Source organism: Xenopus laevis, chromosome 7S, assembly GCF_017654675.1.
Source record: "Xenopus laevis strain J_2021 chromosome 7S, Xenopus_laevis_v10.1, whole genome shotgun sequence".
NCBI lineage: Eukaryota > Metazoa > Chordata > Amphibia > Anura > Pipidae > Xenopus > Xenopus laevis.
In genome coordinates, this window is record NC_054384.1 from 90837760 (window position 1) to 90981938 (window position 144179).

Genomic DNA, 144179 nt, shown 5'->3' on the forward strand with positions numbered 1-144179 from the left:
TCCTGGTTTATGCGCCGGCGTGATGGCGTCATCACGCATGGCACGAAATTCAAATAGTATAAAAGGGGAATTTAGATATTAGCACACTGCCAGTTGTTAGGTTCTATTTAGTAAAGTTCCTGGGTGTTTATTCTTAGTGGATTCTATCTGATCTACTGTGTTTGACCTTGCCTGCCTTCTTGACTATTCTGATTCTCTCCAATCCTGACCCTTGCCTGCCTGTTAACTCCGAACTCTCCAATCTTGACTATTTGCCTGTCCTCTGACTATTCTACGCTCTCCAACTCTGAATCTGGCCTGTCTGACGATTCTCTGCTTGTGCTGGCTGTTCCTGGTGGTTTTCCTCCTTCCAGTATCCTGGAGTGACGATCATGCCCCTTTGCTCGTCCAGAACCGTTAGCTTAGCTCCTCTCTCAAATAAGACCTGGCAGAATCCGATTAGCTGAGGGCTCCTCCCAAGGTGAAAGGCGGCGGTTAGAGGCAGAAGTGAGAGGGTGCCGAACTTGACACATACTTTTTTTGTCTGCCCTTTTTTGTGGTACAGGACCTATTATCCAGAATACTTGGGACCTGGGGTTTTCTGAATAACAGATCTTTCCATAATTTACCTCAACCAAAAAATCATTTAAACATTAATTAAACCCAACAGGCGTGAATTATTTAGATAAAATAGAGTCTATGGGAGATTGCCTTCCTCTAATTTAGAGCTTTCTGGATAATCGGTTTCCGGATGAAGGATCCAATACCTGTACCTTAGAGTGCCCAACACCCATTTTTCTTTTTTGGTATATGGTTTGTCCACTCCCTGGAGCTGAGGACTGGGGCTGGTTCACCTGGACCACTGTGTTAAATTGGTGAGGTTTGTACTTTGGATTGTGCATCTGGTGTCCATTAATTATCTATTTTGTCTTAAAAACATAACCTTAAAGAAAAACTTTACCCCCAAAATGAATACTTTCAGTTTATATCACATTAAGTGGCATATTAAAGAATCTTAACACAGAAAAATAGGGAGCCCATAAGTAAATAAGTAAGTGGCATTAAAGGACACCGCAGGTTTGTAAAGACATAAACTTAAATAACAAAAACCATGGAGCTTGGGGGACACTAATGTGTAAAAGTATCCATCCTACACTCCAAAAGCAAACCAGTTCAGTGTCAAATCTCAACAATGTATCCAATATTTAAAAAGTAACATTTAATCAACTGATTAAAAAGTTGCAAAGCGCTCCAGACCACACACCCACTGCTGTTGAAAAGTTACAGCAGTGCTGGACAATTGTCCATAAAAACACTTAATTAAAAACTGCAAATGGTGGATCAATGAGGTAAGTATTGTCTTAAATGCAAAAGCCACAATAAGGCCAAATGTGCATAAATCACAGGGTAGCAACACCCGCTCCCACCCTTCCGTTTTCTGCCCCACAGTGCTGACACTACCTAGCTACGTAGGGACAGGGTGAAAGCTAGACTTCTCACCGTCCACCAATGCCGCCCAACGCGTTTCGCCGATTAGCTCGGCTTCTTCAGGGGCATTAGTGGTGAGCGCTCCTCGTCCGAAAGTTTAAATAGAGAGCCATTCATCATTTACTCGCGTATCGCGAGATTTCGCATATAGCCTATTTCCGGGTCTGTGACGTTGCGCAAAGGATAGATTTGACTGGCCGCATACTTCCGGACACCTACGAAGATGCGGCTCAAGAGGGCAGGACTAGCGATGCGTCTGCAAAATCTTGCCTCACTTTTCCTTATTGCGCATGCGATGTCTGTAAGTGCCATAATAAGCGCAATTCTCCTACAGGGAGATTATAAATAAAGTAGATAGCGTATAACACAAAATAGCTTGAGACAAAAGTAATAGGTTATCCACATAAGGGAAAATAAAGGGTTTACATAAATCCCATCCAATTTATAAAAACGGCTTAAAAGTGAACCCCTCATTTAGACCATTGGGGCCCTGCTGTTAAGCCAGTAAATCCATTTCGCCTCGCATTGCAGAAGTTTCTTATCAATATCACCAATTCTCGTAGTATGTTGAAAATGTTCAACCGCAAAAAATTTCATGGTGTTAGCCTTACCCCCATGTTTCTCGTTGATATGAACCGCTACCGAGGTGTTTCGTTTGTTTCTAACATCACCAATATGTTCAAGAATTCTTCTCCTAAATTCCCGGCAAGTTTTACCCACATATAGTTTTGGACAAGGACACCTCATGATATAAACTACACTTGTTGTTTTGCAGTTCATAAAGTGTGATAACTTGTATTCCTCTATGTCCATACGACCCTTGACACTCAAAGTTTTTTCAATATAAGGGCACGCTAGACAATTGCCACACTTATAACATCCTATCGTACGTTGTGCCAACCACGAGGATTTGGTGGTGGTAGTGAGATGGCTATGTACTAAATGATCCCTCAAATTCCTACTCCTCCTAAAAGTGATAGTAGGGCGTTCTCCTACATATTGTTTTAGGACATCGTCCTGTTCTAAAATATGCCAATGTTTGGTTATTATACGTGTGATGGCATCATGTTCAGTACTGTAATCCCCAATTATTCTCACTTGATTATTGTTTTTTTCTTCATTATTAATAATGCTAGTCAATTTCTTTGGAACCAGCAGAGCATTCCTATCGCTGGCTAATGCTTTCTTATAAGCCCTCTTTAGAGAATTGTGACTGTAGCCCCTAGCTTTAAATCTATCATAAAGTTTTTTAGCTTCAACTTTGAAGTCCGTAATAGTATTGCATAGTCTCCTTACCCGTAGATATTGCCCTGTAGGGATCCCCCTAATCGTACTTTGTGGGTGTAAACTATTAGCATGTAGGAGGCTATTTGTAGCTGTTTCTTTACGATATACAGTGGTGTGGATGTTATGATTGATGCCTCTGTAGACACGTATATCTAGAAAGTTAATACTCTCCCTTTGGATTTCAGCAGTGACTTTGAGGTTGATATCGTTATTATTGAGTATATTTATAAAGTCAAAAAAATCTTTTTGTGTGCCCAACCAGATCAACAGTACATCATCGATGTAGCGCAACCATAACATTATAAATTGCGTATACTGATGTAATTCGTCATTGAAAACTCGATTATGCTCCCACCATCCTAAGTACAGGTTGGCATATGAGGGGGCGCATGTACTACCCATCGCGGTTATATTAAAGAATCTTACCAAAATTGTATATATATTTAAGTAAATATTGCCCTTTTGCATCTCTTGCCTTGAACCACCATTTTGTGATGGTCTCTGTGCTGCCTCAGAGATCACCTGACCAGAAATACAGCAGCTCTATCTGTAACATGAAAAAGTGTGGAAGCAAAAGACAGAACTCTGTCTGTTAATTGGCGCATGTGACCTAACAAGTATGGTTTGTTTGTGTGCACGGTGAATCACACAATCCCAGGGGGTGGCCCTTATTTTCTAAAAAGGAAATTTTCTATTTATGATTACCCAATGGCACATACTACTAAAAAAGTATATTATTATGAAAATGGTTTATTTACATGAAGCAGGGTTTTACGCATGAGCTGTTTCATGCAATATCTTTATATAGAGACCTACATTGTTCGAGGGGTATAGTTTTCCTTTAAAGAGGATGTCAACCAAAAAATAAACATTGGCAATTAGACAGAGTAAAAAACAACTTTCTAAAATTGTCCGGTTTTGACACGGACAGCCCGGTATTGTGAAGGGCTGCCCGGGTCAAAACAAAATAAGGAAAACCGGGCAGGATTCCCCATGATTGACAAGGTGATTGGGCAATTGCCAAGTCATAGCCCTGCCCCTCAATAGCACCCCCCTGTGCCACAACCCGCCCACTCTGCATCACGCCCCCTGCCCAGTTTCCACCTGGGGAAAAGGTGGCAACCCTAGCTTCCCCCCTTCTCCATGCAGGGCTGCTTCTCTAAGCCAGGCTCAGTTTGACTGTCTTACTCTATCCATATATTAAGTATAATTTTTAAGGCCCTCCCACTCCACACCATGACTTCATATCCCATAATCTATTGCACCAACCATGTAACTAATCCTAGCGACATCCTCTAGCAGCCATATGGGATATCCCTGCATCCCAGAAATGAGTAGGGCTGCTTATGTCATATTAGGAATATACCGAATAATTTTATAGATCAGGATTATTGTATGTAGTGTTTTACTGAGCAAATAATTTCATGGCAGGCCATTCATATAATTTAGGCCCTAAGTCTCTCACCCCCTGCCGAAGAGCAACACTTAGAGATGGCACCATCGGCAGAAAGATGATGTCTAGAGTCAGGGTGGTGATGTCAGGCATGGTGTCATAATGGCCTGTGATTCAACAAATTGCATATCTATCAGGGCAGACTCCTGTCCAATTTCAGACTTATGAAATCCAGACAGGTAGTTTTGAACCAAACAGCCTGTTCAAAATGGGACAGGTGGTGCCCCTGGCACCAAACAACAATCCCTAATAATGCCTCATTTGTCCCTGTAACAAACCTTTAGCTGTGTATTCTCCTGTACCATTCGTAATTTTTTTTTTTTTTACTGTATATAAATATATTTTTTCATTTTATTTTAATATACAAATAGATATGGATTTCTGGATATGGGATCTTTCTGTAATTTGGAACAAAAATCATGTAAACACTAAACTTGACTTTTTATCAAAAACTAAACTCCCAAACCCGTATACCCTTAATTCACCAATAAATATCCTCGTAAAAATTGGTGTGGGAAAAAGTCGAAACAAAATTGCGTGTCTATATGAATTGTGTGTCTTTTTCAAATTGTGGACCAAAAACACAGCTATATTGAATTGTTGCCTCAACATCGGATAATTGAACATAAACCAGCATCAAACAGCAAGAAACTATTGAGAATTCTGAAGATAAATAACATGTTCCAATTGGAACCATCTGCAATTGACTTTTACATATTTCTACTGGTTTTAGCGGGAGCACAGGGCTGCCATCAGAAATCACGGGGCCCCGCACAGCAACATTTTCTGGGCCCCCCTCCCTTACCCATCAGTATGAAGGCCACACAAGACACAAGCGTTAAACCATTAAGTGCACCCCTACAAGTTAAAAAAAAGAACTTTGGTGCCCAGGGCCCCCCTACAAGTTTAGATGGTCAGGGCCTCCTACAAATTAAAGAAAAAAATTAGTGGCCAAGGACCACCTACAAATTTAAGAAAAAACATTGATGGCCAGGTCCCCTACAAGTTATTAAAAAAACATTTGGCCAGGGCCCCTACAAGTTATTTAAAGAAAAACACATTTGTCCAGGGCCCCTACAAGTTATTAAAAAAACATTTGTCCAGGGCCCCTACAAGTTATTAAAAAAAACACAATTGTCCAGAGCCCCTACAAGTTATTAAAAAAACACATTTGGCCAGGGCCCCTATAAGTTATTAAAAAAACACATTTGACCATGGCCCCTACAAGTTATTAAAAAAAACACATTTGTCCAGGGCCCCTACAAGTTATAAAAAAAAACACATTTGGCCAGGGCCCCTACAAGTTATTAAAAAAAAACACATTTGTCCAGGGCCCCTACAAGTTATTAAAAAACCACACTTGGCTAGGGCCCCTACAAGTTATTAAAAAAACACAATTGTCCAGGGCCCCTACAAGTTATTAAAAAAACACATTTGGCCAGGGCCCCTACAAGTTATTAAAAAAAAAAAAAACATTTGGGCAGGGCCCCTACAAGTTATTAAAAAAATAAGTGTCATTAAGTGTAGCACGGCCTGGCCCCCCTTAACTCCGCAAATCATCCGGGCCTGGGACAGTAGTCCCCCCCTGATGACGGCCCTTTCTGGAGTATTTTCAGATTTGGAGCATAATAAATCTCGAAAAAAATGAGTTTTCTTTCTCTAGGAATTCGAGTTTTTCCACTTTAATAACTTGACCAGAAAAATGTGTGGTTTAATAAATAGGCCACAAAATAAACCCAATAGAATTGTTTTGGCTCCATTATATCTTTTTGTATCAAGTACAAAATACTGCTTTATTATTTTAGAGAAAAAGTAAATATTTTTTAAAAATGTGAAATGTGCGATTTTGAGTTTGTCACCATGTTCCCCCCCCCATCTTTTCCTGTATTTCCACTCGTGAGGTATCGATGCATTTATGCTTTAACACAAATCAGATGCAGTTACAATGAACATTTTCTATGTTCAGCCTTATAAATGGAGGCTGTCAGAGCTGAAAGCCAGAAGTAGGGTTGTGGCAGGGATAGAGGAAGAGGAGCTCAACCCTGAACCCACTTTCACCCACAACATTTGTGTGGAAGTTGGCCCGAACCCTCCTGACCTATGGGTCCCAGACCAGCCCACACATCACTTATAAGTAACATCTAAATTTTTTGATATGTAAATGCTAGAAGTCGGTGAGGATTTAGGTAAGGAGGAGGAAAATAGAGAATTATTTCATAAAGGAGGAAAATTTGGTGGGCCATGTATGGAGGCCTATAAATGCAAGGTTTAAGGGAAACCTCCTTGTTACTTTTTAATTGTAAGACACCCCCCCACCCACATCACCTGCACTGCCAAAAATTGTGAAGTGCAAAGCAATACAGCAGGGTTAGTGGACCTTGTGTCACTTGTAGTGGCAGGCTTCATGCAAAAAAATGCCGTACTTTGTACCTTATACCGGTATGGGATCCATTTTCCGGAAACCTATTATCCAGAAAGCTCTGACTTACAGGATGGCCATCTCCCATAGACTCCGTTGTATTCAGATCATTCGAATTTTTTAAAAAACAATTTATTTTTTCTCTATAATAATAAAACAGTACCTTGTACTAGATATAATTAATCCTAACATAAGAAAAAAGAATCTTATTGGGCTTAATATTTAAATTATTTCTTAGTAGAATTAAATTACAAAAAGGTCCCTTATCCAGAAAACACCAGGCCCAAACATTTTGGATAACAGGTCCCAAAGTTGTACACAGATATTAATACAGCCAGGACCCCCTGCTGTCAGTGAGCGACTAGAGTAGGGATGGGGGAGCTTGACATCTTCTTTTCCCTAACAGATTTCTCTGCTGCCAATTTGTCACAGTAAAATCACAAAGGGATTGGATGGGTTGACAGTTGGGCTTCCCCTTAAGCCTATCCAATCTTCATGTAGCTTTACAGGGACTTAAACTTCAGATACAGAGCATACAGAATGCTGTTAGGGAAAAGATGCCAAGGTTCAGACTCCTTAACTGAATCTGCAACTTATTGAAAGCAGGGGGTCTGGCCATTCCATGTAAGTGAAGCATGACAACCCCCCCTTTAGACCCCAAACCCTCGGGGCCCGGGACAGATGTCCCATCTGTCCTCCCCTTGTGGCAGCCCTGAGTATAGCTGCCAGCACTCTATTCAGCCCATTCCTCCAGGGTGTAGATTCTACAAGAGCCACTTTCAACCCAGACACGTTATAGGGTTTAGACAGCACTTTAATTGAAAATGAATACAAAGAAATCTTTATCAAGCACCCAAATGTTTATGTCATACTGGCATCTAGTGGTCAAAATATAATATCATATTAGCCACTAACTTCACTTTCCACTGTTAACTTCAATCATTCATTCACAAACGTTAAAAAAAAACAAAATACAAGAAAAAGTAAAAAAATAAATACAAGTAAATAAGTAATCTAACTAAAAACTGCAAGCCGCAGGGCCTCGATGTTTCAAGGTATCGCCTCGTTTAAAGTATTTTATTAATAATTGATTAATTGTATCTCAGTCTCTTATTTTGTACAGTATCAGCAATGTGAAACCCATTTACTCCTTGGCTACAATCCACAAAATGAACCAAAACAGCCTGATCCTTTGTTTTCAAATTAACAATGGGCTTATATCTTTGATACGTTACTGGACACCTCTAGACGTTTGACCCACACACATCATTAAAAAGTGTCTCATAGAGCTTGAGAAGTGGATCTTTATAGGCATAGCTTTCCTTTGAAATTAAAAAAAATATCACCTTTCTGTACATCTACTAGAATATGTAGTGCTGTACAATTTTTCTATACAGAGGTACACACAGGGAAGACAGTATTATAATAAAGAGTTCACACTCTCATCTTCCCTGTAGACTATTAATAGAAAAACACACTGTTTTTGCATGGATGTAAATCAAGACAAATAAAATATTTTCCTTTATGTGCAAAGAGCTGTTGTACTATTTCCTATGTGTAGCAGGCCTATACTGCTAATATTATAAACCTCATGTGAGGATGCCAGACCAGTTGCAGATTGATGGGGAATGATAAAAGACCAGATGTAATACAGAACACCAATTCAGCAATTTCCCCACAACTGTAAATGTTCATAGGAATTTTTCAGTATAAAAATAAAAACTGGCTGTGCAAAATAAAAAATATTCTAATATAGTTAGTTAGGCAAAAATGTAATGTATAAAGGCTGGAGTGACTGGATGGCTAACATAAAAAACTGAACATTACTTCCTTTTTTGTAGCTCTTTTGGTTTCCACTGATTGGTTACCAGACAGTAACCAATCAGTGACTTAAGGGGAGCCACATGGGTCAAAACTGTTGCTTTTGAATCTAAGCTGCATGCTAGGGATCAATTGCAAACTGACTGAACAGTTATGTTCCATGTGACCCCATTGTTTGGGGGGTATAGTTTTCCTTTAAGTCGCTGACTAACTCAGAGTTAGAGAGCAGCAAAGCAGGAAGTAGTGTAGTGTTCTGTTAGACATCCGCTCACTCTAGCCTTTATGAATTACATTTTTGGCTAACTAACTATATTAGAAACATTTTTTTTATTTTGCACAACTTATCTATTTACCCAGTTTTTATTTTGAAACTGAACTGTTCCTTTAACGACAAACGAAATCTGCCTGTCAGATTCATGTTTTCAATACAATATTCCATGAAAGGACATTTGTATATCAGAGAAACTTAAACCATAAATAAAAAGGAGCAGATAGTGTACACTGGTACATTTTAAAGTTACTGATGTTCTTTTTGTTGTTACATTAGGCTTAAACAGCAAAGACATCCAACAAGAGTTTGCATCTTTAAAAACAATGATACAAGAGCTACTGGTTAATGGGTCAAAAACAAATAAAAGATATATTAAGTATGAGATTGTGTTAAATATTTTTTATTAACAAAGTTTTACAATATGCTTATCCTTGATAATGCTATATAGTCTTTAGTTTATAACATGCATGTTTAATTAACTCTCTGCTTTTATTAAGATGGGGTTTTGTAGTGATGGTCCTCATCTCACCGATTGTGATTTTGACCCTAGTAATCGCTTTTGTATGGTGAGTAATATCATAAGGTAAAAACACAATAAACATGTCATCAATTTTGTATTATCCTTTTTTCTCATGATGGGAAGATGCAGTAGAAAAGGATTCATTGTTTTTTCCTACAGCACATCATTGTTATTCTAAAGGGCTTGTAACATGCTGTAGTAATAGCATTTGTTTTACGAAAGGGACTTAATTACATACAAATATTTATTATTTTAAAAGTTATAATTGAATCACATTTGAGGTTACTTATTTCTATATTCTATGTATATTTAACTTTTGAGCTTGTGAATTCCTCAGGTTATTAATTGTATGTGCATAAAGACATTGAGAGAAAGCTAACAAACAAACTACAACTGATATAGATGCAACAAAAGAGGTCAAAATCTCTATTCCAGAAACAGACAATGAAGAAGAAGAACAAGTAGTGGAAGAGCAAGTAGAGGAAGAAGGAGAGGAAGTAGAGGAAGAAGGAGAGGAAGTGAGCAGTGAAGCCTCACATGCAGAGGATAAGAAGGGAAAAATTAGAAAATGTACAATAGTAAGAGGAGTAACATGTAAAAGCTGATCTGGCAAAAAAAAAAAATCCTCTTTCTGCAAGGCTTGCAGGTATCTTTTACTTGTTATTTTAACTTAATAATAAGCATATTAAATATTAGCTTGCATTATATATTTTAGAAAAAGTATTCAGTGTTTTGGACAATTCTTGTATAATAAAAACAGGGATTGATTGTCATTTGTTCCCCTCTAATTCACATTGTTTGGATTAATCTGAATAAAACCATCCTGTATTTATATTTTTGCCAATTAACATTTACATTAATGTTCTTCATACTTAGGAACGAAAGAACACTAAATGCAAAAAACTTCTCTGACACTACACAATGTACTTCCCTCATCAGCTTATTTCTCTCTGACAGTCAAGAGGCAATGTTGGTCTGTAAAGAATCCTTAAAGGAGAAGGAAAGGCTAAAATTAAGTAAGTTTTATCAGAAAGGTCTATATAAATACACCAGTAAGCCCTCAAAGTAATGCTGCTCTGAGTCCTCTGTCAAAAGAAACACAGCATTTCTTTCATTCTATTGTGTACACATGGGCTTCTGTATCAGACTTCCTGTTTTCAGCATAAACCTCCAGGGCAGGGCTTGAGCATGCTCAGTTTGCTCCTCTCCCCCTCCCATCCCTGCTGTAATCTGAGCTCAGACCTGTAAGAGTGCAGGGAGAGACTCAGGCAGGAAGTGATGTCACACCAAGTTTATATGGCAACTTCTATCCTAAACAAAAAAAAGAGTGTCTACAGCTGTTTACTCAGTTTTGGTAAAGCATTCTGCAGAATAAATATAGCATTCTAGCTTGCACTGTTGTGGCTACTCTGTTGCCAATAAACTGTCTTGGAGCTTTCCTTCTCCTTTAAAGGGGAACAATTGTGAAAATGAAAATTTAAAATAAGCTTCATCATACTGAAATCAGAAACTTTCTAAATACAATCAACTAAATATTCGGTACTGTTTCTGAAATAAAAAAGAGAAGATGCCGGCTCCAATCTCCTTTGGACTAATTATAATATATCAATAGAGCAATAGAGCAAATCACTTATAAACTTTGCGGGTCAAATCCCTTATTTTTGTGTATATATATATATATGCATGTAATGCTCAAGTTGCTCAAATTTCTACGTTGATGTAGACCGCTAGGCAATCCTTACCAAGCAGAAAAATCTGGCCTGGGTGTCCAGACCCCAGGCCCTTCACTCCAATCGTTAAATGATAGAAAACAGCCAAAGAGCTTTACACTCACCAAGTTAGCCGAATGGTCCGGGTGCCGTGCCCCGAACCCGTAGCTTAGGCAAACTCTGTCTTCAAAATAAATCTGCACGCACTCCTGCAACCATGGCCGTGGAGGTTAAAAATGTAACTTTATTCCATGTAGTTAAAAGATACGCATTATATAGCATTCTAGCTTGCACTGTTGTGGCTACTCTGTTGCCAATAAACTGTCTTGGAGCTTTCCTTCTCCTTTAAAGGGGAACAATTGTGAAAATGAAAATTTAAAATAAGCTTCATCATACTGAAATCAGAAACTTTCTAAATACAATCAACTAAATATTCGGTACTGTTTCTGAAATAATCAAGTTTATCTAAACTATTCCTCTCTCAGCATCTGCTTCTCTTTCTGTCTTTGTGCAGGAGTTGAATGTCAGATAATCATTGACAGTTAGATCCAATATATCTTATAGGGGGGCTCATTTTGCCTAAAAGATGTATTGGAGCTCACACCAGAAATCCTGTCTCTCTACATGCAGAATTTAGTGTTAGATTTTTGTTTGTACTGGAATCAGTTATTTGAATGAGCTCTAATTCTTCTGCTAGGTAAGGACCTCCCCCCCTCCATAAGATATATTCGATCATTTATGAGCTCTAATTCTTCTGCTAGGAAAGGACCTCCCCCCCTCTATATGATATATTCGATAATTTATCGGACACCCAACTGCTCCAAGTAGACAGATTGAAGAGAAAGAGATGCTGAGAGAGGGATAGTGAAGATAAACATCAGAAACAATGCAGAATATTTAATTGCTTGTATTTAGAAAGTTTCTTTTTTCAGTATGATGAAGCTCATATTACATTTTCAATTTCGCGATCGTTCCCCTTTAAAGGAAAACTATACCCCCAAAATGAACACTTAATCAATATAGTTCACATCATATTAAGTGGCATATTAAAGAATCTTACCAAACTGGAATATATATTTAAGAAAATCTTGCTCTTTTACATCTCTTGTCTTGAACCACCATTTTGTGATGGTCTATGTGCTGCCTCAGAGATCATCAGCTTCAAGCTGTTTGATAAAAGACCAATGTGGGTCTGAAACGTTGTGTTTTTCTGGGTCGGTGCCCGTGTCTAAATAAAGGCGTTTTAAAGAAAACTTTCCTGTGAATGATGCTGTCCATGACAAAAAGTAAAGTTTAAGGTGGAATCTGTGGGACCTGCATCAGATTGAAACGATTTGGAAGATATGAGTGCTGACTAAACTCTTGCCGGTAAAACAGGTCAAACCTCCATACATTTTGGCGGCCAGCGGATTTTTGGCCGAAAATTGAGGAAAGTCACCAGAAAATGCGAGAATGCTTAACAGTGACAGGAGACTCGGGTACAGAGCCCAAAATCTGATAACCCCAGACTTCTTCACAAGTCCCATTGCATGCTGGGTATTGTAGTCACATTAAACTTGGCAAATAGTTAAACAAAAACTACATTACCCAACATGCATTGGGGGATGCAGGCTTGGCACATTAGGGAAAGAAAAAACTTTGGCTGGTTCAGAAGTACAAACTAGCCAAAGACCCAAAAAGTAGCCCAAATCTGTACCTTGGCTAGTTTGTAGTTTTAAACTAGTAGCACAATTCTGCAACCTGAGTAGCAGACAAGCTCAACATTACAAGAAGTTTGAACGCGGACTACGACGCCACTTATTGCCGCGCAATTTCCGAGCTACAGGTTTGAATCTAACGTCCCTATTCGCCTAGAGCTACGCGCTCACTGATCTGCGCCATCTAGCGCCCACAAGGCAACAGAGACGCCTTTCTGTTTCGTCACTGAAAGCCGCGCGTCCTATTGGTCAGCCACCTTGCTGGAGGCAGCAGACTTTTTTTTTTATTCTACGCGTCTGTTCTTTTACGGAAGCCTAGAGGCCGAGGAGGGCCTGCGGTGCAGCGATTAACTCGTCATTTACCGGAAGGCTGTCGATAGGGGTCCGAGTGGGGCGCGCACACCGCTGTTCATTATACACGGGAGGTGAGACGATACCGGGCGACGGGATAATCATCACGCATGCGCGCTACGTGACCTCATGCGACTTTAACCGTTTGGGCTCTGGCGGAGGCGGGCGCCGCACAATGGAGTCGGACGGGTGGGTTAGTAGGAATTGCGGAAGGAATGTTCCGTGTGTAAAGTCGCTGAGGTAGCTGCTGCTGCTTGTAACTTTAATAACAATGTTAACTGTATAGCTGCCGCCTGGGCCTCGTGTCATACTCACAGGCAGCGTCACATAACTCCCATAGGCCTCGGGGAGCAGCGAACTTAGAGCAGCCGAGCATGTGCTTTGGCCTCGCTAATCCTGTGGGATCTAATGGCTGGGGCTGGTCAGCTGCTCAGGGCAGGGCACGGGGATCATTTACCCGGGACACCCGACATCACATGGCTCCGGGGGTGGGTGGAACAGATGTCAGTACACAGAATGTATTCGACTTGTATTGTTGTTTCACATATTCACTGTTTACATCAGGGGTGTCCAACCTGCAGCCCTCCCGGGCCATTCAGCAGTTGCACTTGGGAGGGGGGCTGCTGACTGAACATCCTTCAAACCGGAAGCCCCTCTTTACTACAACTTCACTGCCCCCAGTCTTCCGGCATTGCAAGGGTCTCCCTCACCTCTATCCCCAGTCACACAGAATGGCAACTCCCAGCAGCTGCTTGGTGAGCAGGGAGTTGCCAGAGTTTCCCTTCATTCTGTCTGTGACACAGCTGGAGAGCAACAGGTAGACATACAAGATGTACAGGCTGCCTGGCCCTAATTCACTTGTTACAATTGCTTTATATGACAGCAGCCTACTCTGCAGCCATCTACAAAAGAATAAAAACAAATAATGACTCATCCAGGAGATCAAAAGGCCCCTGTTAGCTAGAACTTGCACTCTAGCATCAAAATATATACTTCATTTAATTCCAACTAGATTGTTTGCTTTGTATTTGGTTTGGTGGATTTGGTTTAAGGGGTTGATTCACCTTTAGGGCAGATCCAGGGAGACTGTCGCCTGGCGACAAATCGCCTCTTCTTCGGGGCGACAGTCTCCCAGAACTGCCTTCCCCCTGCTAAAATGAAAAATCGATGCACTCGCGGCACTTTCATTTCCGAAGTCGCCCGAAGTTTCCTCATGAGGCAACTTCAAAAATCGAAGCGCCACGAGTGCATTGCCGCAGGTGATTTTTCATTTTAGCAGGGGGAAGGCAGTTCGGGGAGATTAATCGCCTCTTCTTCGGGGCAACAGTCGCTAGGCGACTAAATCTGCCCGTGTGCTAAAGCCCTTAAACCAGAGACAAACGCTGCTATTTTGGGAGATTAGTCGCCCAGCGACAAATCGCTTCTTCTTCGGATGACTAATCTCCCCGAACTGCCTTCCCGTCGGCTAGAATGTAAAACGCCGGCGGGATTGCACTCGGAACTCTTGGTTTTTCCAAAGTTGCCTTACAAGGAAACTTTGGGCAACTTCGGAAAGCCGAATCTATTTACATTCTAGCCGGTGGGAAGGCAGTTTGGGGAGATTAGTCTCCCAAAGAAGAAGCGATTTGTCAATTTTTATCTCCCGAAATAGCAGCATGTGTCTCTGCCCTTATGCTCTCCTACTTATATTCCAGTCTATTATTCAAATCAGTGCATGGTTGCTAGGGTAACTAGGACCCTACCAACCAAATTGGCTGAAATTGCCATCTGGAGAGACACTGAATAAAAACCCAAATAACTCAAAAACCACATATAATAAAAAATGAAAACCAATTACAAATTAACTCAAATATCACTCTCTGTCATACTAAGTAAGCGCAAACTTGAACGACCCCTTTAACTGTAACAATCTGCGCAAGGTTTTATTATATTGCTGCCTCCACAGTTGTCGTTTCTATTTGATTTTTAGTTACAGGCAAAGCTTGACTTGTATTATTCATATTGCTATGTACCTATATCGCCAAAGTCTTCATATGGTGCCAGGCTGAATGGCAGGTACTGCCCATCTAGTGTGCATAGTTATCTCTGCTGTTTCTATGGCTGTGTTTTTGCAGATATTGCTGGCAAATTGCTATAATTGCCCATTAAATTTGCTTCATGCTGGCAGTTGCAGCTGCAGACAGTTGTTCCTTTTAGCTGCTATATTGGTGCTTATTCCAGGCACATTACATTATGAGGTTTCTTTGGTGCTGGCTCTTGCATCTTGCCATAGGCACATGGGTCGGCCCGGGCATCATGAAGTCAGCTTTACTTTTTTCATTGGGCTAATCGCATGGTTTCATTGTGTTATTGCAGTTCCTCATTTCTTTGATTCATTTATTTCATGATTTGTTTATATGTCTCTCTATATTAGTGATCCCCAACCAGTGGCTCGGGAGCAACATGTTACTCACCAACCCAATCAGATGTTGCTCCAGTGGCCTCAAAGCAGTTCCTTATTTTTGAATTCCTGGCCAAATGGCAAGCTTTAATTGCATTAAAACCAGGTATACTGCCAAACAGAGCCACCTGTAGACTGTCAGTCCATATAGTGGCTACCAACAGTTTATCACTGCCCATATTTGGCAACCCCTGAAACTTTTTGCATTTTTCTGTGGCTCATAGATGTATAAGAAATGGTGGGGACTACTGCTATATTATATATCACAGTGAAACCTAAATATCACATCCCCTGATTCAAGGTTTTCCTGCATTTTACACATTTTTGTGTCATCCCACCATCATATAATGCATTTCCTTGATTTTACATTTTAAACCATCTTTTCTGGTCCCCTGAAAAAGTAACATGAGCATGCTACTGTATACTATAGGTATCCGTTTATTTTATTGTACCCACGGTCATAATTATATTTAGTGTACACTGATATGGGGAAAAACTCTACAGTCACTCTATAATACAATCCATTATCTGGAAACCCATTATCCAGAAAGCTCCGAATTAAGAAAATGCCATCTCCCATAGACTCCAATTTATTCAAATATTCCAAATTTCGAAAAGTTATTTCTTTTTTTCTGTAATAGTAAGACAGTACCTTGTATGGGAATGTGGGACCCCAGCTGCAGGGGGATTTAGTTTTCCTTTAAGGTATGAAGATCTAAATTACAGAAATATCCATTAGCCGGAATACCCAGGTCCCTAGCATAACACTTTATAAACAGGATCTGCAGCCAAAACTGATTTTTGTACCATATAAGAAAATTCGATTCTAAGTGTATTGATTTAAACATTTTCAGTGGTTATAAAGTGTAAATGTAATGGCAGTTGAAAGCAATGTTTGGTTATCGTTTTCTTAGTTCTCTGGTTCTGAACTTCTGACTCTTGAAAGGTTAGTGTGATGGCACTGACCTCCAGGTCTTTTTTTTAGCAATTAAATTTACAAATAACTTTAATGTATATGGTAAAGTTTACTCGGTACATTACAATTTCTCACTATTCAAAAAAATGTTTGGGTGCAGATCGCCTTTACGAGCCCTAAATTATATTTTTCAGGGGTGGATTATACTGGAATTTTTCACTATATTCATGGTAATTGTAGGCACTTATGTATAATATATGGTGTTGCCTTCACCTTATTCTAAAAATGATTATCTTTAAAAATGGCTCCTTTATTGGAGCTCCCTATAGATGTTCACCGGTCCCTGCCTGTGTTTCAATTGAGTGGTGGGCGTGTCCTGACAGTCCCTGCCAGAAGCACAGTAGGAGTGGGATAGCCAATCACAGCCCTGCAGTCGCACAAGCAAAGCAATGTTTGTTGGGTGAAGTATGTTCACTGTCACATTGTGTTTGCAGAGCAGTGTATGGGACGCTGGGATATCCCCAGTGAATATTAACCTACTAGAATTCTTTTACAGTCATGCCAGACTAATAAAGTAGCAATAAATGGATCAAAGGTCTCCGAAAAGTAATAACTCACCACATTAAAGGGTTTGTTACCTTCCAACCACTTTTTCAGTTCAATTGTTTTCAGACTGTACACCAGAAATAAACTTTTTTCAACTACTTTCCATTGTTACCGTTTTTTTTTCCTCCAAAATCTAAGTTTAATGTTCCTGTCTCTGGTTTTTGAGTCTGGTGCAGATTCTGAACTGTTACAATTTGCTACAATTAGTTGATACATTTCTCAGCAGTATCTGTGGAATATTAGCAACTATTGTATCAATTCTAACAGCTGCATTTAATGAAACTAAGGGATTCTGCTCAGCAGGGTCAAATATAAGAAATGTATCAACTTAGAACTGTTAAAAGTCAGGGCACACAGGCAATTTCGGTAAGATTAGTCGCCTGGCGACAAATCTCCTCTTCTTCGGGGGGGACTAATCTCCCCAAACTTCGGAAAATGAATCACTCCAAGTGCCATCCCGCACTCGGAGCGATTTACATTTTAGCCGGCGGGTAGGCAGTTCGGGGGGGATTAGGTGCCCCGAAGAAGAGGAGAATTTTCACAGGGCGACTAATCTCATCAAATCTGCCTGTGTGCCCTGACCCTTACAGGGTCGGCGACCCCCCCCCTCCCAGAGCTACTTTAGAAGGTGAAAAATTACACTTTACACTTCAATATTAGAAATGGCGTCACGCAGAAAACAGAACATAATTGGAAAAGGTCGTTATTTCTGGTGAACTATCTGAAAACAACTCTTTAAAGAAGAGGCCCAGGTGCACCGCCCTGAGTCCTCTGCAAAGGGAGCGGATCAACCGAAAAACTTGTGGAGCATGTAGTCAAAATAATCTGCCTTCTTTTACTAGGCAGATAAAATCAAGTAGAAAAAGTTTAAATCTGTCCAAAAATACAGCCTTACACATTTTGTTTTACAAACACTTGGTGCTGTAAAGCAGGGCCTCTCGTGTTATTTGTACAATCCATTGGCAGACATAAGATACTAGTACAGGTATGGGATCTGTTATCCAGAAAGCTCCGAATTATGAAAAAGCGTTCTCCCATAGACTCCATTTTATCCAAATAATTCCATTTTTTTAAAAATATGATTTCCTTTTTCTCTGTAATAATAAAACAGTAGCTTGTACTTGATCCCAACTAAGATAAAATTAATAATTATTGGAAGCAAAACCAGCCTATTGGGTTTATTTAATGTTTACAGGATTTTCTAGTAGACTCAAGGTATGAAGATCCAAATTACAGAAAGCCTCAGATCCTGAGCTTTTTGGATAACAGATCCCATACCTGTACCAAGTTTTTTTTTTTTTTTGTTTGTTTTTTCCAGAAGACAACCTAAATATAAAACAGCATTTTGTGGAACTTTTTTCTATTCTTCCCTAAACATAAAATATAGTGAAAGATGCAGCCACCCAAAACAAGATGTGATATTATATACAGGTATGGGATCCATTTTCCTGAAACCCGTTCCTATAGACTCCGTTCTTTATAAATCAAAATAACAGACTAGCTAAGCACAAAGCACACTGACATTTTTACAAGCATAAACCAGTGCTATAAAAAAATAAAATGTGACCTATAGGTCAGAATATCTGATCCTTTAGTCACATTGTGCAGTGACAGTTTTAACAAAACAACTGCCTATGCAGAACTAAAAACTAAAAAAAGGCTAATTCAGTTAGTTAATGCTGTAAATATTGGGAAAGTTTTGTAATGATAATTGTTTCGACTTTATTGACAGAACTTCTATGTTTATCTTTTTTTTTTTTTTGCCAACAGGTACTAAATAATGATCATGTAGTTTCAAGAATATTTGTTGTGTATTGATTGATCCATTCTCCGCTACCTTCAAGAATCAGGTAATTCATTTTTGTAAGTATGCTTCCAGCTTTATTTGCAGCATAATGGAGTTTTGCTACCCATGCAATTTAATAGCCATTGCAACATGAGAAGTCACAATGTCTGCCTCCCCTTGCCATACACCCTTTAACTCAGGGGTCCCCAACTTTTTCTGTGAGCCACATTCAAAAGTAAAAAGAGTTGGGGAGCAACACAAACATGAAAAGAGTGAATGGGAGTGCCAAATATGTGATTGGATACAGGTATGGGACCTGTTCTTTAGAATGCTTGGGACCTGGGGTTTTCCGGATAATGGATCTTTCTGTAACTATTAACTGATGCGTTTTGAATTTTTTTTTATTCTCATGACAGTATCCCTTTAAATTATATTCACCATTTCAAAGCTGAACCTGAAAATGTTTTACCTCTTTTGCAGTTTTGAAATCGTGTATATTAAACGACTTGTAAAGTTTTGTTCAAGAGATCTTCGCCCCAGTTGTGTATGCTGCCAATCATGGCACTCCAGCCAGAGAAGAGAAAAGTCCGGGCTGTAAGCCTTGCAGGCATTGCCCAAATATCTAATGACATATCCAGAAAGTTCCTCGATCGCAGTGACCTGTCCAGGCTTTCCCGCATTGATATGAATTCTCCAAAAGACTACGCTCAGGTTCTGAATGCACTGGATAATTTTTTCGTTTCGGACCCAAATGGCAAAATCAAACTGGTGTTTGTTGAAGATAAAGTTATAGTAAAGAATATTTTTATAATGTCCTCTGCAATGCAAGAACTGGCCCAAAAATACCCCGAACATCTTTATGTGGATCTCTTAAAGAATGTTAGCCCTGGCTTTAACCTGTACAGTGTTTCCTGTGAAGATGACAACTCTGAATGGAAGATGTGTGCCAGCTGTATATCACAGGCAAATAACCCTGACATATTAAGATTTCTCATTGTTTCAGTTCTGCAAAGCATACCAAAAATGAAGGCTCAAATCAAATACATAACCGTGCATCCAGGTATAACCGATTCTCTCGACATGGGGACTCTGTTACCAAACGCAACTATAAGGCTTTGCTATTTGTTAGTTTTGCAAATATTGGAGAACAAACTTTCTGAACTACAGTGTGCTACCCAGGCCCAGATTAAAACAGTCTTGCATATCCTTCTCCATACCCGCTCGTTAAAGGTTTACAACCGTTGTCTTAATGAGTTCAAGGCAGTATGTCCCTCAGAAGTGTATCAGTACTACTTTGAAACATGGCACCCGAGCAGAAAATTATGGTGCACAAAGGACAACAAAAGGCTTAAAGCCGAGAAAGCCATCTATTCCTATGTTACATCTCTGCATTATACTCTCGCAACAGAAATGGGCAGCTCATTGTCACTGAATAATTGCCTTTGTGTGGTTTTCAATGAAAATCGTGAATTAAAGAGCGCTCCAGAATTTTTACCTCCAGTCAGTCTGCTTCCTGTGCCTGAACCTTCCCCAGCTGTTCCTGAGAAGGTACATTTCTGTTCTTTATTTTGGGTTACAATGAAGTGAGAGACTTTTCTCTTGTTTGTCTTTCATGTGATGACGTTACTAGGGGTACTTGTCACCTCTTGTAATTAAAGGAGAAGTATAGCTACTAAAGCCATTTGTTGCAAATAGATTAGCCACAGTAGTGAAAGCTAGAATGTTATATTTATTCTGTAGAATTCAGAATCTAGAAGCTGTTTGTTTAGGATAGCAGTGGCCATATTAGCTTGATGTGACATCACTTCCTGCCTGAGTTGCTCCCTGCTCACTCAGCTCTGGGCTTGAATTACAGCAGGGAGGGGAGGAGGGTGAAGAAGGGGAAGGAGAGAGGAGCGAACTGAGCATGCTTAGGCCTGTCCTTAAAGCAGGAGCAATCTGTTGGTGAGGTTTTGAAGTTACCTTAAAGTCAATGATTCCATCTTGAGGCAGCAATTTCCAATGTCCAACTGACAAGCAGCATGGGTTGATTTGCTTGCCATAGGATCAATATTAGATTAAGGAAGCGCACTTATAAACCATTGTATCTCAAAGAAGAAAAATATTTCACATATATTATGACCACCATATAACCATGTTAGAGCAGGATGAGCTTGTGTGTTAACTAGTAATTAACTCCATCTCAGAGTTGCCCAAGCTGAGTAAGTCATGGTACACCACCTCAATTAAGCCAGGACATATCTATTAGGGTCTGGCCACATGGGCAGATTCGGGGAGATTAGTTGCCAGGCGACAAATCTCCTCTTCTTCGCGACGACTAATCTGATCTGCCTTCCCCCGGCTAAAATGTAAATCGCCTGGCGCCTAATCTCCCCAAATCTGCCCGTGTGGCCACACAGTTTTTATTCATTAAGGTAAATTACTTTGTTCTTTATGTGCTTTGTGCCTTGCATAGAATGAGTAAATTAATTTCTGACAACAGAAAGGTGTAAAAGTCTTGTCCTCTTCCACAGCAAACTGAAGAAATCAGAAAGACAAATGGACTGGAAGACATGGAGTTCTCCAGCTGGGAAGAATTCCAGTCATTTCTTATCTCCTGGTGTGAAGAACAGAAGATTATTTTTGTAATCCGCAGTTCAGTACCACTTACCGATGAAGATATGAGCCAAGAAATGATCCAGTCTTTAAAGTACAGTACTGTGAACCTTGGATGCAGCAGCTACACAAGGTAAGGGGCTATTTATAGTAGGTTGGCTATAACATAGAAAATGTGTAGATATGAATAGTGGGGAATATAAAACATGCAATTATCCCCAAAGGTAGTAAAAGACACTGTTTGCCCAGTAGCAGTAACCCCTAGCAACCAATAAGATGTTTGCTTTTAAACAGGTTACCAGTAAATCCTACCTGCAGTTTGGTTGCTATGGGTTACTGCTCCTGGGCAAACTTAGTGCTTTTTATTGCATAAACCCCTATGTTTTCAAAATGTGCTCCAAGCCCATCATGAGCAGCAATATGCTTTCTGTATTTTGACTGCAAATCTAACAGATGCTATGGGCCCTATGGAAGGGCACATTTTGCCATTGTTCACATGATAATCACTATAGTCCCTTCCTCAACCTGTTTTAATTTTGTATTTAATATTGCTGTTTGTTGGATAGCAAAATAGGATAATAGTATTTAGGTATTTTCTGATATAATGTGAAGTTTTAGTTTTATTTATTTTTTTCTTTCTAGGAAACGCTGTCCTGCAGCAATTCATCTAAAACTGGGCCCAGACAAAGACAAGCTCATAATTACAAAGGCTGACCTCAATCACAGTCATGACTCTGAGATTGACTTACCGTCTCGTTTTACAAAAAAACCATCTTTATTCGTTGAATTCCCTGTTGAAAAACCAGCTGAAATTTCCGATAAATTCATGGACAGAAATGAGTTGACAAAACTCCTCCGTTTACACTTCCCATTTGGTGGGGAATCCCAACTCCTGGATGAACTGGAATCCCTTTTTAACGCCGACCCTTCTGCAAAAGTGAAATTAATTTACACTGAAGATAAGTTTATAGTTAAGAACATCTTTTTAATGACAAGTGCCATGCAGAGTTTATTGCAGCAATTTCCTGAAACGATCTACGTCGATCACATCCCTGCCTTAAACCAGGAATTTGATTTGTATTCTTTATTTTGTCAAGATGAAAGTTTCAGCTGGCGGGTCTGTGCCCACTGCATTGGATCAAAAGAGACTTCAGAAACGTTACAATTTCTTTTGCAGACTGTCCTGCAAGTGCATCCCAATATAAGCACCCAAGTGAAATCTTTCACACTCAGTCCTGAAATACAGAATCCTTTAAATACACAGTCCCTGCTTCCTAATGCCTTGGTCAGGTATTGCACACCGTTTATCTTTGACAATATGAATAATAGCATTTCTTTTCTAAGCCAGATGGAGCAGTCACAAATTAAGACCCTATTAGTTAGCCTCTCCCAGGCTCCCTCAGCTGAGGTCTACACAGAACACCTGGGAGGTTTAAAGGCGGCGTGTCCAGATGAAGTTTTCCAGTACTATTTTGATACTTGGCATCCACATTGGAAATTATGGTGTGAAAAAGATAGTAGGACAAGTGATGTGGATAACTCCATTTTTGCATACATTAAGTCAAAGCATGATGAACTGAAAGCACTATTAGGATCACTACCTTCTTTATATCAGTGCCTACAGGCAATCCTAACAGAAGATCAGCAGGAACCTGTCGAGTCATCAGAACTGAATCACGTGGAGGAGTTAGACAAAAACACATCTGCTTTGAAATCTCAGACTTCCATGGAAGAACCAAGTGCTCAGATTGAAGCAACTACGTCTCCTTCCCCCGTAGATAAGGTAGCCATATATACCTTTTGTTGTTTTTATGTGGAGATAACATTAATGATATGGGGTTTTGATAACCCAAAAATCAAGTGTAATTGCTTTTTGAAAGCTGTATCCATATGCCCCTTTCTGTTCTCTGCCCAGGTTTCTAACCTGACGGAAGCCAGCTGATTAACAAGCTTGGCAGTCTTTACATCTGCTACTTTGTTTCAAGAGACAGAACTTAGGGTGGTCCGGGGAGATTAGTCGCCCAGCTACAAATCTCTTCTTCGGGTGACTAAGCCTTCCCGCCAGCTAGAATGTTGTTTTGATTTATAGAGTCTGAGAGATGGTTTTTCTGTAATTTGGTACTTTGTGGATAACGGGTTTCCAGATAAAGGATCCCATAACTGTAGTACAAATGGCAGGCAGTTATTTGTTGCCCAAAATAATCATAGATATATCCAAAACTCAAAACCATCAATATACCAAAAGCTCCTCCCTTCTAATGCGTTTCTTGTCGTGTAAATTTGTAGCTTTGATATATAATATAATGTCACTGGTCCTAAAAGCAGGCCAGCCATTTTGTATGTGCACATGTTTCATTTTCCATGCATTTTCTAAATTCCACTGAATAGAGACCTGCTACTGAAGAAGTGGGAGGAGACGCAGATCAACTGAATGGGAAAGAATTCCAGAGCTGGGATGATTTTTGCGGTTACTTAGAAAAATGGAGCAAAGAGAAATTTTTGGTGCGCTTGTCTTCTGCCACTTTTAGCGAAGAGGCGGATGGGGACAAAGGTGTCAGCCCACAGGTAGCAGTGTCCTTAAAGTACAGCTGGGTACAACTTTATTGCGGTTGGTAAGTTTATCATTTTATTTGATTCTACACAAACCTCTAACTTTCATATACATGATGAATGAAGGAATTGCTTTTTAGTGTTGGATAATATTTGTTAATATGAGGGCATAGTTTATATTGTCGCAGAACACAAGGCTTCTTGTTTAGAATGCTTACACGCTACTATTTAAAGCCCATCTATAAATGATTCATCTGCAAGGGCAGCAGCAGATTATTGATGCAGTACATTTGCTATTATCGGAGTGTTGCTGATGTGCTGTATTAATCCAAATTATAACTCTGAACATTATACTAGGCATAACATTCTCCTTAACATGAAAAATGTTTAACGTGATGCTGTCATGGGAAAACATGTTTTTTTTTGTTTTTTTTCAAAGCGCATCAGTTAATAGTTCTGCCCCAGCAGAATTCTGCACTGAAATCCATTTCTCAAAAGAGCAAACTGATTTCTTTATATTTAATTTTGAAGTCTGACATTGGGCTAGACATATTGTCAGTTTCCCAGCTGCCCCAAGTCACATTTGACTTGTGCTCTGATTAACTTCGGTCAATATTTACTGCTGTACTGCAAGTTGGAGAGATATCACCCCCTCCTTTCCCCCCAGCAGCCTAACAGAACTATGGGAAAGTAACCAGATAGCAGCTCCCTAACACAAGATAACAGCTGCCTGGTAGATCTAAGAACAGCACTCAATAGTAAAATCCAGGTCCCACTGAGAAACATTGTTGCATTGAGTAGGAGAAACAATAGCCTGTCAGAAAGCAGTTCCATCCTGAAGTGCTGGCTCTTTCTGAAAGCACATGGCCAGGCAAAATGACCTGAGATGGCACCTACACACCAATATTACAACTAAAAAAAAATACACTTGCTGGTTCAGGAATGACATTTTACAGGGTAGAGTGAATTATTTGCAGTGTAAACCGTGTAATCTAGAAATAAAAACTACACTATAAAAATTGACCGAATCCCTTTAAGGACAGTTCGTGTCTGCATGATCTATATTTTTTGATTTTTTTTTTTTTGCTTAATTTTAGGAAGGAATGTCCAGCTTTTATTGAGCTGACACTGGGACCTGAGAGAGACAAGCTTGTTATCACCCAGAGCAACTCCAGTCATGTCCATGAAGCTGAAGAAACGGCCCAACCTCCTCCTGCTAAGAAATGCAAGCTGTCCTCCGCTGTAGGGCTACCAGCTCAAGTTGCCAACAACATCTCCAGAAAGTTTCTGGAGCCAAGTGATTTGAAAAGGCTTCTGCGTTTTCGCTCTGGTGCATTTGAAGATCGTACGCAAGTGCTAGGTGAACTGGACTCGCTTTTTCTCTCGGATCCTGAAGCCAAAGTGAAGTTGGTGTTTGTGGAAGACAAATTGCTTGTGCAGAAAATATTTCTCGTGACTTCTACGATGAAAGAAATTGCTTCTAAATTCCCTGAAAACATTTTTATTGACCTCTTCTCAGACTTTAGTCAGAGTTTCGACCTGTACACCATTTATTGTGAAGAAAAGGGAGTAGGTTGGAAGGTGTGTGCCTACTGTATTGCAAAGAAAGGAGTACCAGATACATTGGAATTTATTTTTAGTTCAGTTGTTCAGATTAACCCCATACTAGGCAACCAGGCCAAACACTTAACGGCAAACCCAGAAATCCATGAACCTATCAATCTAGAAACCCATTTGCCTCATGCATCATTAAGGTACTGCATGCATTTAGTTCTCGATATTCTGTATCGCAAAATCTCCAACCTGGATAATACTGTAGCAGCCCAGATTAAGAATTACCTTCACATCCTTTCTCAAACGTGTTCCTTAAAAGTCTACGACCGATATTTAACTGATCTGAAGGGCATTTGCCCTGAAGAGATATACCAGTACTTTTATGATACTTGGCACCCACGGCGTAAAATGTGGGTCAAAAAAGACAACAGGATCGAAGAGGGAGAGAAAAATATATTTGAATTTGTATCTCTGAAGCATGAGAAGCTAAAGCAGGTGCTGGGCCCCTACCCCTCTTTGCATCAGTGTCTTTGTGCAGTTCTTCCCGACGGCTACAAGAAATCCGACAATAAATCTCATCTTCAGGAACTCCATTCATATTTTGAAAATGAAGAATCTCCGGTTATATCTCCATCATCAAATGAACAGGTGGGCTCATAAGTGACATTAGTTAACTGATGAATGTGATAGAACAACCTGTAAAAGTGATGACCCTTTAATCTATGTGTACATTGAAAGATCCACTTGTTTAGGCTAAACAATCGGACTGCAGGCCGTCTGGTAAAAGACTGTATCAACAAGCTTTTAAAGGTCCTTGCCCAAATGGGGTGTTTTAATGTCCGCTCTGGAATTCCTTTCACTTAGGCATTTTATGTTTCTGACAGGATGGTGATCAACAGATGATGGAAGAGGAGGCTGAAATGATTGAGGCTAAAGCCGACTCAGAAATGATTGACTCTGAAGCCGATCAAACAAAAGACAAAGAGGTAATTATTTTACAAGCTCTTTCAGAATCGTTATGAGGCTGATATGTAGGGATGCATCAAATCTATGGATTCAGCCAAATACCTTATCCTCCCCCGTCCAAACCTGAATATTGATATTACAGTTTAAAGGAAAAGGAAAGCTGCCAAAGCAGTTTATTGTCAATAGATTAGCTGCAATAGTGCAAGCTAGAACGCTATATTTATTCTGCAGAATGCTTTATCATACCTGACTAAACAGCTCTAGAAGCTCTCTGTTTGTTTAGGATAGCAGCTGCCATATTGGCTTGGTGTGACATCACTTCCTGCCGAGTCTCTCCCTGCTCACTCATGGCTTTGGGTTCAGATTACAGTATGGAGGGGAAGAGGAGCAAACTGAGCATGCCCTAGCCCAAGAGGTTTAAGCTGAAAGAAGGAAGCCTATGTGTACACAATAGAAGGAAAGAAATGCTGTTTCTTTTGACAGAGGACTCAGAGCAGCATTACTTTGAGGTTTTACTGGTTTATTTGTATAGACCTTTCTGATAAAGCTTATTAAATAATAGCCTTTTCTTCTCCTTTAAAAAAAAATAATTTGTTCCACTTGTTCAGGTATCCAGAATTTTAAAGACGTGACTTTAGCGGGTTCATGTTTGTTTGAGTTATCAAAATACATAAAAGCATTTTGATTCATGATCACAACTTCTACTGAGATTTTGACAACTGTGTGGATATTTCACATCCTACAGGTGTTTTGACTATTGCAGCTGAAAGTGAACCCTGCTGGGTTATTAACAACCCTTATGTCACCTGTTAGATCAAGTGATGTGCTTGTTAAAATGTTGCCAGTCTAATATTAAGGAGAAGGGAAATCTAATCTCTGGGAGTGCCAAAATGTTACTGATTCAGCCCCCTTGAGTTAAAAAGAAGAAAACAAAAACACGCCTTCTAATTAAAATGTAATCTTCCACCTGTTCCGACAGAAGCAGATGGATGAAATGTACTAATTGAGTCCTCCGCTCGCATCACGCTCCATCCTCAACTTGTCGTGTCTTCCTGTTGATCAGCAGCGTGTTGAGTATTGCACATGGCTCAGCACCTCATCACATTGAACATCATGTCCATTCTACTGTGATTTTTATTTCCATTCACGGACTTTACCATACATGTCAATATACTGAATCGGCGTGTAAATACAAAACATAAATGACCTTCTTCTTTTGGAGTGTTTTTATTATTGTTTTGCTCTTTTTAATTATTTTGTTTGTTTGTTTTTTTTTAAAAAAAAAAAAAAGTTTTGATGAGGGATTACACATAGTAGGGATTAATTTAGGGCTAATCATGCCAAAATTTTCTATGAGCTGACTTTGAAAAATGTTGTAAAATGCTGTACAAATAGCTTATTTATATGCATACAAGAAATAAATATTCTTTAACAAATATTCTTGTATTATTCACTATTTCATGTCCATAAGTTGCTTTGCTATATAAAGCGAATCTTAGATTTTAACAGCGTTAAATATAATTAGAACCTTCCTATATAATGTATAGCCAATAACGAAGAATCACCTCTGTGGGGATTTTAATTAGGGATGCATCAAATCCTTCACATCATGTGACTTTTCATCACACAAACAAGGAAGTAAAAAAAAAAATTGTAATCGCATGTGTAGTGTGCTGTTCTCTGATTTTTTTCTTACCCTAATATGCATATGCAGATTAGGGTTCGCTATTCGGCAGAATCTTTCATGAAGGATTCTGCAGAATAACAAAATAATGCATTCAGTACATCCTTAATTTTAATCATGAATCTTTCATAAACATAATGCAGTACTGTTGCTGTTCTTTTCTAATGGATGAGCTGGACCAGGGAGTCCAAGCTTTTTTTTATTTTTTTTTGGCAAGATTTGACCCGTATCAAAGAATCATGCTTAAAAGAATCCAGACCCTACAAAATGTGAAAAATGTGTCAGTTTCGGCAGAAAGGCTGGTTGTAGGCTTTCAACTACACATGCTGACACATTCTTCTGACACATTTCTTTTCATTGGATGTATTCCTATCCCTTTAATGTTCTCCAAAAATTTCACAGACCCCATACTATATGTCTCTTCCTGGACACTTTTTTTAAGCTGTATTGGTCCTATATTAGTATAGTTAAGGACTTCAGAGTGCTGACATTCAATCTTTAATTTTTACTTAAAAAAAATAGTATTGCTTCTTTATTTTATGTTATGAAATGATGGTTTTAATATTTGTATGTCCTTTTTTTATTTTATATATACCCACACTGATATGGGACTTATCCTCCAAATGCGATTGAACAATATTTGATAACCAGGACCATGCAATTTAAATTAAAAAGCAATATTTATTAACACCATGCCAAAATTACTAAAACCAATTAAAATAAGCAGCGCTGCTTGGGGGGGGGCTCCCATGTCTCCTAGATGTATATTAATAAACAGTCCAATATAGTGTGAGAGGCTGCGTGCACGCTTTGACACATTAAGTTCATATTATTTTTGCACAACACCCATTAAGTACACAACAGATCATGATTCAGATTATAAAGGCAAAAAATATCCCTCTCTTTGACATAGGTTCATTCAGCTGGGTTGAATATAGAAAAAGATGCATAAACACTCTATATATATATATATATATATATATATATATATATATATATATATATATATATATATATATATATATATATATATATATATATATATATATATATATATATATATATATATATATAATTCATAAAGATACCGGCACTCTCGACAACTGAATTAAATATGCCTGGGTGCAGAATCAAAGAATTCACATAGAGAACAGACGGAGAGCCGCACTCACAGGACTTAAAAATTAAAAAATTGATTTATTTAAAATTATTGTATGACCAACGTTTCGGCCTCCTCCAAGGCCTTACATATATATGTATTATATATATAATCCGTTCTCCAGAAAAGACACCCTGTGGCCTTTGAACCTAAGAGAAGCATACTGGATCCTAGAATTGGATACTAGAACACCAAAAGGTTTAAACACAAGACATGATCTTATGTATCTTTATTAACATAATAGATAGGAGCAAAAAAGGCCCCAAAAAAAACCCTTAAGCTAGAATTACTACATACTATATGCATAATAAGATTGACACCATTTAGTATTATTAATTAATAATATGGCTATAACATGCGTCTAGTATATTGTCCTCACCTATAGTTGTACACAAATACACATATATAATTACCAGAAGAAACTTTACTATAAATAGTAAAAAAATAATCAATAATAATAAAAAATAAAAGCACGTAATTTAATAGAGATCCGATTGTTCTCCATAGGCATACCCCTCGGTTTATAAGAAAATGGCTCCTTTTGGAGTGCACCAATGCTTTTAACCAACACGATTTTGGATTTTAAATAGTATAAATAAAGAGAGTTTTTATATTAATCACTTATTATATGGTTACATTTTATGTATGGTGTAATTTTACAAACAACCTGTATGAGCCGCTGTTGCACGGCCTATATAAGGAAATGACATGACTGTACCTGTAAGCCTATGATTAAGGGAGTTACTCCCGAAACGCGTCAGGTGATGTTGGTCAGTGACCTGTTGTAATAAACCACCTTTTTTTTAACCGGAGTGCCGCCTTCCAATCTTTTGAGCAAATATATATATTATCCCTCATTTGGAAATCCGTTCTCCAGAAAGCTCAAAATTACAGGAACGCCATCTGCCCATTTTAATGAAATAATTGAAATTTTTACAAATCCCTTCCTGTTCTTCTGTGATGGTAAAACCTTGTACATGTTGGCAACTAAGCAGCACGAATTCTATATTGGTGGCAAATAAATCCTGTTATGTTTAAAGGATTTTTAGTAGACTAAAGAGACTATAGAGCTCGAAATTACACGGGAAAAGAATATCCAGGAAACAGCAGGGCCCAAGCATCCTGGATTATAGATTCCATGTGTGCTTGGTGTAACTAAGTAAATATCCATTCAAGGATCCAAACTCCTTCTCATGAGCTGCCCATACATAGACATGACCACTCGTTTGGCAAGGTCACCAAATGAGCAGATTTTGGGCCAAATCAGACCAATACAATAATTGGGCCTACAGAGACCCTTCGGACTATCACTGCATCAACTCGCCAATGCACTCTTCAACCCACTCGATTTCCAAACCTGCTCGACTGATATCTCTCATTTATGGCCTGACAATGGTCTGACGGCCCTATTGGTGGGCCCTGTACATTGGCCAATAAGTTGTCGACCTTGCCTGGAGTTGCATTTTTTTATCTGCACGTGTATGGCCATCTTTTTGCAAATGTTCTCTTCAATCATTGTGTCTCCACCAAGGCCCCCCTTAGTCTGGCAGTCATTATATTATATGTAGCAGACTTTTAGATAAGCTCCAGGTAAGAAAGTCTATACAGAGAAAAAGGCTTCAATCACCCCAAAGCTCCAGGAATTTAATCTTATTGAGTGATGTTTTGGTTTATTGGGAGGGATGTATAAGTGTAAGGCAGTTTATCATGGTTATTAAATTGTTGGGTTCACAATCTTTTCATTTAGGAAATTAATATTGAAGTGCGTTTTAAATTCACATAGACCATAATCTGGTGTGTTTTAGGTCCACGTTATACTAAAATATCAATATTACAGTATATGCCTGTGAAACCCCCGAGCAAAATCAGGGGGTCATAAAAATGTCCAGGGGGTCGTATCTGGCCGGCTGAAAGCCCCACATAAAGCAAACCACATAGCGAACATATAGCACAGTAGTGAGACAAATGTGTTTCTAAAAGTATCTAGAAAGAAGTATTTGATCCTCAGATTTACATATCCATTTGCAGATCCACATTCCCTTCTGTGTGACTGAAAACATGCAATTTTAAAGGGTTCCTGGTCTGAAACCCTGTGATCTTCCATAGTCTACAACTTGGATACTATCCAGCACCATGCTGGATAACCATGAGACTGTATACACACATGCGATACTTATAGTTTAAATTTAAAAAAAGAAGAAAAAAAAACTTTAAGAATTGAGGCATAGTTCTGGTGTACCAATGGCCAAATATATACAGTGTTTATGTCACTGAGACTTTTAGTTTCACTGTGTAAACCCCTCTGGATTTATATAAAACTCTCTCTATGGGGCAGATTCACTAAAGGGCAAAGTGACCAACGCTAACGTCAATTCGACAGAAATCCAATCTGCAGGGACATCGGCAGTTCACTAACAGGTGTAGAGGACAATTCGATAGCGTTCGTTTGCACTCTATTGCCAGGCGACTTTTCACTCTGGCGAATGGTCGTTACTCCGCAAATTCAGTAAAGTGCGAATTTTACTGAACGTTACCTCTTTCGTCAGAGTTTCCTTTGCCGCATCAGACCAGGCGAAGTGCTAAAATGAAGCTAGATCCTCCCCAATCTTATGTCGGTGACATCATATCCTGTCTGCCGGAAATGCATTTAAAGGAGAAGGAAAGGCTTGAAATGGTAATGTCATTAAAATCTTTACCACACATGCACCTCCTGAACTGCTATATTTTTACTCCTCAATTCGCATCCATAAGGAAGTAATGCGCCCAGCAAGTTCCCTGAATCTTACTGAGTTTGCAGGCGCCATTTTATAAGTGCTGACGTCACTTCCCCCGCAGCTCCTACACATTTGCAAATTTTTTTTTTTCTCCTTGACTTTGACGCATCATCAAAGCTGCTGGCAGGTAACACGCAGCACTTAAACACAGCATGGACACCGAGACACATGTAGCTGCTGCTTTGCCTGCCAAGCATGTATTGTATAGGTGCAGGCAGGCATATGCTCCAACTGCCAAGAACGTATCTAATACGTTCTTTGGCAATTGGAGGGGTTTCTCTGCATCTGGGGGCATTAGCACTCACTAGGACCTGCCAGGCAGTGAGCACAGGCAGATCTCCCGATTGCAGCACCCACGCTCCCAAACAGCAGGCACATCAAAAAACAGTTGCCTGCTGTGGGAGTAGCAATCGGAGCCCTCCCAGTGCTGATTCCTTGCCCTAGACCCACAATTACTTACCCCCAATCCCCCAGGCAGCAATCAGAGGTTCGAAAGAAGCCCTGCAGCCGGTGGATGCCTCCCTGATGACATCATCTGCACGTGCCTTCTGTTAGTGCAGACCTCCAGCCCCGCCCCTTTCTACTGAGCTGCACGGGGAAGCTGCTGGAAACATCAAGCTGAATATGCAAATGAAGAAAGAAAAAAAAGCTCTCTGCTGTGCTGTGCGCATGTCTTTGCCCAGGGAAATCTCATCTCAGGGAGAAAAGGAAGCTGGACAGGCTTAGAACAGGTACTGCATTCGGTGACACGACTTTGCCATTTCATAGGCAAATTAAGCAACAGGAGGGTGAGTTAGAAAAATATGTTTCTGACTATATTGAGGCTAAGTTTTTGGGATAATGTTGTTTTCAGACTTTCCTTCTCCTTTAAGTTGTAAAAACGCTGGCCTGCAAAAGTCTTAACTATTAAACTTTTTGTTAACATTTTTCCCCAGACATTTGAGGGCCATGGAACATTAATTTTAGGGTGGGCTCGTGCCTAGGACATTAGAGGATCTCTTTTGTCTTTATTTTGCTTCCTTGGACATTTGTAATAAAAAGAGGCCACTTCAAGCTTTTGCACCAACATCTCTAATAAAGACGTCCATGTGACTTTAATGTACCCTCCCTATTCAAATTGACCTAAGCGTTAGAGGACTAACGAAGTTTCGCTAGGCAGAAGCGATCACTAGCGGAGTTTCGCATAGAAACACTTGCACTGCAGTAACTATAGTGAAAAGTCACCAGCGTTCAGCACCCAGGACACAGCTTTGTATTTTAGTGAATTAGCGTAGTGGTAACTAATTTTCGCCTTGCGAAGTATGGCGAAGCATTTGCTGGCGACAATTTGCCCTTTAGTGAATCTGCCCCTATATCTCTGTAGAATGTTTTATGCTCTATACAGCATGGTTAAATAAATGTGGTTTTGAAATAGGTAAGCATATAATGGTCACATGCACTCAGAGAATGGTTGCCAAAATATGGTATGTGGTAGATAATTGGCCGTGCACAGGGGACATAAAACGCAGGAGTAACCAATAGGGAAGCATGCAGAAAAGACCAATAGTGCAATATTATCAATTAATAAAAATGGAAATCTGAATGGACAAAACCTTAAAGTATCTTAAAATAATTTGTATCTGATCACAATCCAGTGCCCACTCAGTCCCAGGTTTATGAGTGTCTGGACAACAAAGAAGCCAATCCTTATAGTTCACATTTATATAGTGTTATTTAATTATAATCTGCTTGTGTGCAATGTCCATCCATATCCCCAATATCAATATATGCAGAAAAAACTGAACATAGTGGCCAATACCTTTAGTGCAGAATTCTGCACTGAAATCCATTTCTCAAAAGAGCAAACAGATTTTTTTATATTCAATTTTGAAATCTGACATGGGGCTAGACATTTTGTCAATTTCCCAGCTGCCCCAAGTCATGTGACTTGTGCTCTGGTAAACTTCAATCACTCTTTACTGCTGTACTGCAAGTTGGAGTGATATCACCCCTCCCTTTTCCCCCAGCAGCCAAACAAAAGAACAATGGGAAGGTAACCAGATAGCAGCTCCCTAACACAAGATAACAGCTGCCTGGTAGATCTAAGAACAACACTTAATAGTAAAAACCCATGTCCCACTGAGACACATTCAGTTACATTGAGAAGGAAAACCAGCAGCCTGCCAGAAAGCATTCTTAAAGTGCAGGCACAAGTCACATGACCAGGGGCAGCTGGGAAATTGACAAAATGTCTAGCCCCATGTCAGATTTCAAAATTGAATATAAAAAAATATGTTTGCTCTTTTGAGAAATGGATTTCAGTGCAGAATTCTGCTGGAGTAGCACTATTAACTGATGCGTTTTGAAAAAAAAACATGTTTTCCAAAAGACTGTACATTTCATGGATGCCACAGCGTAACCTTATATATAATATATTTCATATAAGGTCACATCAAGCAACAACAAGTCAATTAATATAGCATCAATCTTTCTGCATAAAAGAAACAACTAATATGTTAAGAACAGGCACAGGTATGGGACATGTTATCCAGAATGCTCGGAGAACAGATCTTTCTGTAATTTGGATCTTCATACTTTGAGTCTACTAGAAAATCGGCAAAATATTAAATAAACCAAATAGACTTGCTTCCAATAAGGATTAATTATATCTTATTTTGGATCAACTACAAGGTACTGTACTGTTTTATAATTACTGAGAAAAAGGAAATTGTTATTAAAAATTTGGATTATTTAGAAAAAATGGAGTCTGTGGGAGACGGCCTTTCCATAATTCTGAACTCTCTGGATAAAGGGTTTCCAGATAAAGGATCCCATCCTTGTACAACCCTAGAATATATGGTAAATAAACACGCATTATATAATTATTCCTAAAACCAGAAGGTTCAAGATTTAGCTTGAATTACAAAAAGTTTCATATCTTATGACTTGTAAGAACCCATCCCCTCATCTGTATAAACATTGGACTTGTTCCTTGTCCAGAAAACATAACCCTGCTGGTCCTTTAATGTTCTAAAAGAATAAATAGACGCAATATGATTCTTAGCTATCATTTTATTTTTACTAATGTTCTCCATGACCCTCAGCAGGCCATCACTTAATCAGCAACTCAAAAAGGGACTCAGAAGAACAAGATTGCTATTATCTATCTAAAATGTGCAAATCTTAAGAAAAGCCTCCTGGACATCCTATTATATTGATTTTATGTTATGATTTGCGTTTGTGTTTTGGTGGCCTGGAAGGAGTATTTTAAAATTGACTTGCCAAAACCTTTTATCAACTGTAGGAGTAGTTGTATGATATATGTTTCAATCTGGCCTGGTGTTAAATGGATATAGTAAACATAGTTGCTAAGAATCATAGCATGTCTGTGTATTTTTTAAAAACATCATAGTAGAGATCTTCCAGGGTTGTGTTTTGTGGGCTTAGAATAAGTGCCATGTTCACATAGAAGGGGGACAGGTTGTTAAAAGCCAAGAGGCGTGAAACTTTGTGTATCTTCGAGCTTAAAGGAATTGTTCAGTGTAAAAATATCAGTGACTTGAGGGGTGGTCATATGGGTCATAACTGTTGCTTTTGAATCTGAGCTGAATGTTGAGGATCAATTACAAACTCACTGAACAGTTATGTCCCATATGGCCCCCCTTAAAGTCGCTGACTAACTCAGAGTTAGAGAGCTGTAAAGCAGGAAGTAGAGTTCTGGCTATTATGTTACACATCCAGTCACTCCAGCCTTTATACATTACATTTTTGGCTAACTAACTATATTAGGGCTCTTACACATGAGCGTTTTTGCCTGCGCTCCCCTGTGTTCCGTTTTTCGCAGGAATAGACGCATTTAATTATTTCAAATGGGGCTGTACTCACACAGGCGCATGTAGGCGCCGAACGCAGGTTGAGACGCAACATGCTGCATTTTTCCTGCGTTCGGCGCCTACATGCGCCTGTGTGAGTACAGCCCCATTTGAAATAATTAAATGCGTCTATTCCTGCGCTCCCCTGCGGCTGAACGCCCAAAAACGGAACGCCCAAAAACGGAACGCAGGGGAGCGCAGGGGAGCGCAGGCAAAAACGCTCATGTGTAAGAGCCCTTAGAAACATTTTTTATTTTGCACAGCCTATCTATTTAGCCAGTTTTTATTTTTACACTGAACTGTTCCTTTAATACCACTGAACCTTCGGGTCTAAATAAGGATTAAATCTGGCAACAATTAATTTATTTGTGTATAATTATGTAATGATTAATCAGGTTGTATTATTATGTAAGACTATGTATTTTAGGGATTTAGTTTATCAGTTGTATCTTAATTATTACAAATGTGTTTATTTTATGCAGAATGATTGAAGCATTGCATAGGATAGAACTTGATGTTACTTAGCCTTGTGATAGGAAGTGAAAGAAGTAGCAAGTTAAAGAATTGTCTCGTAATACAGTGGGTACATATGTATGTCATATATTTTATAGCACAATTCTAGGAGCCTTGAAGAGCGACGCAGAAACTGTGGGAGTAGGAGCCATCTTGGATAGGCACACAGGATTTGCCTATAGCAGTGTGGAAGGAGGTATACACGGAGTGGCACGAGTTGAGTGCATCTAAGAGAATTTGGAGGCCTTCCTAAGATGGCCATAGATGTGCAGATTTTACCATTGTATTGGATGAAAGATCAGATATCCCAATCTTCCAACCTGCCACTAACCGTTCAGATTAAATGAAGTAGTAAAAGAACAAATCAGACGATGTTCTGGCTTTGACAGCAATCTTACGAAAGTTATGCCCGACAAATAGTAGTGACAGTCACCCATTGATATCGCATCAATGGGTGACTGTCCATGGTCCAAAAATCTTATGAAACGTCGATTCATACAACTATATTTTTGTGTCTATGGCCAGCTTTAGACTGAACTACCATAGGTGCTGCTAGAACAAGCCCAAAATAAACCCCCTTTGAACAGTCAACCACTTTCAACTGCCCCTATTGTTTATAATATATCTGCTTACTCTAGATCAGTGCTGTCCAACTTCTGTGGTACCGAGAGCCGGGATTTTTCTGGTCTACATGGCGGAGGGCTGATAATGGAAGCTACACACTGAACAATGTGGTGTTCAGTATGTGGGACAAACAAGCAGGAGCCTAAAAGAACGAGCACGGGAACATTATAAATAACATAAAGAACAAATCAGAAACCACAGTGTCTAAACATTTTTCAGTTTGTAATTTAGCCTTTTTTTCAATACAAGGTATCCAAAGGCTAGTACCAGATCAGAGAGGAGGTGATAGGGTTAAGATGTTGCTACATTTAGAAACGAAATGGTTATTCATGTTAGCTACCAGATTTCCTAAAGTTTTGACCCGCTCCTTTTGCTGAAGGCTCAGGGCGATGCACCTGGGCCTCTCCCTTCACTTGGTGAGTTGATACTAAGGACTACCTGTACGTGTATTACCATGGTAATTCTATTACAGTAATCTCACAAGCATTCACAACCTCTGTGAGTTTCAGTTGTCCCCTTTTAGGATAGTTACAATGTGCCATTGTGATTGGATTATTGGAAGAGTTTATATACTGAGGATTTCCCATACCAGTGAGTTGAACTGAAGAAGCTGCTCGGATGAGTAGTGAAACATCTTCAATGATTACTCAGCAAGTCCAGTTGCTCTAGATTTACTCCTACTAGATATTTTCCCTTTTAGTTACTTAAACGGCAGTGCCTTTGTGAAAAGCTTCTTGGAATAGCAGCTAGAAAGTTATATAAGTTATATAAAGTGATTATGTGGGAGTTTGGAGGAAAGCATCACATGATACCTGTCAGAAAGAACCATAGAGTGATCTGGTGAGGTTTTTGATAAGCACTTTGTGGGAAAGATGCCCCAAGAGTATAACAGAGTGATTATGTGAGGATTTTGAGGAGAGCTTTTTGAAATAGCTGCCTGAAAGTTTCATAGAATGATCACAGTGTTCACAGGTTTTGCTAAATTAATTTTTTCAATACAGGAACTCTGTAAAAAACACAGTTTAGGAGACAAACCTCTATTTGCCTGCTGTAGCTTATATATTTAAAATAAAACAAGTTATAACTGGCTGCTATTTATGTTCCAGCATCTTATTATTGTGACCTGTAAGCCATCCAAGATTATAGGCTAGACTCGAGTAGTGATGTGCAGTGGTGATCCACCAGTTGAGCACTGGTTGGGTGGGTTTGGGTGAAAATTTGGCCAACCACTGCGGGTTAGGCTTTGGTGTGAATCAGACTGGGAAGTACACACCTCCACTGTTCCCAAAGATTCCCTGTCTTGGAACCAGAGGCACACACAAAAGTAGCATACAGAGCAAGAAGAAGGGGTGCGGGTCCTACAACATTTTGCAGGTTAGGGTTGGGTGCAGGTTGAGTTTCTCCTGACCTGCACGCCACTCACAGTTTGCAAGTTACAGTTTTCATACATAACTAAGAAATGAAAATTATAAGTCTTCACTTAAGATGACCTTCAGATTCATCTGCAGTTTACTGCAATTCAACATTTCAGTTATGATGCATTTAAGATGCAGGGGCATAATTCTCTGGGCATCCAAGGAACAATTTCACCATTATAAAGTTGGCTATGCATTATAATAGTTTAGTGAATTGTTGAAAGATGTTGTGTTCAATAATAATGTCACCTGGGCAACATATCTGGACTTTGTTTTTGGATAGGAGAACACCGAAAACCATAAGACTGGGCTGGAAAGGAGTGAATTTTACAGCTGGGAAGATTTTTGTTCCTTCCTGGATCGCTGGTGTGAGGAAAAGAAGACCATGTTTGCTGTTCGTCACTCTGTGTTCCTTCAAAAAAGTGAGATTCAAAATTTTCCACATGGACCAGAGGTGGCAAAGTCTTTGAGATACAGCACAGTGATTTTGGGATGTAGAAGCTGCCCAAGGTACGATACAATAACATTTTGTACCACTTATAATGTGTCAAACAGAACTTGATATGTCATAAGCTTGGTAGCATACCTTCATATATAATATAAATATCAGCATCTCTGTTCCTAAAGCTTCAGCTTTTATGGTGAGACACAATGGGGCCTATTTATAAAAATGATGCATATGCTAAGATAGCTCATGGCATCTTGCCTAAACTTTTGTAGGCACATTATATATTTCCTAAGGCCAGATAAGTAAAGTATTCTAGGAATACTCCATAACTAGAGGTGGTTCTACCATTAGGCAAGATGAGAACCTCTCCTCAGGGGAAGCTAATACCCACAGGATAAATTACACGCACTGCTATGGAGAGCATACAACTTCAAAAAGGTTTAGCGCTTACAGTGTAAAGGAGAGTAGTAGTCTGGTCAAAGGAACTTCAGGATCAGGTTGGGGTGCAGAAAGCAAACCATGGATTAGGTGCCCCTGTCTGTAACTACCCACTCATATACAAAGCTCTGTTCTTGTGCCTTTCGTATAAGTGGCAGAGGAGAAGACTTTATATGCAACCCGTATTAAATTGTAGTCCTCCATTGTTTCTTATAAGTCTACTGCTGCCAATGTCGTGGACCCAATGAGTAGCAATGGGTTCAGGGATCCACCCCAAAGTTCAAGTAAATGGTGGTATACTTCAGAAATGGAAATTCTGTATAAGGTGCTCATGGCATTTTTGTAGACAGCCACGTAGATTATAGCCACAGGGTAAATTGTATTATATTATAAATCATATTATGATATTACATATTAGAATATTTTGAGCTGGCATAGTGGAGTATAAATCCCGATGCTTATATATTGAGAAATGAATGCAGTCACCTATTGGTTGCTATAGTTTACTACACTGGTATAAAACACAATAACTATGGTTTGAAATGAAAATGAGTTTGTCATGAATGTCTCCTCTTGCAGGTATTTACAGGATCTCATGCAGTTCCTTTCAATGATTCAAATATTGTTTTATTTCTAGGAATAAATGTACTGCAATGATCGAATTACAGCTTAGTCCCTGCTTGAACAGGCTGATTGTTTCTGAAAGTAACCTTTATCATACCCATGACTTGCCAAACCCCACCACCCACAGCACATCACTGGACCATCTGCAAGCCACCCAAGAGTGCCAGCTAGCTATGATCACAGATGATGTCTCCAAGAAGTTTTTGGAACATAGTGATGTCAAGAGACTTCTCCCCTTTTATCCTGATTCATTGTCAGATCATAATAAAGCTTTTGGTGAATTAAGTGCATTGTTAATTGCGGACCCTGGTGCAAAAATTAAGTTGTTTTTTAGTGAAAAAGGAAACGTGGTGAAGTGTATCTATCTAATGACATCTCACATGCAAGACCTGGTGCAGAGATTTCCTGATCACATTTTTGTGGATCATCTGCCCCTGATTGGTGGGACCTCTGGCTTGTATACTTTGTTTTGTAAAAGAGAGGACAAAAGATGGACACCATGTGCATACTACATTGCTCAAGAAGATTCCCCTGATACATTCCAGTTTATCCTATTATCTCTTGTGCAGAGCGTAACTTCCCTTCAAACGCTATTAAAGCTAATAACAGTGAGTCCAGGAATCCATGGTTGCTTGAACATTCAACCAATATTACCAAATGCATTAGCAAGATATTGTAGGATGATGGTCATGGACATTCTCTTCGAACGGTGCTCTTATGTAGACTTTGTATTGCAAGCGCAGATCAAGCGTTATATCCAGATGTTAGCTCAGACCAGTTCTCCTAATCTCTACAGTCAACACTTATTTGAGTTTGCAGCAGCTAGCCCTCCAGCAGTTTTCCAGTATTACTATAAAAACTGGCACCAACACAGAAAGCTCTGGGCTAGCGATTCAATGGCTGAATCCTACATGTATTCCTGTGTGAAAGGCAAACAGCAAGAGCTAACTTCAAAACTGAGTGATCCTTTGTCTTTGTGCCAATGCCTTAAAGTCGTTCTTGATGATGCTCGATTGAGTCATGTTACCAGAGAAGCTTGCATCGATGACGAATCTAAAGTAAAGTATTTTTCTTTTGTGCCTACTATTATGCAGATTGTTCTTCTTTGTATCTGGTGTATCATTAATTTATATGTTCATCATCGCCAACTAGATCCATCTTTCAATATTTTCTGAACTCGTTAGGGCTATGGCATTAAAACAGATGGTCAAATTATTTTACTGTGATCCTCATCATAGAGGCAGTGTTTGAGAACATTCCCATACATCAACAATTGCATCCCTTTCACCATACTCCTGCCATGATTAGATTGCTTTGACAGCTGTCCATTAAGGGGGTTGTTCACCTTTGAGTTAAATTTTAGTATGATATAGAGAGTGATACTGAGACAATTTGCAATTGGTTTTAATTTTTTATTATTTGTGGTTTTTGCGTTATTTAGGTTTCTTTCAGCAGCTCTCCAGTTTGCCGTTTCAGCAAACTATCCTAGCAACCATGCACTGATTTGAATAAGAGACTGGAATATGAATAAGAGAGAGCCTGACTGGAAGGACAAGTAATAAAAAGTAGCAAGAACAATACATTTGTAGCCGTACGGAGCATTTGTTTTTAAATGGGGTCAGTGACCCCCATTTGAAAGCTGGAAAGAGTCAGAAGAAGAAGGCATGTGCTTATCATAGCCAATACTTAGGCGTCGTTTATTGAGAAATGCACCTGCCAACCAAACTGCGCAACACTTTATTTTTATATCAGGTACAAATATAGGGACACTTTTGACAGTAACAGGTGACGCGTAGAGGGGGGTAATGGACAGGTCCAGATTTGTGGAGAGGCCACAAAAGCCTGGGCCTAGGGCGACAACATTTTAGGAGTGGCAAGCTGCCCAGCCTCATCCTAAGGAGCGCTGGGGAGACTCAAAGTTCCCCGGTGCTTGCCAGCGTGGAGGAGAGGTTGCACACAGTACCTGTTTGGCACTAGGACCATGCGGCCTCGGGACGCCGTGCTATGGAATCTGGCCCTGCTAATGGAGAGAGCCTGGGGTTGGTTGGGAAGGGTTTAATTCTCCTTTAAGCTCAAAAAGTGGAGTCTGTTGCTTTAGTTTGAGAACTACTGCCCTAAACCTATAGCTATAGGATGGCCTGCCGTACCACTCTTATTGCTGGAGGTTTACATTATTAGGTGGCAGAAGTGTCCAAAAAGTATATTATGTAGGCCCATTAATTACAAGAATATTCCAGTTTAAAAAAACGTACTCTCTCCCTACCTTCTGTTTGCGTTCACTGTTCAGCGTTTGGCAAACAAGTATTGTTTTTTAAATGAATAATGCATGTGTAATTATGTTCTGCCTGAAGTAAATGCAGATTTATTTACATGGTTTATCATATGTAAACTGCTATTTCTTCTTAGGGAAAGGAAGTGAATTGTGACCTCGTTGGGAAGAAATTTACTTCTTGGAATGAGTTTTGTGAATATTTTGACCACTTGTGTGAAAAGAAAAAAACATGTTATCGAGTTAGCAGTGCAAGTTACTTTGAAAACACAGATAAGAGGGCTGAAATCTACAAATTTCAAAATATTCGACTTGAATGTTGGCCATTACCAGATGCGATGGATAAAGACACAGACAATCAAAGGTAAGATTTAGCAGTAAAATCCAAAAATTTGACTTTGGTTTGAAGTACCATGCTGGTGAAGTAGTAATGGCGGTATTCAATCTGGTTCAAATTTTAGCATGCTTTATTATCAAATTCAACATTAAAACCCCCATGTTTTCTTGTTGAGTATTGCCTGTTGGTTTTTTGTTTGTTCTTGTTCAGCACATGGATGGTTGACCAAAAAAAGGACTTCTAAACCTTGTTAAAAGGCATTTATAGAGTCAGCTATGGGAATGCCAGAATACCTGTACTCTTGCTTTGAAGAACCCTTTACACATTAAGGAAAGCTAATATAGTACAGGTATGTGACCTGTTATCCAGAATGCTCGGGACCTGGGGTTTTCCGGATAATGGATCTTTCCGTAATTTGGGTCTTCATGCTTTAAGTCTACTAGAAATTAATTTAAACATTAAATAAACCCAATAGGCTAGTTTTGCTTCCAATAAGGATTAATTGTATCTTAGTTGGGATCAAGTACAAGCTACTGTTATTACAGAGAAAAAGGAAATCATTTTGGATAAAATGGAGTCTATGGGACTAATTCGGAGCTTTCTGGATCTCGGGTTTCTGGATAAGGGATCCTATACCTGTATTGCCATAGTACCAAGACAAAAAAGATTTTACCAAATTTTACTAAAAAAAAAAAAATACTACATTTTAAAAGTGAGGGATGAAGTCTGATTGAGCTTTTAATTGGGGTTTCAAGAAATGATGTTCCTTTCTAAATAGATTTCATGTTATATGCATCTTGAACATACCTGATGTAGGTACTTGATTTCTGAAGCAACTGTACAAAAGGTTCTTATGTATTAAAGATCAGTGTTACATTCATGGTTATATGGTGCTGTGATAAAATATTGAAGATTTTTAAAAGCTGTGAGAGTGATTGCTGCTTAAAACCCAGTGGAACAGAATCTCCATGCATTGATTGAAAAAATGGGTGTTATTATCTCATCGTTTGTAAGTGCTGCATCTCTAAATCTCTCGTTTACTAGAAATGAACCTAGTTTGTTGTTGATTTCTTTTTAGATTTCCATCAAAATGTTAAATAATTATCATCTGAAACTTTTCAGTGAATTATTTATACTTCTTTGTTTTTTTCACAGTTATCAAAAATGCGACCATATGCCTTGCCCAGCTTCTCTGGTTTTGCAATTTTGTAATGAAGACAACTGCCTGGTGGCGATGCCTGCACAATTGGATCACAATCACAAAACAGACATCCAAAGATTCGCAGAATTTTTCAAGCTCTGCAGCCTGTCCTCTTACACACGCTTCTTTACCCTAGCCAGAAATGTGGCCCAGAAATTCATTACTCTGCAGGACTTAAAGGATTTGTTCTCCTGGAAGAAAATATTAGAGAGTTCTATTTTAAATCTTCTTCATTCACTAAGGACACTTTTGTATAAGGATCCGTTGGCCAAAGTGATTGTAAGATTTACACCAGAGGTTATGCAAATTCATGATGTGTTTCTCATGACTTCTCAAATGGGTTCCTTATTACAGAAATTTCCTTCTGTCCTCTTTATTGCCAAACCTTTGGCTTTTATTGATAACTATGAACTATATACAGCAATGTGTGAGGATAATGAGAACATTGGTAGAGTTTGTGCTTATCTTTTCACCCAAAAAGTGAATCCAGCCCCATTCCGTAGCATGGTACAGTCTATTCTTCAGAGTATTCCCGAGCTGAAGATAAACTCTTTGCTGTTGCAAGCAGATATTAAAGAAGTGAATTCACTGCGTGATGTTGTACCTTCTTGCTCTGTGCACATTAGTCCAGCATTCATGCTTGAGGTCCTACAACATCATTTGAAAGATGAAGATCCTTCAAACAAGGAGACGGTAAAAGGCTTGCTGTGTAATTTAATCAAATGTAACTCCTCTGAACTTTATTCCACCTACTTTACAGATCTTAAAAAATCATCTTCAGATACTTTTCTTCAATACTTCCTCCAAAACTGGCACTGTTGCAAGGAAGACTGGTGTCATGCCATGAAAGACAATCACTTCCTAGAGTGTGCAACCAGGCTGGAAGATGAGATGAAGCCTATCGTGATCAGTAAAGGTCCACTTGGATCTTTCATCCAAGCTATTGAAAAGGTGGTAGTGAACAGTGACGTCTATGGAGTAGTTGAAGATGATGATTATGAAAATGATGATGAAGGACCTGTGCTAATGGAAATTTCAGATGCTTATACTGAAACGGTAATAGTCCAAAATAAGTATTTCATGCTGAAGGTACATTGTAATATTCAGGGGGTTATTTATTAAAGTCCAAATGTTAAAAACTTGAAGAATTCAGGTTTTTTTGCTATAAAATCAGAATTTTTAGTTGAAAAAAAAAAACTAAAATTTTTTGGGATTTATTAAAGCCTGGTACTGCAAAAAGTCTGAATCTAAAAATCCAGTATCTCAGACCTGCCAAGGTTGTAAATAAGTCAATGGGAGAGGTCCCTATCCTATTTGGAAGTTTCTGTGGTCTGTGTTGGAATTAGCCTGAACATCTGACTATTTCTGACTTTTCTGGCAAAAATCCAAAAAAATCAAGTGATTTGGGAAAAAACTCCGAAAAAATTGTATGATTGCTCGATTTTATCGAGTTTGTACCCGATCCAATTAAATTGTTCTTTTTAAATAATAAATAAGATCCAATCAAGGATTCTAGTTTGGTTGGACTTTTTTATTTAAACACTCACAAAAACTCTGATTTTGATCAATAAGCCCCTCCAAGTTATAGTTTAATTGTTGATCTAGGTAGAATAATTTAAGGATATTTGCAGTGATTTGAAACAGATATTGGAGCATACTGGACTGTTCAAAACCCAAGCTACATTAGTTTGTGAAGAATAAGTTTTATTTTCTCACTTCTTTTCTTGGTCCCATCAGTCTGGTCCATAACCATCACAATTGGTTTTGTCATGTTCATACCTTGTTCAAAATTTGCACTACAGATACCACAGCCTATGCATTTTATACATATAATGGTTATGATATTCACTATCACTTATAATATTCACTATGGGCACTGCTTCTGAATTCTTCTGAATGCTGTTTCCATAGAATAGTAATACCAGCCATCACGTATACTTTTAACTGGAAATATTTAAAGAATACTTATAGCAAAGAATTGTGCATTGAAAGAAAGCAGCAAATCCTGTTTGGTGATTTTGACATTTTATGGGATGAGGGTAATTTCTTTAAAGAATAGTATTAAGAAGTGATATGGCCACATGAGAACCTTACTTAGATTTTACATAGAAAGTGCCATAAACTATACAAATTTGTAATAAAGCAATAAAAACATTGCTAACCTCGTAAAACCACTATCTTAAGGGCTTTGTAAGAAATGTTGCAGTTTATGAGGGTGGAACATGTAAAGCTGGCACACCACTTATATCCTATATATCCTAGGTCCACAGAAACAGTTTTTGGGGTTACTGTGGTCTGTCTTCACTTTCCTTTATAAGGAAACGTCATAGAAAGGAAATATCATCATTTAATCATCCTAACCTTGAATGAAGAGAGATGTTGAAAAAGTCCTTCTTACGTGTATTATCTACATGTTTTTAGCTGTCTGTTCAGTCTTCTGATCTCAGTGGCATGATTTTCCAAAGCTGGAATGATTTCAGTGAATTTTTTGATTCCTGGTGTGAAGAAAAACGAACTCTGTTTAAGATAACAAGCGTTATTCCTTTGGAGAACGTGGCAGAGGATGATGTGAAGCGCCTGAGATACCAGCTAGTTCAGTTCTTGTGCAAGGGAAATGGTGAATGGCCTCAACAGAAAGATACTTTAAGGTAATGCCTGGAATATTATGTTTGTAATACAGCTTTTTTTTTTTTTTTTTTTACAATACCGCCATTTTACCTTTATAGATGTTCTTGAAAATGTCCTGAGTAGGGTATTTTTAAAGCCTCCTGTGTCTGCCACCAGTTCACTAAGCCAACACTAAAGTAGCAGGCTCCTGACAATAGCTAGCTAAATCCAATAGTTGCAAAAACGTAAGCCCCACAGGGATATTAGTAGCTACCGAGGCTTGCTAGAAATAGGTTCATTTGTTTTAATTTGGGCAAGTAGACATTTTTTTGCCATACAAGGAGTAATGGACATTGCCACTCTTTTTCCTTCCTTTGGACATGTCCTTTAAAGGAACAGTGACTCCTGGAAAAAAGGGACAAAGGGCACATGATATGCAACCGATAACAGATAAAACACCATTGTATTGGATAGGGCTTATCTGTTATGTGTTGTGTATCCTGTGCTTTTTCTCCATTTTGGCTGCCTCCAATGGCTACACAGCAGCTTAATTATATCAACTATAGTAGTCTTTCTGAAGCAAACACACAGCTATTATCAGTGCAGGACAGCAGTACATTATATTTTTATTACTTTGATACACTTTCATTTTTGGTGTTACTGTTCCTCTAAATATGCTGAATGCTTGAATTCAGTACTACTGTCCATTAGCTACAGTATGTGAGCATTCAACATAGGTTAATGTTAAAAAGAAATTAATTTACATTACATTTTTACCTTCTTTCATTCTTTCATTTACGTTACATTTTTACCACTATATACTTAGGGGCACATTTACTAATGGTCGAATATCGAGGGTTAATTAACCCTCGATATTCGACCCTCGAAGTTAAATCCATCGAAGTCGAAGGATTTAGCGATATTCGTTCAATCGAAGGAATAATCGAACGATTCGAAGGATTTTAATCCATCGATCGAACAATTTTCCTTCGATCAGAAATTGGCTAGAAAGGAAGGTCCCCATAGGCTAACATTGGTGCTTGGTAGGTTTTAGGTGGCAAAGTAGGAGGTCAAAGTTTTTTTTTAAAGAGACAGTACTTCGACTATCGAATAGTCGAACGATTTTTACTTTGAATCGTTCGATTCGAAGTCGTAGTTGAAGTGGCCAATTCGATGGATTGAAGTAGCCAAAAAAATACTTTGACATTCAAAGTATTTTTTATTCTATTCCTTCACTCGAGCTAAGTAAATGTGTGTTAGTTCTTATTATGGATGCACCAAAGTCAAGATTTGGATCGAGATACAGCCAGGATTTGGCCTTTTCTGCAGGATTCAAATTCATTCAAATCCAAGTGTTTGGCAGAACCAAATCCTTAAAATCTTGTGTTTTCTCACACAAACAAGGAAGTTACAAAAATTTAAGTTTAATATGTTAACCATACCTAAACCTAATTTGCACATTCAAATTAGGGTTTGTTTCAGAATTTGGACAACTCTTTCAGGATTCAGGTCTTGGCTGAATCCCAAAATAGTGGATTTGATGCATCCCTTGTTCTTATCCTATAGCAAATAGTAATGCAAAAAATAAATCTTATTTGGAATAAGCTAATTCTAAAGTGTGTGTTGATAGTATAAAAAAGAAAATAAGAGTAATTTACAAATGCAGCTGCTGCATGCAAAGTGCAATTTTCACCATGTTTTGTTCCCCTTGATTCTACGTTTTCCACCACAATTCCAGAATATTTGTGGCCATTCATGGTTGCGCTCAATGGTTTGTGTCCAATATATTAAAATGTGTGAATGCATGTATTTTTTTGGAAAACACCCCCTCACTTTGTGAGTTTCTATCCATCTAGAATTTTCAGTAAAGTCTTGTCACTATCCAAGGTTGGAAATGGCCAACAAATAATGTTGGTTTGTGAGTGATAAATGAACCACCATGACGTTTGTGAGAACTTCACCAATATTTTGCTTACAGTATTTCTTATTGTATTCCACTAGCACAGCCAATTCATCTTGCCCTGTTTTCCTTATTGTGAAGCATATGGCCGAGAAGAATTGCCTAGTGATTAGCCATTCGCAGCATCTGCATAATCACAGGACAGACCCAGAAGAATTTAGTGCTTGCTTCAAGCACTGTCGACTCTCATCATGGCCCCGGTTTGCGTCACTGACAAGCAGTGTTGAAAACTGTTTTGCCACTCAACAGCATCTTAAGAATATCCTAAACTGGAGTATGTTCCTAGAGAATGATATTCAGGATCTTCTCAAAGAACTGGACTCTCTCTTCTTAGAAGATCCTAAAGTCAAGCTGAAGTTATCATTTTGTTCAGAAACGTTGGCTCTGGAGAGTGCGTTTATCATGGTATCACATTCGCAGCATTTACTGGAAACATTCTCATCGCTTCTCTTTTTGGGCCAGTCGCTAACTCTTAATGAGAATTTTGACCTGTACACAGTGCTATGTGAAGATGAGAGCAGCAATGGCAGAGAAGTTGCGTATTTGATAACAAGGAAAGAATGTGCTGCTCCTGTTGTGTCTATTGTGGTTTCTCTTATTCAAAGCATTCCTCACATAAAGGAAAGACTTGAAGGAATGGTTCTCCAGACAGATCTGACCCAGCTTGATCTTATTCAGGACCTTCTACCCTCCTGCTGTGTGCGTATGAGCCAAACACATGCTCTAGATACATTATGCTACCAGATGAGGATGGAAGACCCAGCAACCGAGGAGGAGTTAAAGCAAATCATTTATAATTTAGTTCATTCCCAAACATCTTTGCTTTATAACATATATTTTAAAGAGCTGGAAAAAGCAGCTACTGAACATTTCTTTCAGTACTTTCTGAATACGTGGCACGTGCGTAAGGAGGACTGGGTTGAAAGCTGGGGCCACAGGATGAAGGATGGGAATTTCATAGAGTTTACTGCCTGGCATGCCAACGAGCTACGTTCTATGTTAAGCTTTCCTAGTTTGCTGGCATCATGCATTGCAGTCTTGCTAAAAATGATACAGTCTTCTGGGGAATATACATCACAGGACTACAGCTCCCCTGATATTGGTAATAAACAGGTAAGTAAATGGAAGCATACAAATAAAACATCAACCCATTTCTTAAGATTTGCTGTATGTGTGTAGCTTTGCTGTGTGTTTATATAGTGAATAAAGTACCCCTTCTTGTAAATTATAAGGATATTATAAGTTACCGAGGAGTTTCATGACCATATAAAAACACGAGGCCGAAGGAACTCCGAGGTAACTTCTAATATTCTCATATTTTGCAACTGGGGGTACTTTATTTATTATAATACACAAATTTCAGTGAGTCATGTGACAGAAATGACATCAGAACTCACCGTTTATAACTGATGACATCAGAACTCACCGTTTATAAGGATATAATTTACAAGTTATTCATGGATTTTGTGTATTATAACAATATTAGTGTATTATTAATATAGTGTGTCAGTGTGGCAGCTTAGTACTGTAGAGCTAACGATATACAGTACATTATATGCATATTACTTTCCTATGTAAGAGATCTCTCCTTCGGTGGAACCTGCTATTACATCTAACAGAACAGTGACTGCCAACATGTTTTTGGCATCTCTTTGCTGCTTTCCTTTCTCTAGGTGATGTTTCCAGTTGAAATTTTCACATATCAAATGGCTACATTATTAGTGAATCATAGGGCTCATTTATGAACCCTACAACCAATTGGCTATTCGTTTTTTAAGTCTACTAACAGAAAAATTAAAGCAAATATCTGATTGGCTACAACAGGAGGCTGCACTGGCGCAATTTAGTAATTTTAGTAAAACAGCCCCTTATGTTTTAAGCGACCTCCCATGGCTCCATACCTTGTTCATCTAAAGGGATTCAAACCCAGTATACACAGTGCATATACAAAGTAACATCTATTAAATGTAGGGTCTTTGATTGTTAAAAGAAGAGTAACACCACAAAAAGAGTTTTAAAAGAATATGTACTGTTGCCCTGCACTGGTAAAACCGGTGTGTTTGCTTCAGAAACACAAATATAGTTTATATAAACAAGCTGCCGTGTAGCCATGGGGGCAGCCAATCTAGCAAAGCATATACAGTAGATAACAGATACATTCTAAACTAGGGATGCACTGAATCTAGGATACGGTTCGGGATTCGGCCAGGATTCGGCCTTTTTATGCAGGATTTGGATTCCGCTGAATCCTTCGGCCCGGCTGAACCGAATCCTAATTTGTTTTTGCAAATTAGGGATGGGAAGGGAAATTGCGTGACTTTTTGTCACAAAACAAGGAAATAAAAAATGTTTCCCCCTTCCTGCCCCTAATTTGAATATGCAAATTAGGATTTGGTTCGGTATACAGCCGAAATTAGGATTCGGTTCGGTGCACTTAACGCACGGCAACAATTTTTTGACCACACCCCTTTTGAGGGCACCCCCCCCCTAATTACCATGCCCATTTTACAATATTTGGCAGGTTATGAAAGTTTGAACACATTTCTGTAGTTTTTATGTTTTATTACAATTTTACTAATGAAGGTGAATTGCCCTTTAAGCTGTGAGTCTAACTTCTCCCAAGAGACAAAACTCTTAAGTATCTATTATTGGCTCTCTGCCAAGAGTCAATTAAGTTAGAAACATTGTATCTTTTTCGGCTGTTCAGTGCAGTGAAATCGGGACTTTCCAGTACAAATGCGTGACTGTGGGTTGAGCTGTCAAAAGAGGGACTGTCCGCTCAAAACGGGACAGTTGGGAGGTATGGCGTCACCAGCATATTAAATGTTATCAGTATTACTTCTCTTATTATATCTTCAGTGTCTTAAAGTCCATTGGCAGTATGGAACCACTCTGTTTCTCCATTTTCTGCCATTACTCTGGCTTCTTAATTGTAAAGGTTCCTTAAGAGGATACACAGATAGACAGATAATAGATCTATAATGGAAAGATGATGTTTCAGACACACTGCATTTGTAATACCGAGTTATTTAAAGTAAGTTGTATACAACCATGTGTATCTTCTTGTGTAATAATTTGTCTTTGTAGTTTTGTAATTTGTAATAATTTTGTAATTTTTAGAGTGAAAATGTTTGCCCAAGTGAAGTTAGTGAGGACCATAATCCACGTCCTGTAGTTTCCATTTTGGGGCATAGTGACAGTTTTGTAGAAGAGGTAAGTACTGTAGATGTCCTGTGTTTCAGCATGTGCACTGTATAAAGATCCTCAATTTACTAGAAGTGCCCAGTTATTAAATTCATAATTTTAAGGCGTTGTTCACCTTTAAATTAACTTTTAGTATGATGTAGATAGTGATATTCTGAGACAATTTGCACGTGGTTTTCATAGTTATTTAGTTCTTTAGCTTTTTATTCAGCAGCTCTCCAGTTTGCAGTTTCAGCAATCTGGTTGCTAGAGTCCTAGTGGGACATTCACTAAGATTCGTAGTTGCGCCAGGCATAACTTCGCTGCACTTCGCCAGGCATAGTTTCGCCAGCGCTCCGCAAATTCACTAAAATCCGAAGTTGTGCTCACGGGTAGCGTAAGGTTGCGAAGTTGCGCTAGCGTTGATTAGCGAAGCGAAGTTACGCTAGTGATGGTTAATTTGCATACGGCGCCAAATTCAAATTTCAATACAGGAATATGTAGCAGCACTACATATGCCTGGGAAACCTTCAAAACATCAAATAAAATTTTTATTTTCCCCCTACACACCTGCCCACTGAATAGTTAAGTTGCCATGAGTTAGGAAATGTAGGGGGGAAGGAGGGGAGCCCCAAAAAATTTTTCGATCTTTTTCAGCCTATCACCCATGATATAGAAAAAACGCCAGCATTTTTTGGGACTTAGAAAATTTTTTAACTTTTTTTGAAGAAATCCCTATCTACTCTATTGCGCTTCGCCTGGTCTGAGGTGGCGAAGGAAGTCTAGCGTAAAAGGTAGCGTTCAGAACACTGCGAGCGTTAGTTACGTCCGTTGCACAAATTCGCCAGGCGTAAGGGTGCGAAGTTACACTATAGAAGGTATGCCAGCGTCCGTTAGTGAATTTGCGAAGTAACGAAAATGCCCAACGCTAGCGAATTGACACTAGCGTTAGGCGCTTCGGTGCATAGTGAATTTGCCCCCTAGACCCTAGCAATTATGCACTGATTTGAATTAGAGACTGGAATATAAGTAGGAGAGGGCATGAAGAGAATGACGAGTAATAAAAAGTAGCAATAACAATAAGTGTGCATCTTAACAGAGTCATTATTTTTTAGATGTGGTCAGTGACCCCCATTTTAAAGCTGGAAAGAGTCAGAAGAAAAAGGCAAATAATTTAAAACTACATGGCATACATTTCATGAAAAGGTGACAAAACTATCCGTCTAATCATGAGCTGCTCAGATAGCATGCTGATGTGCTGCCCTTTATGTTCATTGGTTCTAGTGTGCTGCTCCATCTATCCTTCCCTTTGTTACAATCATCTTTACTCTCTAAGCACTTGTGGGGGGGAATAAAGGTTGCTAACGGAAAAGACGTTCACATTGCGAATAAATATTCAAACCTCAGTGCCCTCACGTGACAGTAGGATAGTGTTTGCGAACATAATCGTTTGCGATAGTGTATGTAATAAAACTTTAATGAAAAAGTTGTTACATTTGGTCCAAAAATTGACTCCACCTTCAAGCACGTCTTTAAAGTTTGCAATGCGTAATTAAGATTCGCAGTGCAATAAAATTATAATGAAGAATATTACATTGCAACATGCAAATGTTTATTCTTATTTGTGCTTAAATTTGTTTTCTTTGTAAATTTTATTACATTTCCCCTTTGGTGTTGTTGCATCACTTTGTGACATTGTGGCATCACCATGAGCCAAACAGAACTTTGCTGGTCAGACTAGAGCATTTTATTAAAATGAAATGAAAATGTAATATAAGCTTCAGCATACTTAAATAAGAAACTTTCTTAATACAAACAATTAAATATTCTGTACCGTTTATGAAATAATCAAGTTTATCTTCACTATTCCTCTCTCAGCATCTGTTTCTCTTCATTCTGTCTTCATGCAGCAATTGGGTGTCAGATATTCATTGACAGTTAGATCCAATATATCTTATAGGGGGGGCTCCTAGTAGATGAATTAGAACTCACTCAAATAACTAAATCCAGTACAAACAAGATCTAACAAAATAACTGCCTTGTGCACAAATTCTGCATGTAGAGAGACATGATTTTAATAGTGAGCTACATTTTATATTAAATCTTGGATCCAACTGTCAATGAATATCTGACTCCCAATTGCTGCATGAAGACAGAATAAGGAGAAACAGATGCTGAGAGAGGGATAGTTACGATACATTTGATTATTTCAGAAACAATACAACATTTTTAATTGATTGTATTTAGAAAGTTTCTTATTTCATAATTAAGCTTATATTAAATTTTAATTTTCAAAATAGTTTCCCTTTAAGAGAAGGGTGTCCAGATGCAGATGTATACATGGAGTGCGTAGTGTGTAAAATACCAGAAGAGCATTTCTCAAGGCCCCATGTATACAATAATTGACATTTTATGAAATCTGTGGCAGCTTTATTAAGTGCCTAGTAAATCAGAAGGTAAAGTACCAATTGCTCTCCTTGCTTTATTTTTTTCTCTCTCTTTCATTCTCTCTTTTAATTTCATTGTACACATTCATTTTGGCCTATCAATGATGAAGAGACTTCACACATACAGCATTTTTTTCCGTTAGAAATATATCCATTCACTTTTAAAAGGTTTATATATTTGCATATTCAGGCAATTTTTGTTTGATTTAAAAAAAAGAAAAACCAAAAAAACAATACAAATTAACATTAACCTAAATGATTATTTTGACTTGTGCTGCATTGTGCTGCATTGTGGGCAAAATGTTTAAAAATCTGAGTCAACTTGAGAATCAATCAGGATACTCACCTGTGTTTAGTAATGGTTGAGGCAAAGGCAAATTCAAAAATCCTATTAGAATCTCATTAGGAAGACTGATGTGCAAGCTGCCTTAGTACAGCTAGGGGCAGATTTATCAAGGGTCGAATTTCGAGTTCATGGGATCGACCTGCAAAATTGAATCGAATTTGAATCGTTACCCATAGGCAAAACAGCAATTTGAAATTCGAAATCAAGGGTCGAATTCGACCCTTGATAAATCTGCCCCCTAGTGTTTGGTCTTAAAGAAATATATTGAATAACTGATGAGCAAATTGATCCTAAATTTATTTTGAAAATGTATTGTTTCATCTCTTTTAATTCAAGATGTCTGAAAGTCACATGAATGGGATTAATAACAGTTTATCAGAAAGCAATGAAAGCTCCAATCTGTCAACATTTATTTTAGAAGACATCTCAAATTCCATCCTCAGAGATGAGGTAAGCTGCAGCTGCGAAATATGCTGGCGCTATATAAATAAATGTTAATAATAATAATATATATATTTATATATAAATATACAATTAACAAAAAAAAGACTGCACACCAAGGACTTTATAAGTGGAAAAAATAAAGTGATTTATTTCAATGTTTCGGCTGACGGCCTAAATCAGGGGTGTCCAAACTTTTTCCAACGAGGGCCAGATTTGGTGAGGTGAAAATGTGTGGGGGCCGACCATTCAGCCTGACATTCTTTGAACCATTAACATCATTTAACTCATTTAAACAAGGAATCGCGTAGCCGTAATATTTGGGCATATTAGTGAAATGATCTGCCACTTGGTCTATACTGCTGCCTGTGTGCTGAAGATGTTAGCAATGAACACGTACTGGCACGGAGTGACGCTCTGCTTTCACATACTTTTTTCGTTTACAGTAGTGATGCGCAAATTTCTCCCATTTGGCTTCGCAGAAAAATTCATGAATTTCCTGCAAAATTTGTGAGATTTGCAAAACAGTGAAAAATTCATGAAAAATCATGAAAATCTGAAAGTTTTACGAAAAAAACGTGAAAATCGGATTTTCACGTAAAAAATTGTGAAAATCGAAAATTTCAGCGAAAATCGTTAATTGACGAAAAATTCGGTTTCGTCAATTTTGACGCTGCTGTTAAAGTCAATGGGCGTCCAAATTGTGTTGACGCGCGGTGATTTTGATCTGAGTGACTTTTGCGGATGAGCGTCCATTATTTTTTCCACTTATAAAGTCCTTGGAGTGCGGTCTTTTTTTTTGTTAATTGTATGCATACTATTTGTTGACCTGCACCCGGGCAGTTGAAATTTAAGTATATATATATATATATGTATATATATATATGTGTGTGTGTGTGAATTACTCTGGTGTTAGTTTTTTCTATTCCAAACACTTTTCTATGCCTTGAAAAAGAGAACATTTGGTGTTCGAAAAACATAAATTTTTCAATAAAGTATTCCCAGTTCTATATATTTAATATACAACATGCAAAACCACAAACGAATAAAAATGCAGAACAAATCCAGATACTTATCTGAAACCTTCAAAATCCTTACATTTTTTTGGTCAGAAATGCATTTTGTTCTATTTATCATTGGGTTTTTTTCTGGTCTTTCCACTGGTGTTCATTCAGCTAAAAAATGGGGCTGCTAAAACCTGCCAAGATCCATTCAAACCAATGACCAATACTTTTTGAATTAAATTCTGTTATTCCAACTATTCGAGAACAGTGATGGCCAAATAGATTCAGCAGACATGGATCCGCAGCAAATTTTCACTTTTCGCCACTCGCGAAAAATCAGCCGTGACCAAAAAACAAATTTTTACATGCGTCAAGATTATTTGGATGGCCATTGACTTTAATGCATTCAAACAAAATAGTTGTGTGTATAACAATTGTAGTGCGTGTCAAAATAACTTTTGACGCCCATTGACTTCAATGCATGTCGCGAATATTTCCGAAGTTTCGTGAATTTTTTCACTGTTTCGCAAATTATTTGGCCAGATTCGCCCGAGATTCGTCCATCATTACTTCAGAATGCAAAGAGTTATGAGAGTTTCCAATTTGCTTTGACATTTAAGTCAATCTAAACTTAGAATGTGAGAAAAATGTTCTCGGGTGCTCTTTCTCATTTTTGCTGAAATAAATTGAATGCTTTCTGATCAAAGCATTGAACTCATCTTCTGTGTTTACTCATGGTACTGTGACCCACACATTTCTGAACAGAATATTTCACAATCTGTTACTTTTTTCCAGAAAACAGCAAGCCTGAACATTGCAGAGGGAAAGAAATTCTTAAGCTGGATAGATTTTCGAACTTTTTTTGACCGATGGTGTGAAAGAAACATGTACCTATTTAAGATAAGATGTTACAGGCCATTGTCCAGAGCAGACACAACTACTAGCAAAATGATGGCACTGCTAAAATACAGCTATATACATCTGGTGTGCAAGTATTCCATTATTGACCAGTGTTCAGTAAGGAACTCCCCAGGGTATGTATGCACTGTACGTCTTGTAATTCTTTTACCTCTTATCCTGTTCCTCTGGCCTGCTCTTATTACAGGATATTCCCCTTCATTTAGCACACTTCCAAGAGAGATACACAACAACTCAGGTCTTTGTATAGTCTAGAGTTCTACAAGTCCTATATCTAACAATATTAGTTTGTTAATATTTATTAATGTTCTATGATTAAAAATTGGGAATTTTAGTAATGCGAAAAATACAAACTCAAACATTTACTGTATAAACTAAAAAATGTATCAAGATTTTGCTTTTCTATGAATTACTGAACATTAGTTGTATAATCAGTGTTTCTGAGAACTGCTGCACATCTGTGTTACATGGAGTCCACCAACTTCTGGCACCTGTTACATTCCACAATTCTTCTGCATTTCTTGTTGTTTTGCCACTCCATAATGTCAATCTTGTTGGTCAGGAACCAAGATGTTGCTCATTTACTGGTGTGTTTGGGGTCGTTGTCTTGTTGGAAAACCCATTTCAAGGGCATTTCCTCTTCAGCATAAGGCAACATGATCTCTTCCAGTATTTTGATGTATTGAAACTGATCCATGATCCCTGGTATATGATAAATAGGCCCAACACCATAGTATGAGAAACATCCCCATATCATGATGCTTGTGCCACCATGTTTCACTGTCTTCACACTGTACTGTGGCTTGAATTCAGTGTTTGGGGGTCGTCTGACAAATTGTCTGTGGCTCCTAGACCAAAAAAGAACAATCTTGCTTTCATCAGTCCACAAAATGTGGCTCCATTTCTCTTTAGGCGTTCTCTTTTGTGTTCTTTGGGAAATTGTAACCTATTCAGCATGTTTTCAACAATGGGACTTTGCTGGGTTTTCTTGCCAATAGGTTGTCTTCTAATTGTACCAGAACTCACAGACCTTCTTTTGTCTTCCTGGAGATGATCATTGAGTCTTTGCCATTTTGGATAGTCTTCTATCCATTCAAAAGTACTCTGTTCTTCTGAACAATGTCTGAAACGAACCATTTTACTCAGATTTCCAGAGAGAAGTGCACTATAACCAGCATGTACAACATTTGTTCCATCCTTCCTTTAATAAGGGCCATAACTGACACCTGTTTTTTCACAGAATGAATGACCTCGCTAATTGCCACACTGCTATAATTTCTATTACTCTACTACACCTACTCGTAAATTATTTGCCATGTAGAAATCTAATTTTTACCAAAAACAGTGATTGATCACTGTTATTATTCTGAACACAACTGATTTTTGACTTCTTTGTTTGTGTGCTGAAAAGTCATGTGATTTTTGGATTCAGATTGTGTTCGGCCATGAACTTGGATTCAGCTGAATCCTGCCGAAAAAGGCAGTAATGATTCTATTTTCCTTGTGCTTCTAAATGGAAATGTTAGGGGTACTTTATATACTTGTTTATTTCCTATTAACTCCACCACTGCAGATTCTGCTTTGTGTATTTCTTTTCTGGAAATATAAATAATCTTTTAGTTAGAGGAAGTGGGAAAAGGGCTTATATATAAATGCAAATAAATACATATACATTTTACATAGCCACCGTCAAAAATGTCATCTACTGCAACTTGTGCTATTTTCAGATGAAGGTGTACATTAACATCCGTATTGGTGAACTGGAGCCAAGTTGTGTTTTCTGGTGTCAATGTGAGTGTGAAATGCATCATTTCCATCACCAGTAATTCTGCACCAAATCCATTTTTTCGGGATCTTACTGAACCCTCGAGTCTTTCTTGAAAGATTTGTCTGAATACCGAACCGAATCCTAATTTGTATGGGGAAGGGTAAAAGAGAACTGTGCGCAGGGCCCAATAGAAAATCTTCATGGTTTGTGATGAAAAGTTACGTGATTTTAAAGGGGTTGTTCACCTTTATGTTAATTTCTAGTATGTTATAGAATGGCCAAATCTTGAAAACTTTTCAGTTGGTATTCATTATTTATTTTTTATAGTTTTTAATTATTTGCCTTCTTCTTCTGACTCTTTCCAGCTTTCAGACAGGGGTCACTGACCCTATCTAAAAAAACAAATGCTCTGCAAGGCAACACATTTATTGTGAGTTTTTATTACTCATCTTTTGATCAGGCCCTCTCCTATGGATGTTCAAGTCTCTTATTGAAATCATTGCATGGTTGCTGGGGTAATTTGGTCTGAATATTGCTGAAAATGCAAACTAAAATGCTGCTGAATAAAAAGCTAAATAACTCAAAAAACACAAATAAAAAAAAATGACAACCAATGGCAAATTGTCTTGGAATACCACTCTCAACATCATACTGGGAGGCCCATTTATCAAAGTTCGAATTTGAATTCATGTGAATTTTTTTTTACTCTAATAAATTCGACTATACTCACAATTCGACAGGGAGCTTGTTTAAGAAAAAATTTGAACTTCTAAAACTTGAACGAATATTGACTACTCGCAAACTCAAATCGAATACAACTAAACTCAAATCAAGTTTTTTCTCTGAAAAAACTTGAATGTCTGGAAGGCTATTAACATCTTCAAATGGTACACTGGACTGGACGTCTACATGAACTCGGCAGGTTTTAGGTGGCGAATAGTTGAATTTGAATTGTTCACAGGGTCTAGGTATGATAAATTTAGAATTCAAGTTTGGAGTATTCCCAACTCGAATTTGTGAGTTTTGACCAAAAATCCAAGTTGAAAATTCTAATTTCCAATTCGAACCTTAATAAATCTGACCCTAAAAGTTAACTCAAAGGTGAACAACCCCTTTAAAGGAGAACTTAAACCTGTAGAAAAAAAACCCGTACCCCCCACCCCACATAGACCCCCCCTTCCTTCCCCCCTAGCCTAACTGGCACCCCGGGGAAATGCCCTATACTTTATACTTACCCCGCGACGCAGATTCTGGCATCAGACTTCACGGCATCCATCTTCCGGGTCCTTGGTAAGTTGATGGGAAATCGGTATGTCAGTGCATGCGCAGTTGGTGCAGTTTGCCGTTTTCGACAACGGCGCATGTGCCAAATTGGACGGAAATTGCCGAAGTGCCAGAAGAAGACACAAAGACCCGGAAGATGGCTGCCGTGAAGTCTGATGCCAGAATCTGCGACGAGGGGTAAGTATAAAGTATGGGTCATTTCCCCGGGGGGCAGTTAGGCTGGGGGGAGGAAGGAGGGGGGTCTACGTGGGATGAGAGGTACAGGGTTTTTTTCTACAGGGTTGAATTCTCCTTTAAGGATAAGGATGAGGATTCGGTACTGCCAGGCTGAATCCGAATACTGAACTGAATCCTGGATTTGGTTCATCCCTTGTTAGTATATGATTAAAAAAGATAGTGTTTAAACTGTTTTTGGGAAACACTAAATATATCAAAAGGATAATGGTGGCCTAACTCCCTAGTAGTTAAATACATGCAGTATGTACAGATTTTGCATGAAATATTATATTGTCTACCAGTTGTACAGACTTGATTGTGACCAGATGTTGCTGTTTAGTATGTCAATAGTCAATATGATATATAAATATTCTCCACAAACTACATTATGCAGATAGCATCCTGTCTTGGGATCTGTAAAAGAAAACATTAAGGGCCCTATATACTTATGATTGCACGAGCAGTCATCTAGGAACTCCAACATGAGTTTCTGTACTTATGCTGGGTCATAAAAGCTTGGCAATCTTGGTATCTTTTTACCAAATAAGATTTTGTTAAAAAAAAAAAGCTGTTAGATGCCGAAGATTTCTTGAGCAACCATAAATAGGGCCCTAAATGTGACAGTAAGTTAGAAAGTTATAGAATAAATTGAAATAAACAATGCAAGATGTGCCTTCTAAAAAACAACATTAAGATAGTTATGATTTGGCATAAATTGAAATAATAATAGATCAATCAGAAACATTATTAGCGCTATAAATTTGTATAAATAATGCCTATACATTATCAGATGTTTGTATTTCTTTAAAAACAGACTTTTATTCTTGTCTCTTATTTAGAGAGCCGCCAGCCCCCTGCCAAGCAAATATCATAGTTGAAGCTGAGCCACAAAATGACTGGCTGATAGTCACACACGCTCAACTGGATCACGATCATGGAATAGCGGAAGATGAGTTTGAACGTTTATTTCCTAGGTTTATGCTAAGGGCAAAGCCTTTTCTGTTCTTGGAAATGACTAAAGCTATCTCCAAACAGTTTCTTTTGTTCAAGGACTTGCAGGATCTAGTGTGTCAAAGCTGCAACGAGGAAACCTCCTTAAGAGATCTTCTCGATGAACTGAATCATATTTTTGGTCAAGATCCCAAGGTCAAGATCAAGCTGTTATTTTACCCGGATACTGCAGAAGTAGAAGGGATCTTTCTGATGACAGCCACCATGAAAAATTTACTCCAAAGATTCCCATCTGTGCTCTGCATTGAAAAAACAATGCTGATTAACCGTGACTTTTACCTGTACACTGCTGTTTGTGAAGATGCTGACCAAAGAGGTCGAACATGTGCATACTTCATCACTCGTAAGGAAAGTCAGACTCCCGTCAGATTCATGGTGGTGTCGTTGATGCAAAGCATTTCAGACTTTGTGAAACCCATGATCAAAACCATTATGCTACATGCCACTTTTGAGGAACTTGAATTGGTGCAGAGTCTCCTTCCAAAAAGAGAAGTGATTATGAGCCAAGCATATGCTCTTCAACTGTTTTATACTAGGATTGAAGAGGAAGAACAGTCTGTGCAAGTCAATATTAAGAACATGGTTTGTGACCTTGTTCATTCAAGCTCTGCTGAAATATACAAGCTCAAGCTTAAAGTGCTGAAAGCAACAGCTAATACTGCTTTTTTAGATTTTTTCCTCAATCATTGGCACATGCACAAAAAAAGATGGGTGGCTTGTTGGGGCCTGCCTGAAGCACATCACATTAGGTTTGATAACCACTTCAGAACAAATCTGCAGTCTCTAGAGTCAGTCAGTCTAAGTACTTCATTGGCTTGCAGTGTTAATTGGCTTCTTAAACTTCAGAGTCTGACGGCACTGACTTGGGCTCTTGATGAAAATAAGATCACTGACTTTTACAACCAATTATGCCATCCACCTGTCTTAAAATTGCTACAAGAGGAGATCACCCACACAAAATATGGGCAATATGATATCAGCGAACTCGATGATGGATTTATACTTAATGATGGCACGTGCTCATTCATAGTGGAAAAATCTCTTTCACAATGCAACTGCTCCACTTTTAAAGAAAGAGGATTACCATGCCGGCATATATTTGCTGCACGCCTCTGGACTGGCGAAACAATACTGGACACTAAATTAGTACACTCCGATACAGCCAATGTACAACATTAACTGTTTATATATTTTTTACATTGTAAACAAAAACTAATCTGCTTTAACTTTCAGCAGATATTGTAGTTAAGACTTAGGGGCCGATTCACTAACTTTGAGTGAAGGATTCGAAGTAAAAAAACTTCGAATTTCGAAGTGTTTTTGTGGCTACTTCGACCATCGAATGGGCTACTACGACTTCGAATCGAAGGATTCGAACTAAAAATCGTTCGACTATTCGACCATTCGATAATCGAAGTACTGTCTCTTTAAAAAAACTTCGACCCCCTAGTTCACCATCTAAAACCTACTGAACTCAATGTTAGCCTATGGGGAAGGTCCCCATAGGCTTTCCTAAGTTTTTTTGATCGAAGGATATTCCTTCGATCGTTGGATTAAAATCCTTCAAATCGAACGATTCGAAGGAATAATCCTTTGATCGTTCGATCGTACTATCTGCGCTAAATCCTTCGACTTCGATATTCGAAGTCGAAGGATTTTAATTCCCAGTCGTATATATCGAGGGTTAATTAACCCTCGATATTCGACCCTTAGTGAATCGGCCCCTTAGACATTGACTTCATGAGCTGGCCTCCAGTCTTGATATCTGTGAAAGAAAAGTATCAGAACCGATAAAAGAAAGTATGGTAGACTTGTTCAAAATACACACTATGCAGAGCGTGCCTTCTTAATGAATAATGTTAAGCTATTTCAAACTTAACATATATTGAATTAATCACTTTCCTCTGTGTCATCTGACTTGCATAAATGACTTAAAGGTAACTGCTAATGGAGACATTATAAAATGACATAAATGTATTTTTTGTTCAAAAGTTATTGGTTTTTTTAACCATATGCGGTAGGATCAGTATCTTACAATGAATCTCATTTCATAAGTCTATGAGGCAGGGTTTATATCTAACCTAGGATAAAAAAAATCAGGTAGAAATCACAACTTATTTATTGTGGTTATTTACTTTGTTGGTATTTCATGATATATAGAAATGCTGTGAATTTGTCATATTTTTTGAATGGGGAGTTATTATTACATTGCATTTGTTATAAACGGTACTTATAAAAGGCTGGTGCATATGGTGTTGTCTATTCTATTGATGCTATTCTACATAGTTTAATGCACTGGTGCCAAACACAGAGATAACTGACTAGCCAACATTTCGACCACATGTGGTCTCAGATATCAGAGACTGAATCTAGATCAGCTGTTGAATAGCCAAGTAAATGTATCTTATGTTTATGATGATGGATGGATGTATAGATAGATAGTGTTGGCGTTTACTCTACTCAAAAGGATATTAATTAAACTTTACATTTTTTCATGGCCTACCCTTTTCATTTTTTTTTTGTCATTCTACAGACCTTACAATGGGCTAGGGTTACTAGTGTGCAGAAAAATGTTCTGTAGCATAATCGAAAAACAGAGCCAAGTTTTAAATTCCTAAAGCTGTAATACTGTAAATTAAAATTTCTTTAAAGGGATACTGTCATGGGAATTTATTTATTTTTTTAAATGAATCAGTTAATAGTGCTGCTCTAGCAGAATTCTGCACTGAAATCCATTTCTCAAAAGAGCAAACAGATTTTTTTATATTCAATTTTGAATTCGGACATGGGGCTAGACATATTGTCAATTTCCCAGCTGCCCCAAATCATGTGACTTGTGCTCTGATAAACTTCAATCACTCTTTACTGCTGTACTGCAAGTTAGAGTGATATCACCCCCTCCCTTTTTCCCCCCAGCAGCCAAACAAAAGAACAATGGGAAGGTAACCAATGGGAAGGTAACTCAATAGTAAAAACCCATGTCCCACTGAGACACATTCAGTTACATTGAGAAGGAAAAACAGCAGCCTGCCAGAAAGCATTTCTCTCCTAAAGTGCAGGCACAACTCACGTGACTGGGGGCAGCTGGGAAATTGACAATATGTCTAGCCTCATGTCAGATTTCAAAATTGAATATAAAAAAATCTGTTTGCTCTTTTGAGAAATGGATTTCAGTGCAGAATTCTGCTGGAGTAGCACTATTAACTGATGCGTTTTGAAAAAAACATGTTTCCCGATGACAGTATCCCTTTAAATTAGTGTGATATGTGTTTTTGCAGCCATACTACTGCCTTTATTACTTTTCTTTTTTTCCCTGGATTGTACTAGTTATCTTCAAAAAAATGTTGATGCGACTACTAAAAACAGGTAAGGATCAAGTTTTGACTCCTTCTTTCTAATATGCGTAGACACTTTATTTTCTTGTCCCTTCCATTGGGGTAAGATATTTATATATTCTATAATACTTTTTATGTTTTAGGAAGTCTGTAGTGTGGTCCTAATTGGGTTGCGCTTTTTTGCCAATGGTGTTCTTCAAGCGGCGTTGAAAAGCTTTGACAACATGCAATGGCTGGAGCATATTTAGGTTAAGGGGCCAGAAATGTATATACAGTATAATTCATATAATTCATACTGAATAGCAGAGTCCTAGGTGGCACAGACCACAACACCCAGCTAGCTGATCTTCCTCAGCATTAGTTCTGCTTTGTTTTTCAGAGGTTTAATTTTTTTATGATTGTGATTTATTTTCTTCCTTCCACTACAGTTTTTTAGTAATTAGGAAAGACTACAAATGCTACACGACTACTCCTTCTGGGATGAACATTATCAAAGTGGCTAGGTAGAACTTTTCTGCCACTTCAGCATAACCCCATTTTTAAAATCTGATCCTTTTGTTACTAAACAATGTATGTGTATTAAACCATTCTGAACATATAGCAATTGATATAGTCTCGTTTATTAGCCTTCTGCTTTACTTAAAATCACACCTAATGTCTCCCACGAGACACAGAGGTATTGTTTCACAAACCAAATCGTAATTTGCATATGCATTTTTTACTTATTTGTTTTGTGACAAAATTTCCCTCTCTGCCCTTTTAAGGTATTATTAGGAAAATTATAGGACCTAGCATCTATATAATAGGTCCCGTACCTGTATATTAGATTACAGCCAAATAAAATATGCTGATTTATAGCTGTAAGTTTCATACTGTCTGGGTACAAGCCTCACTGTATAAACGAACATTTAGTCAGAGCCGACTTACTTCAGGTTTCATATACATGAAAACATTGTATAAGTCCGATTTCTGTATTTCTAGGAATATCTAGAACAGCGGGATTGTATTTTTGTTCACCTTAAAGATTCCCTTAATTGCTAATTCACTCTCTCTTGGCTTCAGATACCAGACTATTTTCTAAAACTATAATACAACAAATCTTCCTCAGTTTTTTTTTCTTAGATAAATGTGAAAATTTGCAATACACGCCAATTGGGAATTAAATAAACTCTCAACAAATTTTTGTCTCTTAATCAAGTGTCACCATTTTGTTGGGTGCACCATATTTAGCTAAAAATGTAATCCTCTGTTTGTCCTAATGGAGGTGCTGTAAGGATAGAAATGTGCTGATAAATAGTATTTTGCAATGAAAACCTGTGTGTGGTGATGCTTTTCTCTTTATGGAATGAAGGCATTTTGTCCACCACCTTCTCAGCTCTGTGCAGCCCTTGCTTTTGTACTTTATTAGAGTGCTAGATTTCTGGATGTACTGTATGATCTTCTCTAATTGCAGCAAGGAATGGAGTTTAGTACTGAGTTCACGACACTGAGTATAAATGTTTATAATAGAAAAAAATATGCTAAGTGATTGTAAACTATGTACAGTGCCAAATGATGCCCTGAATGTGGCTGTACACTTTCTCTGCTTTTGTATGGCTAACAAAAGTATTTGTACAAATTGTAAAAAATATGCAATAAAAATGAAGAATAAATGAATGCCTTGCTGAAATGATTCTGATCACAAGGGCTGTCTGACCCAGGGAACAGGGAAGCATATGCTCCCAAACAGTTTCAAATTTAATATATAAAGGCCATTCTGGTTAGGGGCAATGCCTGTCTGTTTATGGCAGACTCCATGGTTAGAATGATTAGGGGCCTATTTATTTTATTGCTGGTAAAATATGATTAAATATATAAATATATATATAGCTAGTAATGTATTTTGTATTTTAAAAGACCAACATTTATTTCAGTATTTCTATGTAAAATACCACAATCCACTATCATGTCTGTGTTGCAGTTCTAGTGAGAGCCACAAAAACTCCCTGATCTTCGTACAGCTGCTTTTCTGGCCATGCTGGCACGGTGAAGCACAAGTGAATGACAAGCTAGAAATAATCAATGTGCTGTGTAACCTTGAGAATACATTTGTGGCTTGATGAATACCAGAAACAATATACGGCATAAAGCAGAATGATTTCATAAATTATAATTATGATAAATAATCAGAATTATGAAAAGCATGCAGAGTACAATCCGTACACTTAGCAAGTGGTCTTGGCAGGTTCATAAGACAGGCAATAGGTCAGGGCAGGTGGCAGACAAAATGAAGTCCATAGGCTGGAACTGGATCCAAACAGTCTGTAGGTATCGCAAGCCAAGACCACAGCCTCCTATGACTCAACCAGGAAGAGTAGTGGCCACCTGTTGCATAGGGATTTTCTATAATTATGATAATATAAATATGATAATGTAAATAATTATATAAATATATAGTGAATAAAGTACCCCCTCTTGTAAAATATAAGGATATTATAAGTTACCGAGGAGTTTCATGACCTTCGGCCTCGTGTTTTTATACAGGTCATGGAACTCCGAGGTAACTTATAATATCCTCATATTTTACAACTGGGGGTACTTTATTTATTATAATACACAAATTTTAGTGAGTCATGTGACAGAAATGACATCACTACTCACCGTTTATAACTGATGACATCACTACTCACCGTTTATAAGGATATAATTTACAAGATATTCATGGCTTTTGTGTATTATAAGTAAATAATCCCATTTCTATAGGATTTAGAAAGGCGTATTTATCAAAGGAGGAACTTTCACCCATTGATAAATACTCTTTTAAAAATCCCATAGAAATGAATGGAAAGTGGCGGAATTTGGACTGTGGTGATCTCTCACTTCACTCCTTGATCAATATACCCCTTTATATCTTTGTTTACTTGGAACGCCAGGGTATTGCAAATCCAGTCATAAGCCGCAAGCACAACCCCGGAACCGGAAGTGAATATAGACACCATCACCTTCATACGTAAAGTTCCCAGAATCTTATCACAGAACATTCCTGTCATTTATACACGGCCCATCACTAGTATTGTAACACTGTGTGTGACTAGGCCTCACTAGGAGACATGGGCGGCAGGACTAACGTTAGAGACGAGGAGCCCAGGGCCCCAATCCGAAGGGAAAAGTAATAGGAAGGGCCTGGAGCAGAACCGCTATTGCAGCAGCTTTCCCGCGAGAAGTTTGGGGCCCGGCTCTCGTATCCAGAGATTGGGGGCGTTCCTGTCTGCGGACAACAGAGCCTCTTCCCTTCTGCTTTAAGGCCGTGAAATTAGCTGGGATGAAGCTGTGTATATGGGGGATGGGCACAGGCTGAGCTGGGGCTGGCGAGCCTTTATTGTGTTGGCTGAACGTTTTCAGGCGCTGCCCGGCCCGCAGCGAAGACCCCAGCGGCGCGTTTGCTGGCTGGTACAGTACAGTTGAAGGTAAGTGCTGATAGCCGGGAATAACAAGCCGGTAAGGCGTGACAAAGAGTCAGCACAGGGGGAGGGCTAAGAAAGGTACATAACCTATGACTGGGGGTGACAGGAGCAGTAAAGATGTGGAAATGGGGGAATCAGAACAGCACCGCTAGGGTTCATGGGAAGTGCACGTTGCCCACGTGACGCCAGGAATGGCCGCAGTACGAGATTTGGGGCCGTGAATAGGATGCTAAATTCATCCTTGTGAATATGTGGGACTTCGACTGCTCCTACTGTGATTTGGGGTGGGATTGAGTGACTGCATTTCTTCCTCACTGATTAATCAAATAGGGGGAGACTGGGACACTGTAAGTTGAGGTGGGGTTTCATGGCCTGGAGGGGCAGGTTCTGAGAGACAAGAGGCCGCTGAATGGTGGTGGCTCCCTAAGGGGGTCTCATGGCCAGTAAGTTTGGGGCATGAGGCAGAATACCAGCCAATGGGTTGAGATGGGGGCACTGGGGGTTTGTTTAGGGCCTGTGGGTTGAGGAGGAGCCACTGGGGAAGACTAGGAACCTGTGGGTTGAGATGGGGGGGGCGTAAGGGGTTGAGGAGGTGACACTGAAGGAGACAATTAGCCTGTGGTTTGGAGAGGGGTTAACGACTAGTGAGGTGGACGTGACTTTTGCCCAGTAGACCTTGTCTAATTCACTTGGAGCCCAAGATCCACTGCTTGTGAAAATCACTGTATATAGAGGCCAATCTTCTGCCTACTGTCCTCTGCTTTAGAAAGATTTTAGAATATGGGCTAGCAAACTCTGAGCTGACAGCTGTTCCTGTATGTGTGCGCCGATTTTTGCAGATGAATTTGCAGCCTTGTTTACCCTTTGTGACCCTATATTATGTTTTTTCCCCCCTAGTGTTTTCTCAGTTTGTTTGTGTGCTTTATTTTCTGCTGCATAGGTCAATAGTGTGACACCAATAACTGGTGATATCCCCAACTTGTCCTTGGTGCATTGACCATTCTGGAGCAGCTGATCATCTCTGGCCCTTTACATCACTGAGGAATAGACGGCGTTCTGAAGAGTGGGAAAAAATACCAGAGTTTTCACAATGGAGCAGGTATGGTTTAATTGTGAATTCTCTGCAGGGACATTATGTTATAGACATAGGTAAACAAGGTTGTGGGTCACACGACTCATAACGGCTCTCACATTCCCAACCAATGTAGCTTAGTTTCTCTATTGGTGGTTAGTTGCCTAAGTTATGGATAATTGTCTCTATCCAATCATATAAACAAATGAAATGTGCAATGCTTGGGTGCAAAGGACACATATTAAAATAGACAAGGTTATAAGTATTTAGATTGTTTCTAAGGCAAGTTAATTAGTGGCTTGGCATATCTCTCTCTCTCTCTCTCTCTCTCTCTCTCTCTCTCTCTCTCTCTCTCTCTCTCCTGCCCCTCTCTCTATGACCCTCTCTCTACTGCAGTGCACAAGGCAGATCTAATTCATATCGATTTAGATGGGGCAGGAAGCAGATCTGCTTCTCTCGGCCTGCAATAATACACAGGTTGAGAGAAGCAGAACCTACTGCTCCATGTGCCCATGTCCTAACACTTTTAGGAGCCTATTTATTATGCTGAGTAAATGAAATTCAATAAAAGAATGTTGTAAAAAAAAAAAAACTCTGTAAAATAAATGGCAAATTTAGCAAGGTATGTTTCGTTTTACACTGTTTGACCGCCAGATTTTCTGCCGTTATCCAACTTATTTTTTTTTTCTGATTTGTCACCCTCTGGATTACCTACATGAGACTAGAATTTTCTTGGGCAGAAGGTTGAACATGAACAAATACTATTGAATTCTGCCAAGCCACATAAATATACTATAAATATAGAAACATGAAAGTAATTGTACTGTAAATGCAGAAAAAGAATATAACTTATTGTATAAGCATGCACCATGTTACCTTAGTTGAGCCATTAAATGAATATCTAGCTGTGGGTATGGTCTTCTGCAGTTATGCTTTTTCCGTATACACATTCGTATATCAACAATATCGCTATCCGCTAAAATCGATTAAGATATTCTTTGTCCTGGATGTGGAGCTTAAAAGAAGGCTTAATAAGGGCTTCCTGCATTTTACAGAGTGGACAGGGAAGTAACCAGCATAATTCATATTTCTGTTAATTCCTTATTGTATAATTTGTTTTATTCCTATATTTTCGATTCCTTAATATACAAGTCCAGCTCTCTAGCACCCAGCGGTCCAGCATGTGACATTAAAGCAGAAGTGACTGAGCTGTCATGTCAGAGCATAGAGAAATCACCTACCTCGTCATAACTCTTGGACCCTTGGCACAGCTTCGAGGCTCTGCTTGTTGATCACATTTTAAGCAAGTTTGCTTATGTCCTATTTATAGGGGATCTCAAAATGCTGTAAATATTTTACCAAGTCGTTGCTTATAGCTAACAATATTTGAATAAATATGTTTTATTTAGCATCAGAAACTTTTTTTTTTGCTTATTTATTACATACCAGTGCTTTATTTCGTCAAATGTTTGTGCTCATGTATACTGTTTACTGCAGGATAATAGTTGTCTTGAACATTTCAGCAGTATCCCAACTGCACGGGAATATATAATTTAGGGCTTTAGATGACCATATATGGAGAGATCCACTTGTTTGGCAAGTTTGCCAAATGGACAGATCTTTGCACAAGGTGGGCCAGATTTTTTCCAAATAATGAATGGATGGGCACCATACATAGGCCTTAAATGCTAATGAGCTGGAGTGACTGAAGCAGAGTTTTATCAGTCCACATATGGCCAGCTTTAAGGTTACTTAACGAACAATTCAGCCCCTACAGACCGAGTTGACAATTTATCTACAGTTGTATGCGGCCCTTTGATGATATCCGACCCAACTGATTTCTCTGGTAATCTGCCAGATTTTGATCAGGCGGGTTACAAAATATCGAATGCAGTCCTCACCTTGACTCCCTGTATCAACATCGTTGTGATCTGATCAGTCTGATATTACCCACTCAGGGTGGGCATGTCGGTGGAAAGATCTTCTTGTCTGGCAACTTCACCAAAGAGCAATTCTTTCAATGTATGTTCACTTTTACTTCAAAGATTTCGCACTATATATATGTTCAGCCTGTAGCCCAAATTTTTAACAGTGAATTTCAGCTGATAATGTTCACTTGAGTTGTCCGTCAATAAAAGTTTCCATAGGGCAAAATGTAATTTGTAAAGTGTTGTACAGATGTAAATGATTGCAGTTTTTTGTAAAAACACAGCTTTTCAGAAAAGGGCAACTTGTTTTCGTTGGCACTTCTTGGGCTTTAAATTCGCAGATGAAACGGCGGAAGGATTGCGTTTATGCATTCTGTATTTTTTTTTTCCAGAAACCTGTAGGTATTGATAATTTAGGAAGAAAGGAATTTTTAAGCTGGGCAGAGTTCCGAAATGTGTTTGACCGATGGTGTAAAAAAAACAAGTATCTGTTTAAGATCAAATGCTACAAGATATTGTCCAGAACAGACTCCACTTCTAGTGAGAATATGAAAGCAATAAAATACAGCTTCATACAGCTGGTGTGCAAGTATTCCGTAGTTAACCAGCATTCATTGCGGAGCTCCAGTGGGTAAGTATGGCTGTATTAACAATAACTTAAAATGCAATCTTTACACCAGGTGGTTTTTTTTCCCCATTTCTACCATGCCATTACAGACAACAGGGAAGCAGTTTATGGTTACACACATATGAAAAAAAGAATGCTATGCTATGATTGAAACTAAAAAAAAATCCAGGTAGATTATATGAATAATCTGGCTCTTTTCTGCCATCAGAACAGTGTTGGTGGTTTTTGGCAAAATCTAACATTTGTAGAAAATAAACAGTCCCGTGAGTACAGCTCATGATTTATTGTGACTGGATTGCTCTTGACTGCTCAGGTCAGAATTAATACACTGGGGCAGATTTACATAGACTCGAATATCGAGGGTTACTCAACCCTCGATATTCGACTGCCGAATTGAAATCCTTCAACTTCGAAAGTCGAAGGATTTAGTGCTATTCCTACCATCGATCGAAGGATTTTCCTTCGATCAGAAAATTGTTAGGATGCCTATGGGGAAGGTCCCCATAGGCTTCCTAACATTGGCCTCGGTAGGTTTTAGGTGGCGAACTAGGGGGTCGAAGTTTTTTTAAAGAGACAGTACTTCGACTATCGAATGGTCGAATAGTCAAACGATTTTTAGTTTGAATTGTTCTATTCGAAGTCGAAGTAGCCATATTTGACCATTCGAAGTTCAAAGTATTTTTTCTTCTAATTCTTCACTCGAGCTAAGTAAATGGGCCCCAAAATGTTGTGTTTTCTCACAAAAATCTAAGCAGACCTTAAGGAATGTTATATAATGTCCTATTCCTAGCTATGCAATTAGTCCTTACAATTAGTCTTCACTATTTGTTGTTCATAGTTTTTGAATTAGTTGCCTTCCGCTTCTGCCACTTTTCAGCTTTCAAACAATAATAATTTGTTTTTGTTACTCTATAGTTACATACTTAAGTTGGGACACGCACGCACGCACACCAGCACCAGCCTGCCTTCCTATATATTTTATCTTTTTTCCCTATTAATAACATTGGGATCAGCCATCATTTTTACCGGCCAGACCGGTACTCACACTGACCCCTCCATATATTCAAATAAACTGTATATTGCAATATCTATACTAACTATAGATTTTAGCATCCCCATAGCAAATGCTTTTATGCTTGTCTTAGAAATCTTCCAAGCCACGCTTGCATTAACATAATCACAACTTCACTGTCCTCACTGTGAAGAACCAACTACACTGCTTCAAATTAAAGTTCTTTTCAGCTAGTCTAAAGCCCCCCCCCTGCTATCTGTCTAATGCCCTCTAATGTACTTGTAAAGAATAATCCTATCCCTTCACAAGCATTTTTTTTTTTAACCATAGAAAACAAACCCAACCCTGACAGTGTACCCTCATAACGTACATCTTTCATCCCCTTAAGCAGTTTAGTTGCACTCTCTCCAGCTCATTTATATCCCTCTTAAGGTCTGGAGCCCAAAACTGCCCTGCATACTCCAGGTGTGAGTCCTTACCAGTGACTTATAAAGAAGCAAAATTAGGTCTTCATCTCCTGAGTTAATGCCTTTTTTTATGCAAGACCGAACTGTATTAGCTTTAGTAGCCACAAAATTACACTGCCTTGAATTAGACAAATTTATATCTACAAAAATACCCATATCCTCAACCAAGGAAACCCGCCATCACACTGCCATTCTATGTATAACCCACATTTATATTATTTCTACCAAAGTGCATAACTTGGCACTCAACAACTGCTTAGCTTTCCAATTTAGTCAAATCGCTCTGCAAAGTGGCAGCAATCCTGCATTTAACATATAGTTCTGCAAAATTACCAGTAACCTTCTGTGTGGTACTGTATCAAATGCTTTAGCGAAGTCTAAGTAGATCAAATCCACTGCCATACCATAGTCGATGTTTCTATGCTCCTTCTCATAAAATGCAATTGAATTTGTCTGGCAAGATCTATTACGCATAAAACCATGCTGGCACAAACTCACAGTATTTATTTGCAATGCAGATAAGTGTCTTATCCCTTAATACACATTTGAAAATCTTTCCTACCAATACCACATACTGAACAAAAAGCAAAATTAACTAAAAACTAAACAACCATACAAAATGAAGGCCAGTTGCAAATTGTCTCAGAATATCACCTGCTACATCATGCTGAAAGTTAATTTAAAGGTGAACTAGGTTCAGGGATCAGCGTTCACGGCTGCAATCTCCCAGGTCTTCGGTAATCTGAGAATGAGACCGGCGGAGTGGCACATGCGCAGTTGGGAGCAATTTCCCGGTTTGCAACAACTGTGCATGCGCCGAAATGGACGGAGATTACTAAAGCGCCGGAAGATGGCTACCATGAACTCCGATTCCTGAATCTGCACTGAGGGGGAAGTAAAAAGTTAGGGGCATTTGCCCGGGGTAGCAGCTAGGCTGGGGGGAGGAGGGAGGGGGTTCTATGCGGGGTACATGAAACATCCTCACATGTTCTATTTTCCACAATAATTATAGATTTGATCATTACTGTGACCTGATGTTGGTGTTTGGAATAGTAAACATGTTAATCAGTGCAGCATTCATTTATTTGGTGCAGCATATTTGAATAAATCAATATATGGTAGAGAACAATTCCACTCTGGTTAAAATGGTCTGTTTTATTTTTGTGTTTTCTTTTTACAGAGAGCTGCCTACTCCCTGCCAAGCCAGTATCATAGTTCAAGCTGGACCACAACATGATCGCCTGATAGTCACACACTCTGAACTGGATCACAACCATACAATAGCGGTAGAGGAATTTGAAAGTTTATTTCCACGTTTCATGCTAAAAGCAAAACCTTTCCAGTTCTTGGAAATGACTAACAATATTTCCAAACAGTTTCTAAGGCTAAACGACTTGAATGAACTAGTGTATCAAAGCTGTGATGAGGAAACCTCCTTAAAAGATCTCCTGGATGAACTGAATCTTATTTTTTGTAAAGATCCCAAGGTCAAGATCAAGCTGTTATTTCACCCAGATATCGCTGAGGTAGAAGGGATATATCTAATGACATCTGCAATGAACAATTTATTACAGCGTTTCCCATCGGTCCTCTACATCGATCAAACCATGTCCATTAATGACGACTTTTACTTGTACACTGCCATATGTGAAGATGCCAACCAAATTGGACGAACATGCGGATATTTCATCACTCTGAAGAAAAGTGAGACTCCAGTCAGATTCATGGTAGTGTCGATAATGCAAAGCATTCCAGAGTTTGTTAAATACTTAATCAAAACAGTCGTACTACATGCCGGTTTGGATGAGATAGATTTAGTTGAGACTCTTCTTCCCAGTGCAACTGTATTAATGAGCCACGGCCATGCCCTTAAAGTTCTACAGAGCAGGATTAAAGAGGAGAAGCGCTCCGTGCAGGTTGAAATGAAAAAGATCATTTGTAATCTGGTTTATTCAAGCACTGATGAAAAGTATAAGCGTAATCTCAGATTGCTGAAAGCAACAGCCTCGTCTTCTTTTTTAGATTATTTCCTTAATGACTGGCACTTGCACAAAGAGAGCTGGGTATCTGGTTTGGGGCAGCTAGATCCACGTATTAGATTTGATTACCACATCAAAAAGCATGTGCAGTCTTTGGAGTCAATTTGCCCAACTCCTTCTCTTACTTCTAGCATAAATAGTCTCCTAAATCTTCAGAGTTTCAAAGTCCTGACCTCTACACTTGATGAAAATATGACCACTGACTTCTATAACAAGCTCTGCCACCCAGATTTTTTAAAGTTGATACAAGAAGAATTTTCCTTCGCAATAAAAGGGTTTTATAGTATCTCTGAAACTGCTGAAGGCTTTTTAGTGAATGACAGGGCATGTGATTTTATAGTGAACAGACACCAGTTCCAGTGCAGTTGTTTCGTTTTTGAATCAAGTAAATTACCATGCCGACATATATTTGCTGCACGCCTTTGGAATGGAGAAACTGTGCTGGAAAAAATATTAATACAAAAGATGAAAGCTAATTAAGCAAATTGCTTGGTTTCTGCAGAAAAAAAAGGAATGAGCCTTCCCCAAACTGATGCCATAAAGTAGGAAGTATGTAATTGCTTTCACTAGAACTAGTGGCTCCAAACAAAACCATCAAAAACAGCTATATTCTTTTACAGTCGGCATTACACATTCAGGCAGTTATGTTTCTCCAGACATCTGTTGCAAAACTTGGACTCATCTGTCAGATTGCCAGATGTTGCAGTGAAATGAATAACTCAAGTAAATGTGTTTTTACCACTCCAGATTCAGCTGCAAAAAAAAAAAAGTGGGGCACTTTCGTCTATAAACCACTTTCACCCTGGTTATGCACAGACATGACCCAATCAAAACCATACCCCATTTGTAGTAAGCACTACATTTTGGGACTTTCCTGCCTTATTAGGGACCTTTGAGGGATATGCAATAGCAGCAACCTTTACAGCCACATTTTGGCCTTGTTTATGCCAATGTTTGCCTTCTGTGTGCAACTTATCTTAAGATTTTGCCTGCCCGCTAATAAATGTATAGCAACGAAATAATAGATGCATAATGGTAGCTGCTACTGGGTGTAATATAAGTTGTAAAACAAGCACTGAAGTACACAAGGCTAATGCAATAACCTTTTTTTATTTGTATGTGCAATTTTGGTGTATAAAACACCTTCCCCAGACAAACAAATTGTGGGTGATGTCTTGAAAAGAGATTACCAAAGTTTTTTTTGGAAATGTTTTATATACTGAGCTCACACTAAGTCCCATTATACACATAATCTATTGTCTCCAGCAGTGGATTCCATTAAGCAGCCAGCCATTTTGTTGCTATATTATATTGGTGGTGTGTAGGTTACTTCTGTTCTTGTGTGTTTCAAGTTGCTTATAGCCAGCCCCACAGTCCCTACGGCCATAAAACTTACACTATAACAGATGAGGTTGAGCATTTGGTTGACTCAACCCCAATAGCTGTATTCTCCAGTGATTAAATTGCTAAAAACCAAACATTCTGAACTATGGTCCTATTTAAATAGAGTAATCTTTACTGTGTTAACGCTGGCAGAGTACCGCATAGTTAATAACAAAAGGGTTTAGGATCTGTAACCAACTTATGCAAACTCTGGTGTGTTGAGAAATAAAGACTCTGAGTCAAAAAAAAGATAGCTATCTATTCTTAAATGTAAAGTCAAATCTAACGTTGGAAACTGATAATAGGAAATTTATTGAGATTGTTATAAATTGATAAATCCAGCGCATATGTGAGGACTACTTGAAAGGCAGTGCATGCGCCTGACTTACCAACAAAGAAAAAAGAGTGTTAACTGTGAGTTGCAATGGAAGTGATGCCAGTAATCATGTTGTTGGGCATGGAGGAACACAGACAGAGGATGCCACTTCGAGCATGGGACTGAACCATGCAGAAGTACAGTGCTACGCAATATGTTGGCGCTATATAAATACATGTTAAAAGTGGGTCAGAAGCACCACCAGTGACTGTTCAGAAATAGCAAAGCACAAATTTAAGAGCAAGAAAGACCAAAAAGACTCTGGATCTGAAAATTAAAAGCACAAAAAGATGTAAACATGGATGGCAGTATGGAGATGTGGTTATCAAACTTTTCACCATCCCTCACTTGACGGTGAGTTATGTGTTTTATCTAGGGGGCTGGAATTTACTTCTACTGCTGACTTTAACCCTTTAGCCTTGGAAATTGAACTTTTTAAATCTGAACGGAGACTTAAGTTTAAAAGGCTGTTTAAGCAGTGCTCTCGTGCTTTTTCTTTTGTGTCCCTGAGTCCCTTTGCATGAATTGAAACCCTTATCAGCATGGTTGAGAAGGAAACATCTGGGCTGCTTAAGTCCTTATGGACACAAGTTAAAATTGAGCTAGGCTGAATGGGCTTCACTGAAATCAACAGCAAATGACTACTCTTAAGCCTGCTCATAAGAGTAGGGTTGTCCTCGTGAATGGCTGGATCTCACAGGCTACTGTGGTAGATAAGCACCCTAGGAGACCCTTTAATCTATGGACTGTCAACAATGTCAATCCATAAGGATTTGAAAATACTCTCCTCAGGCCTTAGTGCCTTCCAGCTTTTCAATGTTCTATTGGAAAATTAAGCGGCTAACTGGCTATTTGTATATTAGGAGTGGTTGTGTCTTAGGAGATATAAAGGGTTTTTGTTTTTTGAGACCTCATAATATGGATAACATACATACTTAATATGTCACGCAATGTCTTTAAGCTGTGCTGAGCTATAAGGCGCCAATTTCTTAAAGGAGAACTCCACACACAGATTTTATTTCTATGATAAATGTAAATTTGCGAATTCAAAATGTGATGCTTGATAAATATGCCTTCCAGTAGTATGTTACAAATTGACTACTCTATACAGGGAAATGCCATGGGAATGTCGGTATCTTCTCTGTGAAATTCTGTGTTAATAACTTATATACACCTCCGAGACCTTTTTGAGACCACATTATGTTTCCACTATAAAATCTCTCTATGCTTTAGGAGTAAAGACCTAGAGGCTATAAATCTACATACCGTAAAATCTTTTTTGGGGATGCACCGATTTTTCAGTATTTGGGTGAATGCCAAACAAAATCCTTTCCCTGGTCCTCTAACGGGTGTCCTGTGGCAAAGAATTGATGCACACATTTTTGGAGTCTGCCAAATTTTGTAGAAAAAGACTCAGAGGAGTCCTTGATTTGGTGCATGCCTATTTTGAATAGATTCTATTGTGGCAATATTTTTAAACCAGACTTAAAGCTTGCACTATGTGAACTAGACAAGAATATGAGCCACCCTATATACAATTTTACAATATTAATTGTAGTGAGACATTCAGTTACAAATATGTGGCCATTTATGTGTATGGATCGATTATTCTATAATAGTTATTCCATAATAGTACAGGTGACACTAAAAGCAAATACTTTGGAAAACCTGTTGAACAATCTTCAAAATTACAATATTATGCCCTACATGATGTTCACTCATGCTGGTTATAGTGCATTTCTCTCTGAAAATCTGGGTAAAATGGGTCATTCCAGACATTGTTGAGTGTACTTTGATTAAAAAGTTGATTGGAGAGGAGAAAACAAAATGAAGTTTAGAAAATGAGAGCTAAAATTATCTCAAACACTTTAAAATGGCAACCAAAACCTGAAAGACGTGGAAGAAAATGGAAAACTACCCTTCGAATGAATAGAAGAATATCCAAAATGGCAAATACTCCACTAATAATCTGCTCCAGGAAGATCAAAAAAGGACTAAACTTACCTGTGATACTGTTACAATTAGAAGACGCCTATGGGAAGCCAAGCTATCGGCAAGAAGCCCCGCAAAGTCCTCATTGTTGGCCTGTATGGCCTATAGAGAAATGGTGCAACATTTTGTGGACTAATGAAAGCAAGATTTTCGTGTGGGAAAATAAAAGCTATAACAAGGATTTTGAGCTTTTTGAGTTTTTTTTTTTTTTTAAGACTACTATTCTGAACACAACTCTGTGGAAATAACTACTGGGCCTAGCGCAAGCACAACATAGAGATGATGTTCCAGTAGGACTGAATTTTGTAGATTCAACACCAAGCCTGATTATTATATATTATATAATATATATCTATATCTATATATCTATATATCTATATATCTATATATCTATATATATATATATATATATATATAATATCCCCTCAGATGAGAAGGTGTAGCAAGATTCTTAGTTTTTTTCCACTTGATAAGGTAGCTTTGAAGGATCTGAACACAGATGGTATTTGTTTTCTTTAAAAAAAGATAAACTGCTATGCATCCAATGTTCTCCTCTTCTGATTATGAGAAAGGTTTGCGCTTATTTAGAATGGCTAATTCAAAGCAACTTTTTAATTGGTCTTCATTATTTATTTGATATAGTTTTTGAATTATTTGCCTTCTGATTGTTTCCAGATTTCAAATGGGGGCCACTGACCCTATCTAAAAAGTAAATGCTCTGTAAGGCTACAAATGTATTGTTATTGCTACTTTATATTTCTCCTTTTTCTATTCAGGCCTCTCCTATTCATATCCCAGTCTCTTATTCAAATCAATGCATGGTTGCTAGGGGAATTTGGCAACTAGATTGTCTGGAGAGCTGCTGAATAAAAAGCTAAACTTAAAAACCACAAATAATATAAAATTAAAACCAATTGCACATTCTCTCCGTATAGCACTCTCTCTTCATCATACTAAATGTTAACAACCCCTTTAATAAGCCTAAATAAAAGGTAAACGAAAGTTTCAGCAGATAATTTATATACTAATAAGTGACTAGTTTTACTTGCTCACTTGCTGATCCCCTAATAGGAGAGAATGCAGGAAGAAATGTTGTGGATGGACACCGGTCCTACCATTCGTTGGCTGGTATTGCCTTGCATGTTTGTGTGCCATTGGTTTGTGGATACTTGTATTAAAATATATATTTTAATGTAAAGGATTTATATGAAAGTGTTTTAAACATGGAATGTTTTACGTGATATATTTTTTATAAAGATCTGCAGTGTTCAGGGATATCCTATAGTTCAGGAAATTTAATTTTGTGTGTGCATTATCCAAAAGAAGGAGCTAATTTGTGTGTATATATAATTATCAATGATAAAATATATAGATATGCTTCAGCTTGTTTGAGCAAGGTCTGCTATACAACCATTCCACATAATAAAAGTTACGTATATAGTTTTGACTGCATGTTGTTTGTTCACAGCAAAATCATCCACATAGAAGCACCCCCTCCCCTCAAATTAACTCCAGCGCTTCATTTTTCAGGACATAACGAAGGAATTGCCCACACCTGCCCATGAAATAGCCTTTGAGTCAATGGTCCAATTACTTTTGAGCCCCTGAAAGTGATTAAAAAAGGCTTTAGTTCCTCACATTTTCATAGTGCTCCCTTCTTCAGCTGTGCTAAAAGTGACACACTACCCCAGGCTTAAAGGGTGGTTCATCTTCAGGTTAACTTTTAATATGTTATAGAATGGCAAATTCTAAACAACTTTTCAATTGGTTTTTTATAGTTTATGAATTATTTGCTTTCTTCTGACTCGTTATAGCTTTCAAAAGGGGGTCACTGACCCCCTCTAAAACAAATCCTCTCTAAAGCTACACATTTATTGTTATTGCTACTTTTTATTCCTAATATCCCTACAGCATACTAAAAGTTAACTCAAAGGTGAACAACCCCTTTAATAACATGGAATTCAATGGTGGAATAGGTAGTAAAAAGTCAATCTTCTGTGTGATAAAACCATATGTGCAGACCGAGTAGCAATCTGCAGCCTCCATACAGTTTCAAGTACTGCACAATGTAAAAGTTACACATACTGGCTGAAGGCTTATGGATGCATAGAACTGCTTTGTGATTATACAGAGCAGTGGTATTGATGCCATAATCAGGCATACTCCATGCAGTTTGGGACTTTGAACATGCATATATAGTACAGTTTGTGGATAGATCAAAGAAGGCTTTTGTCCTGAGCACCCAGCATCAGTGGGGCCTTTGGGGGATGGATTACACTTGTTTGTCATCATTTTTTAGATGTTTTTGAGCTGCAACTTCCACCCAAACCCTGGGGGGAGGTGATTCTGGGACTTTAAAGGCATCTACTGCTAAGCTGATACAATGAATAAATGTAACTCCTACCATTTTACTGTACTTTGTGTTTCCTTTCAGAAAGGAAATTGCGGCTTGTCAAGGCAAGAAACTCAAAGCAAAACATGTAAGGTAAGTTGGAATTTTTTTTTTTCTAAATTTAGAATGAGCAGTGTTAGCTATCAACCTTTTTCATTTTCTGAATACCGGCAGTGATTCTTAAAGGAGAAGGAAAGGCTAAAATTAAGTAAGCTTTATTAGAAAGGTCTATATAAATACACCAGTAAACCCTCAAAATAATGCTGCTCTGAGTCCTCAGTCAAAAGAAACACCACATTTCTTTCCTTCTATTGTGTACACATGGGCTTCTGAATCAGACTTTCTGCCTTTAGCTTAAACCTCCAGGGCACGGCCTTGAGCATGCTCAGTTTGCTCCTCTCCTCCTCCCCTCCCTGCTGTAATCTGAGCCCAGAGCTATGAGACTCAGGCAGGAAGTGATGTTGCACCAAGCCAATATGGCAGTTACTATCCTAAACAAACAGAGAATACTTCAAGAGCTGTTTACTCAAGTATGGTATAGCATTCTGCAGAATAAATATAGTCTTATAGTATAGCTTGTACTATTGTGGCTAATGTATTGGCAATAAACTGCTTCTGTATCTTTCCTTCTCCTTTAATCAAGATGTTGGGGAAACAAAACTGGGTCTTCATGCTGTTGGGAGCGGGGCTTCTTAGGCTAGGGCCACACGGGGCTGAAAATTGCTAGCTGAAACACGTTGGCGGAACCATTACCACCGGCAATAGCCTCCTCACTTTTTCTCCTTCCAAAGTGTTGAGTCTGCTCCTGCATGAACAGCTTCTTGGATTTCAACAAAAAAAGTAAATCTCAGGATTTTAAGACATAATCCACCAAGGTCTGTTCGCGTAAAAGTCGATTCAACATTTCTTAAAGAAAAAAAGAGAGGAGGCTACTGCCTGTGGTAAGCATGCTTGGATTCTAAGGTTGGACAATAATCTTGAGTAATAGACTGGAGTTATGGGTTGTGAGGATATACTGTATCAGTACTTCGTATCTATAGCTTTCTCTAAAAAAAAGAAAAGTGACGTTTTTTTTTTTCATCTTCAGTCTGGTCGTTCCACAGATGAAGCAGACCTGCTTGGGAAGGAGTTCTTCTCTTGGGAGGATTTCAGCATTTTTTTCGATGATTGGTGTGAACAAAAAAATGGCCTTTTCTTTATTGAAAAGTTTGTACTTTTAAGTAAATCGAAATTTGGCTCCGACCCAGTTGAGCCTCAGATGGTTGAAACTCTGCAATATAATTCTGTCCGTCTCAGCTGCAGGAACATCAACGGAATGAAAGGCGTTGGGTAAGTGCTCCTAAAAGTAAGGCTTGAAACACTAATAACATTATATACTAAATGGTGCTAGATTTGATGATTATTGTAATAACATAATAATAATGTACCCCCCTTATAATATGAGGATATTACAAATTACCTTGGAGTTCCGTGACCTGTATATGGTCATGAAACTCCAGTAAAATATTTTAGGGATGCACAAAATCCACTATTTTGGATTCGGCCGAACCCCCAAATCCTTTGTGAAAGAATCGGCCGAATACCGAACCGAATTCTAATTTGCATATGCAAATTAGGGATGGGAAGGGGAAAACATTTTTTACTTTTGTTTTGCGACAAATTTGTGCCAATTTCCCACCCCACCCCTTATTTTCATATGCAAATTTAGATTTGGTTCGGCCTGGCAGAAGGATTCAGCCGAATCCGAATCCTGCTGAAAAAGGCCGAATCCCGAACCGAATCCTGGATTCGGTGCATCCCTAAAATATTTATTTACATTGTTTGTGTCACGATCATTAGTAGGCGCTGCTATTAAGAAATGACAATCTCAAGGATGATTGAAGAGCTAAATCTGGATATAGATACACAGATTGGTTGGACGGTTTGAACAATTTCTAGTATTTTGCACCATGTTGACTAAACCATAATTGCCCATTGCGAATTCTTAACTGGTTTACCTTTCTCCTAGGCCATACAAGGTAAGTAAAGAAGATAATGGCTCAGAAGACTGGAGACCAAAGCATAATCAGAGTTGTGGAGCCTATATCCTCTTAAAGCTAAGCCACAAAAGGAACAGCCTTGTCATCAAAGAGTGCAAACTGACTCACTGCCATGAACAATGCCCCGTGGCCTTTAAATACTACTTTAAAAAGGGCCACTTGTTCGCTAATTCATGTCTGCCGGTACGCAGTACTAATGAAATCTCAAAGCAGTTTATTAGTGCTCAGGTTATTAAACGACTCTTATCTTATTGCAAAGGCCCAGGCCATGGTGTCATGGACACACTGAGTGCACTAGATTACCTTTTCCAAAGCGATTCCTGTGCAAAAGTAAAGCTGGTGTTCATGGAGGACAAAGTTATTGTGAAGACGGTATTTATGGTTACTTCTTTCATGGTGTCCTTGTGCCGGCGCTTTCCCGTCATATTGTTTTTTGACAGAATTATGAGTTTTAACGAAGAATATGAACTTTACGGTTTCTTCTGTGTAGGTGCAAACTCAAAAGCAAGGGATTGTGCCTATGTGATTACCCAAAAAGGAACTGCTAACCTGCGCTTTGCCCTTGTTTCACTTGTTCAGGCCATACCAGACATTAAGTTTCAGGTTCGATGTGTCATCCTTGGTTTGGATATGAACGAGAAGGAAGTGGTAAAGGAAATTTTTCCTAACGCTCAGCCTCAGCTGATCCGTCTGCAGGTTCTGCAAAAGCTCTGTAACAAGGCTGTGGAAATGGGCGCTGATGAAGAAAAGGTAAAGCCCTTACTCAGCGATATGGCTTCTTCTACTTCCTTGGAGAAATACTTCCAGGCTGTAAAGGATATGGATCTTTATTTTACAAGTGAATTTATTGAGTATTTTTTGCATGAGTGGCATGAGAACTGTGAATTGTGGGTTGATATATGTGGTTATAAAACCACACACCTAGACCCCACCATGCTCCTCTCTTATCGTAAAGAGGCGATTACTGCTGCTGTGTCTGACAATGCCTCGATGGCTGATTGTATTCTACGTCTCATGGTGCTGGAAACCGTAAAACAAAATGAGGATGATGTAGCCATTGGCTACTACTCTGTATGCAGCCCTGGCAATGCTAGTTTGATTGAAGAAGAGCTAGGATTTTCCAGGCATGGTTCTTACCATATTAACGACACTTCTGATGGTTTCTTGCTGAGTGATGGTGTGTATGAATTTTTCATGGACAGGGAACTAGTGACTTGCAGCTGTACCATTCACAGTTCTCGCTTGCTTCCTTGCAGACATTTGTTCGCAGCTCGTTTCAGAAATGGAGAGGCACTTTTTGATTTGAAACTGCTTGAGAAACACAAAGATTCTTTTAACAAAGCAAGTGTAGTCAAATAGACTCGCTTACTAACATAGATGCTACATTGCATGAACGGGGTAGCCAACAGCAGCAATTTGTACATTATATTGCAAATTGGAAATACAAGCAAAGATCTGATTGGTCGCTAGGTGTAACTGTAAGTGCAGTGTACCCCATATGTCCTGAAATCAGAGCCTCTGTAAAGAATATATGGTTAGAGGGAAAGTAAAAGCCCTTTAAAGGAGAAGGAAACCCCCTGGGCGCAAAACCCCTCTCCCCTGGGCAAATGCCCCTAACTTGTTACTCACCCCTCTGCGCAGGTCCTGTCCACGGAGTTCACAGTCGCCATCTTCTCCCACACGCGTCTTCTTCCTGCTTTGACCGGCGTCTTCTGCGCATGCACAGTAGGAACAGTTACCGGTACGGATCTACTGCACATGCACCGAATGTCACGAAGCTTTCCGATTTCACATCGTGACATTTGGCGCATGCGCAGTAGATCCGTACCGGTAACTGTTCCTACTGCGCATGCGCCAGAAGATGCCGGTCAAAGCAGGAAGAAGACGCGCGTGGGAGAAGATGGCGACTGTGAACTCCGTGGACAGGACCTGCGCAGAGGGGTGAGTAACAAGTTAGGGGCATTTGCCCAGGGGGACAGGTAAGCCAGGAGGGAGGGTGGGGCAACACGGGGGGAGGGGTTTTGCGCCCGGGGGGTTTCCTTCTCCTTTAAAAAAACATAGCCCCATTCAGTTGTGTTGATACCTAAGGTCAATGTTATATTGTTGTTTTTGTTACACTACCTGTACCTGCAATTTTAAGATGATACTCTCAGTTCACTGTCTGTGTCCAGTTCATCTGTTCTTCACCCAATGATCATCGACATGATTGTATTTCCATTTGTACATAAATATCAAATACCCAGACAGTTTAAATGTGCACTGCATAGGTGTTCTACTTTTGTGTTTGATGAGGGGGGGGGGGCAGGGGGCAGAAAAACCAAGTCTGAAATGTGAGCTTGGGGTATGTCTGAGGGCCTATTTCAAAGGTAAAGTACATATATACATATATAATTCATATATTTTTCAGCGGTGATGTTTCCTTAAAGCTGACAAATCTGTGCCTTTAAGTAAAATGCATTTATAACGCGATACTTTTTTTCTTCTACTGGCTAACCTAAAAGGCGTATTGTATTTTTTGAACAGAGCTTGGCTATGTGTATTTAAATAGAGCAACAGACGGATGGTGCTTAACAGAACCTCAAAGACCCAGGAACATGCATTACTGATGTGTGATTCGTATGCAGATCTAATGTACAGTAATATGGGGGGTATATCCCAAGGTGTGAATATTCTGCTTAATAAAAATTTAATAATTCATTTCTGTGCGTTTTCTTCGACATTTGTGTATATATATAATATATAATTTCTACTGTCTAACTGTAACATTCACTTCCTAATAAAAGTAAATGTCATTTCTGTTATACTGATACATTGAGCTATTGCTTTAACCCTTTAGGTGCCAGCAGAATTTCATTGCATTTGGTACTTGTTCAGTTTAACAAGGGCTTTTTGTTTTTTTTTTGTAGGAAAACCCCCATGAAACTTGTAAAATTATGTATTGGGTTTTTTTCGTTGTAAATTGGGCTTTGATATGCAAGTGGAATTTTGCAACTTTTCTGGAGATTTAGGGGCAGATTTATCAAGGGTCAAATTTCGAAGATAAAAATACTTCAAAATTCGACCATCGAATTAAAATACTTCGAATATCGAAGTCGAAGTTTTTTTTCAGCGAATTTGGGTATCCTGCGGTCGAAGTAAAATCGAACGATTAAATCCTTCATATCGATAGATTTCAAAGATCAAACGATTTTACGTCGACTTCCAAAAACGTAGAAAAAAGCTGTAGAAGGTCACCATAGGCTAACATAGCACAGTTTTGTTTTTTTTAAAGAATGGTCGAATGTTCAAACTATTTTACTTCTAGTCAAAGTCGTAGTATCCTATTTGATGGTCGAAGTATCCAAAAAATTACTTTGAATTTTTTTACTTCGAAAATTCCCTTGAATTCGCTTCGACCCTTGATAAATCTGCCCCTTAATGTGTATTTTGGGTGAAATATGTAAAAAAAAAATATTAAATAAAATTTATTAAATTATGTATAACTTTTTTGCCATAGCAAAGTTAATTTTACATGCATTTTTTTGTTTGTAAAAGCCCTGATACTTTTAAGTCCAACGTTACCAAATATGTATCAGTAACCCACTTTTTTTTGTCCAGGAGTAACCCCCAAACTAAAACAGAATTCTGTAGAATTTTACACCACAACAAAGTAGAAAAGCACATGTAACAGTTGATGCAGCAAAACGTTTATGTAAATCTAATTATCCCTTTAAGTTTGGTATTTTTAGAAACTGCAGATCTTCAGGTTTCTAGGGGTGCTGTAGTTTTCACTCAAAATTCAAATACATTTTACCAGTGCATCATGAAATTTAGAGGTTTTTTTTTTTTATCTAAAATGTAAACTTAGACGCAGGATCAAATGTAAATCTGATAAAATAATACTGTTATAAATGCTAAAACCACAGACAATTTGAAAGATACAAACTTATCCTGAATAAAACGATACCCCATATGTATGGATACACATAGGGATGCACACCCCAAACTGTGAAATAACCCCCATAAACCATATATTTCTGAAAAGTACACTTCTTCAGCTATTTAAAGATGCCATTCTTGCTTTTCTACACAGAATTGTGGCCGCAGTTCTTTTTAGAAGTCTGCGATTTGGTCGAAAATAAAGGAAAAAAAAGAGATACAAAGTTAGATTCCATGGTAACTAACAAAAACCTGCCCAATAACAATCTGCAAGTTCCCCTGAATAAAACGATACCCCATATGTATCGATACACATAGAGACGCAGCCACCAAACACCCCAAAACAGGGACAATGGGTAATACCACACAAACCATATATTTCCAAAAAGTACACTACTTCAGCCATTCAAAGATGCCATTCTTGTGTGAATGTATGTTCATGTATTCATATTTCATCCTAAACTGTCCCTTACCAATGAAATAACCCCCACAAACTATAGATTTCTTGAAAATAAACACCTTCAATTATTCAGAGATGCCATTCATGCTTTACTACGCAGAGAATTGTGGCCGGATTCCTTTGTAGAACTCAGTGCTTTGGTCTGAAATAAAGGAAAAGACAATATACAAAGTTAGATTTATCCCCAAGAATTCTCCCAGATAATTTTGGGACTACTCTATGGATCTGGGTGCTACTACTCTAAATTAACCCCAAAATATGTTTCACTCACCCTTTTTAGTGGAGCGTCTTTGAGTTCCATCTGTCCTGTGGTGTTACAATACCAATTTGTTTACTTCTTCCTACGCTATTTCAACAATGACAAAATCTGTACCACATTTACAAATATATTTACCAACAATCCATAGTCAATTTGGCCCATAAATTATGCAAGTGTCCTAAGAATTTAGGTGGCAAAAATAAGGATTGGGGCATTAGCAGCTGAGATAAAATCATGCCCACCAGAAGTCTGTAAAAAAGCTGGTGCCCCACTGGCACGTGATCAAAGTGCTATTCCTATTCAGAGAGCCACTGCAACTGGTCTAACCTTAATTAACACCTTCATAAATATTCAATTTGTGCTACAAGTCCAAAAAAAATGGATTGTTCCAACCACAACTTTTCAGAAAAAATGCTGAATGCTTACACTAAAAACAAATCTAAACAGAAGACCATGGTGTTTCTGTCACCCTGTGCTCAAAAACCTTTACTATTCAAGAAAACTGAAGATGGTCTACCCACAAACCCAGAGATGCCTACATCTACAAAAACAAATGCAAATGTTGCCCAGAAATACTGACAAAACTATACATAACTGCGCTGATAGATGAGCTTTTAAGGTGTTAGTAAAAAAAAAATTTGTGGCATCAATATATATGGGGATCATATAATAATCTCTCTAATACTTTATTTACCAGTAGGTCTTTCCAGCTGACACAAGGTCACCCATTCCGACTAGAAGAAAAGAGGTTCTGTCTAAATATTCGGAAGGGTTTTTTTTTTACAGTGAGAGCTGTGAAGATGTGGAATTCTCTCCCTGAATCATATAATATTTCATTTATATTAGTGAGAATCCACGCCTGGGCTCTTGAATACCCTCATGGAGGGTTGATGGCCTATAAATTTGTATAATGGTCCATGTCCTGTAGGATGGCCTCTGTAATAAATAAAATATGATTTCAAAGTTAGTGGTGTCAACCTTGACACCTGCAACTGCAGTGAATGGGGGAATTTCTGGGGCATAATTACAGGGAGGCCCGCACACAGGCGCTCCAACTGCTGCATCACCACTACCCTCTTCCACCTCCATGGGTGCATCTGGCACACTTTTTTAACGGCTAATGTTTCAGAGTCCTCTAAAAACAGTAATTTAATGTAAATTGCAAAAGTGGACCATTTTTAGTACAGCGATTTTACTTTTTTTTATATGTGGTCCCACCAATTTATAATGCATTTCAATGGTTGCATTTCCCTGATTTTAAGTAATGTTTTCCCGGATTTCACATCAAAATTGTGTCCTGATGTTTCCAAAAACTGCTTTTTTTCCCCTCTATGAATGTTATTATTTGTAAAAAACAAGAGGCTTAAAATACTAACCAGATGTATATTTTGCCATGGTTCTGTCTGTAAATGATCAATTCTAATTAGTCTGCCCCTTATACAGTCCTGCACCAATCACTTATTGCTTTAGGTTGTGTATGTGACTGACAGAGAGGCACTTGCCCCCCATAGTGTAACATTAACACTGCAATGTTTAACCCTTGTTATTAACACAGTAAATATTGTATCTTAAAGTAAAATAGACTCTTGTGCTTATAGCCTTTCAGTACTTGAAGAAAAAGTTACTTTAACACATTTCCCTGATTTTACATTTTCCCTGATTTTGCATATTTTTTTCTTGGTCCCCTGAAAAACTTAAACTGGGGGTTCTACTGTACATTTACATAAAGTCTGTTTTTGGTTTTAGATCCCCTTTAACCACCAGATGGCAATCCTACATGTAAGTTGTCTCACTTGCTCCCGAGCAGCAGCCCTGACAACAGATGCTGGTGTTTTTATGAAGGAAGAACAGTAATTGATATAGGAGGACTAGGATATTGGGATTTCCCGTGTTCAAGCAGATGGAAGGCTGCAAGTGTCTCTCCTCCAAAATGTTTTGCTTCATATTTTAATATCCTGACACACAAACATGATGAGGCTGTTGGGACCGGCAAGTCGAGATTACCTGAAATGTGATGCCCATACTCTAGTACACACTTACTAAGTAGTATTAGCCAGACGAGGTTGCCAAACGAGTGAATCTTGACCCAATATGCCCACCAAAGGCAGGGCGATATTGGGTATTGGACATTGAGATCGGATTACAACTCAGGAAATGGGCTCCGACGGGTCGTAGGAACTACCCTATGTGGTCCTCGATCACAGGAGAAATCAAACCTGCCCAATAAATCCCTGATATCGATCGGTGAGACCATTGGAAGCCCCCACACATGGGCAGATAAGCTGCCGAATTGGTCTAAAGGACAGATATGGGCAGCTTTAATCTGCCCGTGTTTGGCCACGAGCCATCCTAGATCATACTATACTATAATGTTAACTTAAAGGGGTTGTTCACCTTTGAGATAACTTTTAGTATGATCTAGAGAGTGATATTCTGAGACAATTTGCAATTTGTTTTCTTTTTTTTTGTTGAGTTATTTAGCTTTTTATTCAGCAGCTCTTCAATTTGCATCTTAAAGGGCACCTGTTGGTTAAAATTGTTATCCCCAACGAAAGGTGTGGGCTAATAGAGCCCTCATTCCGGTTGGGGATAACAGTAGTTTTTTTTAAAAAAAAAAATGCCCCCCGCCAGTGCTAGGCTACCCTAGGGAGCTCCGAGTGACACAACATGGCTGCTCCCTCCCAATCTTGAGAGTCAGACCTCCTTTTAGGAGCCCTACATCTTCATGGGACCTAACAATTGTCCTATCCGTTCTACAAAAAGAGCCCTTTGAACATCTTCATTCCTGTGACCTAAAATGGTTAACCCTTAAGGTTGCCTTCCTTATTGCAATCACTTCAGCCAAAAGAGTGTCAGAGATAGTGGCATTATCCCATACCGAACTGTGGCTAGTCATCCATAAAGTTTTGCAAGCTGCAGTAGCGGAGAGGCATGTTTAATTCAAATTGTGGGTTAAAATCAGGCCGTGCAGTACCCACCCAAATTATTACGGGACAGCTTTGGAATGTCCCATACGTCTGCACTGACAGGAGGGCCAACTAGAGAAAAAGGGATTTATACTTACGATAAATTATTTTCAAGTAGGCCTGAACTGTCAGTACAGTAAGTCCCGCCCAGGCTGATTTTAGTATGGGTGCAAGGACTCTCTACTCTCAGTCTCTCTGTCTCTAAATATTCCTTCTATTGTCTCTTGACCTTCCTTCATATCTTACTGTCTCCTCATCACCTCACCGAGCTTTACAACAGAACTGGGCAACAGAGGTGGAGGCAGCCTATATATCCTGAGGGAGGGGCCAAGAGACCAGTTCTTCTGTCCTGCCTCCAGAGGTGAACCTGGACATAACCCATACGTCTGCACTGACAGGAGGGCCGGCTAGAGAAAGTATATGTACCTGCCAATATAACGTGCCTCAGAAAGCCTGCAGGCTACAAACAGTCCTTTAATAATATCAATTTTCTTATTCATCGATTGAAAAAGAAAAAAAGTATGGTTAGAAACAATTTATATAGATTTACCTAATTCGGAAATATTTACTGTTTTAGAGAATTGGGGGAAATCTACAAGCAGATCTGGGCCCATCTGGCCACTGAAGGACAACGTTTGTATCATAGAGAGGGCCCTACAGTTCCATTGGGTTAAAACTGCAAGTAGACACCAATGTGGTCCTCGTTGGATTGGAAAATCAAACATTCCCAATGCATATCTGCCTGATTTTGGGCAGATATTGGTCGGCAGGCAGGTTGGCCCAATCAATAAGCCAATAAACTGCCAGCTGACCTGGAAAGACCAAGTCCGAAGCTTTTACAAACCTGTGTATGCCAAGACAATACTTCATCAGAAATCAATCAGATCAAAAACGAGTGCCAAAAAATAAACAAAAACCACAAAGAATTATCTAATCTAGAAATTTTGGGATTTATATCTTTTTCTTTAAAACCAAGGCAACTAGTGCTACAGTCATTTGAAAAAAATGTTTTTTAAATCAACTATAATTTAGGTGTTTGTTTGTAGCAACGACAATTATCCTTTATGACACATGCACCTTCTTCTATTATGAAGGGTGGCATTCCTCTTTATTCTTAAAAAGAATTGCTAGTTTTTGAAGCTTTGTATAGGCAAGTGTTGATTTATATGAAAAATGAACATGGATACTTCAGCCAATAGAATCCCACCTCCTAACAGAACAGAAGCAGCAGCTGATTAAATAAGAAACTTCAGTCTGTGCTATCAGAAAGACTTCTTTCACTAATTATGTGAATCAGAAGCAAATGTGTGTTTACTTCTATGACAACGATTGGTCATTTTTATTCTTAATTCCCTTGGGCTACATTTGTACTTACAGCATTGCCAGTCATCCTGGCTATGTCTTTCAGCTTGCTGAAAACACCTGACGCCCTAAGCTTTGGAGGTGTAAACATAGGGGGTTATTTACTAAGTTCCGAATACCTGAATTTCCCTGAAATCCGAAAAATTCGTGATTTTTTTTGTGTTATAACAGGCTTTTCAAAAAATCACGAATTTTTCTGGAATTTATTAAACCCTGAGGGTTATAAAGCCTGAATAAAAAAAAACACGTCATCTCAAACCTGTCGAGGTTGCATAAAAGTCAATGGGAATAGTCCCATTGATTTTTGGTTGTGTCGGGGGTCTCGGGAAATTTCACTATGTTTTCGGAGCTTTCAGGTGAAAACTCCGAAAAATTCTGAGTTTTCGGGGGAAAGTTCACGAAAAGATTTTGAAAATCTGAGCTTTTCCCGCAAAGGTCATTTTCAGGAAAATGTAATAATAAATAAGCATTAAAAACCCGATCGGGTTAGATCGGAGTTTGTAGCAGCCGATAAATTCAGATCTTGATAAATAACCCCCATCGTGTGTTGGTTAGGGATGCACCGAATCCACTATTTTGGATTCGGCCGAACCCCCGAATACTTTGCGAAAGATTCGTCGAATACCGAACCGAATCTGAACCCTAATTTGCATATTCAAATTAGGGGTGGGAAGGGGAAAACATTTTTCCTCCCCGTCCCTAATTTGCATATGCAAAGTCCTGCTGAATCCTGGCAGAATCCCGAACCGAATCCTGGATTCGGTGCATCCAGGGGTGCTTCGCCAATGAGGCGAGTTGAGGCTGTCGCCTCAGGCGGCAGCGCCCCACTAGGTACCAGGGGCAGCAAAAATGCTGCTCCTGGTACTTTAAGAGCGAATTTCCGGGGGAGGGGGGGCAGCAGCAACTGCTGCTGCCTCAGGCGGCGGAGGGGCCAGGATCGCCCCTGGGTGCATCCCTAGTGTTGGTTCCTACAGGTCTCCCTTTTCTTGTGCCTCAGCCTTTATCTTCTCAAGCTGGCGGCCTATGGATTGAAAATAAGTTTGGCCTTTTGTATCAAGACATTTATTTCCACTGACTGACTGAGCCTGACTGAATGTGCTGTTTTAGGACTAAATCATCCCCGAAGTATAAGCAATTCAAATGTCCCAGGACATGTGTACTTTTACCTATATGTATGATCCACCTTTACTGTTGGAAGAAACAACCCTGTCATGTATCATTCAGGAATATAAAATTGATCTCTGAGAGGAATAAATGCACATAGTTTTCATGAAATGCAAAACCACCTTACTGATTGAATAATAAAATACACAATATAAACAAAGTGTATAAAAGAAAAGGCACAGGTGCAAAAATGACTAAACCCAAAGCTGAAACTCAACACAATATTCTTTAATAGGTCCCAACGTGCACTGCAGGTAATTAGGGAATTCTATCTTGTTCTTAAGAAAACTGACAGCACTTCTATCACACCCAGGGGAACGCAAAACAAGTGGAACCTTAGACCTAAAAAGGACAATTTGAAACAGACTCATACCTGTAGCCTGGGCAACTGCTTTCATTAAAATAGTCTCTCCTATGCCAAGCTCCAGTCCTTCATATGCCGGTCCCAAGCGGTTCAGACAAAGATAGATGCAAGGCAAGAGATCCCCAGGAGTAAGAGCAATGACGGAGCACAGAAAATTACAGAGTCTCTATGATCTTCAGCCTGAAGCACAGAATATTTGAATAGACGTTTTATCGTTTTTTTAATATTTTATTTATCTAATCATTTGAGAATATTCATAGAGACGTTTCTTCTCCACTCGACAAAAGCAATACCATCTACTGAGCAAGACAATTTTTAAAAAGTAAGAACATTACCGTAATTTAAGACAGAAGTTCAAGTACAAGAAACAAATGGGAAAATATGCAATAATGAAGAATAGACACTAGCGATGCTAGGAAAGGTCACTTATAATTGTATAACATGGCTTTTTTAGCCAAATTCATTATTAGGGTTTAGTTCTATTTTAATGCAGAGTCTAGAGGGACATGAAAAATTTACTAACATCTGGGGGCACATTTACTATTGGTCGAATATCGAGGGTTAATTAAACCTCGATATTCGACCATCGAAGTAAAATCCTTCGACTTCGAAGGATTTACCGCATTTCGTTCGATCGAATGATCGAAGGAAAATTCGATTAAATCCTTCGAATCAAACGATTCGAAGGATTTTAATTCATCGATCAAACAATTTTCCTTCTAAAAAAAAATACTTAGAAAGCCTATGGGGACCTTCCCCATAGGCTAACATTGGTGCTCGGTAGGTTTTAGGTGGCGAAGTAGGTGGTGGAAGTTTTTTTTAAAGAGACAGTACTTCAACTAACGAATGGTCGAATAGTCGAACGATTTTTAGTTCGAAACGAGGTCGAAGTAGCCAATTCGATGGTCGAAGTAGCCAAAATACTTCGAAATTCGAAGAATTTTATATTCTCATCCTTCACTCAAGCTAAGTAAATGTGCCCCCAGGTGTTCTTTGTTGGAACTAGAGGCATATTCCAGCTCCATAATTTAACTAGGTAAAAGTGTCCCACATTCAAAAGTCTTGACTTAGTGGTTTGTAAAATGTCCTTTTCTCAGTTTGCTATTATTATACATGATCAGCAGTTATCAATCACTATCTTTCACAAGATGTGATTTTAAACTTTAATAAAATGTGCCTTTATTAAAGGTATAGGATCCATTATCCGGAAACCAGTTATCCAGAAAGCTGCTAATTACAGAAAGGCTGTGTTCCATAGACCCATTTTATCCAAATAAAACTATTTTTGAAAAAAATGATTTCCCTTTTCTCTGTAATAATAAAACAGTAGCTTGTACTTGATCCCAACTAAGATATAATAAATCCTTATTGGAAGCAAAACCAGCCCATTGGATTTAATGTTTACATGATTTTCTAATTGCCTTAGGTATGAAGATTCAAATTATGAAAAGATCCATTATCAGGAAAGCCTCAGGCCCCGAGCATTCTAGATAACAGGTCCCATACCTGTATAGGTTATAATTGGATAATAAGCTACAGTTCCCCAGCCTTTGTATCTTTATTTACATTACGGGGCAGATTTATCAAGGGTCAAAGTGAATTCGAGGGAATTTTCAAAGTTAAAGCTAAATAAGCTATCTTTCCCCGATATGCCACTAACGTGCATGGCTATATCGGGGGTAATCTGAACATTCGGCCCTATGGCCGAAGGATCAGATTATGATGAGAGCGCAATGGGCTCCAGCGGGATCGGTTGGGACAAAATCAAACCTGTCCGATCGACCAAACGACCGATCTCTGCCGGACGAAAAATGTCGGGACTCTACACACACGGTCCGAAATCGTACAAATCCTCGATTCGTACGATAGGATCTTTGCGCCAGCTTTAGGCTGCCTGTGAGCTTTATTTCCTCTTACAGCAATATGTTGTCTTAAAATTCGATTACAAGTCAAGTTTTCATGTCAGGGCTGCTTTGAACTACCCATTCCTACCTTAAAGCTTATTAAATGTTAATTATGTGTATGGTCTTTACATTCTTACCATCCAGTTAATGTATGTCATTCATTTATTTAAACTGGTGGCTATGTGCAAGATCTATGGTGTGTGTGTGTTTTGTTAGAGTAATGCACTGAATGCTATTTGTGTTTAGTCCCTAGTGAAAGAACCATTTGCTAAGCGACAACAGCTCTTGAGGGACTCGTTCCTAGAGACTGAAGGGGAGTTCATGTTTGCTACCTATATGGATACGTCAAATACGGATGAAATTTTAGAGTTTCTTGACCAATCTATAAAAGGTATAGCATATATGTATAAAAGTAGATGCGATGTGTAGCTATATATATAATGCTATGCTTTCTTCTGAATATTAGATTCTTGTGAAGGACTTATGGTCAAGACACTGGAGCAAGATGCTACATATGAAATGGCAAAGCGATCTCACAATTGGTTTACAGTGAGCAACATGAATCAATATTTGCACAATACACACTTTGGGGCATATTTACTAAGGGTCGAATTTCGAAGTGGTAAAACTTCGGAATTCAACCATCGAATTGTAAAAATTCGATAGTCAAAGTTTTTCTTTTGATTAAATTTAGCAGTTTTCGATCAAATTCAAATCATTCGATCGAACGATTTAATCGATCGATCGATTTTCAAAAAAAAAACCTTTGACTTCTAAAAACTTAGCCAAATACTGGCTATAGGTTCTAGGAGGTCCCCATAGGCTAACATAGCAATTCGGTAGGTTTAAGCTGGTGAAGTGTCGAAGTTTTTTAAAGAGACGGTACTTTGATTTTTTCAATTCAAATTTAATTTTGGCCTATTCGATGGTCGAAGTACCCAAAAATCACTTCTAAATTCTACGTTTTTGAATTAGAAAATTCACTTCGACCCTTAGTAAATGGGCCCCCTTGTTTTTGGTACAGTTCACATGCAAGCATTGCCCTATAAAATCCATTTGCTGATTCCATTTGTCTAGACACTACTGACACTAACTGGGTTCTCGAAATAAAAGGACTGTATTTTCCTACTTTCCTTGAAGCATCTGACAAAGTATAATTAGGTGTAAAGATAGAAATGCAATAAAAGCACACACAGAGAGCTTCCATTCATATTTGTTAATGACCATTATTATTTTTCTTTTTAGTTAAAGAAGGATTATCTGGAAGGTGTGGGTGATACTCTGGATCTTGTTGTTATTGGAGCTTACCTTGGAAAAGGGAAAAGTTGTATTTATGGAGGCTTCCTACTTGCGACATATGATGATGAAAGGGAGGAAAATCAGACCATCTGCAAGGTTGGGATTGGTTTCTTGGCTGTCTAGCATTGACAGAAGGTTGTGGAGCACAGTAGGTAGAATACTGCAACTTTCCTGTATTGCAAAGTAGTGTTTATATATATATATATATATATATATATATATATATATAATATATATATATATATATATATATATATATATATATATATATATATATATAAGAAGAAAATATAGCATAATGGAAATGTGGTTATTCAAAAATATTGGTTTTAAAGACATGAAACGCCAGAACGAAAAGAGAAAAAATCCTTTCAAAGGAATCGGAACAATAAAAACATAGGAGCACTGCAACAATAATTCTGTATTACTTACAGTTGTGTTCAGAATAATAGCAGTCCAACATCACTAATCACGGTTTTTGGTAGAAATTACATTTCTACGTGGCAAATTGTATTAGAGTAATAGAAACCAACAGACCCAACACTCATGACATGCTGCTGATTCTGTGTCATTGAATCATTAATTGAGGCTTGTTCCAAATAATAGCAGTGTTCAATATAATAATAGCTTATACCAAATAGCAGTGTTCAAAATAGCTTGTTCCAAATAATAGCAGTGCGGAGCTCAATTAGGGAGGTCATTCATTCTATCAAAAAACAGGTGTCAATTACGGCCTTTATTTAAAGAAGGAAGGCAGCAAATGTTGTTCCATGTTGGTTATAGTGCATTTCTCTCTGGAAATCTGAGTAAATGGGTCGTTCCAGACATTGTTCAGAAGAACAGCTCACTTCGATTAAAAAGTTGGAGAGGGGAAAACATGTAAAGAAGTGCAGAAAATGATAGGCTGCTCAGCTAAAATGATTGCAAATTCTTTAAAATGGCAACCAAAACCTGAAAGACACTTTTGTGAAGCCAAGCTATCGGCAAAGTCCCATTTTTGAATAAAAGACGTGCTGAAGAGGTTCCAATTTACCCAAGAACACATTGACTGGCCTAAAGAGAATTGGCGCAACATTTTGTGGACTGATAAAAGCAAGATTGTTCTTCTTGGGTCAAGAGGCTGCAGACTGTTTTGTCAGACGACCCCCAAACACTGAATTCAAGTCACAGTACAGTGTAAAGACAGTGAAGCATCATGATATGGGGATGTTTCTCATACTATGGTGTTGGGCCTATTTATCACATACCAGGGATCATGGATCAGTTTCAATACATCAAAATAATTGGAGGTCATGTTGCCTTATGCTAATGAGGAAATGTCCTTGAAATAGGGGTTTCAACAAGAAAATGACCCCAAACACACCAGTAAATGAGCAACATCTTGGTTCCTGACCAACAAGATTGACATCATGGAGTGGCCAGCCCAATCCCTAGACCTTAATCCAATAGAAAATGTGGGGGTGATAATGATTTTTCTGAGGCAAAAGCAAGAAATGCAGAAGAATTGTGGAATGTAACAGGTGCCAGAAGTTGGTGGACTCCATGTAACACAGATGTGCAGCAGTTCTCAGAGACACTGATTATACAACTAAATATTAGTTCAGCCAATCAAAGGAAAGCAAAATCTTGAGAAATATGTTTCAGTTTCTACAGTGAATGTGAGTTTGTAAAGAAGAATGTAGACACTTCTATTTTTGGAACAGTCTAATATATTCCATTTTCTTCACTTTCTGTAAAGGAATAACAAAACAACGATACATTTTTCTTCATGTTTTCATTTGGAATAGAAGGTGCGGTGTCCCCAATGCATTTGCGTGTATAGAAATAAAAGCTTTTATAAGAATTTTATGCTTTATTCGCTTTTCAAACACACTGCTATTATTCTGAACACAACCGTATATCATAAGACAAATTAATAGCATGCTAAAATGTAGTACCAACCTACAGAAAATGAAAATGATAAAAAAGTCTTAAATGACAAAGCAACACAGCCCCTCTTACACAGTAGACAAGCATACAGTTTGCACAGTAAATCCTTGTTTAAATTAACAAATATATTCTAATTCCAGTTTCAGCCTATAAAACTGTCCTGCTACAGTAATTACAATAAGTGATCACAAAGTGCTCTGGGAGGAACTGCTTGCTTTGCTCTTGGGTAAAAGAGGGTAGTTTCCAATGATGCCTTAAACAGCCATACACTGGCCAATCTGGTACAGGTATGGGACCTGTTATCCAGAATGCTTGGGACCTGGGGTCTTCTGGATAACGGATCATTCTGTAATTTGGATCGTCATACCTTAAGTTTACTATAAAATCATTTAAATGTTAAATAAAGCCAATAGGCTGGTTTTGCTTCCAATAAGGATTAATTATATCTTAGTTGGGTTTAAGTACAAGGTACTGCATTATTATTACAGAGAAAAGGGCAATTATTTTTTTTAAAACTTGTTTTATTTGGATAAAATGGAGTCTGTGGGAGACAGCCTTTCTGTAATTAGGAGCTTTCTGGATAACGGGTTTCCGGATAATGGATCCTATACCTGTATATGCCTTTTTTGAAAAAGGAAGATTTTATTAAAGTTTAAAATTGCATCTTGGATGATAACTGCTCATTATCTATAATAGCAAACTGAGTATAGGATATTTTACAGCCCACTGTATTGTACAAGATTTATGTCAAGACTGGGGAACTGTAGCTTATTATCCAACTATAAATCTATACAGGTATGGGACCTGTTATCCAAAATGCTTCGGCTTTCCTGATAACGGATCTTTCCATAATTTGGATCTTCATACCCTAAATCTATTAGAAAATCATTAAGTAAGTAGCACTTCCATTATACTTAAATATATTTTGATTTAGCCTTAAGAGTGCTTCCACTAACCCCCCCCCCCTGAATTTTGTATATTCGCCTGAAGCTGTGGCTCAGCTCAATGTGGTTTTTAATAGCACCCCATACCCACCCCTTTATACTAATGGTGGTCCTATGCTTTTAAATATGAGCGTTGGTTTGAGCAATCGCTCTCTCTTAAAAGCCCTTGCTGGCGGGGGAGGATTTAGCTTTCAGATTGAAACCAATGCATAACACACATGGTGTACAGGTAATGCTATTATGCAGAGAAGCATCTTTTTGTGGCTTTTCAACTTTATGATCATAACTTTGTAACTAAAAAACCCCTGTTTTGTAAACACATGCACTTGCATTTATATTGAATTACTTATGAGATAGGGGACCAGGGAAGTGCATTGTAAGTAGCACTTCCATTATACTTAAATATATTTTGATTTAGCCTTAAGAGTGCTTCCACTAAACCCCCCCCCCCCTAAACATTAAATAAACCCAATAGTCTGGTTTTGCTTCCAATAAGGATTAATTATTTCTTAGTTGGGACCAGGTACAAGTTACTGTTTTATTATTACAAAGAAAATCAGTTTTCAATTATTATTTATTTAAAATGGAGTCTATGGGAGACAGCCTGTAAATAATTCAGAGCTTTCTGGATAACTGGTGTCTGGATAATGCATCCCATACCTGTACTGCTAAAGGCTAAACAGACAGAGAGCATAAGAGGGGCTGCATAGGATTTGACCTTCTCAATTCCTCGGCTCCCTGGATGACATGTTGGATCAGTCTTTTTTTTACTAAAACTGTTGTTTTCCAGATTGGAACCGGTTTTACTGACAACTTAGAAAAGCATTTCAACTTCCTGAAGGTATAACATTTTGGTATATAATACCCCTAGTCTAGTAACATTGCCAAAACTATACTATATTTATTGTACACACTGCCCAAAGCTTTGTCTTCACTTCTAGTTTTATTTTATTAATCGCCGCTGTGATTTGCTGTACTGTATCTACTGTATTGGGGAGATGATTCCAGGTCCTAAATAGAGGACATTTCCAGACAAAGCCTAATTTAATCACCTATGAGATTTGTTGGCAAGGCTTCTTTCTTGATAATGTACCCTAAGCTTTGGTTACTTCTACAGTGTCTGTTGATTTGGAAATGCCTGAGTTTCTTATTGAGAGCATGGGAAATCTGCACCCCTGTTGTCATGTTGTCTAAACTTTTTTTTGGATCATGTAATTGAAAGCCCACAGAGCCAGATCACTGGTTTGATCCTGTACAAGTCTGGGAAGTGAAATGTGCTGATCTGTCAATATCTCCAGTACATAAGGCCGCTCATGGATTGGTACGTTTTATGTGTCAAACTGGCGGCCTCGATTTTAATTAGGAATGCACCGAATCCACTATTTTGGATAGTATATTCGGCCGAACCCCCGAATCCTTCGCAAACGATTTGGCCGAATACCGAACCAAATCCTAATTTGCATATGCAAATTAGGGGTGAGAAGGGGAAAAAATGTTTACTTTCTGGTTTTGTGACAGTGATCGAAACGTTGGAATATATAAATGTGAAGCCGTCACCATTATTCATAATTGCCTACAAGACTGGGGATTTTTTAGTTACAGTAGAACCACCATTTTACGTTTTTAAGGGGAACCAGGGAAAAAATTATGTAAAATCCGGGAAAATGTTAAAGGAAAACTATACCCCCAAAATGTATACTTGAGCAACAGATTATATCAAATTAAGTGGCATATTTAAGAATCTTATCAAACTCGTATATATAGTTAAGTAAATATTGCCCTTTTATCTCTTGCCTTGAACCACCATTTTGTGATGGCCTCGGAGTTGCCTCAGAGATCACCTGACCAGAAATACTACAGCTCTAACTGTAACAGGAAGAAGTGTGGAAGCAAAAGACAGAACTCTGTCTGTTAATTGGCTCATGTGACCTAACATGTATGGTTTGTTGGTATGTTTGTGAGTACAGTAAATCATACAATACCAGGGGGCGGCCCTTATTTTTTTAAAATGGCAATTTTCTGTTTAGAATTACCCAATGGCATATGCTACTTAAAAAGTATATTATTATGAAAATGGTTTATTTACATGAAGCAGCTGTTTTATGCAATATATTTTTATAGAGACCTACATTGTTTGGGGGGTATAGTTTTCCTTTAAATCAGAGAATTGTGTTAAAGCAACTTTTTCTTCAAGTACTGAAAGGATATATGCACAGGAGTCAGTTTTAAGGAGATACAATATTTACTGTGTTAATAACAAGGGTTAAGCATTGCAGTGTTAATGTTACACTATGGGGGGCAAGTGCAAGACTCTCTGTCAGTCACATACACAACCTAAAGCAATAAGTGATTGGTGCAGGACTGTATAAGGGGCAGACTAATTAGAATTGATCATTTACAGACAGAACCATGGCAAAATATACATATAGTATTTTAAACCTCTTTATTTCACAAGTAATAACATTCATAAAGGAAAAAAAGCAGTTTTTGGGAACATCAGGACAAAATTGTGAAAAATCCAGGATACCATTACTTAAAATCAGGGAAATGCACCCATTGAAATGCATTATAAATTGGTGGGGCCACAAATAAAACATGTAAAATGCGGGAAAACTTAAAATCAGGGGACTTAGAATAGAGGTTACGCTGTATGTTATATTTTGAGGTGAGTTTCTTCTTTACTGGTATAGCTGGCTAATCAAATTTCTTTTCAGGTGGAGGATGAGAAAGAAATTTCTTTGCGATGTCCTCGCTTTCTTCGGATCTGAGATGATAAGAAACCAGAGGAAGCCACAAACAGTTTTCAGGTATGTTTTACCTCTCAAGATTAATTGGTGGACTTTTACTGGTGGCCATCTGGGCAAATATGTGATCTCAGACAAAGGTGGAGCACAGGCAGTTTCCACAATAACACACAAGTCTTGGCATTCACCTGTTGATGCACATTTCTAATGGCAGTGTATAAGCAGAAGGGTAACATCTCTTCATATCTACTAGTTTTGGCCAGTAGGTCCTTACAGATGGACAGATCATATCCATTCTCCCATGGGCTGATTGGCCAAATAACACAATGTTTGGTATGCGTACAGCATTATTTGCATGAAATTTAGTGGCAGATTTATCATGGCTGGAATTGAAAATTCGAATTCAATTTTCTAGTTTTTTTTTTTTAATGTCCAAAACTGTCAAATTCGACTATCGAAATGTTAAAATTAGATTTTTTTTTTTTAAATTAGATTTTGTAGATTTATCATACTCTGACCCTTTAAGAACTCGAATTTGACTATTCGCCACCAAAAAACTTCTGAATTGCTGTTTGTCAATAGGAGACGTCCTGGGATCAATTTGGAGTTGTTTGCAGCCTTCCTGACATTTTTAAAACTCAAATCGCATTCCATTTAAATTTTTGGGTCGATTCTATTCACCCAAGGTTTAAAAATGTTTTTAATAAATTTCGAGTGGTCAAATTTGGAGTTCATGGGAGTTTATAAAGCCTCTGTAAAGACTCACCCTGGTGGTCTAGTGGGAGGGGGTCTGCAGGGACGCCCGCCACGCTGTGATTCTTCTTCTAAATCTTCTTCGGGCACGCGTGGTGCGCCTCATCCTGCTTTATCGGCGTATTCACGCTGGCGTTATGACGCCAGAAAGCAATGGCACGAATTTCAATGTATTTAAAGGTGCAGTTTGTATTTTTACATTGCCCGTTATAGGATCTTGTTCCTGAGTTTCCTGGTGCTTCTGTGCTATTAGAGCTTCTGCTATTCTGTGACTTGGACTACCTGGTTTAACCCCTGCCTGCTTCCGACGATCCTGACTTCCGAAATCCTGACCCTGCCTGGTAACCGACTCGCTCATTCAGAACCCTTCGTTTTGCACCTCTCTTTATAAGACCTGGCGACATCCAATTAGCAGAGGGCTCCTCCCGAGGTGAAAGGCGGCTGTTAAAGGCGGAAGCAAGAGCCTAGAACAGGGTGCTTAGCATCGGTTCTGAACTTTGGAGTTTGTGTTAATTTTAAAGGAATTGTTCAGTGTAAAGAAAAACTGTGTAAATAGGCTGTACAAAAAAAAATGTTTCTAATAGTTACTTAGGCAAAAATCTAATGTATAAAGGCTGGAGTGACTGGATGTGTAACATAATAGCCAGAACACTACTTCCTGCTTTGCAGCTCTCTTGGTTTCCACCGAGGCAGTAACCAATCAGTGACTAGAGGGGGCCTACATGGGTCATAACTGTTGCTTTTGAATCTGAGCTGAATGCTGAGAATCAATTGCAAACTCACTGAACAGTTATGTCCCATGTGGCCCCCCTTCAAGTCACTGACTTAAGGTGGCCATACACGGAGAGATCCGCTCGTTTGGCGATGTCGGATCACGGGACCGATCAACGAACAGATGCGGTCGCGTTCCGACGGGATTTTTAGTCCCATCCGATCGAGATCTGGCCGACTTTCGGGCAGATCTCGATCGGGGAAGCCCCATACACGGGCCAATAAGCTGCTGACTCGGCCTGTCGGCAGCTTTAATCGGCCCGTGTATGGCCACCTTAACTCAGAGTTAGAGAGCTGAGAAAAATTTCTGCGATTTCTGCTTGGAACCGTATTTTGACTGTTTAGACCAGTTGGTACACATATGTAAAATACAAACCATTGTTCAGTGGGTTTGTGAAATAGACATGATCCTCCTCACTTCCTGCTGCTGAATGAACAGAAGGTGACAATACTGTGTATTCAGTCTGTTCATGCTGTGGGTTACAAGACTGGCCCATATGTGCCCACCTTTAGATATTCATCATGTGCTTATCCAGTATGGTTTCGTTTAACCTTATACAGGTATGGAACCTGTTATCCAGAATGCTCGGGGCCTGGGTTTTCCCCGATAACGGATGTTACCATAATTTGGATCTTTCTACCTTAAGTCTACTAGAAAATCATTAAATAAACCCGATAGGCTGGTTTGTTTAAGGATTAATTGGATCTTAGTTGCCATCATGTACAAGCTACTGTTTTCTTATTACAGAGAAAAAGGAAATCCGTTATGAAAACGTGAATTATTTTGGATAAGATGGAGTCAATGGGAGACGGCCTTCTTGTAATTCTGAGCTTTCTGGATAACGGATCCTATACCTGTACGGCATTGTACAAAATAAGGCTTAGCCTTGTATGCTTAGTTCTCAGAATAAAACCACTCAAAAGGCAGTATATGTTCATAAATATTTATTTGAGTTATGAATAGCAACACTACACAGAAAATAAAGCAACTATATATGCTCTTTTGGAAGTAGATACGAGTTCACTTATCCAAAACGGTATTCGAAAGCACAAGAACGGTCACCCTGTTTGGCCACACTACTGCCAAAATGAGATGTAGGTACAATTGCAACAAGTCCATAGGAATTCAGTCTGAAGCACCTGATTGAGCCGCTATCTTTCTGCTTTGTTGGTCCTAGTTCTGATTCTCTTGTAATGAACAATGTCACAGAATAAACAGCAATGGTGCACTCTTCCATGTGCAACTCCAAGGGAGGCATTTCTTGAGCATGGAATACTTAAATACACATCTAACAACTGTTTTATAAACATACATGTACAACCTACTACCACAGAAACCCGTGTGTCTTCCCCCACATACACTGAATATGTGACTCTTTCATAAGTGCCCTGTCTTTCACCACCAATTAATCAGTCTGCATTGTGATAAGAGGCCGTAAAATGTGGCTTAAAGAGACCTGCAAAAGCCGTTCATTTATTTCCTCCAGAAAAGATCAGTAGTGAGGTTTGTTCTGCATGAAATACATCCTGTGCCACTAACATGATCATTTTAATATTAGATGCAAAGGAAGGGAGCATTTTACAAGGCTTTTGGTAAATCATGTTTTACAATATAAAATGGAACTATTGTGTCCCAGAGTAGATTTTTAAACCATTAGAAATGGCCCTCGTTTCCCTCCAGACTACTTTTCTGTGGAAATACAAATCCCAACTTTTCCCCAAATGTAGATTTTTTTTTTTTTAAATATATTTTCTTCATTGATTCTGAGAGCTGTCTTGAGATTGAGGTGCAGATTTTAAGTGTTAAGAGCTCATTAATTATGTCCTGCACTCGATTCATTCCTACATTCTAATTTTAATCCCTCAATTTGATTTTAAATTGTGAGATTTACCACAACTCAACTATGGAAACTGTTCTAATTCGAATATTAAAACCTGCCGAGTTTGTTTACAAGTCAATGGCAGAGGTCCGTTGAACTATTTGAATGTTAATTGCCTGCCTGACTTTTTTCGGAGGGAAAACTAGATTCAAATTCGGGTTGTGAATATTCGAACGAATTAGACGTTCACATTTTTTCTTAAATAACCTCCCATTCGAGTTGTGAGTGTACATAATTGAATATATTAGGGTAAAAAAAAAAATTCACCTAAATTCGACCTTTGATAAATAAACCCCTTAAATCTGGCATTAAAGTTAACTTGAGGATGCTAAATACCATTCCAGGAAATTCCTTTTAACAGCTTATTCTGAGCCACATTTTACAAATCCCTAGGTAGAAGTCAGTCTAAGCGAGCCCACATCCCATACTCCTTTTTAAATAAAGCACATAAATAACAAAACCTCCTTAACACCACAACAGCTTTAAAAATGGCCAGCTTCATTGGTGCACCCAAACATATATATATATTTTTTAAAAGCTATTAAATATTTTCCCTGCACCAGGTTTATATCTGGAATTCATGGCAGGACTGTTCCACATATTTTCAGCTGCTGTTGATGACAGCCATGTCGGTTTCATGAAGGAACAAGATTGTCTTTCTGTAGCCTGTATCTTCTTAAAAAAAAGCTTTCTAAATAAATCACAGTTTCTACAGGTTCATACAGATATTGTTACGGAGATCTAATTATTCCGGAGTCTCTGACTCCTAGCCTTGTAGACCTCAATAAGTAGGTCCTTTACATACTGAATTTCTCTTTCGATGGAATCAGATTTTTCTTTCAGCTCTCTGTTTCTGACCTCCAGGCTCTGGCACTCTTCATCCAGTGCATCGTATTCGACTCTTTTCCTCTGCCGATATCGTAGTGCCGCTGTCTTATTCTGATCTCTCTTCTTCTGCTTGCGGTCACCTTTTTGTTGGGGAAAAGCACTGCAGTTTGGACGGTCATATGGTGTAGGCCTGTTCAGTCGTTCTGAGAATTCTGGCGGGACAGTGGTGTCTTTCGTCACAGACAGATCCTGCAGTTGTTCTCTGGGGAAATCACTAGGAACATCAGAGTAGAGGTTCAAGAGCTCCAGACACCCAGAATGCACTGTTTCCATGGAGACTGGAGCAGGTGGTGATGTTTCTTCAACATAGGCCTGAAACTCTACTTCACTTCCACCAAGCTGATGGTCTGGTGTGGGGAAGAGGAAATGCACTTCATGTGATGGAGGGGTGCAAGGGGCCACTTGATCTGGAGGCATTGGTTGTGTCAGAGACAGGGTCTCCTCAAGGAAGTAATCTTCCATCTGCTCCAACTCCTTTTTAAGGAGAGTAGCCATGATCTCCAAATCAGGGGCTGAAGGACCTGGCAAAGATGGATCCACAGACGTAGGATGATAACAGGAGAAATCAACTCTTTCGGTCATCCAGTCTGTAAATCCATCACCTTGAAGAGAAATAAGAAAAGTACATATTAAGAGACATTGCACTGGATTAACACATCTATTCCTACTGCTGTATATGCATTTTACTTTCCCGGTACATAAGTTATTTCCTATTTAGCTTTATTTCTATTTGAGATTCCTATACTTGTGCTTCCGCTGCTTGTCAAATCATTTTTCCTTTTTTGTCAGCACTTTGTTCACTCTACAGCATAAATGGACAATGTTTGAGGTATAGATAATTTCGGCTAAGAAGCGATGCCGTTCTACTATAGAGATTTCTTCTTTGTAACTTATTACATAGTAAGTTAGGTTGAAAAAAGTCACACCTCCATCAAGTTCAACTTTTTAACTCAATTTTAACCTGCCTAACTCCTAGTAGATCCAGAGGAAGGCAAAATAACCCTATACATGTAAGCTTAGGACATAAAGGGTAATAGAACTGTCATCAATAAATGATTACCTGCCAGGCATCCTGCTTCAGCCCCATGCATGTTCACTCCATCATCCATGGGCAAAGAGAGATGTTCATAGGGATTTCCATGAGCAGGGATCTTCAGAAGATCCGCCCGCCAGTGCAGTGTGCTAACTGGCAACATAGACATCTCCAGGTCGAGGTTTATGGCAGCCAGAAGAGACATTTCTGCCAGAAGGTTTTATTTCCACACGAGAGATAAGACTGGAAGCACGATTCCTGCTGGAAATGGCAGCGGAAGGCGCAGAGAGGGACGTAAAAGACCTATAAAATAGAGAAGAAGTTGAAATGATCCAAAACTTACAAGGATTGCTAAAACATGTTGACCAAATAAGTTAAAGGGATTCTGTCATGATTTTTATGGTGTTGTTTTAATTTCTAAATTACACAGTTTACACTGCATATAATTCGCTATACAATATAAAATTTCATTCCTGAACCAGCAAGTGTATTTTTTGAGTTGTAATATCGGTGTGTAGGCAGCCATCTTTTTGCCTGGTCATGTGCTTTCAGAAAGAGCCATCACCTATGGATGGAATTGCTTTCTGGCAGGCTGTTGTTTCTCCTACTCAATGTAACAATGTGTCGCAGTGGGACCTGAATTTTACTATTGACTGTTGTTCTTAGATCTACCAGGCAGCTGTTATCTTGTGTTAGGGAGCTGTTATCTGGTTACCTTCCCATTGTTCTGTTGTTAGGCTGCTGGGGGGGGAAGGGAGGGGGTGATATCACTATAACTTGCAGTACAGCAGTAAAGATTGACTGAAGTTTATCAGAGCTCAAGTCACATGACTGGGGGCAGCTGGGAAACTGAAAATATGTCTAGCCCCATGTCAGATTTCAAAATTAAATATAAAAACCATCTCTTTTGAGAAACGGATTTCAGTGCAGAATTCTGCTGGAGCAGCACTATCAACTGGATTTTGGAAAAAAAAAAAAACATTTTTCCCCATGACAGTATCCCTTTAAATCATTTTAAAATTGTATTAACCAGACGTTGCATGGCCATATTTATTATGTATGCTTCAAAGAAGGTCTGTAGTAGGACTGACTGGGTTGTGAGATGTTCCATTCAGATACAGAAGAGTTCATACGGTTTATAATGTGGGTTTAGGAATAAAGTACAAATAGTGACACACTGTGTGGCTGGAACAAACTGATCAATATGACTGCCTTGAACCAAAGTCTGTGGGAGAAATCCGTTACAACTGCAGAGACTTTTTTCAATAAAATGGACAATGCCCTGTGCTTGCAACTGGGTGGATTGAGAGCATTATTTGCTTTTAAACACATATTTGTGTTTCTTGGTAAAGGTTTAGGCCTGTATTATCAGAATTTGTGCTTGGGTGTGGAGTGTTCTAATTCCATATATATAAATATTTCGTTATATCAGGTCACATAGAAACGTAACAGACTGTACTGGCCCTGTATAGTACAATTCCAGGCCTTTTTGAGGTTAGCACCCATTCTCTCTCTCACTCTATGGCCAAGGGTGGGATCCAAATCACTGAGAAGCGCTGTCTTCTATATAGAGTCATATCTGAATACAGGTACAGAACTATTATCCAGAATTCTCAGGAGCTGGTATTTCTGTATAAGGGGGCCATTCTATAATATGGATCACCACACATTATTAAGTCTACTAAATAAATCATTTAAACCTTAAATAACCCCAATTGGGTTGTCTTGCCTCCAATATCTTAGTTTAGATGAAGTACAAGGTACAGTTTAAAATGTTGAATTATTGGGAGATGGCCTTCCTGTAATTCAGAGCTTTCTGGGTTAACTGGTTTCCTGATAACAGATTCTATAGCTGTATGTGTTTGATGCACTGGAGGGGGCTTAGTTAGACAACAGCCTCAGCATGGGCCTACGCCTATCAACATGTAATACCTGATGAGATACTGTGAAAACTCAATTTTACATTTGCTGATTTTAAGTTTTCCCTCATTGTTGTGTTGTGGTCCCACCTATATATTATGCATAATATATTTCCCTGATTTTACATTTTTCCAGGAATTTACACCATTTTTTTTCTGGTCCTCTGAAAAACGTAAAATGGAGGCTCTACTGTACATGGGTAAGGACACAACTTCCATACACAAGAAGATCTCTCACTGGGATCTGTCCCCAGGCAAGTCATAGAGATCAGCGAGATGGGAATAGTAAACATAAGCCGCAAAGAGACACTCTTGCCAACTTTCCTTTTATTGCAAATAACTTATTTCTTTTCCTCCATATGGCATTCGTTACAGGCCACGCTGTTTTAAAAATACCAGCTAGATGACAATCCTATACTGTATGTATGTATGTAATCTACTAAATATAACATATGAATACAGTAGAACCCTCAATTTAATCTTTTCAGAGGACCAGGAAAAAAAAATTATGCAAAATACATGAAAATGTCAAATCAGGAAAATGTGTTCAAGCCAGTTATTTTTCAAGTACTCAAAGGATATATAAGCATAGGAGTCAATTCTAAACGGAAATACAGGTATAAGACCTGTTATCATAGTGCTAAGGACCTGGGGGTTTCTGGATAATGGATCTTTCTGTAATTTGGATCTTTATACAGGACCTGCTATCTAGTATGCTTGAGACCTGGTGTTTTCCGGATAGCGTATCTTTCCGTAATTTAGCTCTTCATACTTTAAGTCTACTAGAAAATCATGTAAACATTAAATAAACAAGGTTTTGCTTCCAATAAGGATTCATTATGTCTTAGTTTGCATCAGGTACAAGGTATTGTTTGATTATTACCCACTAAAATCCATAAATTAGTAGGACCACAAAAAAAACAAACATTAACATGTGAGAAAACTTGTGAAATCAGGGGATGCAAAATTGAAGTTTCCCCGTATACAATCTCAAGTATCTACAATAAACAGTATGTTTGCAATAAGAAGTGCAGGGTGCCATCTGTTGCCCAAGGCTGTCCCTGGAGAACAAACAGGAGTCAGAAAAACAGCTCTGAATGTGCCCCCGGGAGTGACACCATTGCTCCTGGATCAGACAACAGATGTGACAGCAAACAAAGTCACTCCAGCAAGGAATCCTATCAGTAAGATTAGCTTTTCACATGCAATAGACTATCCCCCGTATGTAATAAAATGCCCAGGAGCAGTAACCCATGACATCCAATAAAATTATTGCGTTTAAACAGGTGTTCAGTAAATGCTACCTGCTGATTGGTTGCTATGGGTTACTGCTCCTGGGCAAACTTAGTGTCTTTTATTACATAAGGTTATGTAATAAATGATACTAAGTTTGCCATGGGGCAGTAAACCATAGCAACCAATCAGCAGGTAGCATTTATTAGTCACCTGTTTAAATGCAATCATTTTATTGGATGCCTTGGGTTACTGCTCCTCGTGCCTTATATTACATATGGGGGTAAGTGTTAAATGCCTACAACTCTAGCTGCATATGTACAGCCCCCCATATTACAATGGCTTCCTAGGGATGCTGGGAGTTGTAGTCAGAGTTGCAGATTGATCCTATGACTAAAAGCTCATTTCCAGCAGGTTAGACACCATAACCCTCAAATATCTGTAGGGCATATGGTGCCATTGCATACACTTAAGGGGGTTGTTCGCATTTTTAGCATGATGTAGAGAGAGATATTCTGAGACAATTTGCAATTGGTTTCATTTTTAATTATTTGTGGTTCTGGAGTCATTTAGCTTTTTATTCAGCCGCTCTCCAGTTTGCAATTTCAGCAGTCTGGTTGCTAGGGTCTGAACTATCCTAGCAACCATGCACTGGATTTGAATAAGAGACTGGAATATGAATAGGAGAACTCGACTGAAAGAGGAGTAATAACAAATAATACATTGGTAACTTAACTGAGAATGTGTTTTTTCAGATGGGGTCAGTGACCCCCCCATTTGTAAACTGGAAAGCGGCAAATAATTCAAAAACTATAACGGACAATTGAAAAGTTGCTTAGAATTAGCCATTCTAGAACAAGCTAAAAGTTAACTTAAATATGAACCAGCCCTTTAATGTAATGTAATGTAAGGCTACAGGAGACCCTCATTGGAGGGAACAGACTCCACCAGTGGTGAGAAAGCTGCAGCCTTCCCAGGGTTGTTAAACTACAAATCCCAGCATGCTCTAGTACAACCTTCAGGTTCCCAACATCTGCATGAAAGCGTTCCACTGCCTCACAAACACACTCTGCAAAGATAAAGGCGCAATATAATCCGCATATACTTACACCATGGTTGCAGTGGTTGTGTCGGTGCAGCACAAGTGCTGATTCACACTTGTTCTGTTTGTGCGCACGGTTAGAGAGCCATGTTGACACATAGGACAATGCAGAATCCCGTGATAGTGACAGTAGCGTGTGTTAGAGACGTATGACTAAACCAGGGCAGAGGCAGGGCATCTACACCTCATCTGTGCTTCGCCTCACTGAATATCCCTCCGCGGCTCTCACCCTGTTCCGCCCCCCCAAAAAAAATTAATAATCCTTGTGTGCCTCTACAAGAGCCTGGGTCTGCTTGGTGGGATTGAAATGACACTTTTTGTTGCTGAAATACTAACGCCAATTTCAGGCGTATACCAACGCACTATATTGTTACCAACGCACTATATTGTCGGAAGGAGACAGAGGTGGTTCGATAGGGATTGCACAAGTTTGCATCAGCCAAGCAAGAGGGGAGGGGAGGCGGGTAACGAGCGCCAAAAAATCCCAGACTCTGTCATAAGTGCCACGAGCGTAGTTTTGTGATTGGTCGGCTGAAGTCATGTTGTTCATAGTTTGATTGGCTAGCCTGTGAGAAAGTTTGATGGATGAAGTTAATACTCATGCACTGTACAAAATGCTTCCTTGGTCTCTATCTTGCTCATGACTCCACCTCTCAACCCGTGCCTTCAAACATTTCATCCCCTTCATTAAACCCAACTTCTTACGACTAGCCGCCATGTCTCTGTGGCCCAATCACTGTTCATCCCGCCCTTCGCTTCGGTCAGCCAATAGGCATAGATGTATTCATCTGTGCCGGCAGTGGTTGGCGGGAGTAAATGTGGAACTATTCCCACCATGTCAAGTGGTAGTCCATATGTATGGAGATGTTATTTTCTGTGGTGTGTAAGCAGTATATTTGCTTATCCTCAGCTGATTAAGGGCAAGGTCACTAGGGACATTATTAAGTTTGGTCAAGCGTAAATACTAGGGATGCACCGAATCCAGGATTCGGTTCAATATTCTGCCTTTTGCAGCAGGATTAGGATTCGGCCGAATCCTTATGTCCGGCCGAATACGAATCCTAATTTGTACATGCAAAATAGGGGCGGGAGGAAAATTGCGTGACTTTTTGTCACAAAACAAGGAAGTAAAAAATGTTTTCCCCTTCCCACCCCTTATTTGCATATGCAAATTTGGTTTTGGTTCGGTATTCGGCCAAATCTTTCACGAAGGATTCGACGGTTCGGCCGAATCCAAAATAGTGGATTCAGTGCATTCCTATTAAATACACATGAAATGAAGACCTACAGAAAACAATGGAATACGCACTATAGCAATTCCCACTGGGCGTTTGCGAGCCAACATCCGCCACAAGGAAACACCATATTATTGAACTCTATGGGATCCGCAGGTTTGGAAATACACTTCACTGAATAACGCTGCGTATTTTCAGTATGGCAGCCAAACTCTTGCAAGATGGAATGCACATATACATATCTGCGGCGGTGTCTGCTGGTGACGTAGTTACTCTACGTATTGATGTAAATTGCTTTTCCACTTGGGTTTTTTTTTCACAAAAGTTTAATAAAATTCTTCCAAGCGGAATTGTGGGGAACGAGAAAAATCAGAAATTCATGTTGGGAAAAGAAAAGTACAGGCTGAAAAACACATTATAATGGGCATGTGGTTTTAGTGGCTTATTGATGCTCAACTGTGCATTTTTAAAAACACCATGTAAAAATGCCCAGTGTGACCTTGCCATAAAACTAGAGCGGCTAAATCAAATATATCTCTGCCTACTTTTAATCTGAAGTAATGTGGTGCGCACTGGCAGATCTGACTGCCTAACACAAGGCTGGCCACTGCCAATTGCTGGAGAGATGCAGTCTGGTGCTGTTACACTTTATACGATTAATAGAGTGCAAAACAGGAGCTTCCAGACTTGAGACAAACTGAAGTAAAACCAGTGATGCTTGAGTTGAAACAGGACTGATAAACTACAACATCCAGCTAGAGCTGGATAAAAAGCAGTGGCAGAACTAACACGTGTGCAACTGCACCAGAGCCCGTATCCCCTTCAGGCCTGCTGGCGGTTTGCTTGCAAGCGAAACTGCAGCAAAAGTGCGCCCAAGCCCGGATTTGTGCAAAGGCCACCAAGGCCCGTGGTAGGATTTTAGGGGGCGGCATTCCACCCAACCACATCCACATTGATTCAGAAACACTGGGGATGCTCAGGAGATATGACAGTTTTTTTAATTTCCCGTGCACCAATCCCCATTGCTCCGGTCCTGATGACGAAAATTTGCAGAATAAAGAGGAGGGGACAGGGCAATGAACGGCACTGGGCCTAGGGGCGCCGACTATGTAAATCCGACCCTGCCTGCACCTGGGCCCTGCAATATATAGTTATATTGCACATAATAAGTAATGGTGATGAGGCCCATTATATAGTTAAAGGAGAACTAAAGCTTAACTAAAGAAGTAGGCTAGACATGTTGTACATTATGTTTTGGGCTTCTGAAGGCAACCACAGATCTGTGTGTCCAAAGATGCCCCTGTAGCTCCCCATCTTTTCTACTGATTTACTGCACATGCTTTGTGCTGCTGTCACTTACTGAGCTTAGGGACCCACTCAAAATATACTGACTATATATCATATGAATGTCCCAAAATAATTCTGATTAGTAAATAATTCAGATTATCGGCACATGGCAGCTCAGTAACCAGAACAACTATCTTTAGAATTGAATAATCAGACCTGTAGCATAAACTTATATGACAGACAAACCTCATTTTCTGCTTGATGATTTGAAACAACCCCTACGCTTGGCTTCTCAACAGCTTCTCAGAGCCCAATGAACATGTGTGTGTCACAGACACTCCTAACAAAATCCCAGATGGAAAACTCCTGTGACAACTTTGATCATGGATCATTATTTCTACAGACATGCTGAACCTTTAGGCTGGTTCAATAAGTTCAGTATATAAAATTTGGCATTTCTACCCATATTCATTTTTATAGCTTAGTTCTTCTTTAGAGATGTGTGACCATGAGCCCTATTGGTGAATTTCCATCAGGTTCAGGGATAAACAAAACAATAAGACTGGCATTCAACCCCATATCTCACTCTAACTGGGCTTTGGATTTGATCACATCAACCTCTTTAAACCTAGATTGAATAGCCCCACAGTTTTGGAATCACTGGGCTAATGGTAGCCCTGTCTGTAGGCCAGTGAGGAAGAGGATACCCTTGGGACTCTAGCAGGGTGAAGCTGCCCATACGCATGGCGATAAAAGCTACCCACTGGGTCACTTCAGACCAGTTTACCTGTTACACTGAAGTCTCTTTATAAGTGCAATCTTGTAAGCTCAGGGCCCAGGGAGCTTTGCCTGTGAGAATGCTAATGTGCTTGAGGACTGATGACATGCACCAATCGAAGATATGGTATATTTCAATGAGCTCAAAATCTATATTAAAGGAAGAACCTACACATGCATTATCACTACAGGTGAGTTTATCATCATGAGTTGCTGCCTGTCTAAGATTCACAGAAATAGATGCTCTGTCCCCTTGTGCATTAGTGTTAATAATGGAGCAACCTGTGACCATGGTGTTTACACTGTAAACATTATAAATTGCTGTATCTACATGAATGGTTTCAAAAATCTACTTTAGTTTCTGTCTACAGTGCCAACACACTACTACATGTTTTGTCTTGCACCTTGGGATGGCTGCAATATCCTGTGGTACAGAAACACCAGTCTGGGTACAGGAAAGAAATGTTCCTGAACATATAAATCATTGTAAGAGAAGATCATTGTCACTTATGATCAGATATTTAGCCCCCCCCAATCAATTTGTTCATTGTGGTGGCTTTCTTTGTGCTTATGTTAGAAGCAATGCACCCCCAAAAGAAAACACACACATTTGATTTTGTTTTAGTCTCAATAATTTATTACATTATAAGTGTTTTTGATTTGTTCATTTTGATTTTTGGAGTACAGGTATGGGATCCTGTTATCCAGAAAGCTCAGAATTACAGAAATTATGTCTCCCCTAGTCTCCATTTTATCCAAATTATCCAAATGTTTAAATATTGATTTCCTTTTTCTCTGTAATAATAAAACAGTACCTTGTACTTGATCCAAACAAAGGTATAATTAATCCTCATTGGAAGCAAAACCAGCCTATTGGGTTCATTTAATGTTTATATGATTTTATAGTAGACCAGTAACGTATAGATTGTTTGTATAGAACGAAAAAAACACCAAGACATATGTAACTTTAAAGTCGCAAAGTCTTTATTAAAAAGTAACGATTAACGGCGTTCGATTTCTCCTCCCTGGCTATCTCCGCATGATGGATCGTCACGCTGTCACCTTTTTCTGAAGAGGAGTGCAAGCTGAGTTTTGGTAAGTTATTTTTTTAATAAAGACTTTGTGATTTTAAAGTTACATATGTCTTGGTGGGTTTTTTTGTTCTATACAAACAAATGGTCCTTTAAGGTATGAAGATCCATTTCTGAAGAGGAGCGCAAGCGGAGATTAAAACTATTTTAATCTTACTGTTTGCTATACTGGACTGTTGTCTTACTTACCTTACCCTAAGTTGTTTTTTGGCCCAAACTCATAGGTAACCCATTGGTTTTATTTATGCGGAATGGCTGAAAATGTATCCAGCAAGCCTTGATCCAGAGGATATTGATCTCATACTAGTACTTCATTTACATGCTGTGATATGTTCCAAAGTGGGTGTTACTAAATACCGACTTACCAGGGAGTCCAAACTTTTTGCACTTGACTATTTCTTTATTCACTTGGTTTAAAATGTAACAGTGCATGTATACTTGCAAATATGTTTTTAACCCCACTGTTTTCCGCAGTACTACTTTTCACAATATGAACAAAATTTGGAATTTTGCATTTAACTGAAACATACCTTTTGAAAAGAGCAATGCAAGGAGCATTCCTTTGTACTGATATTTACACAAAGGGGCAGATACATCAAAATGTGAGATTAGTTAACAGCTGAAAAACGGACCCACTTTCTATGCATTCCGCAGGCTTTTTAGAAGCATAGTTAAAATTCCATAGGAATGAATACAAAGTGGTTACATTTTTCTGTGCCGAGCTCTAATCTCACATTTTTATAAATCTGCCCCAATGTGCGGATTGCAAGCTTTAAATGCAAATTCTGAATTGTAAAGATCTGGGAACATAAAATTGAAGAATGTTAAGAAAAAGGAAGGGGTTGTCATTGTCCTCTGTCAGTAAAGATGGTTCTGTTATGTATAAACCCATTATTCAGAAAGCTCTGAAAACTGCCAAAGCCCTATCATAATGATGGAAACACCGGTCCACAGGCCCGGATTTGTGGAGAGGCCACCAAGGCCCGGGCCTAGGGCGGTAAGATTTTAGGGGGCGGCATGCTGCCCAACCACACCCACATTGGTGCAGAAACACGGGGGATGTTCAGATTATTTTAAATGTCCCATTTGCCAATCCCCATTGTTCTGGCAATTTGAGCGAATAAAAGGGAGGGGACGGGGGTGACGAATAACAGCGGGCCTAGGGGTGCCCTGTATGTAAATCCGGCCCTGCCGGTTCATTTTTATAGCATAATAATTTGTACTGAATTAAGTTTCTCACAAGCCTAAACATTCTTAGGCACCTGAGTATCTGTTCCTATCCTGAACAACATAGTTCCCTGCTTATAAATAATTGACAATTCAAGGTCTCTCAGCTCCAGATGATATGTACATCATAACTACATTTTAACTGTTACTGTACTGGTCTGGCATGGAAGTTTCTGTGTCTATCTAGGCTATTTCACATAACTATACCATTACATGTACATTTGCTAACACACAGTAAATGAACGGACAGCTAAGAGCAATAAGATAAATCTTCTCTAGTATTAAAATACCCTAAAGCACTGCTCCCCCCCTTCCTTTGGAAGCTATGTATAACAACTCTATGTGATTTTTAAAAGGTCGAAGTGAATTTTCGAATTTTGAGCTATTTTTTGTGTACATTGACTAGGGAATAGTCCAAATTTGAAAAAAAATGTAAAAATTTGAATATCGAAATTTATCATGTACTGTCTCTTTAAAAATCGGACTTCGACCATTCGCCATCTAAAAACTGCAGAATTGCTGTTTTAGCCTGTGGGGGACCTTCTATGACCTATTTGGAGTCAATTGGTGGACTATGAAAAATCAACGTTTTTTGGGAAAAACTTTGAATCAAATTCGATCTAATGCGCCATTCATTCGATTCGTACGATTCGAATTCGGCTGAATATGGACCTACTCAATCTAAAACGGACCTATTCAACCAAAAAAAACTTCGACTTAATTTCGGTTGGTCTTTTTGAGTTTTTTCAATTCGAGATTCGACCCTTGATAAGTTTGCCCCAACTGTTCTTAATTGATACATTTAGTTGATACATTTGTTTTCTTTGTCCCTGCTGAGCAGAATCTCTGAGTTTCATTAAAGGCAGCTGTTAGAATTGATACAATAGTTGTTAATACTCCAGAGATACTGCTGAGAAATGTATCAACTAATTATTGCAAAATTGTAACAGTTCAGAGTCTGCACCTGAATTACTGAGCTGTCAGATTGAAACACCAGACAGGGACATTAAACTTTAAATATAGATTTTTGGATAAATGGTAAAAAGTGGAAAGCAATTGAAAAAAAGTCTTTCTTTCTGGTGAACTGAAAACAATTGAACTGAAAAAAGTATTTGGAAGGTGAACAACCCCTTTAAATTAAGGGGTATATTTCCTAAAATACATGTTCCAATGAGTCATATATGAGGCATTAATATCATGCTGAGAAAAACTAGCTTACCTGGAGGTGGCAGCAGCTAGGGAGGGTGGCTCTTGCAGTCTGGTATAGTCAGGTTTGGGACCTCTGCACTTTATGCTCTTTTAGACAGAAACTGATATCATTGTTGCCATAGAGTCCTGTTTCGCCTTGTGCTTGGACTTTGCCTTCACAACGGCACATTAGACATGGACACTTCAATAGCATTACCTAGCTTCATGGCAGATAAGAGCTGGTCTCACTGGCTCTGCTGCCAGTCTGAGTTAAACATTTGCCACCCAACATGCCACCTTTATTACATTTGCTGTACCATCAACTTCCCACTTATGTAAGTCTACAAGCTTTGCAATGAATGCAGTAGTGTGCTTTTATGAAAGTCTTACTGTTCATTGGGATGGATCTGGTGCAGGGTCGGACTGGGGGGCCTCCCTGCTGTCTCCTTTCGACAGTCCTCATGTCCACATAGTGTTGCCACCTGGCCGGTATTTTACCGGCCTAGCTGGTAAAACACTAGCAAAGGCCAGGGCCGGTATTACAAATTTACTGGCAATGTAGCTGCCAGTAAATTTGTAATACATTAAACAAATGCCCATGGCCTGCACCCAGCCCAGTAAAAACTTACCTTTTTGCTGCTGGCTTGGGTCAAAACGCGCCCCTTTGACGTCACGACTGGCCCAGCCAATCACGCGCCATGGATCCACCCCCTTGTCGCAACCCGCCCCTTTGCAGCCAGGGCCCGCCCTATAATTCCCGCCCCCTCCACCAGCTGGTAGAGATTTTTTAAAAAGGTGGCAACCCTATGTCCACAGCATTAACAACTTTCCTTTCTGGGGCAGCAGGTCTGGGCCGGCGGGGGCCCACGAAGTCCCAACGGCTCAGTCCAACCCTGATCGGACAACTACTGTATCCAAAAGGTACCCAATGTGAAAATATGTCTTGAAAGCATGTTGGATGAACAGTAAGATGTTACTTGCATCTTTCTTTGGTCTGCTAACATTATGGGAAAGGTTTATCATTAGTCATTGATGACATTTTTCACAAGCTTTCCCTCCAACCATAGGGGCAAATTTACTAAAGGGCGAAGTGACTAACGCTGGGGAAATATTTTTTTTGGGGTAACCAGATTGCCCCCTACATTTCCTAACAAATGGCACATAAACTATACACTGGGCTCATGTGTAGGGCAATATAACAACTCTATTTTCTTTTATTAAGCTTCCCTGGCCTTGTGTAGTGTAATGTAGTTACTGCAACATATATGTTCATTCAACTCTAACTTTCCGCCATATGCAAATTAGCCAACGCTAATGCAACTCTGCTCTGCTTGCCAAAATAACAGTAGCGCAACTTGACCAGCGTTCGGCACCCTGGACGCAACTACGTATGTTAGTTAATTATTGTTGTCTGAGCGAATTTTCACCTGGCGAAGTGTTGCGCTGCCTGCGAAGCCGTCGCTGGTGAATTTTCGCCGCTTAGTAAATTTGCCCCATAGACTCCAATGTAATGTGTGCTGAAAAAAGTCACAGCAAAAAAAATCACTGCAGATTGGAAAAAGGAATTGGAATTTTCTCTGTTTAGCAAATATTTTGCCCATCATTTCTCATCATGGTTTATATCAACATGTACACATGGAATGACATTCTAGCACAGTTACAGGGAACAGTATGACACTATTGGGCAGCCATTTAGGTCATGGTCATGGCGTAGGACCTATGTTACAAAGAAATAGATATTTTTGTATGCCATTTGCCATATATTTTACTCACAGTGCAGCACCCATGCAGGCACCACTTAGCTTGTTGGTTCCACAACTTGGAAAATGCACCTGTACAGATGAAAAGTTGAGTGCAGATCACCTCTTTATTTGTCTATATGAATTTGGCAGCCACAGGCTCATTGCACCCCCGCCTAATGGTTTAAAATTTAGTGGTGAGCAAACCTTCCACTTTTTTGCAAGTCGTTGGAGGCCCACCAGCCCCACTTGAATAAAGCACTGGCAAATGTATGCAGCATTGTTTAATTTGTATATTCTATAATTTCCATAATTTCTCAACTCATTCCTGCCCTAATCCAAACCTTCTCTCCATGCACCCTGCATCTTGCTCCTCTTGGATCTCTTAAAGGAACAGTAACATCAAAAATAAAAGAGTTTTAAAGTAATACAATTATAATGCAGTGTTGCCTTGCACTGCAAAAACTGATTTGTTTGCTTCAGAAACACTACTATTGTTTATATAAATGAGCTGCTGTGTAGCAACGGGGGCAGCCATTCAAAGGAGAAAAGGCCCAGGCTACACAGTAGATAGCAGAAAAGTTCTGTAGAACATAATGGTGTTATCTGTTATCTACTATTTAACCTGTGCCATATAGTCTTTTTTCAATTTCCGCCATTGCTACTCAGCAGCTTGTTTATATGAACTATAGTAGTGTTTCTGAAGCAAACACATCAGTTTTACTAGGGCAGGGCAACACTATTTACTATTTACAGCAGACTGTCCCTTGCTGGTCTACCTTCTTACCTGTGTGGCCCCAGCCATACACTTTGCAGTCTGCTTGTCTGCAGTCTGCTTGTCATCACAGTGTTCTGCCAGGTAAGCATTCAATGCCAATAACAATAAAGTACAGGTATCGGATCCATTATCCTGAAACCCATTATCCAGAAAGCTGAATTGTGGGAAGGTCCAGTGACAAAGTGATAGTGGGAGCACTTACCAGTACACAGCCAGGCTTCTGCGTGCTGCAACGTCCGGACCGTTATCCCAAACGACAATACAGGGAAAAATCAATGTAGAGGAACGGAGCACCGCAGAGCCAGAATAATATGTTAAAAAAGTCAAAATGTATTATAAATCCATTAAAAATTACAGCAGCATCTCTCCTGTGGGGCTGCCCGCATAACGCGTTTCGTGACTCACTGCCACTTCATCACTTCTTCATGGGAAGGCCATGTACTATACTCCATTTTAATCAAATAAATGATTTTTTATAGGTAATATTTTATTGGTTTTGAACATAAAAACACAAAACACATGACATAAGGTACCTATGACAATGTGTTTAAAACTATAGTTAAAAAATTTTGTGTTTGGTATTGCAGTTAGCCTGGTCATTTGACCATGGAGAGATCCTCTTCCGGCGTCTTCTTTCTTCAAATTTCCTGGGGCAGTTAAAGTTCGGATTTTTGTTCTACTGGCATGCGCAGCTGTGTGAAGGAAAGTAGAAGCCGGAAGAGGATCGTTCCTTGGTGCTCACTGGTATAACCCCTGGCCGGTGCAGTTTTATGCTGATATGAGCACCGGCCCGGGGTTTCAGGTAAGTCAATACATTCAATTGGGGTGTCTAAAATTTGGCACCCCAAGTGCACCAAGCCTTTCCTTCTTCTTTAAATACAAAATTCCTCAGCACACCACTTACTTGATTTTCAAGGGTGCATACACTTCCTGGCTGCTTCAGAAACCAAATAGTATCCAGTAACTTTGTATGGAAGGAGCACACTTATGGCCAATGCCTTTTCAATCCATTTATTGCAGCAGAAAAAAACAGCACAAGCTTTCGGGGGATACCCCCTTCCTCAGGTGATTTGCACCTGAGGAAGGGGGTATCCCTCAAAACCTTGTGCTGTTTTTTCTGCTGCAATAAATGGATTGAAAAGGCATTGGCCATAGGTGTGCTCCTTCCATACAAAATTACTGGGTACAGCTTAAATACCAGGCCTTCCTCTCAGTGTCGGACTGGGACACCAGGGGCCCACCAAAAACCCTTAGACCAGGGGCCCACCCAAAAACCTTTAGACCAGGGGCCCACTCTAAGTATTATTTTCTTCCTCTCCTCACTCAACCTCTATTCTTCTATTCTCTTTTCTTTACATACTATAACCTATTGTTCTATCTATTTAGCCTCTTTATTCTCATAGAAATAGGGAATGGCCATGAAATAAGCCAAATGTTTAGAAGAAGGAGGGCCCACTGACACCTGGGCCCACCGACACCTGGGCCCACCAGGAGTTTTCCTGGTATCCCGGTGGGCCAGTCCGACACTGTTTCCTCTGGGTTGTCATTACTGCTTGAAGTTTCCCAAGATATATGATTGCTCTGTAAGGAAGGTGCCTAAGACCTTCTAATGACCCTAAATCCAATGCCCGAGGAGGCATGTTTGGATTATAATGGTCTGGGTCAAACCACCATTTGACTTAGTGCAGGTTACTAGCTAAGTAATAGAGATATGAATCTGGTAGTCCCAGTCCCCCATCTTTAGTGAAGGGGGTTAGTTTGCTCCAAGCAATTCTATTTGTCTTTCCTCCCCATATAAAATGTATAAGGATTTGATTAACAATTTTAAAGAATCTTTTAGGGAAATGAACAGGAAAATTATGAAATAAACCATGTTAAAGATGTTAATTTCTCCCAGAATGTTAGAGGGAGTTTGGACCACAAAAGTAGGGTAGTATTCAGAGATGATTGACTGGTTCAAGGTTACTTGGTATAAAAGTAGCTAGATCAGGGTGGATTTGGATACCAAGATACTGTCATTAGAGGGGTTTCCTACGGTAGGGCAGGAAAGGGCGTTGGATCCACATGTAATAAAGCAGACTTAAAATAAATTAATTTTTTTTTCTCTTAAGACATGGAGATCAAAATTACAGAAAGATGCCTTTTCTGGAAAACCCCAGGTCCTGATCATTCTGGATAGCAGATCCCATACCTGTATGAGGAAAAACAAAGGCTGTGAGCACCAGTGACCTCACTGAAGGTGTCTAACCTATAGTAACAAGTCCATTGTGATCTCAGTGTCCAAGTATATGGTCAGTTATCTTGTATAATTTGTTTAATACTATATTTCTGTAACATATCTATGATTTTTGCTCAGAGCAATTAACTGAGCACTCAGGACAACAGTTTGTATCTACATGACAAACGTTGTCCTGAGCAGAAAACCTAGAAGAAATGTAAAGTAAGTGATGGCCTCAGAAGAGGATTGCATGTTCAGTACTTATTTATCTCCCCTTGGCTTGCTCTCGCATGCTATAAAAACTCTGCCCTTGGCACAGAGCCACTTGGCCCATTTCCCAAGCTCAGTTGACAAGATAATGCAATATCCCCCCGAGGATTTCAAATACAGTCAAACACCAGCAGTCGTGCTCATGTCTGCACTGCCGGAGAAAGGTCACTGAGTTTAAGTGTAACTCAAGCTGCTCACTGCTCTGATCTTACCCATTCCGACTGGTGCAGGATCAGTTCAGACTGGGGCAAGGCCCACACAAAACTGCCAGATGAAGGAAATATTGATTCTAAAAGCAACAAAACTGAATTTGTACCTGTGTTTTGCACATGCTTTCATAAAGTATTGAAGATGTTCTCCAGTGGGCATAATAGCAGAAACTAACAATTGCACGCATCAAACATACAATTTTGTTTGCAAACCGGCTGCAAGTTGGAGCTAACATCCTCAGAAGATACTATGGGGCAAATTCACTAAAGGATGAATTTTCACCAGCGACTGCTTCGCCACACTTTGCGCCACTTCGCCAGGTGCAAATTAATTACCACTACAAATTCACTAATATGCAAAGTTTCGTCTCAGCAGCAGAACGCTGGCAAATTTTTGCTAGTGTTACTTTGGCTGGGCGAGCATTTCATAGCACTAGCTAGCACCCTTGCTAGCACTCTTTAAGGTTAATTTGAATAGGGCGGGTGCCTAAAAGTTGTATGGATGTCTTTATTAGTAATGTTGGTGCAAATGTTTGAAGTGGCCACTTTTTCAAACACATGTCCAACGAGCCATAATAAAGACAGAAAAGATCCTCTACTGCCCTACACATGAGCACACCCTTAAACAAATGTAACATGCCCCTCAAATTAGTTTAAAAAAAATCCTCACACATAAATCTTTAATAGTTTGGACTTTTGAAGGCAATCCCGCTTGTCGCCAGTGGTTTTTGCAACTTTTATGAATTCTCGGCATACAGGATATGATGTCACTGACTTAAGATTGAGGAAGATGTAGATGATTTTTATCAGTTCACATGGTCTGAGGTGGCAAAGTAAACTCTGGCGAAAGAGGTAACATTCAGTAAAATTAGCATCTTAGTGAATTTGCGGAGTAACGACCACTCACCAGAGCGAAAAGTCACCTGGTGATAGGGTGCGATTGAACGCTAGTGACGGTCTCATTCGCTATCAAATTGTCCTCTACGCCTGTTAGTAAATTGCCGATGCCCCTGTGGATGAGATTTCTGGCAAATTTTTGCTAGCTTCGGCCACTTCGCCCATTAGTGAATCTGCCCCACAGTCACTTCCAGCATATCACATAAAAATGCCATTAGCGTATGACTCTTTTGATGTGAATTTTCCGTGAGGGAATCGAGAAATCTCCAGCATCAATAGGCACAGTTGCATACATAGTTACATAGTTACATAGTTACATAGTTAAATTGGGTTGAAAAAAGACAAAGTCCATCAAGTTCAACCCCTCCAAATGAAAACCCAGCATCCATACACACACCCCTCCCTACTTTTAATTAAAATTCTATATACCCATACCTATACTAACTATAGAGTTTAGTATCACAATAGCCTTTGATATTATGTCTGTCCAAAAAATCATCCAAGCCATTCTTAAAGGCATTAACTGCATCAGCATCACAACATCACCCGGCAGTGCATTCCACAACCTCACTGTCCTGACTGTGAAGAACCCTCTACGTTGCTTCAACTGAAAGTTCTTTTCTTCTAGTCTAAAGGGGTGGCCTCTGGTACGGTGATCCACTTTATGGGTAAAAAGGTCCCCTGCCATTTGTCTATAATGTCCTCTAATGTACTTGTAAAGTGTAATCATGTCCCCTCGCAAGCGACTTTTTTCCAGAGAAAACAACCCCAACCTTGACAGTCTACCCTCATAATTTAAGTCTTCCGTCCCTCTAACCAATTTAGTTGCACGTCTCTGCACTCTCTCCAGCTCATTTATATCCCCCTTAAGGACTGGAGTCCAAAACTGAACTGCATACTCCAGATGAGGCCTCACCAGGGACCTATAAAGAGGCATAATTATGTTTTCATCCCTTGAGTTAATGCCCTTTTTTATGCAAGACAGAACTTTATTTGCTTTAGTAGCCACAGAATGACACTGCCCAGAATTAGACAACGTGTTATCTACAAAGACCCCTAGACTCCCAACACATCCCCATTTAGTGTATAACTTGCATTTATATTATTTTTGCCAAAGTGCATAACCTTGCATTTATCAACATTGAACCTCATTTTCCAGTTTGCTGCCCAGTTTTCCAGTTTAGACAGATCACTTTGCAAAGTGGCAGCATCCTGCATGGAACCTATAGTTCTGCACAATTTAGTATCATCTGCAAAAATAGAAACAGTACTTTCAATGCCCACCTCCAGGTCATTAATAAACAAGTTGAAAAGCAAGGGACCTAGTACAGAGCCCTGCGGTACTCCACTAACAACACTGGTCCAATTAGAAAATGTTCCATTTACCACCACTCTTTGTAGTCTATCTTTTAGCCAGTTCTCTATCCAGGTACAAATACTATGTTCCAGGCCAACATTCCTTAATTTAACCAGTAACCTTTTGTGTGGCACTGTATCAAATGCTTTAGCAAAGTCTAAGTAAATCACATCCACTGCCATCCCAGAATCAAGGTCTCTACTTACATTCTCGTAAAAAGAAATTAAGTTAGTCTGGCAAGATCTATTACGCATAAAACCATGCTGGCACAAACTCATAGTATTATGATTTGCTATGAAGTCCAGTATCTTATCCTTTATTAACCCTTCGAAAAGCTTTCCTAATACTGACGTCAGACTAACTGGCCTATAGTTTTGAGGCTGAGAACGGGATCCTTTTTTTGAATAGAGGCACCACATTAGCAATTCGCCAGTCTCTCGGCACTATGCCAGATCTCAATGAATCCTGAAAAATTAAGTAAAGAGGTTTGGCAATCACAGAGCTAAGCTCGCTCCAATTCAGCAAAATAGGAATGACTGAGGCAATGCCACTATTTTATAAAAATGGTAACTGAATCAGGATTTAAAGGAGAAGTAACCTGAACTGCAAATGGAAAAACACAGCGCAACACTGTAATGGTTACAAAAAATAAAAACTCCTTCCTTGAAGTTACTAATTGGCTAGTTGTACCAGCAAAGTGGGTCTGATCCATTAGTTCCACTCACAAAGCTCGGAACGTAGCCTAATGTGTCCTGAACATATTTGATGTGACTTTTGTTCATAGCCATTGCTCATCACTCCCCTTTCATAGTTCCTTTCCCTGATTTAACTAAAGCCAGAAAAGTCAACCTGCAAAGAAATTTTTACACAATTACTCCCCATTACTCCTCTGGTCACACCTCAACCCCTGTCCAAGGCTGTCTCTACCTCAGATGGATGTGGATAGCTTTATAGATCTATTTAATATGGAGGGTATGGCTGTATGGAGGACAGAGGGATGTTACTGCTGGCAACAAAGAGAGGAGGTTCATGGCTAGATGACTTCCAAAATGTCTTATGACATTTCTGTAAAGCTGACTTATCCCTCTTCTTCAAACCCAGGTCTATCAGAGACCCTCTGTTCTCGATTTGCATATGTCCTGATCTGTGAGATATACACAAATATGTAACACACATTATAAGGACTATGGTGCACCAGTGAACAGTGCTAATCCTCACCACTACCAGTAGAGGTAGATGCATGGCCGCCATCAGGGGGGCACAGGCAGCGCCGATCCACGCTTTTTTGCCACCTGTGGCGGCCTTCCATTGCCGCCCACACTCCTCCTCACGTCGCTCACATTTTCTGTGCAGGAGGGGGTCAGGGCGCTGCACCACACTAGTGCAGAGGGGCACTGCCGCCTGAGGCGAGTGGATCAACTCGCCTCATTGGTGGAGCGCCTCTGGGCACAGGGGGTACAACTGTGCCAGGCCCGGGTCTGAAGGGTGGCATGGCAGTGCCGCAGTTTTCGAATCAGCTGGGCCCCCCTTACGTGATGTGCCGCAAAACTGCCGAAGTCCCGAAAAGAGCTGAAGACCTGAAGTGCCGAAGACCCAAAGCTGCTAAATGACCTGAAGTTGAACTCCTAAAGCCACAAAAAGACCCAAAGCCACGAAAGGAGCTGAAGCTAAAGACCTGAAGCCGCAAAAAGAATCAAAGCCACGAAAGGAGCCGAAGAGGCTGAAGAAGAACCTAAGGTAAGTTCCACTGAACACCAATGCTGGGACCCTGGCCGGTATGGTTTCTTACAAACTTTTATGGGGGGACCTGAAGCCAATGGGCTCTTTTTGAACTTATAGGGGGGGCCCTGACCACCGCTGATGTCTGTATGGACTTTTTACTGTGGTGTGGGTGGGATCTGGGGTGGGGCTTGGGGCGAGGTTGGGGTGGATGGGGACCAGGGGGCCCAGAAAATGTTGCTATACAGGGCCCCGTGATTTCTAATGGTGGCCCTGAGTAGATGGGATGCACTTGGATGTGTACTATAGATACACTGGATGTATACATTTTACACTACCATTTCCCATGTGTATAGAAAATAAAAGCAAGTACTAAAAAGACAGGAACCAAGTTCAGTGGGTTTATGTGCACCTGCTGCTTTTGGTTCAGGCGCAGCCTTGGACTTTATAGAGGTATAAGCATGCATAAAGCAACAATCAAGGGGTGAGAAGAGTTCAGAGGAGGAATGTGCATGATCACCATGTTCCCCTGGTATTACAGGCTGCACTGAGCAAACATATCTCTGAGCAGAGAGCACCAACGAACAATTCAAGGGCCAAATATATTACAATGTTGACAGCTTTTGCATTTCTCTGTGTGCCAGCAATTCTGTAGGGCCTCATGGGCTGAATTGAGCAGGGGCATGAACAAATATTTATATTTCAGTCCAAAGTTTATAGAAAATGGATTTCCACTACAGTTCAAAGAACTGCCCGATCTTGTGCCACACAGACTGTGCAGGCAGCATTTTTTTAAGGGAGTAGCTGCAGTTTTTTGTGCCTTAAAACAGAACATATAGGCCTGAATCAATTCTGCAAACAAGGACGCCAGTGTGCAAAGTGCAAAAAACAGGCATATTGCACCTTTTTTCACATTGCACACTGCCTTAGAGGCCGTAAATGATCCCTCCATTCTGGTGGTACACGTGGACTCTGGTGAGGATTAGCATTCTCCTCCCTTACAGGGTGGCCACAGCCCCAACAGGTTGGAAATTATAGTATAATTATGGTATATCTTCTCCTGAACCCCCTTAACCAGAAGGTTCTTAATTACGGGAAGGCCATTCCTATAGAGTCAGTTTTAAGCAACTAGACTTCAATGGTGATCCTAATTATGGAAAAAACCCTTAGCAAGAAACTGTCAGGTCCCATGCACTTTGGTCAGTGTCGGACTGGCCCACCGGGATACCAGGAAAACTCCCGGTTGGCCAAGGTGTCAGTGGGCCCTCCTTCTTCTAAACATTTGGCTTATTTCATGGCCATTCCCTATTTCTATGAAAACAAAGAGGCTAAATAGATGGAATAATAGGTTATAGTATGTAAATAAAAAAGAATAGGGGAATAGAAGTTGAGTGAGGAGAGGAAGAAAATAATACTTTTTTTTAGTGGGCCCCTGGTGTCCCAGTCCAACACTGACTTTGGTTAATAGATCTGCAAGCTGTATATACTAAAACTTATACTAAACCTTCTTCGGAGAGGAGAAATCAGGGGGTCCTTTGCCAATGAGGCGAGTTGAGGCTGTCGCCTCAGGCGGCAGCGCCCCACTAGATACCAGGGGCAGCAAAAATGCTGCTCCTGGTACTTTAAGAGCGAATTTCCGGGGGAGGGGGGGGCAGCAGCAACTGTGGCGATGGAGGGGCCAGGATCGCCCCTGTTAGACACAACAACATGAGCGACATGAAAAGAGTGGTACATTGAAATCATGTAGGGGGAGTATATCCCTATTTCTGTAGCTTGGTGGCAGTTCATAGAGATGGATTAGAGGAATCTGTGACCCAGAGTAAGCTTGGCTAACACAGCTTTTATTGTAATATACAGTATTTTGTGTGTGTATATATATATATATATATATATATATATATATATATATAAATATATAGGTCTACGATGGAGACCTAAACGTTGGCCGTCTTTTAATGTCTTAAATAAAAGTATGAATTTTTAATTTTTCTACAACAAATCACTGTGTGCACCATTTTTTTGAGGAGTATGTATCACAGCAATGTTTGGTAGCACCTGGGTCAATTCCTGAGAACGGAGTGCGGAAGGTACAAGGATTGTGTGTGTATATATATATATATATATATATATATATATATATATATATATATATATATATATATATATATATATATATATATATATATATATATATATATATATATATATATATAATAATTATGACCCCATATTTATGTGCACAAGATCATTTCTACCCATGCTATTTTAGTTTTATATTTTTTCAATATCTGTGCAAAATCTAAGACAGAACTGGGAAAAAAAAAAATACAAAGCCTGCATGGTTTTCTGTTTTAGTATATGAGCTGTATTGGAGTTGCCCTGTTTATAGGCATGTAGGATGATGAACAGCAGCTCTGTTGGACGTACTGTTATCTTGAGAGTTCCTACAGAGGCTGAAGGTGTGTGATATGAGCACAGAATCCCCACCCAAAGCCCTGCAGTAAAATTGAAGAGACAAGGCACTATAAAAATCCAGCAGCCACAGAGATACAGTGAGAGATGCTCAGTATGGATAACCCTTAAAGGGGTGGTTCACCTTTAAGTTAACTTTTCAATTGGTCTTCATTTATTCTTTTTTATAGTTTTTGAATTATTTTTGAATTATTTGCTTTCTTCTTCTGACTCTTTCCAGCTTAATTATGGGGTCGCTGACCCCATCTCAAAAACAAATGCTCTGTAAAGCTATACATTTATTGTTATTTCTATGTTTCATTACTCATCTTTGTATTCAGGCCCTCTCCTATTCATATACCAGTCTCTTGTTCAAATCAATGCAGGGTTGCTAGGGTAATCTGGACCCTAGAAACCAGATTGCTGAAATTGCAAACTGGAGAGCTGATGAATAGAAAGCTAAATAATTCAAAAATTACTAATAATAAAAAATGAAAACCAATTGCAAATTGTCTCAGAATATCACTCTCTACGTCTTACTTAAAGTTAATTTAAAGGTGAACAACCCCTTTAAATCAGAGGTTCTCAGGCATAACAAATGTGGGCTATATCAGGGTTATACAACCTGCAGAGGGCCACATGATGGACAGAGGGGGACCCAGCTTTATGCCTCCTCTTTCCTAACTCCCGCACTGGCTATAATTTAGTGCAAACTGGGTATTTAATTTTCTTGCTCAGCTTCTGCTGTTTCTGTTATTCAGTGAGTCCTGTAAACACAAATGGAGAAGTGAAATGAATAGAGGGAAATTCCAATGATGTGCATTATGCTGTTCACACATATAAACATGAGAATGGGAACTTTAGTAGCATAATACTGGAAATTTGAAAAGTACAGCGTGATGGGTCATGTTTATTATAATGTGAAACAGAGGTCGGCGCAGGAAAAAAATTCCCTTGCTTTCAATTCACTTGCGGCAGAGAAAGTCGGGACTTTTCAGTAGTACGTGGGACTGCGGGTTGAGCTGTCAAAAGCAGGACTGTCCCTCTGAAAACTGGACAGTTGGGAGGTTTGATTTCTGCCTTCTATCAAGCAAGCAGACAGTGCACATAAAAATAGAGTATTGATCAATAAACATTCCCTTCCTGCTCCTAACTAATATACCTCTGGTCATAGTTTTCTATAGCTTCTTGGTTGCAATTTCTTGGTGAAAAAAGCTGCTCCCAATTGGTGCAACAGGTTGATCCTCCCCTCATTTGGCTTTTTATAGGCAAAAGATCTTTCAGGAACAACACTATTTTTTAAAGGCAAAAGAACACTATTAAAGGAGTAGGTTTGGAGTGCTAAACCCTCATGGAGGTTTGGTTTTCCTCCCTGCAGAATAACAGGTGTTCTTTAAGGTGCTGTTGGCCTAGGTAAGAGATCTGTTCATGGTACACCATGCCTCCTTTAAAATCAGTACTACCCTCACCATATTTACTACACACAGTGATACTGCTAATGCTGAAGAGGCTTGTATATATAACAGCTAAAAAACTTCAGGCATAAAAGGGGATTCACTGGGTTGAATGGAACATCCACATTTCCTTTTATTATTGCTTTATTTATAAGGTGTGGGCATGTTACCCACAACATCACAAAGGTTTTAATACTTATACAGTGTGCAAGTTGTAGAGAGAAGACTAAAACCTTACATGAAAACTATACCCCCCAAACCATGTAGGTCTCTATAAAATAATATTGCATAAAACAGCTCATATGTAAAACCCTGCTTCATGTAAATAAACCATTTTCATAAAATATACTTTTTTTTAGCAGTATGTGCCAATGGATAATCATAAATAGAAAACTGCCATTTTAAAAAATAAGGGCCACCCCCTGGGATCCTACGATTCACTGTGCACACAAACATACCATACATGTTAGGTCACATGAGCCAATTAACAGACAGATTTGTGTCTTTTGCTCGCACACTTCTTCCTGTTACAGTTAGAGCTGCAGTATTTCTGGTCAGGTGATCTCTGAGGCAGCACAGAGAATAAGTGATGTGTGAGCTGGGTCGACACCCATGGGAACCGCTGGTTGGCCAGGTTCAGGCCGACCTCGGCAAACTACTTGTGGGTCGTGATTGGGTTCGGGTTAAGCTCTTCTGCCTGATCTCCCTGCCCATGACCTTATACTGCCGGTTTCTGCCCTTCCAGCTTTATAGGCGCAACGCAAGCAATGATGTCATCAGTGGGTGGCAGAGTGGAGCAGGTCTATAAACAGAGGGCAGAAGGTGGGTGCAGGTGAGTTTGAGATGGGTGCAGGTTGAGTTTTCCTCGACCCGCACATCACTATAGAGAATATAGAGAATCTGTTGCTTAAATTGCATTTTGGGGGGTATCATTTTTTTAACTTGCTCTCCACACTGGGAATCAAACAAAGAGAATCTCACAACTACAACTCACCTCTATTTCAGTTGCCTGGGATGCAGCAGGGAAAAGATTGCTTGCTAAAGATGGCAGTATATTACAAGAACAAAGGATTCTTCTATTGCTTCAATCAAAAGTGGTTGCAGATTCAAGGGCTCTGATATTTATTAAAGGGGACCTGCTACCCTAAGGAATAACTCCAAATACTTTTCTATCATATTAGTTGAGAAAAATTCTTTGTATTTTAAAACTGTGCTAGCTCACGGCACTTGTGGTCATAAATGACCCCTTTATATATGAGATTGAGTTTTATTTTAAGCCTGTGTCTACTGTACATGTGTTTATGAGTGCTAGAGAATGTATTAACATTTGCTTTCCTACATGCAACTGAATATCTGTGCTGCCAATAGCAATCTGGGTGAAAGGGCACCTACGTTTATATGTGTGGATCAGCAAATAATCACCTTCCAGTTTCCACTCGGCCTCCATTCCTGGAAATATACTGTAATAGCACAGGAATGTAGGTAACATTAACGGGCCTATTTATTAAGCATCACATTTTTCTGGTCAAATTTTTAAGGGGAATTCCTAATTTTTTAAAAAGAAAAAAAAGTTTGAGTTTTTTTTGAGATTTCTTATTCTCCAAAGCTGCTAAAAGTCAGAAACTGAAAATACTCAAAAAACCAGTCCTGCAAAAATCAATGGCAGATGGTCCCTTTCACAATTGGAAGATGGTTTTTTGCCTTCATGGTTTTTAAGGGGTTTGGGCTGTTTGGCGCTTGTTTTCATTCAAAAATCCGAAAATTGTGTGTTTTTCGGGCAACAATTCGAAAAACTCGCACAATTCGAATTGTTGCACGATTTTGTAACAACTTTTCCCACACGTACAATGTTCATTCAGATTTTTTAGTAAATTGAGCCGAATCGTTCTTGGGAGTTAGGTTGAATTTTTATTTTTAAAATAATGAGAAAAAATTGGGTTTTAATTTAATGAAAAGCATGTATGCAAAATTTGACATTTAGATTTTGCTGTGGTTTTGCAACTCAGGAAGATCACAAGATGTTTCCCAGATACATTTTATAAACCACAAGCTTCCCTGGAGCTTAAATCCCTCCCTTCCCTGATATTCTCTGCTACTGATTGCCCCTTATATAGGTATGGCACCTGTTATACAGAATGATCCGGACTTGGGGCATTCCTGATAAGGGATCTTTCTGTAATTTGGATCTTCATACCTTAAGTCTACTAGAAAATCATGTAAACATTAACTAAACCCAATGAGCTGGTTTTGCGTCCAATAAGGATTAATTATATCTTAGTTGGGGTCATGTACATGCTACTGTTTTATTATTACAGAGAAAAAGGAAATCAATTTTAAAAATTTGGATTATTTGTATAAAATGGAGTCTATGGGAAATGGTCATCCCGTAATTTAGAGCTTTCTGGATAATGTGTTTCCGGATAACGGATCCCATACCTGTATATAAGGTCTGCCTCTGCGATGCCTATTTCTCTGCCCCATCCACCTACTTTCCCACCCATAACATCATCACCCCACCTCCTAGTAACTCAATGCCCAGACCCGAAGGTAAATATTACTGACGAAAAATTGTGGCAACCCTTCATGGGGCTCATGCCAATCACAGTGACACTTCCCTGCTTGGAAGATAATTAGATGCTGGGCACAAGTGTAAGACTAAATAGCACTTGCATCTGGGGTCTGACCTTCCCAGTAGAGCATAGGGACGACCAACTTCATATTATTTCCCTAAGTTTCAAATGAGATGTTGGAAAGCCAGTAGTCCAGATACTTTTGACAATATAATGGCCATCTGAAGGTTTTCCGCTCAATTAAATATTATTATTACGATATTCCACCCTGAAAGGAAGACTAAAGCTTAACTAAAAAAATAGGGCAGAAATGTTGTACATTATTTTTTGGGCTTCTGTACCAACTCAAGGCATAAACAGCCATTTAGCAGTAATAATCTGTGTCTCCAAAGATGCCCCAGTAGCTCCCCATCTTCTTTTCTGCTGATTTACTGCACATGCTCTGTGCTGCTTTCACTTACTGAGCTTAGGGACCCACTCACAATATACTGACTATTTATAATATAAATTTCATGATATAAGGCTGTTTGAAGAGAAAAAGATCTATCAACAGATATATTAATATATTGATGATATAAGGCTAATTAGTAAATAGTTCAGATTATTGGTAGATGGCAGCACAGGGAAAAACACAATTAGCATTGGGATTTAATAATCAGCCTATATGAAAACCTCATTTTTTGCTTGATGATATACCACGACCCCCTAAGTTCAGCTTCTTAAAATCTGCTCAAAGCACATTGAACAAAATCCAAGATGGGAAACTCCTGTGACAACATTGAATGACTACTACTGTATTACCGATGCTGAACCTTTAGGTTGGTTCAATAAGTTTAGTACAAGTATGGGATCCGTTATCCGGAAACCTGTTATCCAGAATGCCCCGAATTATGGAAAGGCTGTCTCCCATAGACTCCATTTTATAGAAATAATCAAAAAATTTCTAAATGATGTCCTTTTTCTCTGTTATAATAAAACAGTAGCTTGTACTTGATCTCAACTAAGATATAATTAATCCTTATTGGAAGCAAAACCAGCCTATTGGGTTTATTTAATGTTTACATGATTTTCTAGTAGACTTGAAGTAGAATGATCCAAATTACGGAAAGATCCATTATCCGGAAAACCCCAGGTCCTGTGCATTCTGGATAATAGGTCCCATACCTGTATATAAATGAGGACATTTCTATCCATATTAATTTTTAGGGTTGAGTTCTCCTTTAATGAGTCTGTGCTAGATAAAAAACTCCACACTAATATTTGGTTAAACAATTCTAGCCAAACCCTATTCCTGTCTGCTAAAACCAGCATCTTAGGTCTTGCAAAATACACACGATTACAAGTAGATTTATGTGTCAATAAATGCTATATATTAATACACTTACATAATACCAATCAAGATATTGGTCAAGATATTTACTTGTTACTTCAGTTAAAGTGAGTGAACAAATAATTTCTGAGAACAGTGTGTACAATTATACCTGCTCTTGCCTAGGTCCCATTGTACCATGTAATTAGCGCACCAATTAATAGCACCTGCAATTTGTTTCTATGGAGTGTGTCCCAAAAGAGATTTGCCTCCTCCCCCACTTGAATAGAGGAAGAACTAAATCTATGTATTAATGAGACTTTAGGCTAAGGCCACACTAGACGATAGCGCCGCGATTTGACTCGCGGCGACTTTTCGCCGCGACTTTTAAGCCGCAATTGCTGGGGAAACTTTTGCGCTGGCGTCTATGGGGAATCGCGTAAAATCGCCAGCGTAAAAACACACGCGGCGATCTTTTTTCTATTGTCGCTCGAAATCGCCTAGCGAGGCAATTTCGAGCGACAGTAGAGAAAAGATCGCCGCGTGTGTTTTTACGCTGGCGATTTTACGCGATTCCCCATAGACGCCAGCGCAAAAGTTTCCCCAGCGATTGCGGCTTAAAAGTCGCCGCGAGTCAAATCGCGGCGCTATCGCCTAGTGTGGCCTTAGCCTTAAAGCAAGAGTAGGGAGGATAATGGTTCAGGAGATGGCCTGGATAACTCCAATGATTTTATGGCCTTGGGGAAGAAGATCTCCCAGTTTCTTAGCACCAGACATAGGGGCTTTAGCCTTGATCGTTTGAGTTCACTGTATGTTCATATATTTCTATGAGAAGTCTTTTAAAACCGGGCAACTGCACATTGGTTGCACTTAAAGGAGAACTAAAGCTCAACTAAAGAAGTAGCTATAAAAGTTGTACATTAGGTTTTGAGCTTCTGTACCAGCCCGAGGCAACCACAGTCCTTTAGCAGTAAAGATCTGTGTCTCCAAAGATGCCCCAGTAGCTCCCCATCTTCTTTTCTGCTGATTCGCTGCACATGCTCTGTACTGCTGTCACTTACTGAGTACACAACAAAATGCTAACAAAATATAGTACACATAAAATAGAAATGTCACAATATAAGCCTGATTAGTGATTAATACAGATAATTTACTACATGGGAGGACAGAAACCAGTGCAATTAGCATCAGCATTTAATAATCACCCCTGTAGCATCAGCTTATATTACAGACCAACCTCATTTTCTGCTGGATAATTAGTGACGACCCCTAAGCTTAGCTTCTCAACAGCTGCTCAGAGCCCACTGAGCATGTGAGCGTCACAGACACTTTCCAAGATGGTGACCCCCTGTGACAAGTTTGAAGTCCTGGATCATTGCTGCTATTGACAAGCTGAAACTTTAGGCTGGTGCAATGGTGCATAAATATGGATTTTTTAGCCACTTTCTTTTTTAGGGTTTAGTTATCCTTTAACATTGAAATCTGCTGGTTAAAGTCACTTTATATAGGCTTTAAATGTTCATTTACCCCAGAGTCTGTGTACTCGATGAGCCAGGGCACAGCATTACTTAGGAACTAATTGCATAACAGCTGGATCATAACTGCTGGCTTCTCTGTGTATTCACTAATTATTCTATAGTTCTAAACAGATTTAATTATTGTAAAAATGGATGCCACTGACAGTTCATACTTTGTGTTCTTCATATTGATATTAATTAGGGATGCACCGAATCCACTATTTTGGATTCGGCCTAACCCCCGAATCATTTGTGAAAGATTCGGCCGAATACCGAACCGAAACCGAATACTAATTTGCATATGCAAATTAGGGATGTGAGTGGAAAAACATTTTTTACTTCCTTGTTTTGTGACAAAAAGTCATGAGATTTCCCTCCCGCCCCTAATTTGCATATGCAAATTAGGATTCGAATTCAGTTTGGCCGGGCAGAAGGATTCAGCCGAATCCGAATCCTGCTGATAATGGCCAAATCCCGAACCGAATCCTGGATTCGGTGCATCACTAATATTAATAGACTAATCAGTAGATTAACAAACTGTTACTAATTGCCTTTGGCTGTAATATTATTGACAGCTGCACTGAGGATCATGCTGAAAAAAAACTGAACTTCTGTAAAAAACATGGAGGTCTCTGCAAGGATTGCTGTTTAACATCGCAGCCCTCAGCATCACGTAGGGGCATATTTATCAATGGTCGAGTTTTGAATTGAAAAAACTTTGAAACTCGAATTCAAAAAGACCAACCGAATTGAGGTTGAAGTTTTTTTAGGGGTCGAAGTGGTCGGTATTTGAAGTATACAATTGAAGTAATAGTGCCTTTGATCTACTTCTTTTTTAACTTCGAACTTCGATCTCCCAAACTCCCCTAATGGCCTCCATACAGGTTCTAGGAGGTCCCCCATAGTCTAAAACAGCACTTTGGCAGCTTTTAGCTGGCAAATGGTCGAAGTCAAAGTTTTAAAGAGACAGTACATGATAAATTTCTATATTCGAATTTCGAAGTTTTTTTCAACTTCAAGTTGGACTAGTTGATGGTCGAAGTACCCAAAAATTACTTTGAAATTCGAAATTTTTAACTTCGAACCTTCACTTCGACCTTTGATAAATCTGCCCCCAAGTGTTCGGATTCCCTTAGTAATACAGCTGGACAAACCTGTGTTTGACTCTTTTATGTGTTACCAAAAACGACACTAAAAAGCTCCCTGGTTTATCATACTGCTGGTATAACATATTGGTAACTAACTGGTTCTGTCACCTACTGGATACCACCACTGTTCATTTACTTTTGAACTCAATTAGTCAATGAACTAATATGTTTATGACTTCTGGAAATTCCCATGGGAGCTTTCTTTATTATAGCTAGGGGCAGAATATGTACTCAGATACTACAACCTTCTGGTACAAGGAGGTGCTTGCTCCGTTTGCTTATAAGATCTTATTCTCTTTTACGCTCTGTAATAAAGTTTGTCAAACATACCAGGTGTGGTGTGTAAATTAATACAAGAGACTCTTAGAATCTCCATCAAAACACCCCTATTGTAAAATACAGGGATACTATGGAGTTCCATGACCATATACAGGTCCAAGGTAACTTCTAGTATGCTCAAATCTTACAACATCATCTTCTTTTATAATACACAAGTTCCAGTGAGTCATGTGATAGAAATTACATCACTAAGCATAATTTATAATTGATTACATCACTAAGTACCATTTATAAGGATATCATGTACATGATATTCATGGTTCTTGTGTATTATATATATCCAAAATGTTGCCTTTCATCAAGGGTATAGCAGCTCCAGATTCGGGCTTCTAACTTTTCTGCATTATGCCAAGTGCATCTCCACTACTATTCCAGGAAGGTCTTGTAAATCCATAACTGTGTGTGGTGAAAAGAGGTCCTCTTTGTGTGCTGGGTTATATTAAGATACCAGTCCTGCTATGGCCCCTGTATAATAATATGATTCTAGAATGGTGTCAGCCCTATGTGTTTAGTATTCCTTCCTGCCCAGGTTTATTTACAGGCTATGAGACCAATAGTTTCCAGGCCCAGAATTGTGGGAAGGTCACAAAGGCCGAGGCCTAGGATGGCATACAGCCCAGCCACATTCCAATTTTTTCACAAGTGCCGGGGACGTGCCGCCCTTTAAATCTCCTGCATGCCTAATTCCTAGGGTTGCCACCTGGCTGGTAAAAAAGATGGTTGAACCCAATGTTATTAATAGGGAAAAAAGTTATATATTGTCACGATCGCTGCCCGGAGCAGGACCAGGAGCTCCGGGCGGCGCAACTACCTCTTCCGACGCCGCTCCCAAAATGGCGGCGCCCATGGCCGCCACGTGGGTAGCGGCGCCGGCGCAGAGACGCCTGCGCGTAAGTGCGCAGGCGCGAAGACGTCACAACGGCGCGACGGACGCAGGCGCAGCGCGTCGGTCGCAGACGTGCTGACGCCGACGCAAGGGCACCAAAAATCCCCTTTAAAAGGATGCCTGAGGCGCCAAGATGGCGCCCGAAAATAGGATCTTGTTCCTGTAAAGATTCCTGGGTTTCCTGCTGCTATTCTTGATTGATCTCTTGTTATTGACCCCCTGCCTGGACTTTGGACTTTGATTATATTCTGCCTGCCTTTTGACCTGTTGCCTGAACTCTATTACCCCTTTTGCTGAATCCCTGGATACCACGATCCTGATCCCTCCTGAGGGGCTTCCTCCTATATCCGGACTACTCCCCAGAGGGAACTCCCGGTTCCCTGACATTATTTTCGGGCCATGGATTCCACTGAGGAAGCTCAGCCAGATTTCGGCAGGGCCTTTCGGGGCCTGCATTCCCGCATGGAGGCGTATGAAGCCCGGCAGAATTACGTGGGACACACGCTGGAGGCGATCTTGGAAAAGCTCTCCTTGTTGACACCAGCGACCCCCTGCCGGCACCTCCTCCGCAAGCGGCTGCTGCCATGGCTACCCAGCCCTCCACTTCTGGTCCTCATATTCCTGCTCCGCCTCTCTACGATGGCGATCCTCAAGCCTGTCGAGGATTCGTGAATCAGTGCCAGATTCGATTTGCCCTACACCCCACTGAATTTGACTCTGAACGTGCTAAGGTGGGGTTCGTGATTACTCGTCTGGCAGGGAAAGCTCTCGAGTGGGCATCTCCACACTGGGAGAAGCAGTCCCCACTGATGGATGACGCAGAAGCATTTCTCAAAGAATTTAAGATCGTCTTCGATGCTCCTGGCCGGGTGACATCCGCTGCTTCCCGTCTGTTCCAAATCCGCCAAGGGAGTCGCAGTGTAGCGGAGTATGCTATTGAATTCCGTACACTTGCTGCTGAGACTCGTTGGAACAACGACGCATACCATACTGCATTTTATAATGGTCTCTCCCTTCGCATCAAAGATGACCTGGTCTCCCGTGAATTACCCACGCAAGTTGAAGACCTCATCGCCTTGGCTGTCAAGGTGGACACTCTTCTGAGAGAGCATCAAAACCCTGAGAGATCGTGTCAGGAAGTTTCAACCCTTGTTGGCACCCCGCTTCCAGAGGCCTCTCCTGCAGGCTCCTGTCACTCCGCCTGCCCAAGCATCCATTTCTCTCCAGGAGGAACCCATGCAAGTGGGAAGAACTCGCCTCACTGAACAAGAAAGACTCCGCAGACGGATGTCAGGCCTGTGTCTGTATTGTGGCGGACATTCCCACTTTGCCAATGCCTGTCCTGCAAAGGCTAAGAGTTTTGTACCCCGAGGTATGTCTATGGTAACTCATGTAGGGGTCACTACTCAAAAGTCTCGAGATTGGTTTCAGGAGAAGACCCAAGAAAACTCACACAGGTTTCTCCTTCCCTTTCAGATTCGTCTGACTGATAAAACCATCTTCGGGAATGCTTTCATCGATTCCAGAGCCGGGGGTAACTTCATGGACGCTCTCTTTGCTAAGTACATGGGAATTCCCTTATTTCCTTTGCATTCTCCTATGCGGATCGTTGCCATAGATGATAAACCCCTGGACTCTGTACTCACGATGACCACTGGCGAACTACCTGTGCAGGTTGGGGCCCTGCATAAAGAGAGACTTTCGTTCCTTATTATCTCTTGTCCCGCTGTTCCAGTTGTTTTGGGTCTCCCCTGGCTGCGCCTGCACAATCCCACCATAGACTGGTCAACAGGGCAGGTTTCTCGTTGGAGCCCATTCTGCTTACAGCATTGCCTTCCTGCTAAACCCCTCAAGAAGGTAACTATCTCCTCAACCGAGTTAAAGTCTATTCCCTCCTGTTATAAGGAATTCTCCGATGTGTTCTGTAAGAAGTCTGCGGAATTCCTTCCTCCACATCGCTCCTACGACTGTCCTGTCGAACTCCTGCCAGGAGCCATGCCCCCCAGAGGCCGCACTTACCCTCTCTCTCCTGCTGAGACTACCGCAATGAAGGAATACATCCAAGAAAATCTCCAGCGGGGGTTTATCCGCCCTTCTACCTCTCCTGCTGGGGCTGGGTTCTTCTTCGTGGAGAAGAAGGACGGAGGTCTTCGGCCATGTATAGATTACCGGGGCCTGAATAAAATCACTGTAAAAAACAGGTACCCTCTGCCCTTGATCGTAGAGCTCTTCGACCAGCTGAAGGGGGCGAAGATATTCTCTAAGTTGGATCTCCGGGGGGCGTACAACCTCATTCGCATCCGTGAGGGTGGTGAATGGAAGACGGCTTTCAACACTCGTGACGGGCACTATGAATATCTCGTTATGCCCTTCGGCCTTTGCAATGCCCCTGCCGTCTTCCAGGAGTTTGTTAACGATGTGTTCCGGGATCTCCTAGGAAGGTTCGTAGTCGTGTACCTGGACGACATCCTGATCTTTTCTAAAGACCTAGAAAGCCATCGCTCCCAGGTGAAGGAGGTACTCTCTCGTCTGAGGAAGAACTCTCTCTTCGCCAAGTTGGAGAAGTGCGTCTTCGAAGTGTCCAAGATCCCCTTCCTAGGATACATAATCTCTCCTGAGGGATTTGAGATGGATCCCGTGAAAGTGTCTGCCATCCAGGAGTGGCCTATCCCGCTGAGTACCAAGGCAATCCAGAGATTTATCGGATTTGCTAACTATAATCGGCAGTTCATCCGGGGGTTCTCTTCCCGCATTGCACCTATCCTGGCCCTCATCCGGAAAGGGGGTAAACCCAGCTTGTGGCCTCCATCTGCCATTGAAGCCTTTCAGTCCTTGAAAGAGGCCTTCACGTCCGCTTCTGTCCTCCGACACCCCAATCCCGAACTACCCTTCTGCATCGAAGTTGATGCTTCTGAAGTCGGAGCTGGAGCTATCCTGTCCCAGAGACACCCCGCTGATGGGAAGTTGCATCCCTGTGCTTATTTCTCCAAGAAGTTCTCGTCCGCAGAGCAGAACTACGATGTCGGGAACCGAGAACTCTTGGCTGTCAAACTTGCCCTTGAAGAGTGGCGTCACCTCCTGGAGGGTTCTCTGATTCCTGTTCAGATCTACACCGATCATAAGAATCTCGAGTTCATCCAGTCCCTCAAGAGGCTAAACCCCAGACAAGCAAGGTGGGCTCTCTTCTTCTCTCGATTTAATTTTATCTTGTCTTATCGCCCAGGCTCCAAGAATCTGAAGGCCGATGCCTTGTCTCGTAGCTTCACTCCGGTGGACCGCTCTCCTGAGAGACAAGAGCCAATCATTCCTCCAATCAAGATTATTGCCTCCCTGTATCCACAGTTTGCAGACCAAATCCTGGCTGGTCAGTCTTCTGCTCCTTCTGATACACCCATTGGAATGGCATTTGTTCCTCCTGAGCTGCGTCTGCCTATCCTGCAACAGACCCATTGCTCCAGGCAAGCCGGACATCCTGGTCCAGCTAAGACTCTTGAACTCTTACGACGCCTGGTTTGGTGGCCTGATATCCGCAAAGATGTGAAGGACTTTGTTGCTGCTTGTAATGTTTGTGCCACATCCAAGTCAAGCCACTCTCGCCCCAGTGGGTTACTACAGCCTTTGCCGGTTCCTTCTCGTCCCTGGACCCACTTGTCCATGGACTTCATTGTCGAACTTCCTCCCTCTGGTGGGAACACTGTGATCTGGGTTGTCATTGATCGATTCTCCAAAATGGCCCACTTCATCCCCCTGAAGAAGTTGCCCTCTGCGGTGGAGTTGTCCCAGCTATTTATCCAGTACATCTTCCGCCTGCATGGTTTCCCGGTGGAGATCGTCTCCGATGGAGGCACCCAGTTTACTGCCAAATTCTGGCGTTCACTATGCAAAGACTTGGGAATTGTTCTTCAGTTTTCGTCTGCATACCATCCGCAGACGAATGGGGCAGCTGAACGTGTCAACCAGGCCCTGGAACAGTTCCTGAGGAACCACGTATCCCTCTGCCAGGATGACTGGTCTGATCTCCTCCCATGGGCGGAATTCGCTCATAATAATGCTTGTCGTTCCTCTACAGGAAGGTCTCCGTTCATGTCGGTGTATGGTCAGCATCCTCAAGCTTTTCCCCAAGACTTTGTGTTATCTGACGTCCCGGCTGCTGACGATTCCGCAGCCCATATGTCTGCTATTTGGGCTGCTACCAAGTTGAACCTAGAGAAGAGCGCTCTTGTTCATAAGACTTTCGCGGATCGTCGTCGAAGATCCTCTCCTCCCTACAAGGTGGGTGACAATGTCTGGCTCTCTTCCAGGAATATCCGGTTGAAGATACCATCTCCCAAGTTGGGTCCAAAATTCGTGGGTCCATTTCCCATCTTGGAGATAATCAACCCTGTGGCTGTCAGACTCCAGCTTCCACCAGAGATGAGAATCCCCAACGTGTTCCACGTGTCTCTGGTGAAACCCGCCATCACTAACCGGTTCTCTGGCGGTCAATCTCCTCCTCCTGCCATCTCTGTGGAGGGTCAACTCGAGTACGAGGTGGAGAAAATCCTAGACTCCAGGATCTCCAGAGGGTCCCTTCAGTACCTCATTC

At 39.5% G+C, this 144179-nt stretch overlaps 4 protein-coding genes across 14 annotated transcripts; 3 read left to right on the plus strand and 1 right to left on the minus strand.

Moving 5' to 3' along the window:
- Positions 1 to 12598: 12598 nt before the first annotated feature.
- On the plus strand, positions 12599 to 62134 carry LOC108697723. 11 transcript variants are annotated; one of them, XM_041571523.1, is made up of 19 exons: positions 12599 to 13184; positions 18276 to 18388; positions 18728 to 18820; positions 19224 to 20291; positions 21257 to 21471; positions 21981 to 23121; positions 23727 to 23950; positions 24986 to 26090; positions 26327 to 26428; positions 38712 to 38938; positions 39952 to 40996; positions 42345 to 42571; positions 43700 to 44801; positions 46167 to 46393; positions 48354 to 49425; positions 51433 to 51525; positions 54625 to 54738; positions 56529 to 56767; positions 60759 to 62134. In XM_041571523.1, the coding sequence occupies exons 4-19, from the start codon at positions 19290 to 19292 to the stop codon at positions 62107 to 62109; spliced, it is 9486 nt and encodes a 3161-aa protein (XP_041427457.1). In that variant the 5' UTR covers positions 12599 to 13184; positions 18276 to 18388; positions 18728 to 18820; positions 19224 to 19289; the 3' UTR covers positions 62110 to 62134. The 11 variants fall into 11 exon arrangements, with proteins under 11 accessions (XP_041427457.1, XP_041427451.1, XP_041427453.1 ...); XM_041571517.1 differs by having other exon boundaries at positions 18728 to 18807; XM_041571519.1 differs by having other exon boundaries at positions 12599 to 13069; positions 18728 to 18807.
- A 5062-nt stretch (positions 62135 to 67196) lies between these two features.
- On the plus strand, positions 67197 to 76518 carry LOC108697724 (uncharacterized protein ZSWIM9). The gene is made up of 4 exons (XM_018228038.2): positions 67197 to 67711; positions 68649 to 68807; positions 71101 to 71339; positions 73996 to 76518. The coding sequence occupies exons 2-4, from the start codon at positions 68799 to 68801 to the stop codon at positions 75332 to 75334; spliced, it is 1587 nt and encodes a 528-aa protein (XP_018083527.1). The 5' UTR covers positions 67197 to 67711; positions 68649 to 68798; the 3' UTR covers positions 75335 to 76518.
- Positions 76519 to 76729: 211 nt separating this feature from the next.
- LOC121393094 (uncharacterized protein ZSWIM9-like) lies at positions 76730 to 84598 on the plus strand. The gene is made up of 5 exons (XM_041570640.1): positions 76730 to 76750; positions 76836 to 76967; positions 81040 to 81090; positions 82085 to 82326; positions 83006 to 84598. The coding sequence occupies exons 1-5, from the start codon at positions 76730 to 76732 to the stop codon at positions 84393 to 84395; spliced, it is 1836 nt and encodes a 611-aa protein (XP_041426574.1). The 3' UTR covers positions 84396 to 84598.
- Positions 84599 to 105622: 21024 nt separating this feature from the next.
- On the minus strand, positions 105623 to 112065 carry atf5.2.S (activating transcription factor 5, gene 2 S homeolog). The gene is given in 3 exon segments (NM_001093530.1): positions 105623 to 107243; positions 107702 to 107977; positions 111936 to 112065. Coding segments are annotated over 2 exon segments (927 nt in total). The 5' UTR covers positions 107880 to 107977; positions 111936 to 112065; the 3' UTR covers positions 105623 to 106494.
- Between the last annotated feature and the right edge of the window lie 32114 nt (positions 112066 to 144179).

Coding starts and splice junctions, on each gene's coding strand:
- LOC121393094 (XM_041570640.1), top strand. CDS start 76,730: ATGGGACTGAACCATGCAGAA. Junction 76,968..81,039: donor TCACCATCCCTCACTTGACG/GTGAGTTATGTG, acceptor GTTTCCTTTCAG/AAAGGAAATTGCGGCTTGTC. Junction 82,327..83,005: donor AACGGAATGAAAGGCGTTGG/GTAAGTGCTCCT, acceptor CCTTTCTCCTAG/GCCATACAAGGTAAGTAAAG.
- LOC108697723 (XM_041571522.1), top strand. CDS start 19,290: ATGCTGCCAATCATGGCACTCCAGCCAGAGAAGAGAAAAGTCCGGGCT. Junction 40,997..42,344: donor GCATCGATGACGAATCTAAA/GTAAAGTATTTT, acceptor ATTTCTTCTTAG/GGAAAGGAAGTGAATTGTGA. Junction 54,739..56,528: donor ATTCCATCCTCAGAGATGAG/GTAAGCTGCAGC, acceptor ACTTTTTTCCAG/AAAACAGCAAGCCTGAACAT.
- LOC108697724 (XM_018228038.2), top strand. Junction 71,340..73,995: donor TCATTGCGGAGCTCCAGTGG/GTAAGTATGGCT, acceptor TTCTTTTTACAG/AGAGCTGCCTACTCCCTGCC.